This window comes from Oncorhynchus keta, chromosome 5 (assembly GCF_023373465.1).
Source record: "Oncorhynchus keta strain PuntledgeMale-10-30-2019 chromosome 5, Oket_V2, whole genome shotgun sequence".
NCBI lineage: Eukaryota > Metazoa > Chordata > Actinopteri > Salmoniformes > Salmonidae > Oncorhynchus > Oncorhynchus keta.
Genome location: NC_068425.1, coordinates 25,222,228 through 25,364,088, shown reverse-complemented (window position 1 = coordinate 25,364,088; position 141,861 = coordinate 25,222,228). Strand labels below are relative to the sequence as shown.

The 141,861-nt window shown below is 44.0% G+C and overlaps 8 protein-coding genes and 2 pseudogenes across 26 annotated transcripts in view; 3 read left to right on the top strand and 7 right to left on the bottom strand.

Annotated features, from left to right (window-relative positions):
• The window catches only part of LOC118374090 (acid-sensing ion channel 2), a 558,305-nt gene extending 529,282 nt beyond the window's left edge, over nt 1–29,023 (bottom strand). The window contains exons 1-2 of one of the 2 annotated variants that reach the window (XM_052519271.1): nt 28,714–29,023; nt 27,356–27,976 (exon numbers count right to left, since the gene is read on the bottom strand). In XM_052519271.1, coding sequence (XP_052375231.1) covers nt 27,356–27,931 — 576 coding nt within the window. In that variant the 5' untranslated portion in view covers nt 27,932–27,976; nt 28,714–29,023. Of the gene's footprint in view, nt 1–27,355; nt 27,977–28,390; nt 28,645–28,713 lie in introns of those variants that run through there. The other variant, XM_052519270.1, reaches the window with a different exon arrangement.
• Nucleotides 29,024–42,859: 13,836 nt separating this feature from the next.
• LOC127930086 (homologous recombination OB-fold protein-like) lies at nt 42,860–47,980 on the bottom strand. 3 transcript variants are annotated; one of them, XM_052519267.1, is made up of 10 exons: nt 47,808–47,980; nt 47,559–47,609; nt 46,278–47,351; nt 46,058–46,141; nt 45,766–45,900; nt 45,090–45,198; nt 44,344–44,429; nt 44,039–44,167; nt 43,706–43,889; nt 42,860–43,599 (listed from the first exon to the last, which is right to left on the bottom strand). In XM_052519267.1, exons 1-10 carry the CDS (start codon nt 47,817–47,819, stop codon nt 43,547–43,549), a joined length of 1,917 nt encoding a protein of 638 aa, XP_052375227.1. In that variant the 5' UTR covers nt 47,820–47,980; the 3' UTR covers nt 42,860–43,546. The 3 variants fall into 3 exon arrangements, with proteins under 3 accessions (XP_052375227.1, XP_052375226.1, XP_052375228.1); XM_052519266.1 differs by having other exon boundaries at nt 46,058–46,144; nt 47,808–47,979; XM_052519268.1 differs by lacking the exon at nt 47,808–47,980 and having other exon boundaries at nt 46,058–46,144; nt 47,537–47,598.
• Nucleotides 47,981–48,179: 199 nt separating this feature from the next.
• On the top strand, nt 48,180–51,018 carry LOC118375906 (ankyrin repeat and SOCS box protein 16-like). 5 transcript variants are annotated; one of them, XM_035762533.2, is made up of 7 exons: nt 48,180–48,329; nt 48,579–48,935; nt 49,151–49,418; nt 49,579–49,987; nt 50,154–50,237; nt 50,490–50,603; nt 50,697–51,018. In XM_035762533.2, exons 2-7 carry the CDS (start codon nt 48,602–48,604, stop codon nt 50,880–50,882), a joined length of 1,395 nt encoding a protein of 464 aa, XP_035618426.1. In that variant the 5' UTR covers nt 48,180–48,329; nt 48,579–48,601; the 3' UTR covers nt 50,883–51,018. The 5 variants fall into 5 exon arrangements, with proteins under 5 accessions (XP_035618426.1, XP_035618427.1, XP_035618430.1 ...); XM_035762534.2 differs by having other exon boundaries at nt 48,559–48,935; XM_035762537.2 differs by having other exon boundaries at nt 48,184–48,329; nt 48,662–48,935.
• Nucleotides 51,019–51,141: 123 nt separating this feature from the next.
• Nucleotides 51,142–57,076, top strand: LOC118375913 (transmembrane and ubiquitin-like domain-containing protein 1). The gene is made up of 3 exons (XM_035762549.2): nt 51,142–51,409; nt 53,403–53,980; nt 54,643–57,076. Exons 2-3 carry the CDS (start codon nt 53,418–53,420, stop codon nt 55,010–55,012), a joined length of 933 nt encoding a protein of 310 aa, XP_035618442.1. The 5' UTR covers nt 51,142–51,409; nt 53,403–53,417; the 3' UTR covers nt 55,013–57,076.
• Nucleotides 56,828–72,664, bottom strand: LOC118375914 (ataxin-7-like protein 3). Of its 4 annotated transcripts, none has more exons than XM_052519272.1 (14): nt 72,512–72,664; nt 71,850–71,929; nt 71,592–71,704; nt 71,328–71,460; nt 71,052–71,223; nt 70,834–70,934; nt 70,670–70,728; nt 70,079–70,124; nt 66,449–66,486; nt 66,292–66,360; nt 66,112–66,155; nt 59,297–59,368; nt 58,807–58,943; nt 56,828–58,716 (listed from the first exon to the last, which is right to left on the bottom strand). In XM_052519272.1, the coding sequence occupies exons 3-14, from the start codon at nt 71,640–71,642 to the stop codon at nt 58,514–58,516; spliced, it is 1,125 nt and encodes a 374-aa protein (XP_052375232.1). In that variant the 5' UTR covers nt 71,643–71,704; nt 71,850–71,929; nt 72,512–72,664; the 3' UTR covers nt 56,828–58,513. The 4 variants fall into 4 exon arrangements, with proteins under 4 accessions (XP_052375232.1, XP_052375234.1, XP_052375233.1 ...); XM_052519274.1 differs by having other exon boundaries at nt 70,706–70,728; XM_052519273.1 differs by lacking the exon at nt 72,512–72,664 and adding an exon at nt 72,315–72,505.
• A 317-nt stretch (nt 72,665–72,981) lies between these two features.
• LOC118375911 (nucleolar transcription factor 1-like) lies at nt 72,982–91,529 on the bottom strand. 3 transcript variants are annotated; one of them, XM_052519264.1, is made up of 23 exons: nt 90,914–91,529; nt 90,696–90,807; nt 89,954–90,052; nt 87,937–88,034; nt 87,615–87,787; nt 87,379–87,462; nt 87,041–87,196; nt 86,804–86,868; nt 81,411–81,537; nt 81,165–81,275; nt 80,911–81,044; nt 80,655–80,796; nt 80,513–80,554; nt 77,554–77,652; nt 77,105–77,260; nt 76,758–76,904; nt 76,542–76,652; nt 76,366–76,454; nt 76,097–76,286; nt 75,950–75,997; nt 75,754–75,822; nt 75,539–75,649; nt 72,982–75,426 (listed from the first exon to the last, which is right to left on the bottom strand). In XM_052519264.1, the coding sequence occupies exons 4-23, from the start codon at nt 88,016–88,018 to the stop codon at nt 75,310–75,312; spliced, it is 2,253 nt and encodes a 750-aa protein (XP_052375224.1). In that variant the 5' UTR covers nt 88,019–88,034; nt 89,954–90,052; nt 90,696–90,807; nt 90,914–91,529; the 3' UTR covers nt 72,982–75,309. The 3 variants fall into 3 exon arrangements, with proteins under 3 accessions (XP_052375224.1, XP_052375225.1, XP_035618441.1); XM_052519265.1 differs by having other exon boundaries at nt 87,982–88,034; nt 90,914–91,528; XM_035762548.2 differs by lacking the exon at nt 90,696–90,807.
• A 215-nt stretch (nt 91,530–91,744) lies between these two features.
• LOC118375910 (band 3 anion exchange protein) lies at nt 91,745–103,236 on the bottom strand. Its single transcript, XM_052519263.1, has 20 exons — nt 103,069–103,236; nt 99,375–99,461; nt 99,173–99,228; nt 98,527–98,612; nt 98,366–98,412; nt 98,095–98,260; nt 97,686–97,894; nt 97,489–97,531; nt 96,943–97,127; nt 96,577–96,784; nt 96,130–96,333; nt 95,842–95,990; nt 95,432–95,626; nt 94,996–95,241; nt 94,734–94,823; nt 94,439–94,605; nt 94,116–94,357; nt 93,801–93,970; nt 93,139–93,312; nt 91,745–92,754 (listed from the first exon to the last, which is right to left on the bottom strand). The coding sequence occupies exons 2-20, from the start codon at nt 99,399–99,401 to the stop codon at nt 92,680–92,682; spliced, it is 2,739 nt and encodes a 912-aa protein (XP_052375223.1). The 5' UTR covers nt 99,402–99,461; nt 103,069–103,236; the 3' UTR covers nt 91,745–92,679.
• A 7,109-nt stretch (nt 103,237–110,345) lies between these two features.
• Nucleotides 110,346–112,738, bottom strand: LOC118370911 (migration and invasion enhancer 1-like; annotated as a pseudogene).
• Nucleotides 112,739–113,031: 293 nt separating this feature from the next.
• On the bottom strand, nt 113,032–116,070 carry LOC118370912 (migration and invasion enhancer 1-like; annotated as a pseudogene). Its single transcript, XR_004822891.2, has 4 exons — nt 115,900–116,070; nt 115,541–115,638; nt 114,535–114,611; nt 113,032–114,426 (listed from the first exon to the last, which is right to left on the bottom strand). The product of XR_004822891.2 is annotated as a migration and invasion enhancer 1-like (transcript).
• Nucleotides 116,071–117,635: 1,565 nt separating this feature from the next.
• On the top strand, nt 117,636–126,617 carry LOC118370910 (GTPase IMAP family member 8-like). Of its 6 annotated transcripts, XM_035756142.2 has the most exons (4): nt 117,636–117,834; nt 119,667–121,987; nt 122,264–122,702; nt 123,005–126,617. In XM_035756142.2, exons 2-4 carry the CDS (start codon nt 121,897–121,899, stop codon nt 123,009–123,011), a joined length of 537 nt encoding a protein of 178 aa, XP_035612035.2. In that variant the 5' UTR covers nt 117,636–117,834; nt 119,667–121,896; the 3' UTR covers nt 123,012–126,617. The 6 variants fall into 6 exon arrangements, 4 of the variants coding, with proteins under 4 accessions (XP_035612035.2, XP_035612032.2, XP_035612034.1 ...); XR_008136673.1 differs by having other exon boundaries at nt 119,667–119,795; nt 121,966–126,617; XR_008136672.1 differs by having other exon boundaries at nt 119,667–122,938.
• The last annotated feature ends 15,244 nt before the right edge of the window (nt 126,618–141,861 follow it).

The following is a 141,861-nucleotide window of genomic DNA, read 5'->3' as shown; positions in this document are numbered from 1 at the left end:
CGCATGTAGAGCAGAATTGGGCCAATACCCCTCCTCATTCAAATAGAAAAAAGAGCCATCAAATTTTAAAACCATCTAAAAAACAGTGACCCCAAAACATTCCATCACACAGCTCGAAAATGTCAAGAGATGAAACCATAGCAGAGTCCACTCAGCCAGCTGGTTCTGAGGCTCAGTTCACCAACCCAAACCAACCCCATAAAGCCTCAGGACAGCACTCAGAAAATCTGGCCCAACCAAATCATCACAAACAAAAATAAAAATATATCACCTATTGGAAAGACACCACAAGAAATCAAAGTAAACTTCAATGCTATTTGGATCTAAACAGACAGTACATGGTGGCAGACTATGTGACCACTGTGACTGATAGAAAACTGAGGAAAACATTGACTAGTTACAGAGCACAGTCTGGCCATAGAGTCTGGCCATAGAGACCGGTCGTCACAGACAAACCTGGATGCCCAGAGAGGACAGGCTGTGCTCACTCTGCTCCAGGGGAGAGGTAGAGACAGAGCTGCATTTCCTATTACAATGTGACAAATACTCAGACCTAAGAGAATATTTCTTTCCCAAAATTATAATTCAATACAAAAAATTTGAAACTATAAAAGTTGAAGAAAACATTTTATATTTATTGGGTGAAAAGCCAAAATGTGCAGTTTTGGCAGCCAAATATGTGTCCTCCTGCCACAACCTGAGGGACAGCCAGTGAAAAGTGCAAAGTAATGTCGATAATATTTCCCCACTTGTTTTGTTTTGTCTTTCATACCATGTCATGTGTCTTCTCAGTCATGTTGACACTGGTCTACTACCATTGCTTTAATGTATCGTTGTTCTCATGAATATTGTTTTTTGTAGTTGTTGTTAATGGTAATCCCATGTCTGTCACGCCTTGGTCTTAGTATTTTGTGTTTTCTTTAATTATTTGTTCAGGCCAGGGTGTGACATGGGGTTATTGTATTGTCGTATTGGGGTTTTTGTAGGCATTGGGATTGTGGTTGATTGGGGGTGTGTCTAGTATAGGCTTGGCTGCCTGAGGCGGTTCTCAATCAGAGTCAGGTGATTCTTGTTGTCTCTGATGGGGAACCGTATTTAGGTAACCTGGGTTTCACTTTGTGTTTCGTGGGTGATTGTTCCTGTCTCTGTGTAGTTTCACCATATAGGCTGTAATTAGGTTTCACGTTCCGTTTGTCGTTTTGTATTTATTTAGTTATTTCATGTATCGTCATTCTCGTCATTAAAGAACATGAGTAACATCCACACTGCATTTCGGTCCGACTCTCTTTCAACAAACGAAGAACGCCGTTACAATGTCCACTACTACTATTAGTATTATTGCTGTTGGCCCCACCATTTATTTATATATAAATATATTTTATATATAAATATATTTTATTTTATTTTTATTTTTTGATATGTATACTTTGACAATGTGAGTAATAATGAACTTGCCATGTCAATAAAGTCAACTGAATTGAAAGAGAGAGAAGGGGTATGGGAGAGAGAGAAAAGGGGTACAGGGGGAGAGAGAGAGAAGGGGTACAGGGGAGAGTGGGAGAGAGAGAGAGAGAGAGAGAGAGAGAGAGAGAGAGAGAGAATGGGTACGGGAGAGAGTAAGATGGGATACTGGAGAGAGAGAGAGAGAGAGAGAGAGAGAGAGAGAGAGAGAGGATGGGTACGGGAGAGAGAGAGGTGAAACAAAATATAATGATATTCCAAAAAAGGTCCGGAAATAAGGATGACAAATATAAATTCTATTTGGGACACAGTTCTATTAGAACACACCAAAAACTACACATATCTAGGACTAAGTATCAGCAACACAGGTAGCTTTCACATGGCTGTGAATGAGCTGAGAGACAAAGCAAGAAGAGCATTCTTTGCCATTAAAATGAACATCAAAATCGAAATTCCAATTAGAATCTGGCTCAAACTTTTTCAATCAGTTATAGAACCAATTGCTCTATATGGCAGTGAAGTATGGGGTCCAATCCCTAATAATGAATTTACCAAATGGGACAAATATCCTATTGAAATACTGCAGTTTTGCAAGACTATTGCAAGAAAAACTCAAAATAACGCATGTAGAGCAGAATTGGGCCAATACCCCCTCCTCATTCAAATAGAAAAAAGAGCCATCAAATTTTAAAACCATCTAAAAAACAGTGACCCCAAAACATTCCATCACACAGCTCGACAATGTCAAGAGATGAAACCATAGCAGAGTCCACTCAGCCAGCTGGTTCTGAGGCTCAGTTCACCAACCCAAACCAACCCCATAAAGCCTCAGGACAGCACTCAGAAAATCTGGCCCAACCAAATCATCACAAAACAAAAATAAAAATATATCACCTATTGGAAAGACACCACAAGAAATCAAAGTAAACTTCAATGCTATTTGGATCTAAACAGACAGTACATGGTGGCAGACTATGTGACCACTGTGACTGATAGAAAACTGAGGAAAACATTGACTAGTTACAGAGCACAGTCTGGCCATAGAGTCTGGCCATAGAGACCGGTCGTCACAGACAAACCTGGATGCCCAGAGAGGACAGGCTGTGCTCACTCTGCTCCAGGGGAGAGGTAGAGACAGAGCTGCATTTCCTATTACAATGTGACAAATACTCAGACCTAAGAGAATATTTCTTTCCCAAAATTATAATTCAATACAAAAATTTGAAACTATAAAAGTTGAAGAAAACATTTTATATTTATTGGGTGAAAAGCCAAAATGTGCAGTTTTGGCAGCCAAATATGTGTCCTCCTGCCACAACCTGAGGGACAGCCAGTGAAAAGTGCAAAGTAATGTCGATAATATTTCCCCACTTGTTTTGTTTTGTCTTTCATACCATGTCATGTGTCTTCTCAGTCATGTTGACACTGGTCTACTACCATTGCTTTAATGTATCGTTGTTCTCATGAATATTGTTTTTTGTAGTTGTTGTTAATGGTAATCCCATGTCTGTCACGCCTTGGTCTTAGTATTTTGTGTTTTCTTTAATTATTTGTTCAGGCCAGGGTGTGACATGGGGTTATTGTATTGTCGTATTGGGGTTTTTGTAGGCATTGGGATTGTGGTTGATTGGGGGTGTGTCTAGTATAGGCTTGGCTGCCTGAGGCGGTTCTCAATCAGAGTCAGGTGATTCTTGTTGTCTCTGATTGGGAACCGTATTTAGGTAGCCTGGGTTTCACTTTGTGTTTCGTGGGTGATTGTTCCTGTCTCTGTGTAGTTTCACCATATAGGCTGTAATTAGGTTTCACGTTCCGTTTGTCGTTTTGTATTTATTTAGTTATTTCATGTATCGTCATTCTCGTCATTAAAGAACATGAGTAACATCCACACTGCATTTCGGTCCGACTCTCTTTCAACAAACGAAGAACGCCGTTACAATGTCCACTACTACTATTAGTATTATTGCTGTTGGCCCCACCATTTATTTATATATAAATATATTTTATATATAAATATATATTTTTATTTAATTTTTATTTTTTGATATGTATACTTTGACAATGTGAGTAATAATGAACTTGCCATGTCAATAAAGTCAACTGAATTGAAAGAGAGAGAAGGGGTATGGGAGAGAGAGAAAAGGGGTACAGGGGAGAGAGAGAGAGAAGGGGTACAGGGGAGAGAGGGAGAGAAGGGGTACAGGGGAGAGAGAGAGAGAAGGGGTAAAGGGGAGAGAGAGAGAGAAGGGGTACAGGGGAGAGAGGGAGAGAAGGGGTACAGGGGAGAGAGAGAGAGAAGGGGTACAGGGGAGAGAGGGAGAGAAGGGGTACAGGGGAGAGAGGGAAGGAAGGTGTACTGGAGAGAGTGAGGGATGGGGTACAGGAGAGAGAAAGAGAGAGAGAAGGGGTACATGAGAGAGAAGGATATAGGAGAGAGAAGGGGTACAGGAGAGAGAAAGAGAAGAGGTACATGAGAGAGAGGGATATAGCAGAGAGAAGGGGTACAGGAGAGAGAGGGATATAGGAGAGAGAATGGGTACAGGAGAGATAAAGAGAGAGAGAAGGAGTACAGGAAAGAGAGGGATATAGGAGAGAGAAGGGGTACAGGAGAGAGAGAGAAAGAGAGAGAGAAGGGGTACAGGAGAGAGAAAGAGAGAGAGAAGGTGTACAGGAGAGAGAGGGATATAGGAGAGAGAAGGGGTACAGGAGAGAGAGAGAAAGAGAGAGAGAGAGAAGGGGTACAGGAGAGAGAAAGAGAGAGAAAAGGGGTACAGGAGAGAGAGGGATATAGAAGAAAGAAGGGGTACAGGAGAGAGAAAGAGAGAGAGAAGGGGTACAGGAGAGATAGGGATATAGGAGAGAGAATAGGTACAGGAGAGAGAGAGAAAGAGAAGGGGTACAGGAGAGAGAAAGAGAGAGAGAAGGGGTACATGAGAGAGAGGGATATAGGAGAGAGAAGGGATATGGGAGAGAGAGAGAGAGGCACAATATATCGGTGATCATATCGTAATCGGACGATATTAGCTCAAAATGCCAACATCGGCACGATGTCTAATTTAACGCCGATGTGCAAAACCGATGTTAAAGCTGACGTGCATACCTATATAACGTAGGTAGATGACGTACATACCTATATAACGTAGGTAGATGACGTACATACCTATATAACGTAGGTAGATGACGTACATACCTATATAACGTAGGTAGATGACGTGCATACCTATATAACGTAGGTAGATGACGTACATACCTATATAACGTAGGTAGATGACGTACATACCTATATAACGTAGGTAGATGACGTACATACCTATATAACGTAGGTAGATGACGTGCATACCTATATAACGTAGGTAGATGACGTACATACCTATATAACGTAGGTAGATGACGTACATACCTATATAACGTAGGTAGATGATGTACATACCTATATAACGTAGGTAGATGACGTACATACCTATATAACGTAGGTAGATGACGTACATACCTATATAACGTAGGTAGTTGATGTACATACCTATATAACGTAGGTAGTTGATGTACATACCTATATAACGTAGGTAGATGATGTACATACCTATATAACGTAGGTAGATGACGTGCATACCTATATAACGTAGGTAGATGACGTACATACCTATATAACGTAGGTAGATGACGTGCATACCTATATAACGTAGGTAGATGACGTACATACCTATATAACGTAGGTAGATGACGTACATACCTATATAACGTAGGTAGATGACGTACATACCTATATAACGTAGGTAGATGACGTACATACCTATATAACGTAGGTAGATGACGTACATACCTATATAACGTAGGTAGATGACGTACATACCTATATAACGTAGGTAGATGACGTACATACCTATATAACGTAGGTAGATGACGTACATACCTATATAACGTAGGTAGATGACATACATACCTATATAATGTAGGTAGATGACGTACATACCTATATAACGTAGATAGATGACGTACATACCTATATAACGTAGGTAGATGACGTACATACCTATATAACGTAGGTAGATGACGTACATACCTATATAACGTAGGTAGATGACGTACATACCTATATAACGTAGGTAGATGAGGTACATACCTATATAATGTAGGTAGATGACGTACATACCTATATAACGTAGGTAGATGACGTACATACCTATATAACATAGGTAGATGAGGTACATACCTATATAATGTAGGTAGATGACGTACATACCTATATAACGTAGGTAGATGACGTACATACCTATATAACGTAGGTAGATGAAGTGCATACCTATATAACGTAGGTAGATGACGTGCATACCTATATAACGTAGGTAGATGACGTGCATACCTATATAACGTAGGTAGATGACGTGCATACCTATATAATGTAGGTAGATGACGTGCATACCTATATAATGTAGGTAGATGACGTGCATACCTATATAATGTAGGTAGATGACGTGCATACCTATATAACGTAGGTAGATGACGTGCATACCTATATAATGTAGGTAGATGACGTGCATACCTATATAACGTAGGTAGATGACGTGCATACCTATATAATGTAGGTAGATGACGTGCATACCTATATAACGTAGGTAGATGACGTGCATACCTATATAATGTAGGTAGATGACGTGCATACCTATATAATGTAGGTAGATGACGTGCATACCTATATAACGTAGGTAGATGACGTGCATACCTATATAATGTAGGTAGATGACGTGCATACCTATATAATGTAGGTAGATGACGTGCATACCTATATAACATAGGTAGATGACGTACATACCTATATAACGTAGGTAGATGACATACATACCTATATAACGTAGGTAGATGACGTGCATACCTATATAACGTAGGTAGATGACGTACATACCTATATAACGTAGGTAGATGACGTACATACCTATATAACGTAGGTAGATGACGTGCATACCTATATAACGTAGGTAGATGACGTGCATACCTATATAACGTAGGTAGATGACGTGCATACCTATATAACGTAGGTAGATGACGTGCATACCTATATAATGTAGGTAGATGACGTGCATACCTATATAACGTAGGTAGATGACGTACATACCTATATAACGTAGGTAGATGATGTGCATACCTATATAACGTAGGTAGATGACGTACATACCTATATAACGTAGGTAGATGACGTGCATACCTATATAACGTAGGTAGATGACGTACATACCTATATAACGTAGGTAGATGACGTGCATACCTATATAACGTAGGTAGATGACGTACATACCTATATAACGTAGGTAGATGACGTGCATACCTATATAACGTAGGTAGATGACGTGCATACCTATATAACGTAGGTAGATGACGTACATACCTATATAACGTAGGTAGATGACGTACATACCTATATAACGTAGGTAGATGACGTGCATACCTATATAACGTAGGTAGATGACGTACATACCTATATAACGTAGGTAGATGACGTGCATACCTATATAACGTAGGTAGATGACGTGCATACCTATATAACGTAGGTAGATGACGTACATACCTATATAACGTAGGTAGATGACGTACATACCTATATAACGTAGGTAGATGACGTGCATACCTATATAACGTAGGTAGATGACGTAATGACGCCATGAAAAATACAGCGCTACACAGAACAAAAGCATTAAAATACTAAGTGCACACTTCCAACCACTAAACAAGTTCAAGTCCAGCAGTCATTTGAAAGAGTAAGAAAATTTCAGTGAGACAATTCAAAGGCAAAATCCATTAACGCCAAGATAAAGGAATTCATTGCCCTTGACAATCAACCCTTCTCTGTTGTGGATGATGTTGGCTTTCGCCAACTGGTTGAGCACCTCGAGCCCCAGTACACACGACCAAGTAGGCACTTTTTTTCAGAAGTTGCCCTACCGGAGTTACACAGTATTGTTGAAACGTACATCTATGATCTCACTGCTATTAGCTTCCCGACTGACATTTGGACCAGCGATGTCAGCCCCATTAGCATGCTGAGTCTGACAGCACAGTGGGTCGACAGGGATTCCATACTGAGGAAAGTCGTATTGCATGCTGAAGAATGTGCTGGTTCTCATACCGCTGCAGCCATTTCAATAGCATTAGAGAACATGTTTGAAACATGAACACAGTCCTAGCGCCATTCGAACAACTGACTGGAGAAATAAGCTAATGAACTGTGTCTGCAGCAGACGTGATACCCTCTGTCATGGCATTGAAACGCCTGCTCAACAAAACTGACAACAGACCGGGGGGTTAAAACTTACAAAAGTCCTCGAGGCTGTGAACAAGCAGTTCGGTGGCATTCTCTCGGAGCCTCTTTACTGTGTTGCCATCAAACTCAATGCTAGGTACAAGGACCGCTCCTTCGATACAGACAGGGAACAGGGTTTACGTGAAATGTTACATACACAGCTGGACAAGATGGAAACGGACACAGTGACTGTGTGCACCGAGGAAGCGAGGCATCGGACAGACAGATCAGAAACATAACTGCTTGACATGTATGATGAAATCCTGGTTGAGACTGAACAAATTAACAATGAAACAGCACAGCAAGTAAGTGAAAGAAATAGGTTTTGATTATGTTTTACTGGTAATGGGGACATGCCTAAATGCCAACAAGATAACTTTTTGGTCATTGTGTGTATGGTGTGTGTGTGTGTGACCTTTATTTAACTAGGAAAGTCAGTTAAGATCAAATTCTTATTTACAATGACGGCCAAACCTGGACAACGCTGGGCCAATTGTGCGCCGCCCTATGGAACTCCCAATCACGGACGGATGTGATACAGCCTGGATTCGAACCAGGGACTGTAGTGACACCTCTTGCACTGAGATGCAGTGACTTACCCCGCTAAGTCCATGTGTGTGTGTGTTAACTATTTAACTGTACTAGAATGTTTAAAAGGCTGCAAAGATTTTAAATATCGGTTAATGGTAACGTTTTTTATTCGCAAGGAAAATATCGGATATTGGTATCGGCCAAAAATGTAATTCCGGTGCATCCCTAGAGAGAGAAGGGGAACAAAAGGAGTGATAGCAAAGGAGAAGATGGCACAGGGGTAAAGAAAAGAGAGGTGGAGAGGTACAAAAACAGTCCAAACAAAAAGGTCAAGTTGAAGGCGGAATAAGACGGAGTGAATACAAAACTAAAATGAATCCTCACAGGGAGTAACTAGGAGTCATACACTGCTGACCGTGGTAATGACAGAAGGACAGTCTTGAAGCTGAGCCAGCATGTCAAACAACCACCACTCTGAATGTCAGAGAGCACTTTAACTGGTACGCAGATACACCTACACACAAACACTTAAACACACACACTAAACATAGAACCCATTTCTATGAACCTTTGTAAACCAGACAGCAGAGACTCTCTGTAGAACTGTGGTCTTCTGAGGAGACAGAGAGACAGGGCTGAATAATGTATGAAAATGAAAAACACTATGGATTGGATTGTTACATCTTATCAGTGACTGTAGGCTATGAAATATGAAATTCATTAGATGGTTTGCTACATAGATCTGCAAGTAATACATGTTTTGGAAGTCTGCTTGTTTCACTGTTAAAGGCACAACACAGTGATAGATATTTGCTACCAACAATGTAGCACTGTAGTATACACAGCATAGTTACTGAAAACTGTGGATAACTGGGATACATAAAGTGTTTGTACAGTTAGAGCAAGGAAATTACACTAAACCTGTGAGTGGCAAGTTTATTTAGACAAGAGGATGAAATATGTATGGTAGTAATAAACAGCAGTAGGGACAGACAAGAACAAACTATCATATCATTTGTGTTCCTGCCTCTGCTGTTGTTTGCTCATAGAGAGAAACACATACAGAAACACACATGTCAATGTACCCTCAAACACACGGTGAGGGCACGCTCTGCACTAACAACCTGAGCAAAGACAAATACTCTCTCTCTACCGCTCTACCTCTCACACTCTCCACCTCTCTCTCCCCTCTTTGATGGCATATTCTCGCGGGATAACTCTCGCTTGGTTTGACAGGACATTAGTGTAAATTAGCACCTCATTATACCTGATGAGCCCTGCTGCAGCTAAGCTAATGACCCCTGAAACAGAGGAGGACAACACACACAAGGGTGTGTTGGATTGTTGACTGTGTGGAAAAGTGTGTGTTTCTGATGAAAACATAATACATTCTATTAATTTAAAAGATTTGTGTGTGTGTGTGTGTGTGTGTGTGTGTGTGTGTGTGTGTGTGTGTGTGTGTGTGTGTGTGTGTGTGTGTGTGTGTGTGTGTGTGTGTGTGTGTGTGTGTGTGTGTGTGTGTGTGTGTGTGTGTGTGTGTGTGTGTGTGTGTGTGTGTGTGTGTGTGTGTGTGTGTGTGTGTGTGTGTGTGTGTCACATGCTGTCCCTCTGCTAGTGTTTCCATGTTACATAAGAAGGGAAGTAATGTGAATATTCTAACACAGACTTGCATCGCCAGCTGAGAGCCCAGACACTCACACACTATCTTTATCTCTCTCGCTCACACACACAAACCCCGCAAACACACTTACTCTCCATCGTTCTCATTCGCCCTCTCCTCCACTATTCTCTCTCTTATCATGCAGTCAGCCAGGCGTGAGACGGCACCGCTTTGGGTGTCAGGGGCTTCCTGCCAGCCTGCTGTAGCGTTAACACACGTCCAGACACAGCATGCGCTGCACTGCTGTCTGCCTGGCCTCTCATACAGCTGGTACATCCAATACGACCCAACACATCCCACGACAGCAACCCAGACATCCCAGTCAGAGCTAACATTATCACCACTGTTAACACCATCACTAAACACCAACAGCAGACAGGCACACACACCCAAAGCACCAACAGGAAAGCTAAGGATAGCATTAGGCCGTCAGTGTAAATAAGGTGTTCTTAACTGACTTTCCTAGTTAAATAAAGGTTAAAGAAAAAATATATATATAAAAACAATAATAATTAGGTCAGAGCACTTAACTCTGGCTACTGCAGCACTGCTAGTATTAGCATCTGTAGCATGACCAGAAACACCAGTGTTTCCAGTAGGCTAACCTAGACATGGCCGCGAGCCCAACGGTACTGCCTGTGGGTATTTTGGGGACTTGTCTGGATCCAGGTCCATGGATCTCACAGCCACACAGCCTTGAATAATGGATGGGAGGGGAAACGATGCCACAACTCACAGACCAAGGATGAGTGTGAATGCTAAACAGAAGAACTACAGTACTGAGGACAACAACCTGGACCTGGGGGGTGGAGGGGAGTGTATGTGTGTGTGTGTGTGTCTGTGTGTGTTTCTGTGTGTGTTTCTGTGTGTGTGTGTGTGTGTTAATCTTTTTGAATATTTTTGCCTGTATGGCGTGCATATATGTAAACTTAAGGCTGTTGCCTTAGCAACCCCAGTTGCATTCATGTATTGATTTCTGACGGCTTTCAACCGTTTTAATGAACAGAATGTGCAGTTGTAATACTGATAATTTGAATAACTTATGCAGCATACTATCTGCCAAGGTGGGATACCATACATACTAAAGGATTCATAAGGTATGTCTCTCTGTTGCCTCTTAGGTACACAGACTGTGGAGTATGACAGTAAGAAAGTAACTAGAAGGTAATTAACATCACATTTGTCAGAAACCCTATTGGAAGCAGAATAAAGGCTTGTGTACCTCACCAGAGTCTTTACAAGAGAGGACCTCTAAGAAACATCAGTGAATTGATCAGAGTAGGCATTACATCCCACACTCACACTACCAATTCAATGCCGTGCCACCGCCACTCAAACTATTTTTCTCCAGACTGAAACACCAGTAGCAGTTCCCTTACAGCACAATTTTATGGATGGATTTCCTGGTGTTGTGTTGTTTCGTCCAGGTGTCCCAATGACGACAGGCTTTGAGCTGGTATTGAGTCAGTAAGATGTCTGGGGGGCTCTGTCTGGATACAAACCCCAGGGGAGGGAGAGGTAGGGAGGAACAGAGATCAAGAGAGAGAGAGAGAGAGAGAGAGAGAGAGAGAGAGAGAGAGAGATCGAGAGAGAGAGAGAGAGAGAGAGAGAGAGAGAGAGAGAGGTAGGGAGGAACAGAGATCGAGAGAGAGAGAGAGGGGAGAGAGAGAGAGAGTGAATGAGGCTTTGTTGCGAAATAGGAATCCGATTCTAGATTTAATTTTGGATTGGAGATGCTTAATATGAGTCTTGAAGGAGAGTTTACAGTCTAACCAGACATCTAGGTATTTGTAGTTGTCCACATATTCTAAGTCAGAACCGTCCAGAGTAGTGATGCTAGTTCGGGTGGGCGGGTGCGGGCAGCGATCGGTTGAAGAGCATGCATTTAGTTTTACTAGCATTTAAAATCAGTTGGAGGCCACGGAAGGAGTGTTGAAGCTCGTTTGGAGTTTTTATTTATTTAAATGTTTTATTTTACCACCTTTTCTCCCCAATTTCGTGGTATCCTTTTCTCCCCAATTTCGTGGTATCCAATTGTTAGTAGTTACTATCTTGTTTCACCACTACAACTCCCGTACGGGCTCGGAAGAGACGAAGGTCGAAAACCATGTGTCCTCCGAAACACTTCTTAACACAGCGCACTTCTTAACACAGCGCACTTCTTAACACAGCGCAACTCCAACCCGGAAGCCAGCCGCACCAATGTGTCGGAGGGAACACTTGGTTAGCATGCACTGCGCCCGGCCCGCCACAGGAGTCGCTGGTGCATGAGACAAGGATATCACTACCGGCCAAACCCTCTCTAACCCGGACGACGCTAGGCCAATTGTGCATCGCCCCGCGGACCTCCCAGTCGCGGCCGGCTGCAACAGAGCCTGGGTGCGAACCCAGAGTCTCTGGGGGCACAGCTAGCGCTGCTATGCAGTGCCCTAGACCACTGCGCCACCCGGGAGGCCCGGAGGTTTGTTAACCTCTCTGCGCACCAAACCCGTTAGCGGGATTCAATTCGACAACATACGGTGATCGCTACATAAATAGTCATATTAAACATTCATGAAAATACAAGTGTCTCACATGTTTCGAAAGCCTAGAATCTTGCTAATCCAACTGCGTTGTCAGATTTAAAAAATGATTTAGGCTGTTGAAGGGAGGGCAGGCCCACAACAATGGCCAAAGTGAAAAGAAGACCGTAGATACAGCTGGTCTGTTGTAATATAATAGAGACAGTAGATCTAGCTGAAATGTCCTAATATAAAATAGATAGTAGATCTTGCTGGTCTGTCATAATATAAATGAGACAGTAGATCTAGCAGGTCTATAATAATATATTCAACCTTATGTTCCCTGTACTCTATATATATCTGTTTATTATACCTGTTGATACAGGGCTCATATGTGAAACTATTCTAACTGAACATTTTCTTTCACAGTGACACTGACTCCGAATGGGAGCCCCCAGGGCAAGGTGTCCATCCCCCACTGAAGCTGGTTCATCCAGCTCCTGCCACAAGTGGTGTTCATCTGCCCAAATGTATTTCTGCAGACATGCATGTGCCTCAGGGACAAAAGGGCACAGCATGGAGGCGTCGCTGTGTTCTTTGCAAAATGAAGTCCCCCATCACCTGCACCACATGCTTGGTGACCCTCTGCTTTACAGCAGAAAGAGACTGCTATGGCACCTGGCATCAGCAGCACAATATTGTGTAGAGGACTGAGGGTCTTCCAAATATTGAAAGTGTTATTTTGTAAAGGTTTTTTTTTCATGTTTTTTTTCTCCATTTTTTGGGGTGTGTGTGTTAGAATACCATTTTGGTATTTTGTATATAGTTATTCCATTCAAAATGTATAACTTCACCAATTTGGTCACTTGGGTACATTTGGGCTAGTTGTGTGGGACACCTGGGTGACTTCATGATAAATGTCATGTAGCACACTCATTTTGAAGTTATCATTCTGAAACTGAAGTAATGTTGCCCTCTTATGTTTTTCACTGAAATTGTCCCCATCATCCTATCTGAATGTTTGTTTTGTCTTGTTCATTTTAAAGATGATGATACAACAATAATAATGAAAAAATGTATGGTTTGTTCGTTGTATTATCTAAACCAGATCTATTGTATTATATTCTCCTACATTCAATTCACATTTACACAAACCTCAGAGTGATTTCATTCAAATGAAACCAAGAATATGCATATCGGGGCGGCAGCGTAGCCTAGTGGTTAGAGCGTTGGACTAGTAACCGGAAGGTTGCGAGTTCAAACCCCCGAGCTGACAAGGTACAAATCTGTCGTTCTGCCCCTGAACAGGCAGTTAACCCACTGTTCCCAGGCCGTCATTGAAAATAAGAATATGTTCTTAACTGACTTGCCTGGTTAAATAAAGGTAAAATAAAAAAAATAAAAAAAATATCCTTGGTTCTGGGCCTGAGCTACAGGCAGTTAGATTTGGGTATGTCTTCAGGCGGAAAATGAACAAAAGTAGGGGGGTAGCTGTAAGAAGTTAACACAGTGTCCAAAGAAGGGCCAGATGTATTCAAGTTTTGGGCAGCGACCATATACAGAAGTGTGCTGGTTATCAAGGGGCAAAGTATTGACACGTTTTTTTAAATTGAGAGACAAGCTTAAAGTTTTATTTACTGACCACAATTTTCACTTGTCTGGCCACTTGCATGATAACTTTACGTTTTTTCTCGCCAGAATGATCTGAATCTAGGATTACAGGGACTCTGCGCAACTTTAATCAATGTGCGGGACGAAATTGAGGCTATGATTAAGAAGTTGGAGCTCTCCTCTGTCTGCATTAACAAGGACAACACACAGGTCTTTCCATAGTTGTATGCTTTTTGTGCGCAAATTAACTCAAGCTTACGGAAAATGTCAAATGTGATATATAGCGAAGCACCTGAGTGAGTTGGGTGCGCAACTACGCAGGTACTTTCCCAAAATAACTGGATTTGTTATCCCTTTCATGCCCTGCCTCCAGTCCACTTACCGATATCTAAACAAGAGGGCCTCGTCGAAATTGCAACAAGCGGTTGTGTAAAAATTGAATTTAATCAGAAGCCACTGCCAGATTTCTGGATTAGGCTGTGCTCATAGTATCCTGCCTTGGCAAATCATGTTGTTAATTGGCTCCGGTTGCTGTAAGCATGAATGTGTTTAATTATACTTGTGGGGACCAGAATTCCCCACAATGATAGTAAATGGGGTTTAGGTTAGGGTAAGGGTTAGGGAAAACAGGATTGTGAATGGGACTGAATTGTGTGTCCCCACAGAATTACTTATACAAGAGTGTGTGTCTGTGTGTGTGTGTGTGTGTGTGTGTGTGTGTGTGTGCATGCATGTGAGTGTGCTAGTTTGCACATCACTAACACATACTGTATATTTGTGTGTGCTTTGAGTGACTGATCACAGCTCAGGATGGACATGAGTACTCGAACTGTCTTCAAAACTCCATCATAAAACAGAGATCAATGTTTTTTCAAATACTGTAAAACTACTTGGTCAAAATGTTGGCTTGAAGACAACGTTAATTTGCTTGGACTCCAGTGTTCCATTTGTGCATTTGCGGGACACAACAGAAAATAAACCCACCATGTCTCACTCACTCAATTGCGTTCCGACCGCTCCATCTACACAAGCCTGCTGTGTGCACCTACAGACACGGTATATGTCTATAAAACTAGAAAAACGTATCTAACTGATGGGATACCACATTCCTTGACAAAACGTTGACAGTTTTAAGGCAAATTCAAAATAGACTGGTTGATTGATGTAGAGAAATAAATGTGTGTTCCAACAATGAGCTGCAGGTTTGGAAAAATTGGGCAATTTTCTGTGTAGGCTACTTTACGGGTTTCATTAGTGACCACATCCATGGGCTATATCGTAAAAATGCATGAAAACAAAAATGTACTTTTTGGTCTTAATTTAAGGTTAGCAGTGGTTAAGGTTAGGGTTATTTTTTATTTATTTTACCCCTTTTTCTCCACAATTTTGTGGTATCCAATTGTTTAGTAGCTACTATCTTGTCTCATCGCTACAACTCCCGTACGGGCTCGGGAGAGACGAAGGTTGAAAGCCATGCGTCCTCCGATACACAACCCAACCAAGCCGCACTGCTTCTTAACACAGCGCCATCCAACCCGGAAGCCAGCCGCACCAATGTGTCGGAGGAAACACCGTGCGTCTGGCAAGCTTGGTTAGCGCGCACTGCGCCCGGCCCGCCACAGGAGTCGCTGGTGCGCGATGAGACAAGGATATTATCCCTACCGGCCAAACCCTCCCTAACCCGGACAGCGCTAGGCCAATTGCGCGTCGCCCCACGGACCTCCCGGTCGCGGCCGGTTACGACAGAGCCTGGTCGCGAACCCAGAGTCTCTGGTGGCACAGCTGGCGCTGCAGTACAGCGCAGATTAGGGTTATTTTGATCTGATTATAAGAAGAGAAGTTGCAGAAACAGGTTTATGACTTTGTGGCTGTGGTAACTAATGTTAGTGACGATCCTACTTAGCGAACTGCTAGTGGCATTTAGAATTGGTTAGTTTTGCCCAGTGGTCCCCAAACTTTAAATAGTCCCGTATCCCTTCAACCATTCAACCTCCAGCTCCGTACCCCCTCTAGCACCAGGGTCAGCGCACTCTCAAATGTTGTTTTTTACCATCATTGTAAGCCTGCCACACACACTATACGATACATTTATTAAACATAAGAATGAGTTTGAGTTGTTGTCACAACCCTGCTCATGGGAAGTGACAAAGAGCTCTTATAGAACCAGGGCACAAATACTAATATTCAATAATTTTGCTCTTTATTTAACCATCTTACATATAAAACCATATGTGTTCATCGAAAATTGTGAATACCTCACCACAGGTTAATGAGAGGGGTGTGCTTGAAAGGATGCACATAACTCTGCAATGTTGGGTTATATTGGAGAGAGTCTAAGTCTTATATCATTTTCTACACACAGTCCATGCCTGTATTTAGTTTTCATGCTAGTGAGGGCCGAGAATCAACTTTCACATTGGTACGTGGTTGCAAAGGGCATCAGTGTCTTACATTTGAATTAATACAAAAGAACACATACATGTATTATGTGATACAGTACAGAAACACACACTCTGTCCCGTCCTTCTGTGTCCCCCCCTCCATGATGAAGCATGTCTCCAGGCAGGCTGCTGAGGTAATGGGCCATATTCATCTTCTCTCGCTCTCCCTGCTGGCTTAACCACCTAATCCATCTCTCTCTCTCTGCTGGCTTTACCACCCAATCCAGCTCTCTCTCTCCCTGCTGGCTTTACCATCTAGTCCATCTCTCTCTCTCTCCCTGCTGGCTTTACCATCTAGTCCATCTCTCTCTCTCCCTGCTGGCTTTACCACCTAGTCCATCTCTCTCTCTCCCTGCTGGCTTTACCATCTAGTCCATCTCTCTCTCTCCCTGCTGGCTTTACCACCAAGTCGATCCCTCCCTCCCTCCCTCCCGGCTTTACCACCTAGTCCATCTCTCTCTCTCTCCCTGCTGGCTTTACCACCTAGTCCATCTCTCCACCTAGTCCATCTCTCTCTCTCTCCCTGCTGGCTTTACCTACCACCTAGTCCAGCTCTCTCTCCCTGCTGGCTTTCCCACCTAGTCCATCTCTCCACCTAGTCCATCTCTCTCTCTCTCCCTCCCGGCTTTACCACCTAGTCCATCTCTCTCTCTCTCCCTGCTGGCTTTACCACCTAGTCCATCTCTCCACCTAGTCCATCTCTCTCTCTCTCCCTGCTGGCTTTACCTACCACCTAGTCCAGCTCTCTCTCCCTGCTGGCTTTCCCACCTAGTCCATCGCTCTCTCTCTCCCTGCTGGCTTTACCATCTAGTCCATTTCTCCATCTAGTCCATCTCTCTCTCTCTCCCTGCTGACTTTACCACCTAGTCCATCTCTTAATCTACTCCATCTCTCCATATAGTCCATCTCTCCATCTCTCCCTGATGGCTTTACCACCTAGTCCATCTCTCCATCTCTCCATGCTGGCTTTACCATCTAGTCCATTTCTCCATCTAGTCCATCTCTCCCTGCTGGCTTTACCACCTAGTCCATCTCTTCATCTACTCCATCTCTCCATATAGTCCATCTCTCCATCTCTCCATGCTGGCTTTACCACCTAGTCCATCTCTCCATCTCTCCATGCTGGCTTTACCACCGAGTCCATCTCTTCATCTAGTCCATCTCTCCATCTCTCCATGCTGGCTTTACCACCTAGTCCATCTCTCCATCTAGTCCATCTCTCCATCTCTCCATGCTGGCTTTACCACCTAGTCCATCTCTCCATCTCTCCATGCTGGCTTTACCACCTAGTCCATCTCTCCATCTAGTCCATCTCTCCATCTCTCACTGCTGGCTTTACCATCTAGTCCATCTCTCCATCTCTCCATGCTGGCTTTACCACCTAGTCCATCTCTTCATCTAGTCCATCTCTCCATCTCTCCCTGCTGGCTTTACCATCTAGTCCATCTCTCCATCTCTCCATGCTGGCTTTACCACCTAGTCCATTTCTCCATCTCTCCCTGCTGGCTTTACCACCTAGTCCATCTCTTCATCTAGTCCATCTCTCCATCTAGTCCATCTCTCCATCTCTCCATGCTGGCTTTACCACCTAGTCCATCTCTTCATCTAGTCCATCTCTCCATCTAGTCCATCTCTCCATCTCTCCCCGCTGGCTTTACCACCTAGTCCATTTCTCCATCTCTCCCTGCTGGCTTTACCACCTAGTCCATCTCTTCATCTAGTCCATCTCTCCATCTAGTCCATCTCTCCATCTCTCCCCGCTGGCTTTACCACCTAGTCCATTTCTCCATCTCTCCCTGCTGGCTTTACCACCTAGTCCATCTCTTCATCTAGTCCATCTCTCCATCTAGTCCATCTCTCCATCTCTCCCCGCTGGCTTTACCACCTAGTCCATTTCTCCATCTAGTCCATCTCTCCATGCTGGCTTTACCACCTAGTCCATCTCTTCATCTAGTCCATCTCTCCATCTAGTCCATCTCTCCATCTCTCCCTGCTGGCTTTACCACCTAGTCCATCTCTTCATCTAGTCCATCTCTCCATCTAGTCCATCTCTCCATCTCTCCCCGCTGGCTTTACCACCTAGTCCATTTCTCCATCTCTCCCTGCTGGCTTTACCACCTAGTCCATCTCTTCATCTAGTCCATCTCTCCATCTAGTCCATCTCTCCATCTCTCCCTGCTGGCTTTACCACCTAGTCCATCTCTTCATCTAGTCCATCTCTCCATCTAGTCCATCTCTCCATCTCTCCCCGCTGGCTTTACCACCTAGTCCATCTCTCCATCTAGTCCATCTCTCCATCTCTCCCCGCTGGCTTTACCACGCTGGCTTTACCACCTAGTCCATTTCTTCATCTAGTCCATCTCTCCATCTCTCCCTGCTGGCTTTACCACCTAGTCCATCTCTCCATCTAGTCCGTCTCTCCCTGCTGGCTTTACCACCTAGTCCATCTCTCCATCTAGTCTGTCTCTCCCTGCTGGCTTTACCACCTAGTCCATCTCTCCATCTAGTCCGTCTCTCCCTGCTGGCTTTACCACCTAGTCCATCTCTCCATCTAGTCCGTCTCTCCCTGCTGGCTTTACCACCTAGTCCATCTCTCCATCTAGTCTGTCTCTCCCTGCTGGCTTTACCACCTAGTCCTTCTCTCCATCTAGTCTGTCTCTCCCTGCTGGCTTTACCACCTAGTCCTTCTCTCCATCTAGTCTGTCTCTCCATGCTGGCTTTACCACCTAGTCCATTTCTTCATCTAGTCCATCTCTCCATCTCTCCCTGCTGGCTTTACCACCTAGTCCATCTCTCCATCTAGTCCGTCTCTCCCTGCTGGCTTTACCACCTAGTCCATCTCTCCATCTAGTCTGTCTCTCCCTGCTGGCTTTACCACCTAGTCCTTCTCTCCATGCCTTCACATCCCATTTTCTCTCACCCTCTTTACTGACTGACTGGGGCTCCATCACGTTCTCTTTTTCTCTCACGTCCCTCCGTCTTCACTGACTCAAGCGCTCCCCTTCTCTCTCGAAAACCGCACCACTGTCCAGAGACCACCATAATTCACTACTTCACATTATCCACACTATTGCAGTGTCTTTTAAATAAACAGCAGGGCATGCACATTTCAAGCCAGGCCTCACCCCAGGTTTATTCTGCTGAACAGGTTGCTGTCCTGTCTCTGGGGTGTTTTAGAGGGGCGGACCAGGGAGAGTGCGTTAGCAGTGGTTCCCGTGCGCTTTAACAGACTGAGCCGTGCCCTGTAGGGAGTGTAAAGTGGCTTCGTAGTGGCACATTAGCGATGAATGGATCCATTCACATTAAGGATGTATTATTGTGCATGGGGATTTCAAATGGAGTGAAATGCACAATTTTAAAACAAATACAATTTTTAGTGAGAGGAAACCAAATGTAGCCTACCCCCCTACTTGTTGGTGTTCTGTTCTGCTCTGATGGTGGGACATTTTTACATTTGAGTTATTTAGCAGACACTCTTATCCAGAGTGACTAGGGTTAAGTGTCTTGCTCAAGGGCACATCGACACACTTTTCAGTAGGCTCAGGGATTCGAACCAGCGACCTTTCAGTTGCTGGCCCAACACTTTTAACCTCTAGGCTATCTGACACCCAATAAACTTACTTCGAGTGGATATATCCCTTCATAGGAATCAAGGTTAAACACAGACACAACAATGTAGACATAGGCAATTGGCCATGTAGTTAGACGAATCTATTACAACCAGCCAGTCAGATGAGGCCACAGGTTGTGTAGTGCATAAATGCGGTGCTGAAAATACACTATTGTGGTTGTAATCCTTGGCCAGGCTGGGTCAGATGTATTGCTAATTAGCGTCTGTTATACAGAGCCCCTAGTCTGGCTGCTATCATCAGGCCATCCTGGCTGGCTCTCATTAAGGTTGAGTGTGTGATAGGGCCCACCCTGGCATCAAGCTGAGGGGATGCTACTGTAGAACTGTCACATTGAGCTGCATTCAGTCTGGCAGACACTGATGTAGCCTGTCACTGTGATCAATCAGTGTTTAATCAGGGCTGTAATAATCACACAGGGGGAGCATTACTTAACACAATCAGAATCACATTCACACATTATAAACACATACACACCTTCACACATACACACCTTCACACACACACACACACACACACACACGGCTCCAGCCTCACATATAGGCTACACAGACTTTTCAATTATTCAAATGTATTTACATTTAGAATCTAACGCTCACACAAATGCAATCTGTATTCACATGAGTAAATACATTTCAAATGTACACATTGACACTATCACTAAAATGGAAAAACACATTTGTGCTTTCTCTTTTGTGTAGTATTCTATTCTGTTCCAGTTCCATCTGTCACATCACACTGACGCCCATGTTCCCACAATCCTCCCTGCGGTCATTCATCACAATGTCACTCAAACTCTGGTTCCTGTTGTGTCATGGTAATGCTCCAGTGTGTGTGTGTTTCTATTTCAGTGAATCTTTATGCCTTGGTAGAAGGATTTTTTTCTGACAAAGGAAGGGGCAGAATGGAATGAGAAAGAGAGAGACCAAGGAAACAGGCAGTGGGCAGAGATGACAGTGCATTCTCTTGTAGACTGTCAACATGATTCAGATTCAGAGTGTTTAACAGTCACATGTACAGGGTTGCAGGTGTGATTTCAGGGTACAATGAAAATCTTAGGCTCCAACATTCTCCCTGACACAGGTCAAATGAGAGTCACAAGATAAGAATAACTCAAAAGCCACTGAGAGTATATTACTCGCTAATGTTCAGTCTCTGGACAATAAAGTAGCCAAGCTCTGTTTCACGGAATCATGGCTCTCTCCGGATATACTGTCCCCGTCCATACAGCCAGCTGGGTTCTCAGTACATTGCGCAGACAGGAATATAGAACTCTCTGGGAAGAAGAAAGGCAGGGTTGTATGTTTCATGATTAACTACTCATGGTGTGATTGTGATAATGTACAGAAACTCAAGTCCTTTTGTTCATCCGACCTAGAATACCTCAGAATCAAATGCCGACCGTATTACCTCCCAAGATAATTATCTTCGGTTATAGTCACAGCCAAACTGGAACCCACATAGCCTGAGGCCACATTTATTGTGGCTGGGGATTTTAACAAAGCAAATTTGAGGAAAATGCTTCCAAAGTTCTATCAACACATTGACTGTAGCACTCGCGCTACTAAAACACTAATGACTCCATTTTGCTCATCCCTTCCTATAGGCAGAAACTCAAACAGTAAGTACCCGTGCTAAGGTCTATTCAATGCTGGTCTGACCAATCAGAATCCATGCTTCAAGATTGTTTTGATCATGCGGGCTGGGATATGTTCCAGGTAGCCTCTGAGAATAACATTGATGTATACACTGACACGGTGACTGAGTTAATCAGGAAGTGTATAGCAGATGTTGTTCCCACTGTGACCATTAAAACCTACCCAAATCAGAAATCATGGATAGATGGCAGCATTCGCGCAAAACTGAAAGCGCAGACCACTGTATTTAACCATGGCAAGGTGACTGGGAATATGGTTGAATACAAACAGAGTAGTTATTCCCTCCGTAAGGCAATCAAACAGGCAAAACGTCAGTACAGAGACAAAGTGGGCTCGCAATTCAATGGCTCAGAGACAAGACGTATGTGGCTGGGTCTACAGACAATCACGGATTACACAGGGAAAACCAGCCACGTTGCGAACACCGATGTCTTCCTCCTGGACAAGCTAAACACCTTCTTTGCCCGCTTTGAGGATAACACAGTGCCACCGACACGGCATGTTCCCTAGGACTGTGGTCTCTCCTTCTCCGTGGCTGACGTAAGTAAGACATTTCAACTTGTTAACCCTTCTGAAGGCTGCTGGCCCAGACGGCCTCCTTAGCTGCGTCCTCAGAGCATGCGCAGACCAGCTGGCTAGAGTGTTTACGGATATATTCAATCTCTCCCTATCCCAGACTGCTGTCCCCACTTACTTCAAGATGTCCACCATTATTCCTGTACCCAAGAAAGCAAAGGTAACTGAACTAAATGACTATCGCCCCGTAACTCTCCCTTCTATCATCATGAAGTGCTTTGAGAGGCTAGTTAAGATTCATTTCACCTCTAACTTACCTGACACCCTAGACCCAATGCAATTTGCATATGTCCCCAATAGATCCACAGACGATGCAATCGCCATCGCACTGCACACTGCCCTATCCCGCGCCCAGGTGGTGAAGGTAGGAAACAGCATCTCCACATCGCTGATCCTCAACAAAGGGGCCCCACAAGGGTGCACGCTCAGCCCCCTCCTGTACTCCCTCTTTACCCATGACTGCGTTGCCATGCACACCTCCAACTCAATCATCAAGTTTTCAGACGACACAACAGTTGTAGGCCTGATTACCAACAATGATGAGACAGCCTACAGAGAGGAAGTGAGGGCCCTGTCAGAGTGGTGCGAGGAAAATAACTTCTCCCTCAACGTCAACAAAACGCAGTGGAGAAGGTAAAAAGCTTAAAGTTCCTCAGCGTACACATCACAACGATCTGAAATGGTCCAGCCACACAGACAGTGTGGTGAAGAAGGCGCAACAGCATCTCTTCAACCTCAGGAGGCTGAAGAAATTTGGCTTGGTCCCTAAGACCCTCACAAAGTTTTACAGATGCACACCTGAGAGCATCCTGTCGGGCTGTATCACTGCCTGGTACGGCAACTGCACTGCCCGCAACCGCAGGGCTCTCCAGAGGGTGGTGCGGTCTGCCCAACGCATCACCGGGGGCACACAGCCTGCCCTCCAGCACACCTACAGCACCCGATGTCACAGGAAGGCCAAAAAAAACATCAAGGACATCAACTACCCGAGCCACGGCCTGTTCATCCCGCTACCATCCAGAAGGCGAGGTCAGTACAGGTGCATCAAAGCTGGGACCGAGAGACTGAAAAATAGCTTCTATCTCAAGACCATCAGACTATTAAATAGCCATCACTAGCCAGCAAACACTCTTTTACTCAACCCTGCACCTTAGAGGCTGCTGCCCTATATACATAGACATGGAATCACTGGTCACTTTAATAATGGAACACTAGTCACTTTAATAATGTTTACATACTGCTTTACTCATCTCATATGTATATACTGTATTATATTCTATGGTATTTTAGTCAATGCCACTCCGACATTGTTCGTCCAAATATTTCTATACAGTACCTGTCAAAAGTTTGGACACACCTATTCATTCAAGGTTTTTGCTTTATTTTTACTATTTTCTACATTTTAGAATAATAGTGAAGACATCAAAACTTTGAAATACCACATATGGAATCATGTCGTAACTAAAAAAAAGTGTTAAACAAATAAAAATATTTTTCACCGATGACCCAACACACCTCCAGGCTGTGTAAGTGCTATGTGACCAAGAAGGAGCGTGATAGAGTACTGCATCAGATGACCTTGCCTCCACAATCACCTGACCTTAACCCAATTGAGATGGTTTGGGATGAGTTGGACTGCAGAGTGAAGGAAAAGAAACCAAAAAGTGCTCAGCGTATGTGGGAACTCCTTCAAGACTGTGCAAGGTTGTCATCAAGTCAAAGGGTGGCTACTTTGAAGAAACTGAAATATAAAATATATTTAGATTTGTTGAACACTTTTTTGGTTACTACATGATTCCATATGTGTTATTTTATAGTTTTGATGTCTTCACTATTAATCTACAATGTAAACAACAGTAAAAATAAAGAAACACACTAGAATGAGTAGGTGTGTCCTAACTTTTGACCAGTACTGTATTTCTTAACTCCATTATTTTACTTTAGATTTGTATGTATTGTTGTGAATTGTTAGATATTACTGCACTGTTGGAGCTAGGAACACAAGCATGTCGCTAAATCCGCAATAACATCTGCTAAATATGTGTATGTAACCAATACAATTTGATTTGAAGAAACGTCACGAGTACATAAATCACTACAGGGACTAGCAAGTTTGACTTCAGAGCATTCTTAGGTCAATATTTACACCCAAAGGATCCAACATAGTTAACAGGAAATTACATATTGTCCAAACGGAGATTCCCAAAAGATTACTAGGTTACAGATTCACCATTGAAGAATGACTCATTCCTCACAGAATTATAAATGAGTCACTGAGACCACCCCAATAATACCAGGTAAGCTATTACATTACACATCACTGTTGCCTTGCCAGTTAGTCTTGACAGTGAGTGTGTTCCGAGATGAAAAACCAAGATATGAATCCCATCTGTGACTACAAAACTGAGCGACCTGGATACCTCAACTCAGACAATCTACAAGCTGCCAGTATGCTAGTTTAGACAGAGAGTGATGTCTTTGATATTCTCCTTTAATGACAAAAATTATTACACTCCTCAAAGGGAACCTCATCAAAGCAGATCAGAGCCTAAAGGCATGTCTACAGCAGGGCCTTTGTGTGTGCTACGGCTCTATGGCTACAAGACAAAAAGCACTGAGGAAAACTCATTAGCAGCAACCTGTACATATACTACAGCCTGTGCATGGTCTGGAGAATTTGTGGGCTACAAACTGTAGCTGGGCAAGAGCTGTAACTGGGCAAGAGCTGTAACCGGGCAAGAGCTGTAACCGGGCAACAAGAGCTATAACTGGGCCACAAGAGCTGTAACTGGCCAACTAGACCTGTACGTGGACAAGAGCAGTAACTGGGCAACAAGAGCTGTAACTGGCCAACAACAGCTGTAACTGGCCAACAAGAGCTGTAACTGGCCAACAAGAGCTGTAACTGGCCAACAACAGCTGTAACTGGCCAACAAGAGATGTAACTGGCCAACAAGAGATGTAACTGGCCAACAAGAGATGTAACTGGCCAACAACAGCTGTAACTGTCCAACAAGAGATGTAACTGGCCAACTAGAGCTGTATGTGGACAAGAGCAGTAACTGGGCAACAAGAGTTGTAACTGGGCAACAACAGCTGTAACTGGGCAACAACAGCTGTAACTGGCCAACAAGAGATGTAACTGGCCAACAAGAGATGTATGTGGACAAGAGAAGTAACTGGGCAACAAGAGCTGTAACTGGGCAACAACAGCTGTAACTGGGCAACAACAGCTGTAACTGGCCAACAACAGCTGTAACTGGCCAACAAGATCTGTAACTGGCCAACAAGATATGTAACTGGCCAACAAGAGATGTATGTGGACAAGAGAAGTAACTGGGCAACAAGAGCTGTAACTGGGCAACAAAAGCTGTAACTGGGCAACAACAGCTGTAACTGGCCAACTAGAGTTGTAACTGGGCAACAACAGCTGTAACTGGTCAACAAGAGCTCTTACTGGTCAACAAGAGCTGTCCCTGGGCAACTACAGATGTCCCTGGGCAACTAGAGATGTACGTGGACAAGAGCTGTAACTGGGCAACAACAGCTGTAACTGGCCAACAACATCTGTAACTGGCCAACAAGAGATGTAACTGGCCAACAAGAGATGTAACTGGCCAACTAGAGCTGTATGTGGACAAGAGCAGTAACTGGGCAACAAGAGCTGTAACTGAGCAACAACAGCTGTAATTGGGCAACAAGAGATGTAACTGGCCAACTAGAGCTGTATGTGGACAAGAGCAGTAACTGGGCAACAAGAGCTGTATCTGGGCAACAAGAGCTGTAACTGGCCAACAACAGCTGTAACTGGCCAACAAGAGATGTAACTGGCCAACAAGAGATGTAACTGGCCAACAAGAGATGTATGTGGACAAGAGCAGTAACTGGGCAACAACAGCTGTAACTGGGCAACAACAGCTGTAACTGGGCAACTAGAGTTGTTAATGGGCAACAACAGTTGTAACTGGGTAACAAGAGCTGTAACTGGGTAACAAGAGCTGTAACTGGGCAACAACAGCTGTAACTGGGTAACAAGAGCTGTAACTGGGTAACAAGAGCTGTAAGTGGGCAACAAGAGCTGTAACTGGGTAACAAGAGCAGTAACTGGGCAACAAGAGCAGTAACTGGGCAACAACAGCTGTAACTGGGCAACTAGAGTTGTTAATGGGCAACAACAGTTGTAACTGGGTAACAAGAGCTGTAACTGGGTAACAAGAGCTGTAACTGGGTAACAAGAGCTGTAACTGGGTAACAAGAGCTGTAACTGGGCAACAACAGCTGTAACTGGGTAACAAGAGCTGTAACTGGGTAACAACAGCTGTAACTGGGCAACAACAGCTGTAGCTGGGTAACAAGAGCTGTAACTGGGTAACAAGAGCTGTAACTGGGCAACAACAGCTGTAACTGGGTAACAACAGCTGTAACTGGGTAACAAGAGCTGTAACTGGGCAACAACAGCTGTAACTGGGTAACAAGAGCTGTAGCTGGGTAACAAGAGCTGTAACTGGGTAACAAGAGCTGTAGCTGGGTAACAAAAGCTGTCATTCCATGAAATCTGAAATGATATCACATGTGTTCAGCCCAAAGACAAACTACATATTCCATATTTATGAGGACTATCAAGAGACCTGTGCAACAGACTGTCAAAACCCCAAGAGCTATCCTATGGATGAAATAAAGAAAACAGTAGCAGGACAGCTGCAGAGTGTGTGCTTGCAGTACACAATCACTAAAAAAACAACCTGTAGATGGAAGTACAAAAATATCAAGAGAAATACACAGCAGGGGACCCAGTGCAGCTACCAACAAACATCAAGTCAACTCAGAGCGAAAAAAAACTCTCCCAGACTTTGAAAACTTGTAGACCATATCACAGAACACACATTAACACTTGACAGACAAAGTCTTCTGAGTGAGAGACTCAACTGTGCTGCAGTAGCAGCAGATCTGACCCGTGCCAGACCTGAGCAAAGACAGGGAGACCATGAGTAGACTTACGATTTTGAAGTCTTTGTGGCTGCACTCCTGGCCTTGGTATCGGCAGTAGAGCATCATCTCCTTAAGGTCGTGGCCCACCCTCTCGGTGAACTCACGCATGCTGAAGGGCTTGGGTCTGTAGGCGGTGAAGTTGGCCTTGTCTGTGAGGAAGGCCAGGACGTGGGGCTCGGCAAGCTGGGGCTCAGGGATCCTCAGGTGGACGTCCAGCAGGGCCAGCAGCTCCCCAGCGTGGTACAGGTCATTGCGGGACAGGCGGCTGAAGCGGTAGGCGTTGAGGTTGCACACGGTGACGGCAGGGAACAACAAGCTGCCCGACATCACGGCATCCACGCTCGTCACATGGGGGTAGGAGAGGAAGTAGGCCAGGCGCTCGGCACTCTCCAGGGCCAGGAGGCCCAGGCAGGCCAGCAGAGCGGCGGCCCAGAGCAGGCGGCGAGGTGTTGGCCGGCCGTAGGGGAAGATGAAGCGCAGGCCGTGGAGCGTGCTGGTGTGGGAGAAGGCCTGCCAGGAGGACGGGTGCAGACTGGAGCTCTCATGGCTCCCCTCACTGCCACAACTCTCCTTTAGGTCCATCATGACCCCTCCAGTCCCACAGCCAAAGACACTCCAATACACAGACACCTACAGAGAGAGAGAGAGAGAGAGAGAGAGAGAGAGAGAGAGAGAGAGGGAGAGGGAGAGAGAGATAAAGAAATAAAGAATGAGAGAGAGAAAGAAAGAAAGAATGAGAGAGAGAGAGAGAGAGAGAGAGAGAGAGAGAGAGAGAGAGAGAGAGAGAGAGAAAATGCAATGAGAGCCCTTACTACCACCTAGAAAAGGAACACATAATCACACGTTCAGTTCACACAGAGAAAGAGAGAAAGGGGAGAGGGTGAGTGTCCCAAACATACACACCTGCAGCACAGAAAGAGTGACAAACACAGAGACACAGAGCAAAATAAAGCAACCCAGAAAGTCAAGCCAAAGACAGACCTACAGACAGAGAGAGAGGAAGAGTACATGAGGCAGAGATCTTCACAACCCCCAAGTCCTTACTCCAGATAGAAAAGAGAGCGTGAAGGGCATCCCTTCCTTCCGCGGCTCCACTCTTTCTCTGTCCCTAGTTACTCTGGATGCCAGCCTCTCTGTGCCTGAAACCTCTCCCCTCCACTCCTCCAATATCCCCCCGCCCTCTCTCCTTCTCTCAGTGACCGTTTTCGTTGTCAGGATCCCAGAAGTAAGTTCACTGTGACACAGAGTGAGAGAGTCATTTAAGCCACGAGCCAATCAAAGCCACCTCTGTGTATTCAGTGTCCCCACTTCACACACACACTCAACTCTCTGGATCTCCCTGTGCGACTAATGACAAGCCTAAGCACCTCTTGTTCAGCCTAGTGAGATGGCATCCAGTCTGTGTGCGAGTGTGTGTGAGTCTGAGAGTGTGTGTGCACGTGAGAGAGAAAGGGAGAGAAGGGGAGAGGGAGGAGGAAGGATAGAGCCGCTGATGATCAGCGCCGCCAGTTTGTCGCGCATGCCGATCCAAAGTCCTCCCGTTCTCCTCTGGCCAGACGCATCCGCTGATTCCGCTCTACCTCCTCTTCCCAGCTCATCCATGGAGCCAGTGAACAACAGTGGAGCCAGAAGAGACGCACACACGCTCGCGCAGAGAGAGAGAGAGAGAGAGGATAGAGCACACACAAACACACTCCTCCTCTCCACAGTGAAGTCTCTTATTGAATCTGCTTCTGTTTTTCTTTCCCTCTTGCTCTCATTTTCTTTTCCGCCCGCCTGTTTTCATATCCCCCATCTCACCACTAACCGACTGACGGATGGATGCAGGACGCAGATTGTCAGCGAGACGGATGGTTAGGGAAAGGTGGAGGAGAGAGATCACGCATGAGGAGTGGTGGAGAGTGGTGGTTAGGGAAAGGTGGAGGAGAGAGATCACGCATGAGGAGTGGTGGAGAGGGGTGGTTAGGGAAAGGTGGAGGAGAGAGATCACGCATGAGGAGTGGTGGAGAGGGGTGGTTAGGGAAAGGTGGAGGAGAGAGATCACGCATGAGGAGTGGTGGAGAGGGGTGGTTAGGGAAAGGTGGAGGAGAGAGATCACGCATGAGGAGTGGTGGAGAGGGGTGGTTAGGGAAAGGTGGAGGAGAGAGATCACGCATGAGGAGTGGTGGAGAGGGGTGGTTAGGGAAAGGTGGAGGAGAGAGATCACGCATGAGGAGTGGTGGAGAGGGGTGGTTAGGGAAAGGTGGAGGAGAGAGATCACGCATGAGGAGTGGTGGAGAGGGGTGGTTAGGGAAAGGTGGAGGAGAGAGATCACGCATGAGGAGTGGTGGAGAGGGATGGAGAGAGACAGAAGGAGGGGGAGCAGGAGAAAGACAGAAAGTCTCCACTCCCCCACTGATAACAAACACTGCATTTTGTGCCCAGCAGGCAAGGACTGTACAGAGATATCACATAGAGAGAAGTAATGCAGATACACAACCCCAGATGTGTGTGTTCTGTGTATCCCTCTGTAATGTGTGTTAGTGTGAGTGAGATATATCACAGAGTCTGTATGAGAGAACTTGTGTGTTGAAGCTACATTTGACCCAGAGATATGTAACAGTGTGTGTCGGTAGAGGGGGTGGCAGGGGTATAGCGTGGAGAGAGCAGGGCTGCATGTGCCAAGTAATACAAGGAGACAAGGGGAGACCGAGGGGGACTGAGAAGAGAAAGGAGTGTGGCTATGTGTGCAAAAAGAGAAGAAGAGACGATCGAGGGAGAGGAAGAGCATAGTAAATGGAGAGGGCTACAAATTTGATGAAATAGAAACAGACATGGAGTTAGGAGCGGTAAGAGCATGTATGTGGCTAGCCAATAAGAAGATAATTATAAACTGGTTGATTCGAGTCCTGAATGCTGATTGGCTGACAGCCGTGGTATATTAGAGCATATACCACAGGTATGACAAAACTTTTATTTTTACTGCTAATTACGTTGGAAACTAGTTTATAATAGCAATAAGGAACCTCAGTTTTTTTTTGTATATGCCCAATATACTATGGCTTAGGGCTGTATCCAGGCACTCCACGTTGTATTGTGAATATATTGGCCATATACGACACCCCCTCGGGCCTTATTTCTTAAATATAGTCCTCTACACAGGGCCGGTTTCAGGCATAAGCAACATAAGCAGGTTTTGGGAACTCAAATCAAAATCAAATCAAATCAAATGTTATTTGTCACATACACATGGTTAGCAGATGTTAGTGCGAGTGTAGCGAAATGCTTGTGCTTCTAGTTCCGAGAATGCAGTAATAACCAACAAGTAATCTAGCTAACAATTCCAAAACTACTACCTTATAGACACAAGTGTAAGGGGATAAGGAATATGTACATAAGATATATGAATGAGTGATGGTACAGAGTGGCATAGGCAAGATACAGCAGATGGTATCGAGTACAGTATATACATATGAGATGACTATGTGAACATAGTGGCATAGTTAAAGTGGCTAGTGATACATGTATTACATAAGGATGCAGTAGATGATATAGAGTACAGTATATATGTATACATATGAGATGAATAATGTAGGGTATGTAAACATTATATTAGGTAGCATTGTTTAACGTGGCTAGTGATATATTTTACATCATTTCCCATCAATTCCCATTATTAAAGTGGCTGGAGTTGAGTCAGTGTGTTGGCAGCAGCCACTCAATGTTAGTGGTGGCTGTTTAACAGTCTGATGGCCTTGAGATAGAAGCTGTTTTTCAGTCTCTCGGTCCCATCTTTGATGCACCTGTACTGACTTCGCCTTCTGGGTGATAGCGGGGTGAACAGGCAGTGGCTCGGGTGGTTGTTGTCCTTGATGATCTTTATGGCCTTCCTGTGACATCGGGTGGTGTAGGTGTCCTGGAGGGCAGGTAGTTTGCCCCCGGTGATGCGTTGTGCACCTCACTACCCTCTGGAGAGCCTTACGGTTGTGGGCGGAGCAGTTGCCGTACCAGGCGGTGATACAGCCCGACAGGATGCTCTCGATTGTGCATCTGTAGAAGTTTGTGAGTGCTTTTGGTGACAAGCCGAATTTCTTCAGCCTCCTGAGGTTGAAGAGGTGCTGCTGCGCCTTCTTCACGATGCTGTCTGTGTGGGTGGACCAATTCAGTTTGTCTGTGATGTGTACGCCGAGGAACTTAAAACTTACTACCCTCTCCACTACTGTTCCATCGATGTGGATAGGGGGGTGTTCCCTCTGCTGTTTCCTGAAGTCCACAATTATCTCCTTAGTTTTGTTGACATTGAGTGTGAGGTTATTTTCCTGACACCACACTACGAACTTAGAACTTAGTTGGTGTCTCAACTGACTGATGAGAATCAGAATGGTAAAAGTTTAAAAGTCATGCATCATCAGTTTCTCTCTTGTTTTGTCAGTCATTGACAGTCACACAATTAGCAATGTGAGCTAACAATTTTTACATTTTAATGTCCAGAGTGACTTACAGTTAGTGCATTCACATTAAGATAGCTAGGTGGGACAACCACATATCACAGTCATAGTAAGTACAGTTTTTTCTCAATAAAGTAGCTGTCAGAAAAGTCAGAGCTTGTAAGGGGGAAAAAAAGTCAAGTGCGAGTGTTAGTTCATTAACGTTTTTTTTTTTTGTTTTCAGAAGATTGGCAGGGAATCTGCTGTCCTAGGATGGGCAGGGAATCTGCGGTCCTAGGATGGGCAGGGAATCTGCGGTCCTAGCTTCAGGGGAAGCTGGTTCCACTATTGGGGTGCCAGGACAGAGGGGAGCTTGGACTGGGCTAAGGGGGAGCTGCCCTACCACAGGGGTGGGAGGTCCAAGAGACCAGAGGTGACAGAACAGAGTACAACGGGTTGGGGTGTAGGGTTTGAGCATAAGCCTAAAGGTAGGGAGGGGCAGTTACTCTAGTTGCTCTGTAGGCAAGTACCATGGTCTTCAAATGGAAGCCTCATATGGAAGCCAGTGGAGAGTGTGAAGGAACGGAGTGACACGGGATAACTTTTTAGATTGGTAAGTTAGTCTAGTCAGTTATCATGTCCAAATACTGACCGGGCACGCATCCCAGGGGCCTTGACCTCCAGGTCCAGACCTCCCCACTTAGATATCATTAACATGGCATAAGTCATGGCTGAAAACATTTTCTCTAGGCCCCATGGCAAAATGTGTAGAACTGCAGGAAATGTACTTTAAAACATACATTTCTCTCTCCATCGTCAAGAGGGGGGCCACTGAAATGTTTTGCGTTTGGGGCCCAACCAAATCTTGCTTAGGACCCCCGAATGTTTTAATATCTCCATTTTCCTGTTGCCCTCCCACTAAACTAACTAGCCTACTGCGTACATGATCACTATATGGGTGGACAAGGAAGCATTCAATTATCTTTATCTAGAAATCAATAGTCTGTTCAAATATATAGGCTAGGCTATAAAATTTCAGAGAGCATGGCAAAACTGGCCAACCCATGAATGCTACAGCAGCAGCATGGTTTGTGAACAATGTAGTTGGCGCCAGAGCTCATTTTGACCAATGGGTCGGCAATTTAGAAATCCATTGGCTGTCGGCTAGACTTTTGCTCTTCATTTCTGAACAGAAAAATTAGGACTTGCTTGTAGACCACCCCAGGCCTGAATTAGCCTAGGTTGACTAGATTTGTTTTGTAAATCTGGGAATGAGGCAGCAGTCATTTAGACAGATATATTAGAGACACACTTAGCATATTATATACATATTATATACTAATAAAAGCCGAAGGCGTTTTATCCAAATTAACATCTATAGAGACTTACCCAAAAGTTGTGATTGTGGTGTGCTTGTTCCAAATTCCTTCCAGCTCTTAACTCTTTCCCTATTGAGACTAAACTTTGCATCCCTCTTTCTTTTTAAACCCAACACCGTTTTTTATATATATATATTCATCGTCAACTGTGGGACCACCACGGTTGAGACATGTAAAGTAGATATGTCAACAAGTAAAGTAGATATGTCGGCTCAAGCTCTTTAGGCCTATGCAGCGAAAGTGGTTTGGCGCGTGGCAAATGATGGGTTTACACACTTGAACCACAAATGACAGGGGCAGTTACGGTAGTCATAATCTTCGCCTGAACACAGCATCCTTGAACAACACAACTTGCATGCCTGTGTGATTCATTCTCTTGTATGGTAAATTTGAGTTATATTATCCATATAATAGGCTACCACTAGGACTTTTTTTTGCCTATTCGGAAGATTGACCTACCTTTGCGCTAGTGCTTTGATGATCGATCCTTGCGTGGAGCATTAAAGTGAGTCAAATTCTTTATCAGTAGTCGGTCCCATCACTCCTTGTGGGGTCTGTGTCAGTAACTATGTTTCCATCCAACCATTTCATGCGGATGAATTACCTGACGTTTGATGGAAACATGACATTCCAGTACAATTTTAGAAATGCCAACAATGTTCGTTCATGTTGGGATCTTTTTGTGTAGGTAAAATTAATTATGCGAATAATGTCGGTGGAAGCGCCTTTATGAGCAAATGTTGATATAATGACTATCATATAGTTATATAACAGAGTGACGTGATGATACACTATATATACAAAAGTATGTGGACACCCCTTCAAATTAGTGGATTCGTATTTCACCCACACCGTTGCTGAAAGGTGTATAAAATCGAAAACAGCCATACAATCTCCATAGACAAACATTGGCAGTAGAATGACCTTACTGAAGAGCTCAGTGACTTTCAACGTGGCACCGTCATAGGACGCTACCTATCCAACAAGTCCGTTCATCACATTTCTGTCCTGCTAGAGCTGCCCCTGTAAGTGCTGTTACTGTGAAGTGGAAACGGAGCAACAACAGCTCAGCTGCAAAGTGACAGACCACACAATAGGACCGGCGAGTGTTGAAGCACATAAAAACCGTCTGTCCTCGGTTCCAAACTGCCTCTGGAAGCAACATCAGCAAAATAACTGTTCATGAAATGGGCTTCCATTGCCGAGCAGCCGCACATAAGCCTAAGATCACCATACACATGCCAAGCGTCGGCTGGAGTGGAGTAAAGCTTACCACAATTGGACTCTGGAGCAGTGGAAACACGTTCTCTGGAGTGATGAATAACGCTTCACCATCTGGCAGTCCAAAACACAAATCTGGGTGAACACTACCTGCCCGAATGCATAGTGCCAACTGTAAAGTTTGGTGGATGAGGAATAATGCTCTAGGGCTGTTTTTCATGGTTCGGGCTCGGCCCCTTAGTTCCAGTGAAGGGAAATCTTAACGCTACAGCATAGCACGATTCTGTGCTTACAACTTTGTGGCAATAGTTTGGGGAAGGCCCTATCCTGTTTCAGCATGACAATGCCCCCATGCATAAAGCAAAACGGTTTGTCGACATCGGTGTGGAAGAACTTGACTGGACTGCATAGAGCCCTGACCTCAACCCCATCAAACAGCTTTAGAATGAATTGGAACTCTGACTACGAGCCAGGCCTTATCGCCCGACCTCACTAATGCTGTTGTGGCTGAATGGAAGCAAGTCCCAGCAGCAGTGTTCCAGCTGATGAAACTGTGGGTTTGCACAACTGAAGAACTTCTGCACAAACTGTCAGAAACCGTCTCAGGGAAGCTCATCTGCGTGCTCATCATCCTCAACAGGGTCTTGACCAGACTGCAGTTTGGCGTCGTAACCGACTTCAGTGGGCAAATGCTCGCCTTCGATGGCCACTGGCCCGCTGGAGAAGTGTGCTCTACACAGATGAATCCCGGTTAACTGTACCGGGCAGATGGCAGACATATGGGTGAGCAGTTTGCTGATGTTAATGTTGTGAACAGAGTGCAGCATGGTGGCGGTGGGGTTATGGTATGGGTAGGCATAAGCTATGGACAAGTAACACAATTGCATTTTATCGATGGCAATTTCACGTGACGAGATCCTGAGGCCCATTTTCGTGCTGCCATTCATCCACCGCCATCACCTCATGTTTCAGCATGATAATGCACAGCCCCTAGTCGCAAGGATCTGTACACAATTATTGAAATCTGAAAATGTCCCAGTTCTTCCATAGCCTGCATACTCACCAGACAAGTTACCCATTGAGCATGTGTGGGATGCTCTGGATCAACGTGTACAGCGGCGTGTTCCAGTTCCCACCAATATCCAGCAACTCTGCACAGCCATTGAAGAGGAGTGGGACAACATTTCACAAGCCACAATCAACAGCCTGATCAACTGTATATGAAGGAGATGTGTCATGTTGCATGAGGCAAATGATGGTCACAACAGGCACTGACTGGTTTTCTGATACCTTTAAAAAAAAAGGAAGGGGTGTGTATCTGTGACCAACAGATGCATATCTGTATTCCCGGTCATGTGAAATCCATAGATTAGAGCCTAATTAATTTACTTCAATTGACTGATTTACGTATATGAACTGAAACTCAGTAAAATATTTGAAATGATTGAATGTTGTATTTATATTTTTGTTCAGAGTAAAAATTAAAGTCTGTGAGCACTTAAGATACACATACAGCCTGACACACGAAGTGACACAAATATCAGTAGAGGACTAGCCATCTGGAATTTCAGGCAAATGCCAGTTGGGCTGGTCCATATATAGCCCAGTGGGCCTGTTTAACTGCGCAAAATGATAATTATCTTGCTAATACTGGGGGCCTCAAGGTGTGTTAACAATGCCAAGGCCAATTTCTGGTTCCAGTATCAGTCAATCACATTTATCTCAAATGAAATTTGCAGTGGTCCCAAATAGCTGTGGGGTTGCTGGCTCCTTAACGACTTAATTAAGCAAATCTCCCCTTTCCCATTGAAGTAATGAGCATAGTTTTCCAGGGATTAGCCTGGGTAGGAGATAAGTCTTTATTATTTACCACCTTTTCTGTACTTAGCAAATGCATCTTGAGTGGATTCATTTTTCTCTTAACCAACTACCAGGGATATTCTACAGGATGCAGCAGTAGTTTCCTTACCCAAAGTCATATACTAATGCAATTACATAAAACCAACCACTCAGACAGGATATTGTAGTCTTCCTACAGAATGCATTGTTAGATTTGCACTGCATAATGGAATTCATTTCATCCTCTTGCAGCTGTCTAACTCCTCACACTGGAAAGCGTTGACATGTACCTGAGGGTGTTCATAACCTGCCAATTTAGTGATGAAAATATATTAAAAAGTTACTATCACACTATAATTTCACTCCCAAGTATCAATTTACTAATTTATTTGCTAGGTTGCGTTAGCGAGAGCTAGTCGGCTGTACCGGCGCTAAAACTTCTGTATTTTGCATCCTATAGCTTGTTCTCCATCTTCTTTTTAAATAGTGAGCCATCATGTTTTCACAACTTTTATTTCTCTGACTGATCAACACTTTTCTCATGGCTCTCTCTCATCTCTCTGCAGCAGATGTGGCAATATGTTTAGAACATCCAATCACAATATATATAGAGAGAGAATTGTGTGAATTGCAATATATATCGTATCAGGTGGTCCCTGGCACTTCTCAGCCCTACCTGCCATGGAATGTGAAGTACTCTGTCATCCATTTTCACTCAGACGTCAGTGGATAAGTCCCTAAACCTCTGAGTTCTGTTATTCATGTGAATCACAATCATGATGAGTCACCCTGCAAATTACAGAAAGTTCACTTCCTTTTCCACCAGAGATAAAAGGCCTCCACTACCCCAGGGTTCGAGTGAAAAGAAAATGACCACAGGGGAGAGTATTGTGTTGACATTTTATCAAATAATTAATGAAAAAGAGTCACTGATACGCTTGTGGAGAATGAACAAGTAAGTTAATTACTCTTTCATAACATAATGGCTTCTGAAAAATAATAAGCTCTTAGGGAGTATTAAACATGGGGAGTGTAAGGGAGTATGAGAGTGGCACTGGTTCAATACAACAGCAGAGAAAGGGGGGTTTTGAAGTTAAAGGGCAGATGTTTCAGCCAATGGTAGATATATATATCTATCTATATGTTCTATATTACACACACAGTGCATTCGGAAAGTATTCAGACATTACATTACATTTACATTTAAGTCATTTAGCAGACGCTCTTATCCAGAGCGACTTACAAATTGGTGCATACACCTTATGACAACCCCTTGACTTTTTCCACATTTTGTTATGTTACAGCCTTATTATAAAATGGTTGAAATATTACCACATAATGACAAAGCAAAATCTGAAATATCACATTAGTACTTTGTTGAAGCACCTTTGGCAGTGATTACAGCCTCGAGTCTTCTTGGGTATGAAGCAACAAGCTTGGCATACCTGTATTTGGGGAGTTTCTCCCATTCTCTCTGCAGACCCTCTCAAGCTCTTTCAGGTTGGCTGGGGAGTGTCGCTGCACAGCTATTTTCAGTTCTCTCCAGAGGACTCAAGGACATTCAGAGACTTGTCCCGAAGCCACTCCAGCCTGAGATCCTGAGCAGGTTTTCATTAAGGATCTCTTTTTTTTTCTCTTCTCTCTGCTCCGTTCATCTTTCCCTCGATCCTGACTAGTCTCCCAGTCCCTGCTACTGAAAAACATCCCCACAGCATGATGCTGCCACCATCATGCTTCACTGTAAGTATGGTGCCAGACTTCCTCCAGACGTTATGCTTGGCATTCAGGCCAAAGAGTTCAATCTTAGTGTCATCAGACCAGATAATCTTGTTTCTCATGGTCTGAGAGTCTTTAGGTGTCTTTTGGCAAACTCCAAGTGAGCCGTCATGTGCCTTTTACTGAGGAGTGGCTTCCGTCTGGCCACTCTACCATAAAAGGCCTGATTGGTTGAGTGCTGCATTGATGATTGTCCTTCTGGAAGGTTCTCCCATCTTCACAGAGGAACTCTGGAGCTCTGTCAGAGTGACCATCAGGTTCTTGGTCACCTCCGTCTTGGTGGTTCCAAACTTCTTCCATTTAAGAATGATGGAAGTCACTGTGTTCTTGGGGACCTTCAATGCTGCAGAAATGTTTTGGTACACTTTCCCAGATCTGTGCTTCGACACAATCCTTTCTCAGAGCTCAACGGGCAATTCCTTTTACCTCATGGCTTGGTTTTGCTCTGACATGCACTGTCAACTGTGGGACCTTATAAAAGACAGGTGTGTACCTTTCCAAATCCTGTCCAATCAATTGAATTTGCCACAGGTGGAATCCAATTAAGTTGGAGAAACATCAAGGGCACTGAATACTTATGTAAATAAGGTATTTCAGTTTGAATTTGTAAACAGTTGTAAAAACCTGTTTACACGTTGTCATTATAGGGTATGTGTGTAGATTGATGCAGGGGAAAAAAAATGCATCAATTTTAGAACAAGGCTGTTTGAATACTTTCGAATGCACTGAACAAAAACAAAACGTTCGTCTCAAAATTTTAGTCTCAAATTTCAAAGTGTTCGTCTCAAATTTCACAAGCTTAAATTTAAAAAACAGAAATGTTCCATACGCACATAAAGCTTATTTCTCTAACATTTTGTGCACAAATTGGTTAATTTCCCTGTTAGTGAGCATTTCTCTTTTGCCAAAGTAATCCATCCACCTGACAGGTATGGCATATCAAGAAGCATGATCATTACACAGGTGCACCTTGTGCTGGGGACAATAAAAGGCCACTAAAAATGTGTAGCTTTGTCACATGTGCATTACTGTCAATGCCACAGATGTCTCAGGTTGAGGGAGCGTGCAATTGACATGCTGACTGCAGGAATGCCAACCAGAGCTGTTGCCAGATAAAACCCCATTATAATTGGCTGGGTCTGGTTCCCCAGTAGGTTGGCCTACACCCTCCCAGGCCCACACATTTTTTTTTTTTTTTTTTTTTAACCTTTATTTAACTAGGCAAGTCAGTTAAGAACAAATTCTTATTTTCAATGACGGCCTAGGAACAGTGGGTTAACTGCCTGTTCAGGGGCAGAACGACAGATTTGTAACTTGTCAGCTCAGGGATTTGAACTTGCAACCTTCCGGTTACTAGTCCAATGCTCTAACCACTAGGCTACCCTGCCGCCCCATGGTTGCACCACTGCCCAGTCATGTGAAATCCATAGATTAGGGCCTAACAAAATTATTTCAATTGACTGATTTCCTTATATGAACTGTAACTCAGTAAAATGTGCTTTTCTTTCGAAAACAAGGACATTTCTAAGTGGACAGTTTTGTTGCTTCTTTAATCACGACAAGAAGTTTTCAGCTGTGCTAACATATTGCAAAAGTTTTTTTTAATGATCAATTAGCCTTTTAAAATTATAAACCTGGATTAGCTAACACAACGTGCCATTGGAACACAGAAGTGGGGGTTTATTCGATCGCCTACGAATTCTCAGAAGGCAGCCCGCCCTTTTTACATTTACATTTACATTTAAGTCATTTAGCAGACGCTCTTATCCAGAGCGACTTTTTTTCTCCACCTCCTCTTCACGCAAATCACAGGGATCTGGGCCTGTTCCAGAGGAAGCAGTATATCCTTCGCGTCAGGCTCGTCAGACTGGTGAATGAAAAAAAAAAAGGATTCTGCTAGTCCGTGGTGAGTAATCGCAGCCCTGATGTCTAGAAGTTATTTTCGGTTATAAGAGACGTTATTTTGTACATAATGTCGCCACTAAGTTGAGAAATGGGTTAAACAAAGCAAATAAATGAACAAAAAAAACTATCGGTTGGGGACACGTAAAACGTCTGCCTTCCTCACATTTTCCATGCGAGAAATTGGCAAGAAACTGAAGATCTCGTACAATGCTGTGTACTACTCCCTTCACAGAACAGCACAAACTGTCTCTAAACAGAATAGAAAGAGGAGTGGGAGGCCCCGGTGCACAACTGGGCAAGAGGTCATGTGCATTAGTGTCAAGTTTGAGAAACAGATGCCTCACAAGTCCTCAACTGGCTACTTCATTAAATAGTACCCGCAAGACATCGGTCTCAATGTCAACAGTGAAGAGGCGACTCCAGGATGCTGGCCTTCTAGGCAGAGTTGCAAAGCAAAAGCCATATCTCAGACTGGCCAATAAAAAGAAAAGATTAAGATGGTCAAAAGAACACAGACACTGGACAGAGGAAGATTGTCCATAACACTTTTTCCAGACAAATCTAAGTTTGAGGTGTTCGGATGAAAGAAGAACATCCGTGAGAAGCAGAAAAAAATGTAAAGATGCTGAAGGGGTGCTTGACGCAATCTGTGAAGCACGGTGGAGGCAATGTGATGGTCTGGGGGTGCTTTGGTGGTGGTAAAGTGGGATATTTGTACTGAGTATCAGGGATCTTGAAGAAGGAAGGCTTTCACTCCATTTTCCAACACCATGCCAACAGGACATTGACCCAAAGCACAGCTCCAAACTATGCAATAACTATTTAGGGAAGAAGCAGTCAGTTGACATTCTGTCTATATTGGAGCGGCCAGCACAGTCACCGGATCTCAACCCTATTGACCTGTTGTGGGAGCAGCTTGACCGTAAGAAGTGCCCATCAAGCCAATGCAATTTGTGGGAGGTGCTTCAGGAAGCATGGGGTGAAATCTCTTCAGATTACCAAAGGTGCCAAAATGCCAAAGGTCTGCAAGCCTGTAATTGGTGCAAATGGAGGATTCTTTGACGAAAGCAAAATTGGAAGGACACCAATTATTATTTCAATAAAGATTTTTTTTTTTAACCATGTCAATGATTGATCTTGATTATATTTCCTATTCATTTTGCAACTCATTTCATGTATGTTTTCATGGAAAACACTGACATTTCTAAGGGACCCCAAACTTTTGAACGGTAGTATGTATACACACACACATCTGGTTTCAGCATGGGAATACAAAGTACAGCACTGGACCTGAGCCGGCTAGAACCACCTTGTTACACCTATATTTAATTGGAACACCTGCAAACGACAGTAAGGTTCAGATCTTACCAGCTGAGACTTTAATAAGTCTTACATACACACTGACACTGCCTGTAAGGCAAAATACAGCAGTGGGGGGTGAGCCACTGCCCCCTACTGGTAGTACATGTTCAGGTAAGGAAAATGGGATATATGACCAAAAGTTCCACAGGAAAAAGAACATGGTCGTGTAAAATAGCAAAACATTGATGTATCTTGGGAAAATGTTGGCGGACTGGTCGATATTGAGTAGTTAATTAGGATGCAAGGTGATTTGAATTGTAGGTCAGTCTGTCTACAATTGAAGTTTGGAGGGGTGCGTGGGGTAGTACAGAAAGTAAGGCTGATCTGGATGTATAGTGATGCCTCTGAGGTGAGAGGTTGGTGGTGGTGAAAGTTTTGCCGTGGGCCTCCCATCCTGCTGCTTTAGCCCAGATAAGACCCCATTTGTCAGGCTGTGACTGTCCCAGCCGCCCAGGGCTCCACCAGACAGAGCTGGATGAATATATTTGGCCCAGCTGGACAGAAGGATTTAACTCCACAGAGCCTAAAACCCCAGAAAATCCCTCCCCAAGTCTCTACACAATTGTAATGCATGGTAAACAGGCTAGACCGGAACATAGCCAGAGGAAGGGGATCGGAGAGACAGAGAAAGGGGATCGGAGAGACAGAGAAAGGGGATCGGAGAGACAGAGGAAGGGGATAGGAGAGACAGGGGAAGGGGATAGGAGAGACAGGGGAAGGGGATAGGAGAGACAGGGGAAGGGGATAGGAGAGACAGGGGAAGGGGATAGGAGAGACAGGGGAAGGGGATAGGAGAGACAGGGGAAGGGGATAGGAGAGAAAGAGGAAGGGGATAGGAGAGACAGAGGAAGGGGATCGGAGAGACAGAGGAAGGGGATCGGAGAGACAGAGGAAGGGGATCGGAGAGACAGAGGAAGGGGATCGGAGAGACAGAGGAAGGGGATCGGAGAGACAGAGGAAGGGGATCGGAGAGACAGAGGAAGGGGATCGGAGAGACAGAGGAAGGGGATCGGAGAGACAGAGGAAGGGGAAAGGAGAGACAGAGGAAGGGGAAAGGAGAGACAGAGGAAGGGGAAAGGAGAGACAGAGGAAGGGGAAAGGAGAGACAGAGGAAGGGGAAAGGAGAGACAGAGGAAGGGGAAAGGAGAGACAGAGGAAGGGGAAAGGAGAGACATGGAGAAAGAAGAGCATGGCAGAGAATGACAATCAGAAGGTTCCAGGAGACAATGTTTAAAGTCATTCACTTCAGGCTGATACTTTAGTTCACACCATGTTTCATCAGCGCCATCAATGTTTAAAATAGTGTTAGTTGACTGAAAGACAAGAAAACTGTTTAAAAACTTTAAATTGAGAAAAAGATTTGCAGTTCCAATTAATAGACAATGGCTATGAACAGCAGGATACTCTGCCTCTCCAATGAAACCTTGCAACACCGGTGCCTAATTACAGCACACCACCACCATGCAATTAAAGCACAAGTGTGGATCAATCAAGACAGGGTTTAAATGGACATTTAATTGTACTGTTTGATTTTCCATATACTGTTCCTATTAGTAAGTGCATTCTCATGCATTTTAATTCTCAATCACTCCAAAGACCGCAAATTAGAGACAAGAAAATCAGAGACCATTTCAGTTGTGTAGTGTATTATCGAACAGAAGTCTTCTTTAATATATACATGTTTTACAAGACATTATGTGCACATACAGTACTTAGCTATGATTTAGAGGGGACTGCTTTGTGAAGTAAAAAAATATACAAAACATCAGCCAGCAGGTCTTCAAACAGGGGAATGACTGTGTCTATGGGATGTACCCGTAGCAGTATGGGATGTACCCGTAGCAGTATGGGATGTACCCGTAGCAGTATGGGATGTACCCGTAGCAGTATGGGATGTACCCGTAGCAGTATGGGATGTACCCGTAGCAGTATGGGATGTACCCGTAGCAGTATGGGATGTACCCGTAGCAGTATGGGATGTACCCGTAGCAGTATGGGATGTACCCGTAGCAGTATGGGTAGTGAAGATTCATTCAATTTGGGGAGATGCGGGAGCGACAGTCCCAGTTCCCAACATCTCAGAGTTTCCCCCCCACACGGCCGACATGCAATTTATAATGGTGCGATTAACAGTCACAGCACACCAAACACAAAATGATAGCACTTCAGGCGACAAGATTCTCTGGGGGAATCAGGTAGAAAGGTATCCAACGTGCGGTCAGAATGCGTCAAAATCAAATTCACATTCAGGTGACAGCTTACATCTCCCCTGTATAAATGTACCTTGTCCGTAAGGGGTAGGTGGGCAGGTGTCAGAGGCAGTAGGACTCAACAGGCAACTCCCCAAGAAGCTCATCAAGGTCATCTGCACAACACAGAGAGACAGACAAATTCAATCAAACAAACACACAGGGTGGAGCTGCTGATTGGTTTACCAAGAACATACACTCATATGCATATCCAAGTCCCACCTGCGTCCCAGGACAGGTCCAGTGGTGCAGCAGGCGGGCCCTGTGGAACACTAGAGGAGCCAGCACCAGAGTCTGCAGAGACCTGTGGGGCCCGAACATCCTCATCATCATAGAACAACTCCATCTGAGACACAGGGGCTCCTGGGACACTGGAGGACTGATCAGGTGATTCCAACATTGGCTCCTACATTCGACAGAAGAGTTAGACAAACAAATACAATACATCTGTCAAGACACCAAGTTTTACTCAATGATTTGTCATTGTTACATCAAACTCCCAACAACCTAGGATAACAACAAGATATCCTCCAGGCCTCGGTAGTGGTCTCTCACCAGGGGGAGTGGGAGCAGCTGGCTCTGTGTGGAGGACGGGGTCGAGCCGTCAGGAGGGTAGATCCTCAGGAGGTTGTTGGGTGTCACGTTCAGGTAGTGGTTACGGTGGGACGGAGAGAACACACCCACCTTCATGAAGAGACAACTAATTATGGGTCTGCAGCTAACATATTTATCAACTTTACACACAATTTGTTTTTGTGATTTTATTGTGAGTGGCTCATCAATCATTTTGAAGAATCCAACAAATGATTTGCAATGAAACACTAGTAAATAGTGAGGTGTGTGGCCTGTGGAAGTCCTACCTGTTTGAGCAGCAGTACCGCCCCCGTCTTGAGCTCCCCTAGTCTGTCCTCTAGGAGGCGCCGGTGCACTGTGCCCTGCATCTCTCCTACAGTCAGACACACGTATTACTACTGTGTTCTACCGGTGCAGTCAGAGCAGAACAGCATACCTAGCCACTGTGCTTCTGCATTGCTTGCTTGTTGGGGTTTTAGGCTGGGTTTCTGTATAGCACTCTGTGACAACTGCTGATGTAAAAATGGCTGTATAAAATACACGTTATTGATTCATTCCACATGGAGCACACTGGTCACATTATTCCTGCTAATGACAACAGTGTAGTAATCAGTGCATCCCCTCCAGTGGTAATCTGTTGACAGGTAGCACCATGGGCCACACTTCAGGAGGGACTGCACAGATCACTGAGACTTAATAGTCCGTGGTGATCAGCATGTGCTAATACCCATTCATTTGATGCTGATCCATGATGATAGAATCACTAATAAGCACAACACTAAGGTTAAGTAAATACTTTAATAAATCTGCTCAGGAGTCATCATGCTGGCTCTCCCGAGGCCATGATGACCTGCTAGGTTTAAGCAGTACTCAGAGAGAAAAAGAGAGGAACTACAAGAAAATGAGTGAAAGAGACAGACAAATGGAGGAAAGAGGGCCCTAGGGACAATGAAACCGCCAGCCACAGACTCACTAAAATGGCTGTGTGACCAGTTCTACCTACAAGCACAAGCTTACCATCAGTAGGCCTTACCTGTGGGATCCCTGAACACAGCCTTGGCATCAGCGTGTGTGTGGAGGATGCTCTTTAGTACCACAGCCATGTTGGGGACCTTGTTCTTCACCAGCTGTTTCAGGGCCGCCTGAAAGAGAGAGAGACAGACCTTCGTATTAGAGCACTACAAAACAAGTTCAAACAACTGCCAATCATTAACTTTAATTAATTAAACATCTCAATTACTCATGCAGAGTTGCCATTAGCAGTGGCACATTAAGACTGTGGAAAAACAACAGAATAACCATTAAGATGATTAATGTGTGATCATGTTTGGGATGATAACTACTAACACCCCAGGCACAGGCCTGTCATTTGTCCTGATTATACTGAGAGTGCCACCATAGAGACAAGGGCCATTAACATAGAGAAAAACAGCCCATCCACTTCTATCAGGGAGGCTGCCCTGGGTGCAGAAAAACATGCTCATGAAGTCAAATTATGCAAACGGTGTTACGCAAGTGTTACATTTTTGCACCAGATGATATGGCATTTAAAGCTTCTAACATGAAATATGCTACGTTAAATGATGCATATTATTGAAGGGTACATGGCCACGCACAGCCTGAACACTGTTAGCCTTTCAGTCACCTTTCATGCCATTTACACTACTATAGGCTGTGTAAATTGGATACCGCTAAATTGTGCTGGTCACCTTGCGGAGTACCATGGCCACGCTGTAAGAGTGCAGAAAACAGGAGGAGTTCCTTTCGTCCAATCCCATCTCTGCCTTCATCGCTGCCCACGGACCTCCACTGAAATCCTCTTCCTCAGTCTGAGAGCTGGGAACCTGGACAAGTTTTTTTTTATTATTTTTTTACACACACATCACAACACATGTTCATAAAGCAAAATGATATAATAAAGAATGGACAAAAAGGTTAACTAATATCATGACACATGATACATTGTGTAAATGTATAGGCTACACATCAGTGTGATAGTACCTGACTGGGCAGTCGAGCCACGGCCCCATGTGCAGGTGTCTGAGGAATGGCCACCACGATGTCATCCAGGCTCTGCCCATGGAGCTGCTTTAAGGAGAGAGAATGGAACCTCGCAGTAGCTTAGTATCACAACCAAGAGCATTGCTGACTGCTGAAATTAGTTAGACTACAAATAAACAGATAGAGAGGCAGGTAGGGACAGAAGCAGAAAGAGACACACCTGTTGTGGTAGGATTCCTGCAGGCCCGGGGAAGCGGCGGGCATTGGGCCGGATGTGGTCAGAACCCGGTCTCTGTGGGGCCTTGTTGGAGTTGGACACCAGCTGAATCAAGTGGTTAGTGAAGACGGGCGTGTGGAGGGAACGGGGGGTGAGACTGGGGGAAGGCATGGGTCCACCAAACCTACTAGAGGGGGCTGGTGAGATGGGGTCAAAAAGGCTGCGTCCCTGAGCCAGAGGTGTAGACCAGGGCCTCTGTACCTGGGAAGGAAGTCCTCTGACTGGCCTGGGGGTCACAGGCCTGGGGAAGGGGCTGGAGGCCATGGCGAGGCCAGGAAACACTGGGCTTTGGGGTGGAGCTAGGAGGAAGGTAGCACTAGGATCAGGGTGGGGAGAGGGGAAGGGACCAGGGAATGAGGACCTGTGGAGTATACTACTACTACTGGGAAGACCAGACGTTTGGTTAGAGGTACTGAATCCTCTCAGACCCACATTGGGCCCGGTTTGAGCACCACCACAGGCTGTGGGCCGTAGTCTTTTGGCTGGGGATACAGAGTCATCGCTGGTTTTGGTTAGATCTGTAGCTGGAGCAGTTTCTCTGACCTGAGCCCAAGTGCTCATCTGTGGGTCACTTTCATCTAGGTCTGCCAGGTCAACATCCCAATCATCAAAGTCATCCTGCGGCGAGGGGGCCTCTTGTTGTCCTGTTGTGTTTGACTTCATCTGTTGAGCTGGTGAGGAGCTCTGTTGGGTAACTGTACACAGTCCCCTACTCAGTGTAGGAAGGTGGAGAGGGGGAAGAGGGAATGAGGGCAATGGTTTAGATGTAGAGAGCTGTCTCAAACCCAAAGCAGGAGACTGTCCTACACTGTTCGGTGTTGAATTATCTGACCCTGGGCCATTCGACAGGCCCCTATGGGCAAGTATGCCTTCTGTGGTTGGTTGATGTGAGTTATTCTGACCATAGGGGGCAGCAGGAGTTGATGCTGCAGTTGAACGGAGGAAACAGGACTGTGCTGCAGAGGACAGTGTGCTAGCAGACACTGATGGAGCAGACCAGTCCATCTCAAGTAGATCCTAACACACACACACAAACAAACACACAAAAACGTTGTATAACTCATATTCAAAGAAAGACAGAGGTGTTCAGACCAAATAGTTTCACAACAGTACTCTACATTACTTGTGATGTCAATCTAAGAATTTATTCAGAGGGCTATAATCTGTTATAACTATCATATCAGCAGGTGGTAATCACTGACTGTGTAAATCAGTTTGCAGCACCTCATCATTGAAGTCCTCCCCAACGTTAAATAATCCATTCCACTTGCAAGTCTGTCGAAAAAGAAAGACATCTTCAAATATAGCATCAACTAAGAAAGAGCTAGATGTAAATTACATTTCGCCAACTAGATGGCTGGCTAACACTGTTAGCTACGTGCCAAGCTAGCTAGAAGCTTCTCTCATTTGTGAACTTGTGGCAGCTACCGACCTGGGGACCAGAGCTAGCAAACAAACATGACTGATTCTTACCATAGCAGTCATGCGATCTCGTTTCGAATGTCTTTTCTAACTGTCTATTTATATTGGTACATAAAGATCAATCGGAAGTGTAGATGTCATTTAATTCAGCCATCCAGTACTTGCTGCAGTAAAAATAGTATAACTTTTCAAGCAAAGCAAGATGTTGTAAATGCGAAATGTTGTGATATTAGCATCGCCACATTCAAGTAAAACGTAATTGCGTAATCAATGTCTACGTTGCGTGACGTTCGCGAGATGGGTCGTAAACTTGTCGCCACCTGCTGACTATCTCAGTTAATGCAGTTCCCCGAATATCAGATTGCGTTCCCTGTCTATTTATAACAGGCACTAAACTTGTATTGGGGCAACAATATCTTGTGAAAGGACATTTGGACGTGTCTGTAAAACACGTCATGAAGTAGTCGAAAGCAAATTACATTATCCACAACAGCAAATGTACTATATTTTGTATAGTAACTTATTTGAGTTCACATGAAAAAAATCTGATTTCACAGTGGTTACAAGTTCAAGGTGAGTAGAATTCTATATTCACATAACATTGATACTATGTAAATGCAATCTTCAAAGACCAGAGACAAAATAAATTGTTGTCTCTGTTATCTCTGTCTTGATTTTCGTTTAGTATTGGCCATAACAGTAGGTTTTTAGTCGGTGTCTAAGTCAAATTTGCTGCACTGAGTCATGTTGTGTAAACTGTAAACAACTAAAATTGGAGCTGTTTCAAATGTGTTGCTTAAAGACCTCAGTGGGTTGCTTTAGATTCTGCTCCAGCTTTGGGTGTCATGTCCAAGGACACATTTGCCTTCAGCTCAGCCGCCTTGCACTCTCTGAAAGTGGATCAGGAGCTCCAGGAGTGGGAGGATAAGCGGCAGGCATTGGCCCACAGGAGGGCCATGAGCCGCCCACCTGTGTCCCGGGCCTCCAGACCCCCTCCCAGACAGCAGCGAGGCCTCCAGGAGATCCGGGTCTATGAGGCCCGATGCAGAGACACCACAATCCACAACACATTCATGTGTGGGGACATGAAGGGAGTGCACACTGTGTTAAAGGACCCCTGCATGGTCAACGCACTGATGGAAACAGTACACGAGGAGATGGTGTGGGCTCCAGAGCTGGGTATGTGTCAAACGCAGAGAATATAAACTCTACTTTTACTGCTTCACTGTTGTCTTTTTGTTAGACCTATCTGTGCCTTTCTTATAGATCTTCCAATCATTCCCCAATCACTGCTCATCGACTCTCTTTATTCTATCCTCTAAACATACCTAAGCCTCTCTGGCTATGAGCATCTGCTAGGTAAATAATGTACATACTCTCTGTCCCTCTGGCAGGGATGTGGACCATGAGCTCCAAGATCAAGCAGACATCTGCATTGCGTCTGGCAGCCAGCAAGGGACACTCAGGCTGTGTGGAGGAGCTGCTTTTTCGAGGGGCGGAGGTGGATGCTGACCCTGGTGGCAGCACGGCCCTGCATGATGCCTGTATAGGTGGCCATGACAGCTGTGTCCAGCTGCTGCTAGCCCGCGGAGCAGACCCTGACCTGCTGGCAGAAGACGGCAGTGCACCCCTTCACCTCTGCAGCACAGCCCAGACATTTCAGTGAGTGACAGCGCGCTTAGCCATACTGACACTATGCCTGGTGATCATTTCTATTATTTATAGTTAGAGGAATGTTTCAAAAGTTATATGGCAGGTGGGTCTGTTGATGTGGGTGCTAATGAATGATAAGATCATAAGGTTGTGTCTCTACTCTCTTCAGATGTGCTGAGCTGCTGGTGACGGGTGGGGCAGAGGTCAATGTGTTGACCAGTGAAACAAAGCTAACGCCCCTCCATGTGGTGGCTCGTCGGGGTCTGGAGGAGCATGTGAAGCTCTTTCTGTCCCATGGAGCTGACGTGTCAGCCAGGAACCGTGAGGGGGAGACCCCCCTGAATGCAGCCTGTGGTGGGGCTGAGAGGCCTGCCGAGGCTGGGCGGTACCTCCGCGTGGTCCAGATGCTGCTGGGAGCTGGGGCTGACCCCTGCACTGCAGGCAGGAAACACCACACACCTCTACACAACGCCTGTAGTAACTGCAGCCCACGCATTGCAGAAATTTTACTACAACACGGAGCCAAAGCAGACGTGCAGAACTGTGCAGGATACACACCCATGGACTGTCTGTTACAGGTGGGGTTAAGGGTGGGACATATGGGGGGGGCAGAGGGAGGTACGGAGAGTTATGTTGTCAAAGTGTAAGATCCATTTGTAAATAAGGTTATTTAATTATATTCATAATTTTCATAGTCAGTGAGTGGTAGATAAGACAGAATTATTCTCCTTCTCCTGTCTGCAGGTGGTGGAGGACTATCCAGACCAGCATCCGGAGGCTGTAGCACGCTCCCTCCTAAACCACGGGGCCAAGGCCGGTAAAAGCTTGGTATGTCAGGGTGGGCAATTGGAAAAGTGTGTTGGGCCAAGCTGGGTGTAAAAATGCCAGTTGGAGGCTGCATTTGGGCCCATTTAATTATATTTTATTGGGATGAAATATGTGCACCAGCAAAAGCTTGATTTTATTTCATTTGGGGGGCGCTATGAAAATGTTTTAAAGTTAATTCCCTGCAATTCTACGTAGACAATATATTTTGGAGGGCATGATAATAATAATAACCCACAGATTTCCTCCATATAGATGCTGAAGCTCTGCCTCCTCTCCCCTGCCACCCTGGAGGTAATGCTGAACTGCTATGCTGTTGTCCCTTCCTGTGAGGAATGGATGCAGTCTATCCCTCTTGAGATACATGAGGTTTGTCCTTTCCTCCGTTTTCAACTCTCTCCTTCACTGCCTGAACCATCTAATGTCATTCTTCCATTTCCCTCACCATCTCTCTGTCCCCAGACGCACCAGGGTTTCTTTGACTCTGTGAGGCAGATGACGAGCCAGCCCCGCTCCCTGCAGCACCTATGCCGCTGTGCTCTGCGCCGCCACTTAGGAAAAGGTATCGACGCAGCTATCAGTAGATTGGACATCCCCAGCTCTCTGATGGAGTATCTACTACTTCGGAATGACGGGGAGATCCGGTGAATAAAGTGGAACACATGGGACAGAAGCCAAGAGAGAGAATGATTTGCATTTACAATAACTAAAATAATGGTTGCAATAAATTGTGTTTTCTGTATTAATTTATTAATAAATCAACTTTCTATTTTGCCTTTGAAAATGTGACACTATTTTTCTGAATTAATTCATGTTAACTACTTCCCAGGCTGCTTCATCTGTACCGGTGAAAGCAACCACCCACTACAGGTACACTATTGCTTTCATCTGTACTCTTATGTTCAGCACATGAAGGAGAGAGAATGCGAGGAGAGGAAGTCACTTTTTAATATTTTAGATTTATACCGTTATTTGTGTCCTTGCTTGTGCCCGTTTGCGTACCAGCTACACAAGAGTTGGACGTACCAAGGATCCCAGAAAGCACTAACCGACCTACGTGCTGGTGGCGTAACGTCATCTGTGTTTATGTGGCCCTCTCCTCCAGTTTTATTTTCGGGGCTGTGGCTAAATTAGCCTGGTAGCATTTCGTCAAACATGATTTGACTACATAGCAGGTAAGCGCACCACTTATATTCAAATGCGCATATAACTGGTGTGTGCATTTAATAAGAACATATATAGAAAGAATTTTGACAATGTAGTGAAAGTTAGCAAACGAAGGTTGTCCTTGTTGCTATTACTAGCTAGTTAGCTTACCTAATACCTAGCTCGTAACCTACCAATATGTATTTTAACGTTAGCATAAACATTGAAAAAAATAATTATTCTATATCTAGCCAGTTCTCCAACGGATGCACAATGTAGTAGTAAACACATTAGTGACGTTTTAACTGGGTTGACATTAGTTAGATGGTTTGTCAGCTAACTTTTGTGACAATATTGCCAGGCCATCACTTAAGAAACTATAGACGGTTGCTTTGAAGTAGCACTTAATCTCTGTCCCTGACAGTTGTAATACAGGGCTCTGTCCCTGACAGTTGTAATACAGGTAGGTCTCTGTCCCTGACAGTTGTAATACAGGTAGGTCTCTGTCCCTGACAGTTGTAATACAGGTAGGTCTCTGTCCCTGACAGTTGTAATACAGGTAGGTCTCTGTCCCTGACAGTTGTAATACAGGTAGGTCTCTGTCCCTGACAGTTGTAATACAGGTCTCTGTCCCTGACAGTTGTAATAAAGGGCTCTGTCCCTGACAGTTGTAATACAGGGCTCTGTCCCTGACAGTTGTAATACAGGGCTCTGTCCCTGACAGTTGTAATACAGGGCTCTGTCCCTGACAGTTGTAATACAGGGCTCTGTCCCTGACAGTTGTAAAACAGGTCTTTGTCCCTGACAGTTGTAAAACAGGTCTTTGTCCCTGACAGTTGTAGTACAGGTCTCTGTCCCTGACAGTTGTAAAACAGGTCTCTGTCCCTGACAGTTGTAATACAGGTAGGTCTCTGTCCCTGACAGTTGTAATACAGGTAGGGCTCTGTCCCTGACAGTTGTAATACAGGGCTCTGTCCCTGACAGTTGTAATACAGGTCTCTGTCCCTGACAGTTGTAATACAGGTCTCTGTCCCTGACAGTTGTAATACAGGTCTCTGTCCCTGACAGTTGTAATACAGGTCTCTGTCCCTGACAGTTGTAATACAGGGCTCTGTCCCTGACAGTTGTAATACAGGGCTCTGTCCCTGACAGTTGTAATACAGGGCTCTGTCCCTGACAGTTGTAATACAGGGCTCTGTCCCTGACAGTTGTAATACAGGTCTCTGTCCCTGACAGTTGTAAAACAGGTCTTTGTCCCTGACAGTTGTAATACAGGTCTCTGTCCCTGACAGTTGTAGTACAGGTCTCTGTCCCTGACAGTTGTAAAACAGGTCTCTGTCCCTGACAGTTGTAATACAGGTAGGTCTCTGTCCCTGACAGTTGTAATACAGGGCTCTGTCCCTGACAGTTGTAATACAGGGCTCTGTCCCTGACAGTTGTAATACAGGTCTTTGTCCCTGACAGTTGTAAAACAGGTCTTTGTCCCTGACAGTTGTAATACAGGTCTCTGTCCCTGACAGTTGTAGTACAGGTCTCTGTCCCTGACAGTTGTAAAACAGGTCTCTGTCCCTGACAGTTGTAATACAGGTCTCTGTCCCTGACAGTTGTAATACAGGTCTCTGTCCCTGACAGTTGTAAAACAGGTCTTTGTCCCTGACAGTTGTAATACAGGTCTCTGTCCCTGACAGTTGTAATACAGGTCTCTGTCCCTGACAGTTGTAATACAGGCCTCTGTCCCTGACAGTTGTAATACAGGTCTCTGTCCCTGACAGTTGTAATACAGGTCTCTGTCCCTGACAGTTGTAATACAGGTCTCTGTCCCTGACAGTTGTAATACAGGTCTCTGTCCCTGACAGTTGTAATACAGGTCTCTGTCCCTGACAGTTGTAATACAGGTCTCTGTCCCTGACAGTTGTAATACAGGTCTCTGTCCCTGACAGTTGTAATATAGGTCTCTGCTCATAGGCTTTCTACTCATATGTATCTATGCATTTCTTTCACTTCTCTTTTTCTTTTCAATAGACACAAAGGACAGAGATGGCGGTGTGTGCACTGACAATGGACGGGATGGGAGACGAGGTGGCTGCAGTAAGCGGTGTGTTACTCCTGGTCTTGGCCCTGGTCCTGGCTTGGCTCTCCACGCAAGTGGCAGATCGTGGAGACCACATCCTAAGCACCATCCTTACAGTCGGGGCCCACGCCTCTCTAATCGGGCTGGGGGGCCATGACAGTTACAGTGGAGGGCCACCCAGTGCAGACACACCAGAGCAGCAAACACCTCCACCCTCCCAGGAGAACAAGCCAGAGGAGGGGGAGCCTGGGTCTGAGAGGGAAGATGGGGAGATAACAGGAGAGGGGACTGCAGGGGCTGGAGTTGACCTGCTGTTGAATATCCAGGGGAAGAAACCTCAGACATACCAGCCTGATGATGATGATGATGAAGATGATGAGGAAGAGGATGACTATGAGGAAGAAGACAAGGTTCAGAAGCTGAGCCCAGTAGTCTCCTGCACCAGCATCACGGTTCGTTTGAAGTTCCTGAATGACACCGAAGAGGTGGCAGTCCTGAGTCCCCAGGATACAGTGGGTCTACTGAAGAGGTTAGTATGATATGGCAGTTCTCATTATGTATGTTCTGTGTTTAACCTTCTTTTGATTTATTGAACATGCATATCTCTCCCATACAGTCTTACAGCTGCTTCCATGTTTCTTTATAACTGGAATTGCAAAATATTGTCTTCAACAACAAACAAATAAAAATGGCGTTCAAATGAAGGGGTGCTGTGTCCAGTTATGAAAAAAGAGAAGTTACAACCCCTGGGCTAATCAGAGCTGATATTAATGTGTGAGTGAGTGGATGTGAGTTAATGGGTTATCATCTTTGCCTCAGAGGGGGGAGGGGCAGACTGGGACTATCCTAGTTTAGGTTGTCATAGATACTGGGGGCAGGGGGAACAGGAAGCTTGGGCTTCTTCTTTCTGTTGGATTGGTCTACTAGACTACTCTGGGAGCTACTGCCCCCTCCACTCCCACTGCCACCCCCTCCTCCTCCTGTGCTGTTTAGGCCAAGAGACGTCTTCTTCTTCTTGGGCTTCTTAGAATCTGAGTTGTTGGTGCCCAGGATACAGTGGGTCTACTGAAGAGGTTATTATGATATGGCAGTTCTCATTATGCATTTTCTGTGTTGAACCTTTTTTTAATTTATTGAACATGCATATCTCTCCCATACAGTCTTACAGAGACATTTCTTTCTCCCCTCTAGTAAGCACTTCTCAGGGCGGGAGCGTCAGATCAAGTTGATCTACCAGGGCCAGCTGCTTCAGGATCCCAAACGGACTCTGCTCTCCCTCAACATCTCTCACAACAGTGTGATCCACTGCCACGTGTCCCAGGTGCTGCGGGAGGCCAGCCCAGAGGAGGCAGCTCGCTCTGGGGCTAGTGGGGGAATCAGGGCTGCAGGCCTGGCTCTGAGCACCAGCAGCCTGGTGGTGCCTGTGTTTGTGGTGATGTTAGCCGTGGTCTGGTACTTCCGCATCAACTACCGTCAGTTCTTCACCGCCCCTGCTACCATCTCCCTGGTGGGAGTCACTGTGTTCTTCAGCTTCCTCATCTTTGGAATGCACAGCCGGTGAGCGGGAGAGGAGGCAGGATGGAAGGGCCCTCATCTGGGCAGTAGAATGAGAGGGAAAAACAACTGTGTCAGGAGGATGAATGGAGTCAGGGGGCCTCTGCCTCAGACACCATAGAGCTCAACTGGAATCCTAAGAGTGGGTGTGCCTGTGTTTGTGCATGCACCAGCAAATAGCATAATATGAGATTGATTGTATGTGCAGAGATTTAAGTTATCTGGAATGTGTGTTTGTTAGTATGAAGCTGAGATAATACTGAGTGGTAATTTTGTTTCTCAAAAAAACAATGAGTGGGTCCAGCTCCTGTTGATCCTTTATAGGGCAGAACCATCAGCATCACACCCAGGACCACAGGCTGCTTGGTCCACTGTGTCAGCAACATCTTCTGGTCAGTTTGGCTTCACATAGCCTGTTCTGTATTAGGTTGCTCTCAGAAATTAGGGTCTCTATTCAATCAGATCCACTAAAGCCCACATCAGTATAGAAATTGGTGTGGGAGGTGGAACTGTGTTAGTGCTGTCAATCCACTGAGGTATAAGAACTGGAGACTGCGTCTAAGATGTCCGCCTTTTGTTTTCAAGGTTATCTACTCACGTTCGCATAAGCCAATTCATGTCCGTCTATATCCGGGTTGAATCCAGTTTATACAGATCAACATCTCATGCACACTTGCACTCAGTGTGCACAGGGAGCAGCGCAGACATCATCCAAAAACATGGCAGACTGATTAATATAAAATGTTTGAATTATCTACAAATATTTGAATAAATCAATGGATGATTTGTGCACAAAGGTGATGACCTAAGTGTCGTATTATAAATGTTGAAATCTATGTGGCCGTGTATGGAAATTGTCCTTCTGGGCTGAGCGTCAGTTAAACTGTAGCAGTCGAAACTGTGCTTTGCTTTAAGTAAATACCACGGAGCCTTGTTTACAAGTTCAAACAATGGAATGTGAGATGTAATCTACACCTCGATGAGGCTGATTAGAAATCTCTATTTGAATTATTTTCAATTTGAGCGTAATTTCTATCTAGCCTACACGTTCTCGTTCTGAACTTATAATGCAAGTAGGACAGGTGTGGCTTCGTGATAATGATAAAGAGCAGCCACTCACCGATTTGACAGCTCCAACGCAGGTGCCCTGCCAGAAATCAGCTATCGCACGTTAACACTTGATCTGATTGAATCTAGACATAGGATAATGCATCTCTTCACATCTTGGCCACATACTATTTTCATTATATACATGTTAACGTTCCAGAAATGTTTTATTTTTGTGGTACGTGTTTGAACGAGCAATTCATTTCCTCATTTGCAACAGAAACAACATGAAGATTATACAACTAAAGACTTGACTCTAGAGCAACTTCGAAACCACTCGCTATGTATGGAGTGGTGGTTATATTTCTACTTTCCAGTTCTTTGGAAATGAGCTTTCACCTTAGTTATTGTGGACTGTAACGACTGCCTTATTGCAAGGCAAAACAGTTTAAGGATTTTTGTTGCTTGAATTTCTCTACGCTAATATCTTTAGTTATTTTAAACCATATAAGTTAATGCATGAAAATAAGCAACATGTTTGGTTTATAAAATACTGTAAATATGTATTTACTGTACATAGAATGAATGGGATGAAACCACATCGGACACATCAGGACTTCTGTTGGGGAATTTAACACAGATGAGGGAAAATATCTTTATCCCTTAAGTTTGATTGTTTTCCTCTGGCTTCAGATTTAAAGACATTCAAACCAATCAGTCCCTGTGTAAAGAGGGAGTATGTCTGATATTGGACAAAATGACAGAACGCAAGAAATCTGAATGACACTATTTTACTCAGACAAAGAAACCTCTTTTACTCAGACAAAGAAACCTCTGTACACTTGGGAAACTGAGAAAGAAAACCGAGCTGTGCATCACAATATACAATTGACATATTTGCACATGCACACACACGTGCATGAAAAAAAGTTGTTTTTGTGTTGACACTTTCTATTGCGTCATTTGTCCACACTCATATTGTTCAGAGACACACTGATACACACAAATAAACAGTTACACAGTATTAGTAATACAGGCCATTCTTTACCCTGTCAGCAAAGAGGGACAAATTAAATGAGCCATATCCAAAATTGGTGTTTTTTCACTTAAAGGTTGATTCTTTTAGTGCACATTAAAGTGATGTCATACTTCATCACTGGCTGAATGTTCTAAATGAAAGCTCAGGGTATATAAGATTCTCCCTAGCAAGTATAGTCTGGTGGGCCCCTCAAACAGGAATGAATAACATATATCGAACTTAACTCGTTAACTAGAGTAAAACTGAAAATGGCAAGAATAACAGTCTGAAATATCCCATGCAACAGCCATGGCACTTCTGTTGCAGGCGGCGGATTTGAATTCCTACAAGCGCATAGACACTGCACATAAGCAGAGACAGACTTTGAAAGCAAGTCAAGTGATGCAGATTGACCTAGAGTATTATTGGGGGAAAAGCAGGTTGACTCCACTATACTTTAGCATTATTCAACAGGAAGCAATGTGAAATCTACAACTTGTATAGAGTGATAGTGATTTGCAGCAGAAGCAGGTTAGAGCAACTTCAGACTGAGTATGAAACAGTAAAGATAGACAGGGAAGAAGCACTGTTTAGCATGAAGCTGTGTATGGTAGAGAGGTTACCGTGTATGTATACAGTATCCAATTAAATCATGATTCTTTTACATAGGTCATCATACCACATGTATCGGTATATAAAAACACGTCAACATCTGCATTTACAATTTACTGAGTGCAGACATTAAATACACATTCAATACACATTCTCACTTGACACAGTCAATGTAAACCAAAAAAGTTAAATATACAAAATAACACATATACTGACTCTACCACAATGGCACATTCAGAGATGCATAGTAATCTGAAAACAAATGAAATCACACACACAACATGGAAAACAGTCAACTTTACACAACAAACATTCATAAACACACACACACACACACACACACCACTGTGCAATACAATGCAAGTACGGATAAAGCCACCATCAAGTACCCCAATACTGGTGAAACAACAAGATGGCACTGACATCCACCACAATAACAACGCTGTAGTCGTAAGGTGATGCAATTAGTCCACAAGTCCCCTCCTAAACAGAGACACCGTCAAAAAGAAAGCAATGTTTTGTTTTCAGGAGAAAACAGATCAGAGTGCAAAAAAGCAGAGTGTGATTGGTCCATGTCTGAAGCCTAAATCACTGATTAACAAAAACATAATTAAAGTGAACAATCCATGTTTCTTTATAACTGGAATTGCAAAATATTATCTTCAACAACAAACAAATAAAAATGGCATTCAAATGAAGGGGTGCTGTGTCCAGTTATGAAAAAAGAGAAGTTACAACCCCTGGGCTAATCAGAGCTGATATTAATGTGTGAGTGGATGTGAGTTAATGGGTTATCATCTTAGCCTCAGAGGGGGGCTGACTGGGACTATCCTAGTTTAGGTTGTCATAGATACTGGGGGCAGGGGGAACAGGAAGCTTGGGCTTCTTCTTTCTGTTGGATTGGCCTACTAGACTACTCTGGGAGCTACTGCCCCCTCCACTCCCACTGCCACCCCCTCCTCCTCCTGTGCTGTTTAGGCTAAGAGACGTCTTCTTCTTCTTCTTGGGCTTCCTAGAATCTGAGTTGTTGGTGCCTGGTAGAGAGATCGAGAGCAGGGGATGAGATGAAACCGACTTCCACTGTATGAACGTACAGAATGTGGACCTGAATTCAGTTCTCTTACTGGCTTTGGAGGAGGCTGAATCGGAGGGGGAGATGTCTGAGGATCCATCCCACTGTAGACGACTCATGAGAACCTGTCCGTCTGAGGCGTCGTAGCAGTCACTCTCCACCATCGTGTCTGCATCGGGCAGAGACGACCTGACAGAGACAACAGCCGCTCAGATCAGACCAGCCACAGACAGCAGCAGCAGGACACATGGTGGAGCCATTCAATCTGCCATACAGCACACCTACTGTAGTACACACCCAGGCCATACAGTTGGCCCCATGAATGCTCATACAGTAGCTAACTAACATAGTCCACCCTCAATGATAAGGCCTGTCCATCTAACTGGCACAAAACATCCACAATAAAAACATAGTCATTCAATACAACTCCTCAAGCAAACACCTGAACATTTAGGGACACCACAGGCACCAGTCAAGATCGAATATATCAGTTCTAGGAATAAACCAGTCAGAACCAATGGAGGCCTGAGGGGCACACTCACGCGGACGGCCCCAGGAGGAACACCCTGACGGCCCTCCTCTGTTCGTCCGTGTGCTGGGGGCACCGCTGGGACCTGGCAGGGACACAACGTGGCATTACAAACACCTGAGAAACACCTGCCCACAATGCACAGTGGCCCCGCCTACCCAGGGCCACGGCAGAGACAAAGAGTGGGAGAGAGACAGAAACAGTGACCAATCAGTGACCAATTCAGAAACAGTGACCAATCAGATGATGGGTCAGATGTCAGAGTTTGAAGGTTAGAGATTAACGTTTGCTCACTGACAGTGTCCAGTCGTCTCCCACCACGTACGGCAGGCAGTGTCCAATCAGGGTCTTACATAGTCCAATTGGAAAATATCTGTTGTTTAGTCCAATCAAATATGAATTGTTTTACTAATTTTACACGATTTGATATTATACTGAACAAAAATATAAAACGCAACATGCAACAACTTCAACGGTTTTACCAAGTTACAGTTCATAGAAGGAAATCAGGCTGGGCAGGGGCGCAGCCATGGGTGGGCATACTGTAGGTCCACCCACTGGGGAGCCAGAATTAGTTTTATCCCCACAAAAGGGCTTTATTACAGACAGAAATACTTTGTGGTGTGGAGGTCCTGGGCTGACGTGGTTACATGTGGTCTGCGGTTGTGAAGCCGGTTGGATGTACTGCCAAATTCTCTAAAATTACATTGGGAGGTAGCTTAATGTAGAGAAATAAACAGTAAATTATCTGGCAATTGCACGCTCCCTCAAAACTAGAGACATCTGTGGAATTGTGTTGTGCGACTAATCTTTTATTGTCCCCAGCACAAGGTGCACCTGTGTAATGATCATGATGTTTAATCAGCTTCTTGATATGCCACACCTGTCAGGTGGATGGATTATCTTGACAAAGGAGAAATGCCCACTAACAGGGATGTAAACACATTAATACACACAATTTTTGTTCATATGGAACATTTCTAGGATCTTTTATTTCAGCTCATGAAAAATGGGGCCACTAGATGTTTAATTTATATTTTTGTTCAGTATACTTTTTTTTTTTTTTTAAAGAAAATTAGTCAATAACTGACCCCAATCATCTAATAAATACTGTATGTTATAAAGGAAATGGAAAATAATTGAGAATCATATAGAGTTTTTCCGGTCACAACTTGCAGGCTTGTTTTCGAGTTACTGTGCGTTTTGTTGCCAACCTATTTTGCTACCTGACAACTTTACGGTTTTTACTTTTTAATTACCGTTCATATATTTATTTATTTTTTCCTCAACTTTTTCACTCCGGACGCTTTATCTGGACACGATTCGTCAGGACCTCCAACAGCCGAAGCTAAGTAGTAACATTAACATGATGCCTTCTAATTGTAGTCGCTGTACTTGCCTTACGGCGAGGATAGCTGTGCTACAAGCCCAGCTTCAGACGCAATCGTTAGGCAAGGGTAATTTCAGTGTAGGAAAGGATGAAACAGTGTCTGTGCCGCCAGTAAGTACAGATAGTAGTATAAATCCCCTGGCACAGTCCCCGCAGCCGGACACCTTTCTCACAGTTTCTGGAAGGAAATGCTGTAGGAAAGTTCAACCTGTGTCGCTCATTCAGCCGACAGAAACTTTCAACCGGTTTTCCCCATTAAGCAGCGGGTCGGAGTCAGAGGCCGAGTCTTCTCTGGTCTCTACTCCTCCCGTTAAGGGGTCTGAGACGCCGAAGCTTCCCACCATTAGCTCTGACAAATTGAAAACTCTAGTCATTGGCGACTCCATTACCTGCAGTATTAGACTTAAAACGAATCATCCAGCGATCATACACTGTTTACCAGGGGGCATGGCTACCGACGTTAAGGCTAATCTGAAGATGGTGCTGGCTAAAGCTAAAACTGGCGAGTATAGAGATATTGTTATCCACGTCGGCACCAACGATGTTAGGATGAAACAGTCAGAGGTCACCAAGCGCAACATAGTTTCTGCGTGCATATCAGCTAGAAAGATGTGTCGGCATCGAGTAATTGTCTCTGGCCACCTCCCAGTTAGGGGGAGTGATGAGCTCTACAGCAGAGTCTCACAACTCAATCGCTGGTTGAAAACTGTTTTCTGCCCCTCCCAAAATATAGAATTTGTAGATAACTGGATAACTGGCCGTCTTTCTGGGACTCACCCACAAACAGGACCAAGCCTGACCTGCTGAGGAGTGACCGACTCCATCCTAGCTGGAGGGGTGCTCTCATCTTATCTACCAACATAGACAGGGCTCTAACTCCTCTAGCTCCACAATGAAATAGGGTGCAGGCCAGTCAGTAGGCTGTTAGCCAGCCTGCCAGCATAGTGGAGTCTGCCACTAGCACAGTCAGTGTAGTCAGCTCAGCTATCACCATTGAGACCGTGTCTGTGCCTCAACCTGTGCCTCGACCTTGGGCAAAACTAAACATGGCGGTGTTCGCCTTAGCAATCTCACTAGGATAAAGACCACCTCCATTCCTGTCATTACTGAAAGAGATCATGATACCTCACATCTCAAAATAGGGCTACTTAATGTTAGATCCCTTACTTCAAAGGCAATTATAGTCAATGAACTAATCACTGATCATAATCTTGATGTGATTGGCCTGACTGAAACATGGCTTAAGCCTGATGAATTTACTGTTTTAAATGAGGCCTCACCTCCTGGCTACACTAGTGACCATATCCCCCGTGCATCCCGCAAAGGCGGAGGTGTTGCTAACATTTACGATAGCAAATTTCAATTTACGAGAAAAAAAAAATGACGTTTTCGTCTTTTGAGCTTCTAGTCATGAAATCTATGCAGCCTACACAATCACTTTTTATAGCTACTGTTTACAGGCCTCCTGGGCCATATACAGCGTTTATCACTGAGTTCCCTGAATTCCTATCGGACCTTGTAGTCATAGCAGATAATATTCTAATCTTTGGTGACTTTAATATTCACATGGAAAAGTCCACAGACCCACTCCAAAAGGCTTTCGGAGCCATCATCGACTCAGTGGGTTTTGTCCAACATGTCTCTGGACCCACTCACTGTCACAGTCATACGCTGGACCTAGTTTTGTCCCATGGAATAAATGTTGTGGATCTTAATGTTTTTCCTCATAATCCTGGACTATCGGACCACCATTTTATTACGTTTGCAATTGCAACAAATAATCTGCTCAGACCCCAACCAAGGACCATCAAAAGTCGTGCTATAAATTCACAGACAACACAAAGATTCCTTGATGCCCTTCCAGACTCCCTCTGTCTACCCAAGGACGCCAGAGGACAAAAATCAGTTAACCACCTAACTGAGGATCTCGATTTAACCTTGCGCAATACCCTAGATGCAGTTGCACCCCTAAAAACATTTCTCATAAGAAACTAGCTCCCTGGTACACAGAAAATACCCGAGCTCTGAAGCAAGCTTCCAGAAAATTGGAACGGAAATGGTGCCACACCAAACTGGAAGTCTTCCGACTAGCTTGGAAAGACAGTACCGTGCAGTATCGAAGAGCCCTTACTGCTGCTCGATCATCCTATTTTTCTAACTTAATTGAGGAAAATAAGAACAATCCGAAATTCCTTTTTGATACTGTCGCAAAGCTAACTAAAAAGCAGCATTCCCCAAGAGAGGATGACTTTCACTTTAGCAGTGATAAATTCATGAACTTCTTTGAGGAAAAGATTATGATTATTAGAAAGCAAATTACGGACTCCTCTTTAAACCTGCGTATTCCTCCAAACCTCAGTTGTCCTGAGTCTGCACAACTCTGCCAGGACCTAGGATCAAGAGAGACGCTCAAGTGTTTTAGTACTATATCTCTTGACACAATGATGAAAATAATCATGGCCTCTAAACCTTCAAGCTGCATACTGGACCCTATTCCAACTAAACTACTGAAAGAGCTGCTTCCTGTGCTTGGCCCTCCTATGTTTAACATAATAAACTGCTCTCTATCCACTGGATGTGTACCAAACTCACTAAAAGTGGCAGTAATAGAGCCTCTCTTGAAAAAGCCAAACCTTGACCCAGAAAATATAAAAAACTATCGGCCTATATCGAATCTTCCATTCCTCTCCAACATTTTAGAGAAGGCTGTTGCGCAGCAACTCACTGCCTTCCTGAAGACAAACAATGTATACGAAATGCTTCAGTCTGGTTTTAGACCCCATCATAGCACTGAGACAGCACTTGTGAAGGTGGTAAATGACATTTTAATGGCATCGGACCGAGGCTCTGCATCTGTCCTCGTGCTCCTAGACCTTAGTGCTACTTTTGATACCATCGATCACCACATTCTTTTGGAGAGATTGGAAACCCAAATTGGTCTACACGGACATGTTCTGGCCTGGTTTAGATCTTATCTGTCGGAAAGATATCAGTTTGTCTCTGTGAATGGTTTGTCCTCTGACAAATCAACTGTAAATTTCGGTGTTCCTCAAGGTTCCGTTTTAGGACCACTATTGTTTTCACTATACATTTTACCTCTTGGGGATGTTATTCGAAAACATAATGTTAACTTTCACTGCTATGCGGATGACACACAGCTGTACATTTCAATGAAACATGGTGAAGCCCCAATACTGCCCTCGCTAGAAGCATGTGTTTCAGACATAAGGAAGTGGATGGCTGCAAACTTTCTACTATTAAACTCGGACAAAACAGAGATGCTTGTTCTAGGTCCCAAGAAACAACGAGATCTTCTGTTGAATCTGACAATTAATCTAAATGGTTGTACAGTCGTCTCAAATAAAACTGTGAAGGACCTCGGCGTTACTCTGGACCCTGATCTCTCTTTTGAAGAACATATCAAGACCATTTCGAGGACAGCTTTTTTCCATCTAAGTAATATTGCAAAAATCAGAAACTTTCTGTCCAAAAATGCAGAAAAATTAATCCATGCTTTTGTCACTTCTAGGTTAGACTACTGCAATGCTCTACTTTCCTGCTACCCGGATAAAGCACTAAATAAACTTCAGTTAGTGCTAAATACGGCTGCTAGAATCCTGACTAGAACCAAAAAATTTGATCATATTACTCCAGTGCTAGCCTCTCTACACTGGCTTCCTGTCAAAGCAAGGGCTGATTTCAAGGTTTTACTGCTAACCTACAAAGCATTACATGGGCTTGCTCCTACCTATCTCTCTGATTTGGTCCTGCCGTACATACCTACACGTACGCTACGGTCACAAGACGCAGGCCTCCTAATTGTCCCTAGAATTTCTAAGCAAACAGCTGGAGGCAGGGCTTTCTCCTATAGAGCTCCATTTTTATGGAACGGTCTGCCTACCCATGTCAGAGACGCAAACTCGGTCTCAACCTTTAAGTCTATACTGAAGACTCGTCTCTCTGGCCCAGGAGTGGGAAGGTGAACGGAAAGGCTCTGGAGCAACGAATCACCCTTGCTGTCTCTGCCTGGCCGGTTCCCCTCTTTCCACTGGGATTCTCTGCCTCTAACCCTATTACAGGGGCTGAGTCACTGGCTTACTGGGGCTCTCTCATGCCGTCCCTGCAGGGGGTGCGTCACCTGAGTGGGTTGATTCACTGTTGTGGTCATCCTGTCTGGGTTGGCGCCCCCCCCTTGGGTTGTGCCGTGGCGGAGATCTTTGTGGGCTATACTCAGTCTTGTCTCAGGATGGTAAGTTGGTGGTTGAAGATATCCCTCTAGTGGTGTGGGGGCTGTGCTTTGGCAAAGTGGTTGGGGTTATATCCTTCCTGTTTGGCCCTGTCCGGGGGTGTCCTCGGATGGGGCCACAGTGTCTCCTGACCCCTCCTGTCTCAGCCTCCAGTATTTATGCTGCAGTAGTTTGTGTCGGGGGGCTAGGGTCAGTTCATTATTTCTGGAGTACTTCTCCTGTCCTATTCGGTGTCCTGTGTGAATCTAAGTGTGCGTTCTCTAATTCTCTCCTTTCTTTCTCTCGGAGGACCTGAGCCCTAGGACTATGCCCCAGGACTACCTGACATGACTCCTTGCTGTCCCCAGTCCACTTGACTGTGCTGCTGCTCCAGTTTCAACTGTTCTGCCTTATTATTATTCGACCATGCTGGTCATTTATGAACATTTGAACATCTTGGCCATGTTCTGTTATAATCTCCACCCGGCACAGCCAGAAGAGGACTGGCCACCCCACATAGCCTGGTTCCTCTAGGTTTCTTCCTAGGTTTTGGCCTTTCTAGGGAGTTTTTCCTAGCCACCGTGCTTCTACACCTGCATTGCTTGCTGTTTGGGGTTTTAGGCTGGGTTTCTGTACAGCACTTTGAGATATCAGCTGATGTACAAAGGGTTATATAAATAAATTTGATTTGATTTGAGTTGAGTTGCCACTTGTGTACCCCATAAATCAGTCCCAACTACACATGATCACAACACACCAATGAAACTGATCATGTTAAAAGGTCTCACAGAAACAACATGCAGAACAGTAACCATGAGTGTCTGTTGGCAGCCTCCATAATGGAGTTGGGCAACAGGTTTACCACTTGTCCGGAACACACGTCATTCAAGTCACGGAAGACCTTCCTGACTAGCTAGTTTAACAAACACCTCTGAGAACCTGGTAAGGTCCATACTAAGGGGCAGGCTGAGGGATGGACACAGGACGATGTCTGTCTGACACAGTACAACCCTGAATGGCTCATCATGATCATAATCAGCAACTTTGACTCAAGCTAACATCTAGTGCCAGCGCTTGAGAAACAAAAAGTATTCATGAGTTTGTGTGATAAAGGTATGAGTGTGCACTCCGTGTAGCTGATAGGACATTCGGTGGAAATGACAAGACTATTAGAGGTGCATGTGCTGTGTTTGCGTGCAGAGTAATCCCTACCTGGTGCACATCTTCTTGGTGTGCTCCGAGATCACTCCACATTGCTGCAGACAGGGGGCAGTGTAGTTAGAGACAAGCCAGTCATACACACTGCTGATAAATGTCTTGAGATTTTAGATATGATCCAATACAGTTAGACTTGTGGATGGATGGTAGAATGGATAAATTAAAATGACTCACTGTTGTCAACAGAGACCTCAGTTCGTCAGGGCCTAAAGTTTCGTAATTGATGCCAGTGTTATAGTTGTACTGCAGTGAGGGAGAGAGAACGATAACAGACATCAACACACTAATAGATATGTAGGTGTGAATCATCAGAAAAATGGATTCTGGTTACCTTGTATGGATCTGCATTGACACTATTACTAAGCTCCCCTGAAAAAGAGAACAGCATATGATCCATCAGTCTACTTGCCAGACTCCCAAAGACACAGATGATGCACACAACCACCACCAACCATGAAATAAAGCAGTGATTACATTTAGTGCAATATCCAAAATATTACATGTCACAAACAATTGATTCCTATGTCTGAGAAAACATGCGTAAAATGTACAGTTTATGATGGGATGAAGCAAAGGTCTCTCTAGCTATTGACCAGTGAGGTAAGAGAACATAATTGATTATTATGTACGTGCTGCAGTAGCAAGCATATTTATGCATAAGCATAAGGCAAAATATATTTTAATGGTTTAATCAATCTGTGATTAAAATTGAGCAGCACTTTAAGGGCCAAAACAACAAACGACAGGTCGATCAAACTGGTGTGGATTGAGTTCAGGTCATTTATTACATAGGAACATCCTTGACGCTCCATAGAAGATAGCAGCACCGTTTCATTTCAGCTCCATTTAAAGAAACAGGGACAATCAGGAAATCAAGAATCAATGAAGACATGATATAAAAAAACTACAAAAACAAATGCAAACAAAAGCATGAATATGTCAAGTAGATAATGGATAGGATAATGCACAAGAGGACTTGTTGAGTCACCTGAGAAACTAAGAGATAAACAGCTGGTCTGTTTTAGAGACATGAATGTAGTCTATCATTACTGGGACCAGACTATCATCTGACATGATTTTTTTCACTCAAGTGTTGAACTAGTTATATTGTTTAACACAATACAGAAAATAAATGGATATATTACATACAAAGAACTGAAAACTGGTGGCTGAACTGTGATTTATTGCACACAATTGTCAGCTTCCTGTAAGTCATTCTCAGCTCATTAACTTTGCACCATGATCCATGTCAAATTAAAATCATGAAACAAACAGGAGACTGGAGCATGAAGACTCGGCCTTTGCCTTATATCTTAATTGCTTATCCTCATCTTCAATGCTGCTTCTGATCCTTTTCATACTGCACTACATCTGTATTCTGCCAACATTGTGATCCTTTTCATACTGCACTACGTCTGTATTCTGCCAACATTGTGATCCTTTTCATACTGCACGCACTACATCTGTATTCTGCCAACATTGTGATCCTTTTCATACTGTACTACGTCTGTATTCTGCCAACATTGTGATCCTTTTCATACTGCACGCACTACATCTGTATTCTGCCAACATTGTGATCCTTTTCATACTGTACTACGTCTGTATTCTGCCAACATTGTGATCCTTTTCATACTGCACGCACTACATCTGTATTCTGCCAACATGGTGATCCTTTTCATACTGCACGCACTACGTCTGTATTCTGCCAACATGGTGATCCTTTTCATACTGCACGCACTACGTCTGTATTCTGCCAACATTGTGATCCTTTTCATACTGCACGCACTACGTCTGTATTCTGCCAACATTGTGATCCTTTTCATACTGCACGCACTACGTCTGTATTCTGCCAACATTGTGATCCTTTTCATACTGCACGCACTACGTCTGTATTCTGCCAACATTGTGATCCTTTTCATACTGCACGCACTACGTCTGTATTGTGATCCTTTTCATACTGCACGCACTACGTCTGTATTCTGCCAACATTGTGATCCTTTTCATACTGTACTACGTCTGTATTCTGCCAACATTGTGATCCTTTTCATACTGCACTACGTCTGTATTCTGCCAACATTGTGATCCTTTTCATACTGCACTACGTCTGTATTCTGCCAACATTGTGATCCTTTTCATACTGTACTTCGTCTGTATTCTGCCAACATTGTGATCCTTTTCATACTGTACTATGTCTATTTTGCCAACATTGTGATCCTTTTCATACTGTACTACGTCTGTATTCTGCCAACATTGTGATCCTTTTCATACTGCACGCACTACGTCTGTATTCTGCCTACATTGTGATCCTTTTCATACTGTACTGCGTCTGTATTCTGCCTACATTGTGATCCTTTTCATACTGCACTACGTCTGTATTCTGCCAACATTGTGATCCTTTTCATACTGCACGCACTACGTCTGTATTCTGCCAACATTGTGATCCTTTTCATACTGCACGCACTACGTCTGTATTCTGCCAACATTGTGATCCTTTTCATACTGCACGCACTACGTCTGTATTCTGCCAACATTGTGATCCTTTTCATACTGCACGCACTACGTCTGTATTCTGCCAACATTGTGATCCTTTTCATACTGTACTACGTCTGTATTCTGCCAACATTGTGATCCTTTTCATACTGTACTACGTCTGTATTCTGCCAACATTGTGATCCTTTTCATACTGTACTACGTCTATTCTGCCAACATTCTGATCCTTTTCATACTGTACTACATCTGTATTCTGCAAACATTCTGATCCTTTTCATACTGTACTACGTCTGTATTCTGCCAACATTGTGCATTTGACCTGGATTTAAGCAGCAGACTCCTTCAATGGCCATCTATCGTGAAGAATCCAGCAGGCCACATTAACTTTCTCAATAGAGGATTTTGGAGACACCCTGGGTCTCTGCTAAGGTTCATTTCCTTAGGAATGAAAGTTCAAACTTTTCCTGATATACTGTCCCTAAAACGGCAGGGGTCTTTCCCAGATTCTTCTCGGGTTGACCTTTGACCCTACATTGAAGCGGGGGAGGGCATTATAGAGCTGGCCTGGCAGTAACCAGCCCCTTCTGATCACCGAGGAAATGAATCATCTCTCAACAGCACGCATGGAGCTTCCTGATCTGCAACAAAGCTTTGGCCCCAGCAATGCTGAAACGAGCAGAGTGTAAAACATCCCCAACCATTCAACCAACTACTCTAAAACTTTCACGCACACAAACACACACAAATTAGGGCCATAAGTTGGGTGTATTCAGGAGTGGGCTCTATGTACGACTACACACTTCCATTTCAAGGCTACAAAGAGTCTGGACTCTAGAACATTCCCACAACTCCCGACAAACAAAATACCATGAGACCACACGTATAATATTCTGTATATCAGAATGCATTATATAAAGAATAATGTATGCAATTAAGTATGAATATCAGTGTGAATTTCAGTAAAATAAATTCTGATTGAGAAATGATATTGACAAATTACATTTTTAAAAAAAGGGGCAATCTGCAGTTGCTACATCCATTTTAGGATTTATAAAGTAATGATATGTACCCATTGATTCTTGAAGAATATAACTTGAACTGTTATACCCAATCAGAACTTGTTGTTGTACTCCAATGTTTGTTAACAAAACACTACACAGCCTCAAAACTATAACTTTGATATCACGATGGTCAGTCCTTGTATCCAAAGCTCTTTCTATTAATTTGAGTGGTAAAACATTTCTAGCACAATCCCTCAGCTTTTTACAGAATAATGGTGCGGCGACGATGCCTTGTTATTGTTTTAACTGCTGATTGCCACGAAGATTAAAAAAGAAAAATGCCATTCTAATCATGTGTTTCAATTGGAAAATATTTACATTCCAGATGGGAAATGTAAATGACACACAGCTTATAGTTTGTCACTTAACCTGCATCTTACATGGGTTCTAAGAGGTAATGTTATACTCACCATTTTTATGCTTTACAGATTTTGATCTTCTGGGTGAATTTGGATTCTAAGGAAATAATACACAAACAGAGAAGACCTGTCAATTTAGATTCACACTGATCTAGATTAACATATCACAAACAACTAGTGAAGCATGCAACAGGAAAAGTGAAGCACACACCCCTTGATCCAATTGAATTTGTAAAAAAATGTTTTATAAATGTTCATCCTTGCCATGCTTGTAAGCAGAAAGTAGGGCTGTGACAATACCAGTATGGCAAAAAAAAATCCATACAAAGCAGAGCAAACTATTTGGTCCTTTAAAAAGCTGCTTTTTGTAAAATGTGCACTATAGCTTGTAAAATAAATAAATGTGACTGGAAAACAACTTAATGATGTTTGTTTACAGCAATAGAGCTGTTTTCCTAAAGAAGTTTCCTTGCCACAACACTAACGAGTAATGCGATACTGGTATCATCCCGGCCCTAGCAGAAAGGACAGAGGGATACCAGAAATCCTTAAGGTTATTTTGTATCTATTGGCCCCCTTGCAATTACATGTGGACAAAAACACAACATACAGAACATGAATCTCCACAGCAATGAAACTTACCAAAGGTATATGTTGTTTCAAAGAATGTAAAAATACCTTATCTGACTTTCTCTTCTTAGCTGTAGAGGGAAAATAGAGGGGTGTAAGACAAGCATAGATGTGCTTTTTCAGCTAAAGTCACCAAAAAACATTCAGACAGGGATTCACACTTGTTTTATTCTCACCTTTTTTTTCTGAGCCATACGACCAGTCATTGTCATTGACGTCATCATTGTCTTCCTGATCACTCTCTGATTTGTTGTTCATGTTGTTACTGCTTGCTATTCTGTAGACCAATATCAAGAAAATGATCAGAATTGCCCATTCACTTGAGGAATGTATTGGTTTGTTTTCTATGTTACATTGTAGTGTCCACTGTCCATGTCCAGTGCCCCTTGCTGACCTGCGGTTGGCGATGCGGCTGCTGTTGCGCCCCATGCCCAAGCATTTCTCCAGATGAGGGGCAAAGCGGGACGCAGCAATGCTCCGGTTGCAGTTGGGACACACACACTCCTTGTTTTTCCACTGATTGTACACTTGCCCGAAAATGTCCACTCCTGGTTGGTCAACGATTTCTACGGAGCAAGGTGAGAACATACATGAAAAATAAACTAACAAATTAAAGGCAGAGAAATGAACCAGATAACCAGACCCAGGGGAAAAGCACTCTGGTCCTTACCGAAGTCCTTCATGCTTTCTTGGTCCGTGTCATCCAGGAAGAAGTAGCCCTGTTTGACAGCACGATGCACCTCGAAACACAGGCCCAAACAGGCGTCCTCCACCAGGTCCGAGTAGATGTCCTGAGCCAAGGCCTGTGGAGGACAGCAAAGAATAAAGTCAAAGGTCACAAAGGAAAGGAAACTACATGAGCAACTTCCTGTTTTAAAGCAGGACAACTACCACCAAACATGATAGGATGGTGAAAGTGTAGTCCACTATTCACCTCTAGCTTGGTGTTGTCCAGGCCCGACAGAGACATATCCTCCATTTTCATTTGCAAAAGTTTCAGGGCGAATCACTGCCTTCTACATGGCACAGCTATGGGGAACAACAGATCTGAAAACAGGAAATACACACATTTAGTGATTTAAAATACCTTAGTCATTCAAACAATAAAAAAATAAGTGATGAGACAAGAGATTATCCATTTGTTGGACAAAATCCAACAAAAGTCCCAGAGTGAGACTGAATCAACACTTACAAAGGAGCACCGACACTCAGTTGAGACCTCTTCTTCGCCAATGGTTGGCAGAGGTGACTGCCTGATATTGTTTTGGTTAGCTGTTGAAACAAATAAACAAATACATTTCACTGAATTGGTACATTTGTAGCCACACAATACAAGACAGAACCAGAACAAAAACTTAAGTAAAGCCAGAAGAGTTGTATTGTCTAGAGACTAGAGTGAGCATTAAGACACGGCTACTACGTGCTAGCTTGCGCTAACGTTCCATATTAGCTAGGATAGAACGCTGTAACAACTGATAGACAGCAAACTAGCTATCTAGTTAGCAAAACAAATATTTTCCGAATATCTGATACCGATAGCAAAAACATAGCGAGCTAACAAATCAGCTCATTGCACATAATCTTACTAATACGTGTACGTACAATTATTTCAATGATTTCTTTACAGAGAATAGCATACTGGTCAGCTCGCACTCACCATCAACGACCAATCTATGATTGAGCCGTTACAGTTTAGCTGGACATTGACAATATATTATTTTGCTACATTGTATCTAGCTAGGATGATACATGTTGTTGTAGCTATTAGCTAGTCATTTAAATGTGATCCAGCAGAGCAGTCAAAGGGAAATAAGAAAATGTAAAAAGAGGCTGCCATTTTCCTTCCAAACAGACCTCACTAAACGATCACCGAGGTTCTCCGTGCCGTTTTACTTGGCCTAAAGTCGGGGGAAATGGCAGAGAAAGGAAATGAACTTCTAATCAAATCAAGTGACTGTACTTAAGTGCATACATTTAATGTTTAATTGGATATGCAATAATTAAATAGAAAACCTCGGCTGTCTGGATCCGCCCCCTCTCGCGAGTGGCCATTTATGTTATTGACGGAAAGGGAAGAGGTGAAATAATCACGGTTATCGTTTATCGATTAGTTCTCACGAAACAACCAAATCACAAATTAGGGTATATATATATATATCTCTAGTTGTAAGTGACAATTCTAATTGATCCATTTATTTAGGACACTAATTGTTTGGTCGGCATTTCAAATATATGAGTTGGTCCATTATCCATTTTCAGTAGGCAATTGTCTTCAACATCCATCATATAACACCTACAATCATTTTTAAAAAATGAATGCAATATTTATACTTTATTAAAGACCAAGTTTATTTGCCAAATGCTTAAATAGCAGGGACATAACACCCTCCGCTATAGAAAACATCAAAAATGTGTCAAATGATCAGCAGTACAAATCTGTAAAGCCGTTCTCATTTAGTCATTTATACAAAGAAACCAACATGGGGAGAGATAACTAAAACGGACAAACACAATCAAAAACATTTCCCCTGCAAGCAATGGACTCACGTCTCAGATGGAGCCACTGACAAGACTTGGCCAAATAAATCAAACTACAAATCAAAGGAATTCCACACAATACAAAAAAAAGCAATATTTACAAATACCATACAAACAGTATGTTGTATCCCCATTGGCAACACCATCCCACAAATCCCTTTCCCGAATCCAGTATCCCACCCTCCATAACATTTCCCACATTCCCTTCACCAAATCATATATAGCCCACCATGCTGGTGTTATTCAGTCAACAATTATGAGATTTAGAAATGGACTAACTCAGTCCCATTTAAAACTGGGGCCATTGTTAACCCATTGTACTGCCCTGGAAACAAGCTAAACTTATGACATAACCAGTCCAGTGGGTCGTCTAACACATCTGTCCTTGTGCTGGTAACCAACAGGACCACACATAACTCAGCTTTATTCATTTTGAGAAAAGGGCATTAACAAAAATCTTCATCAAGGTGTTTGTGTTGTAATGGGATGAGAAGTGCCTCCTACACCACACAGGCACATACATCCTTCACAGATTGCAGTCGGGTTCTGTACCCTTCTCCCCTAAGTGCAAACTCATTCACTGCCCCTCAAGGATTTAAAAGCATGTGACTGGTGTAAGAAACATTTTTAGGAACACAGTCTAGCCCATTCTCTCACCAAGCAAATGTGTTTTAATCCTTGGGGAGTGGAGAAGTACACACACGGAGAAGAGTAGATAATCGAAGCCACAGTCAAACACAGGATGCAGACAGCACACACACCAATGCAGTCGCTGTCACACAAACACATGAAGGGGCTGAACAGTTGACCACAGGTAGTATGGGACAGGCTTACATGAAGTGCAAAGATTTTTTGGGATACTTCGACTAAAAGAATATCGGGGTTGGGGTCAATTTTATTTTATTTAAAAGAACTAAATGGATCCATTTCAATCTATCCCTGATTTCAAATGGAACTGACCACAGCCCTCAACATTATTAAAACAAATTCATTAAATCAGCTTTAGATCAAATAGAAGTGTAAAACAGTGGTTCAAGGAAGAAATCAAAACCAATATTAAATTGTACAACATAGTCTGTTGTCTGCAGTCCGGGGCAAAAATAACTACTCTGTAAGAGTGGCAAGCAAAAACTCTTAATCAATAAAACGATATATTCCTTTAATACCACTAAGAAACATTCATCATTTATTCTGTTCAACAGGCCAGTGGATGAACAAATCTAAACGAGAACCAACTTGAGTCAAACAGAATTGTCTTGGACTTGCTCCACGAAGACCCTTGAAATTGTCCCCCCAAAAAACATGGACGCATTTCTATGTAGCATAAATAAATAGACTGTCAGTCACCTTTGAACTTGAACACCTGTCAAAGACAGGCAAAAGCCATTTTTCTAAATGCATCCAAATCTAACAAACTGTGGATGAATAAATCTCCTCTAAATTTCCAGCAACAACAATAGACATTCATAATGGCTTAATTTTTCCTGAAGATACCACCTCGTTAAGAACCTAATAATTAAAACATACACATTGAGAGCAGGAAGAAAGTTGAGAGGCGCTGAAGAACAAAAGACTAAAGGAAACATTCTCAAGAGTGCAATTATTTGGTCCCCTGCACCCCCCACCCCAAAATAATCCCACAGACAAATAGGTTCTTTGGCTCTCGGAGGCCTGTTCACAACTCCCCGCTCCCCCCTTCACAACCGTGGCCTCAAGCATCTGACAGACACTGACAAAACAGGATGGGGCCAAAATCAACAGCCACCCCCAAAAAAGCTAATAGAAACCTATTAGCCACAGAATATAGAAAGGAAGCCAAATGTCCCCACCTGAACCCAGCGCTGTGTGGGCTGGGCAGGGGAGCAGGTCAAGGCAGGGTTGGAGGAATAACAGATGAAGGGCATGATGTGGTGGTGTTAGGGTCTTCACCCTCCTTGTACAGAACACCAATGAAGAAACACAGAAGAGAGAAAGCGAGTGAGAAATGGACATGGTGTGGCAGGGTCTCCCTCTGGTGGTGGGTTGTGAGGAGAGCAGGGCCGGCACAGTGGCAGCGCTCCCCGAACTCTTGGCTCAGCGCTGCTCTGTCTCTCTTGGGTCACCATGGACCAGTTTCAGTCTGAATCAGAGTCCGATGTCTCCACTGAGCTCGAGTCACTGCTGCTACTCCCCTCCGACTTGTTCTCTTTATCCTCCGCCTCCTCATCGTCATCATCGTCGTCTTCCTCATTCTGCAAGAGTAGGTGTCGCAAAACAAGAACATTAGCCTCATGTCATGTCAGTCAAGGGCACCATTATAATTTCCAACAGCATTGATGAATTTCACAAAGCCTGAAAACTAACATCATCGTCATCATCATCATCTTCCTCCTCACTGTCCTCTGCACTGGAAGAATCGTTATCTGATGAGGCAGCCTCCTTCTCTTCCTCCTCGTCATCATCATCCTCTGTGTCCTGGGGGAAGATTGATTGTCAGAGATGAATGATGTTTGACTTAGAGCAGAGCAGAGTAGTAAAAGTAAAGTGGTAATGATAAACTGAACAGAGCTGGGACTTACCGACTTCTTGATTACCTTGGCCTTAACTTTGGCTGCAGTGCCTCCTGGTTTCACTGGGGTTTTTCTTTTCTGAGGAAGACAATAGGAGATTAAGATTAACACTCAGTTTGTTTACATGTTAATTTGCCAGCAACAACAGGGAGAGTTTGTGGTAACACTCACTCTAAGGCATAATAGAATAGCATGGACGACTTACTTGTGAGTTGTACTCCTTGTACACATTTCTTTCTTGTGAGGACAAACTCTGAAAGCAGGGACATTTTAATTTGTCAGGTCATTACAGGCACACAATTTCTAGTTTGTTCAATGGACTTGTGTCTGCAACAAATCAAAGATGGCATACCGCCAGCCACCGCTCCAGCTCTACTTTGTACAGCTTCTGTTTCTCCTCAGCGATCTTTTTGTAGCGGTCCTTCTCCTTCTGGGGCTGCCTCTGCCAGCGGCCCCCAATCTCCCCCATGCGCTCCTTCATAGGGAGGTGGTTCAGCTCTCCGTTGGACAGCATCTCCTGAGAGAACTTCTGGTAGCCATTCCTGAAAGGTACGTTTACAAATCCTAGATCAATATAGTTATCAAAAACAGACAGAAGCACTCCATCAGAAATACACTCACGAAGGGGGTTTCTTGGGTTCACCGTCAAATTTCATCTTCTTCCCTGAGGCAATGATGGTGGCAGGAGAGCGCATCTCACTCAGCTCCCTCTGTCAGCAAAAAGAGTGCCAGTAAGTCTCAATGGACACTTAAATGTCTGGGGCCTCTGTCTTTCAGATACATTGGATTCCACTTACCTCATATCGTTTCTGGTCCTCAGCTGCCTTCTTAATCCACATGATCTTCTCCTTCTTCTCCATGGTGTTCCAAGTGGCTTCCATGGCTTTCTGGGCTTTTGGCCGGTCGTTCTGTAAAGCACAGGAGGAATGAGGTAGATAGTCAGGACAAGGGGAGAAGCAGTTAACATGCTTTAAAAGGCAGTCCTGATCCAAGGCCATAGTTGTGTCACCCACCTTGAACCTGGCCAGGTAGTCCCCTATGACACTCTGCTGCCAGATGTCCTGTGCAGTCTTGGGGGTGTCTGGCAGCCGGCTGCGCTCCTCTTGTCCCTTCTTCACAGACTCTGCCTTCAGGACAGTCTCAAGGCGCTTGTACTTCTCCTACAAGGGGAAGACAACGTCAGTTATTTAGCTAACAATCACAGGTAGAGGCTGAAACCAGAAATCCCCTTTCAGCGACACAAGTTGATGCATCATACTGCATTTTATTCTATACCATAGATATTTATATACTGCATCTTACTGCTCAGAACCCTCCCTCAGCTGCACTATGGTAGTGTGTATTAAACTGGGGTGTGTACCTTCTTCTTATCTGAGAGCTCGTTCCACATGCGTGCCAGCAGCCTGGTGAGCTCACTGTCAGACAGGTCTGGTCGCTCTTGCTGCAGCTTGGGACGTTTCTCTTCAGAGAAGATGAACATGGCCGAGATGGGCCTTTTGGGCTTCTCTGGGCTAGGCTGAAATTTAAGCGATGGGAGCTTTTTTCAATTCAATACAACTTTATTGCAACAAGAAAAGTGAAGCACACACCCTTTGATCCAATTGAATTTGTAAAAAAAATAAAAAAATGTTCATCCTTGCCATGCTTGTAAGCAGAAAATAGGGCTGTGACAATACCAGTGAAATAATGCATACTACAGTCAATATCTAATATAAATGAGTAATCTCCATTTCATACTTCCTTATGATTGTTATTGTGAAATATGTGGAGCTGATGAGGTGAGTGATACTGACGCATTGTGGGACTTACCTTTGCTCTGCTCTTCTTTTTGCTGCCCCCGCTGCCCTTCTTAAAGCCAATCATCTTCTGCTCCCCCAGCACACGCTGCTGCTCCTCCTCTGATATACTCTGCAGACAGACACTGAGTAAATAACATACATACTGCCTCTGCTCTCATTCACTAGATACAGTTGAAGTTGGATGTTTACATACACCTTAGCCAAATACATTCAAACTCAGTTTTTCACAATTCCTGACATTTAATCCCAGTAAAAATTCCCTGTTTTAGGTCAGTTAGGATCAACACTTTATTTTTAAATGTCAGAATAATAGTAGAGAGAATGATTTATTTCAGCTTTAATTTCTTTCATCACATTCCCAGTGGGTCAGAAGTTTACATACACTCAATTAGTATTTGGTAGCATTGCCTTTAAATTGTTTAACTTGGGTCAAACATTTCGGGTAGTCTTCCATAAGCTTCCCACAATAAGTTGGGCGAATTTTGGCCCATGCCTCCTGACAGAGCTGGTGTAACGGAGTCAGGTTTGTAGGCCTCCTTGCTCGCACACAACATTTCAGTTCTACACACAAACTGTCTATAGGATTGAGGTCAGGGCTTTGTGATGGCCACTCCAATACCTCGACTTTGTTGTCCTTAAGCCATTTTGCCACAACTTTGGAAGTATGCTTGGGGTCATTGTCCATTTGAAAGACCCATTTGCGACCAAGCTTTCACTTCCTGACTGATGTCTTCGAGATGTTGCTTCAATATATCCACATAATTTTCCATCCTCATGATTCCATCTATTTTGTGAAGTGCACCAGTCCCTCCTGCAGCAAAGCACCCCCACAACACCATGCTGCCACCCCCGTGCTTCACGGTTGGGATGGTGTTCTTTGGCTTGCTAGCCTCCCCTGTTTCTTACAAACATAACGATGGTCATTGTGGCCAAACAGTTCTATTTTTGTTTCATCAGACCAGAGGACATTTCTCCAAAATGTACGATCGTTGTCCCCATGTGCAGTTGCAAACCGTAGTCTGGCTTTGTTATGGCAGACTTGGAGCAGTGGCTTCTTCCTTGCTGTGCAGGCTTTCAGGTTATGTCGATATAGGACTCGTTTTACTCTGGATATAGATACATTTATACCCTTTCCTCCAGCATCTTCACAAGGTCCTTTGCTGTTGTTCTGGAATTGATTAGCACTTTCGCACCAAAGTACGTTCATCTCTAGGAGACAGAATGCGTCTCCTTCCTGAGCGGTTTGATGCGTGGTCCCATGGTGTTTATACTTGCATACTATTGTTTGTACAGATGAATGTGGTACCTTCAGGTATTTGGAAATTGCTCCCAAGGATGAACCAGACTTGTGGTGGTCTACACATTTCTTCTGAGGTCTTGGCTGATTTCTTTTGATATTCCCATGGTGTCAAGCAAAGAGGCACTGAGTTTGAAGGTAGGCCTTGACATACAGCCACACCTCCAATTGCCTCAAATGATGTCAATAAGCCTATCAGAAGCTTCTAAAGCCATGACATCATTTTCTGGAATTTTCCATGCTGTTCAAAAGGCACAGTCAACTTAGTATATGAACATTTCTGAACCACTGGAATTGTGATAGTGAATTTATAAGTGAAATAATTTGTCGGTAAACAATTATTGGAAAAATGACTTCTGTCATGCACAAAGTAGATCTCCTAACAGACTTGCCAAAACTATAGTTTGTTAAAAAGAAATTTGTGGAGTGGTTGAAAAACAAGTTTTAATGACTCCTAAAACCCTGACAACACCGCAAGCGTCGTGTGCGTGAGCGTTGCAAAATAAATGTAGAAATCTATGTTATTCAATTTTTGCACCCACACTGCTCACGAGCATCTGCGTTGCCAAGGGCTAAAATAGAAGTCCTTTCTATTTCTGACGCAGATCGCACTGCAAGGTCTCCCATCTCCTAATTTAATTTTTTATTACTATTTTACCAGGTCAGTTGACTGAGAACACATTCTCATTTACAGCAACGACCTGGGGAATAGTTACAGGGAGAGGAGAGGGATAAATGAGCCAATTGTAAGCTGGGGATGATTAGGTGACCATGATGGTATGAGGGACAGCTTGGGAATTTAGCCAGGACACCGGGGTTAACACACCTACTCTTACGATAAGTGCCATGGGATCTTTAATGACCTCAGAGTCAGGACACCCGTTTAACATCCCATCCGAAAGACGGCACCCTACACAGAGCAGTGTCCCCAATCACTGCCCAGGGGCATTATAATATTTTATAGACCAGAGGAAAGAGTGCCTCCTACTGGCCCTCCAACACCACTTCCAGCAGCATCTGGTCTCCCATCCAGGGACCAACCAGGACCAAACCTGCTTAGCTTCAGAAGCAAGCCAGCAGTGGGATGCAGGGTGGTATGCTGCTGGCTTATAGAAGCAGGTACCCACGTGCCTTCTCCTCATTGGTTATACCCACGTAGGTGATTGAAAGACGAACTGTGTTGCCGGTCGTCGTTGTAATACTACGAAAGTTTATATGCCAATCACCATATAAGTTCAAAGATGAAAAAGCCTGGAAGGAGGAGAGATGACTAGAAACGATTCAGTTGACCGTTTTGTGTGGACTAATTGTCAGAGTAGAGGACCTTGTGCATTTCTGGTAAAATAACAACTCAATGTTTATATCCCAGGACAAATTAGCTAGCAACAGCAAGCTAGCTAAATGGGACAAATTAGCTAGCAAGTGCAAGCTAGCTAAATTGCCATACATGTTTAATGCTTTTCGACTTGTCCTAAAATGAATGTAATTGGTTCAGAGTTTGTTTTGATATTTTAACCTGCGCTTCGTGATCACGTTTGGTGTGGGGGGGACAAAATAAATGTATGCACGATGGCACACACGCACAGCCGGTTTGGGTTCTGTGTCAGTGTATGTAAACTTCCAACTTCAACTGTATATAGACACACACATACATGTAGAAAAACAAACTTACACAAAGAAACCGGTTCATCTCGACTTCGTATTCTTTCTTTCTCTGAAAAAGAGAATTGTGAAAATTTGAGCACTGACTTCCGACAGTATGTCCAAAACGTCAACATTGGAGTGAACAGTTCACCTGCTAGTGAAGTACAGACCTGTTCGCAGCGTTTCTGGTAGCCGTCCTTCTCGTTCTGTTTCAGCAGCTTCCACTGCTGGCTGCACATGACCATGCGCTCTGTACTGGGCACGTCCTTCATACTGGACATCAACTCAGCACAGAACATGGAGTAACCATTCCTATAAAACACACAGAACACACAACACAGTCACAACCCTCGTCACCATGTCCAGTTAACAGTGTGATCACCCAGTGGTAAGATTAAAAGTGTGCTGGTGTGGATTAGTACTCACGGGGGTGGTTTGTCTGGCCTGCCATCAGATTTGTCCTTCAGATGTCGCTCAGCCTTGGTAAGGGTGGACTTGACGATGTCCTCGTTGCTCATGTTGAGCTCTGGGTGAGTCTCAATGAAGCCTTTCATCACCTCCTGTGGAAAACAAACAGGGTCACGGGTTAAAAATCAATTAACCCTCTTGGAAATAGCCAAGTCAGGCAGTAATTTGGCCATCTTCAGAGTCTTGTGCCTCATATTTGAGGATGCTCTCACCTCATATGCTTTGTGCATCTCCAGGGACTTGGCAATCCACTTGAGTCTCTTTTTGTCTGACAGCTGTGTCCACTGCTTCCCAAGACTGTCTTTAATGTCTTTGGTGGTCGCCTAGTAACAGATATTATAGATTCTAGAACATATATGTTGCTTCAGATGGACATAGTTCAACTTTAGCACGTTAGCATTGAGTGTCAACATTGTTTTTGTAGGTGCTAACAAACGGTCCTGAAAAGCGTAACTCACGTCTGCGTGTGTTTTGAGGAAGGCCTTCTTCTCGTGACTGTACCATAGCTGCTGAGGCGTCCTGGGTTTCTCTGGCACATTAGAACCTTTCTTTGCCATGCTCTCCACCAGGTCGGGATGGTCCTCCCTATAGTCACACAGAAACCCAATGACTACTGTGAGAGAGAGAGAGACAGCTACATGTGAGCTCTCACATGTTTCAACATGTTTTTTTTACAAAAGAATAGACTTGGAGTTAGATAAACTTTGATTTTTCGAGCAGGGACATATGCAGGATACTACCATCCACAGCATGGTCTTCGAACCTAAAACCTAATTTTGAACAAAATTAACCGGAGAGATTACTGCTACCAAGGTTTCCTTTTTCCAAGCTATACGGAGGGTGCTCTAGCAAACAAACAGTAGAGACCTGAGGATACCGTCCACCAACCTAAGTGAGTAGTGTTTGGTCTGATGCTATTTTGAAAGCCAAGAAGGGAAAAAAAGAAAACAATGATATTTTACTTTATGGGGACTGAATGCTGAGTTAAGGCTGCCAGGCTTGCAATGACAGACCAAATACAACTTTAATTAGCACTGAGGTGTAAAGTAAAGGGTGTCGAGGCCTTTGGGCCCAACAAGTGCCCCCCCCCCCTGCTGCAATGCGGGTTAAATTCCACCTGGCGATCTATTCACTGTCTGCCCTGGCCTGTCTCCCCCTGTCTGGTACAGGTACCCCCACCACACTCCCCTCTCTCCTGAGATTTCGCTCGCCTCCAGCACACACGCACTGTTGAGGAGAGTGACTCTGAACTTACAATGGCTTATTTTTTTTCTTGTGCATTTTTCTATTTGCCTCGTGACTCCTGCATGCTTTGTTGACTAAAAACTTTCTTTACCAAACCGTGGGACAGACTGTTTGTTCTCGGGACTGACTATTGGTTACACTGACTTTTGACCTTCCATCCTATTCCATCCACCTCTCACCGGCTTTGTATTCATGTTACCTGATGAAATTGCTGTACAATAGGATCTTGTTGCCATCTGATGCACATTCAGATGTCATAAATCCACACTGCAGAGCTCTCCCTGTCCTCTGCCGTGCCTTGACTGTATTACTGTTGATGATATCTGGAAATCTGCATGTACACCCTGACCCATCTACTGTTGCTAGCCCCAATTCTGACTTGTGCTCTGCTTCACTGATTCTGCTCTCGTAAAAGCCTGTGTTTTCAGCACATTAACACTAGAAGCTTATTACCTAAAATGTATCAATTGAAAGTGTGGGTTCACAGCTCCAGATGTGTTGGTCATTACTGAGACGTGGTTAAGGAAGAGTGTTTTGAATACTGATGTTAACCTTTCTGGTTATAACCTTTTTTGGCAAGACAGATCTTCCAAAGGTGGGAGAGTGGCAATCTTTACCAAGGATCACCTTCAGTGCTTGGTTGTCTCCACCAAGTCTGTCTCCGAACAATTTGATTTGCTGGTTTTAAGCATTAAAACTTTCAAATAGCTTTTTGTTGACTGTTGCTGGGTGCTATCGTCCTCCCATCAGCACCGGCCTGTACCCTAACTGCCCCAAGACATGCTTAAACCACCTGACCATGTCCTAAAGCAATGGGACTCCCTAAATCTTTCTCAGATTATTACCAATCCCACAAGGTATGACTCCAAACACCTAGAAAAGGTTACTCTCCTCAATGTTATCCTCATACCTATCAGGCTTATTTGTAAGGCTGGTGTTTTCTGTAATGACCTTAATGAACAATGTTTTACAGCCTGTGTTCGTAATGGCTGGTCAGTGAAACGACCGGTCCTGATGTGTCATAGACGCTTGCTAAAAAACTTTAAATGAGCAAGTCTTCCTTCATGAACTGGCCTCTAAAATGGTATATAATCAGCTTGATCCCCCTGTCGAAGATGCTTGGACCTTCTTTTTTAAATATTTTCAGTGGTATTGTTAACAAACATACACACAAAGAAAATGAGAATTAAAAACAGGTTTAGCCCCTGGTCCAACCGTGATCTTGCAGTTAATCCACCTCAAGAATTGCATTAGGCGAAAGGCTCGGCACACGCATACTCAGGCTGACAGGCTCTCGTTCAGACAAATGAGAAATAAGTGCACTCAGGCTATCCGGAAGGCCAAAGTTAAAGTAACTAAGGAGCAGTTCTCTCTCTATGGGTCTAACCCCAAGAAGCTCTGGACATGGAGAATAAACCCTCCTCCTCACAGCTGCCCATGTCCCTTAATGTTGATGATGTGGTTGTTACTGACATGTCTTCTTCAATATTCCCAGGTAAGAAGTTTTAGGTTGTAGTTATTATAGGAATTACAGGACTATATCCCTCTATTCCATTTGTATTTCATATACCTTTGACTACTATTTTTTTCAGTGAAATACAGAACTGTTCCGTATTTTATATAACGGATGGCATCCCTAGGTCTAAATATTGCTGTTACATTGCACAACCTTCAATGTTATGTCATAATTATGTACAATTCTGGCAAATTAATTACGGTCTTTGTTAGGAAGAAATGGTCTTCACACAGTTCGCAACAAGCCAAGTGACCCAAACTGTTGCATATACCCTGACTCTGCTTGCACAGAACGCAAGAGAAGTGACACAATTTCCCTAGTTAAAATAAATCCATGTTAGCAGGCAATATTAACTAAATATGCAAGTTTAAAAACAGTGCTTCTTTCGTGAATGAGCTTGTTAACTTCATTGGTATGGGGGGCACCATTTTCACTTTTGTATGAAAAGCATGCCCAGAGTAAACTGCCTGCTACTCAGTCCCAGATGCTAATATATGCATATTATTAGTAGTATTGGATAGAAAACACTCGGAAGTTTCTACAACTGTTTGAATGATGTCTGTGAGTATAACAGAACTCGTATGGCAGGCGAAAACCTGAGAAAAAAATCCAACCAGGAAGCGGGAAATCTGAGGTTTGTAGTTTTTCAACTCAGCCCCTATTGAAGATAGTGGGATGTTGGTCATCTTGCACTTCCTAAGACTTCCACTGGATGTCAACAGTCTTCAGAACGTTGTTTCAGGCTTCTACTGTGAAGGGGGGCTGAATGAGAGGGAAATGAGTCAAGAGTCTGCCAGCAGCCACGAGCCCGTGAAGCGCGGTCATGTGAAAGTTACCTCACGTTCCATTGCTTTTCTACAGACAAAGGAATTCTCCAGTTGGGACTTTATGTTAAAAACATCCTAAAGATTGATTATATACTTCGTTTGATATGTTTCTACGACCAGTAACATAACAGTTTTGGACTTTTCGTCCGACCTTTCTGCTGGACTTGCACGCGCGTTTGGATTTGTTTACCAAACGCCCTAACAAAAGGAGGTATATGGACATATATGATTGAGTTTATTGAACAAATCAAACATTTATTGTGTAACTGGTATTCCTGGGAGTGCATTCTGATGAAGATCAAAGGTAAATGAATATTTATAATGCTATTTCTGACTAATGTTGACTACACAACATGGCGGCTAATTCTTTGGCTGGTTTGGGCTCTGAGCACCGTACCCAGATTATTGCATGGTATGCTTTTTCTGTTAATTTTTAAAAAATCTGACACAGTGGTTACATTAAGGAGAAGTTTATCTAAAGTTCCATGTATAATAGTTGTATCTATTATCAATGTTTATGATGAGTATTTCTGTGAATTGATGTGGCTCTCTGCAAACTCACCGCATGTTTTGGAGCTACTGAACATAACACGCCAATGTAAAATTAGATTTTTGGATACAAATATGCACTTTATCAAACAAAACATACATGTATTGTGTAACATGAGTGTCATCTGATGAAGACCATCAAAGGTTGGTGATTAATGTTATCTGTATTTCTGCTTTTTGTGACTCCTCTCTTTGGCTGGAAAAATGGCTGTGTTTTTCTGTGACTTGGTGGTGACCTAACAATTGTTTGTGGAGTTTTCGCTGTAAAGCCTTTTTGAAATCAGACACTGTGGCTGGATTAACAAGAATTTTATCTTTAAAATGGTGCCTAATATTTGTATATTGTATATTTGAAAATGTTGATTTATGAGATTTCTGTTTGAATTTGGCGCCCTGCAATTTCACTGGCTGTTGGCGAGTGTTAGCGGAACTAGCGGAACCCCGTTCCCAGACCGGTTAAATCACCCGTTTGGCGAAGTAGGCTGTGATTCAATGATAACCCTGATTCAGATGACCATCTAGATTACAAAGACATAATTTATAGATCAGCAGGTAAGGGTGCTCTTGAGCGGATATATGTTTTTTATCATTCGGCCATCAGATTTGCCACCAATGCTACTTACTAGGCAAGTAAGTTGTGAACAAATTCTTTTTTACAATTACTGCCTGTTGTTCTGCCTTGTTCAGGGGCAGAACAACAGATTTTTACCTTGTCAGCTCTGGGATTCGATCGAGCAACCTTTCGGTTACTGGCCCGGCGCACTAGGCTATCTTCCCCGAACACCACGTTCCATCTATTTGTATAGCAGACCCTCATGCTAAATTGAGTCGAAGGCTTTTTTGAAATCAACAAAGCATGTGAAGACTTTGCCTTTGTTTTGGTTTGTTAGTCAATTAGGATTTTCCCAAGGTTTCTGTTGACGCATATCCCACGGCAGTAATTGGGGTGAAATTTGTCTCTACTTTTGTGGATTGGGGTGATCAGTAGAACACATCACTGCACTCTATACTCCTCTGTATACACATTGCAAGACCCACTGGTTGATGCTTATTTATTAAACCCTCTTAAGCCTCACTCCCCCCTATATGAGATACCTACTGAAGCCCTCATCCTCCACATACAACACCCATTCTGCCAGTCACATTCTGTTAAAGGTCCCCAAAGCACACACATCCTTGGGTTGCTTCTCTTCTCAGTTCGCTGCAACTAGCGACAAACACTTAAACTGGACAGTTTATTCTCAATCTCTTCATTCAAAGACTCAATCATGGACACGCTTACTGCCAGTTGTGGCTGCTTTGTGTGATGTATTATTGTCTCTACCTTCATGCCCTTCGTGCTGTTGTCTATGCCCAATAATGTTTGTACCATGTTGTTATTATGTTGTGTTGCTAACATGCTGTGTTGTCATGTGTTTCTGCCTTGCTATGTTGTGGTCTTAGGTCTCTCTTTATGTCGTGTTGTTTTGTCTCTTTTCGTAATGTGTGTTTTGTCCTATATTTATATTTTATTTTTAATCCCAGCAGGAGGCTTTTGCCTTTTGGTAGGCCGTCGTTGTAAATAAGAATTTGTTCTTGACTGACTTGACTAGTTAAATAAAGGTTAAATAAAAATACTCATCAAGCAAATGAAAACACATTCAACACAATGGAGAAATCCCCCCTTCAAATATAGATTTACTCCAGTTGCAGATAACCTAAATTTGAACCTTACCTGAACTTTGACATGCTGTGCCCAAACGTTTCTTTGTCTTTCTGGAAGTCTTCTAGATATTTTTTCTGTTGTCAAAAAAACAAGTCAGTCGACCATGAGCAACGTCAGCAAATTACTCAGTTCAAATAAATTGTATCTACCAGGGAGAACATATTTACCCCCCATCCCAAACGTCACTATATCCCTCCCTTGAATTGCATCTCTTCCTTTCCTTCCCACTCTATCCCTGCTTCTGACCTTCTTTTTGTCAGGCAGCCCTCTGTACTTCATGGAGAGGATCTTAGTGAGGTCTAGGTTGCTCATCTCAGGGTGCAGCTTGGCATACTTGGCCCTCTTCTCAATGAAGAAGCGGAAATATGGTGTCAGGGGCTTTTTAGGGAAATCTGGATGCTTCTGTTCAGTGAAAAATAAAACAAAAGAACATTCGAAAGAACAATACCAAATATGAGTAAAATTACACACAAAAAGACAGTCAAATCAGTCATCAGATGACTGAATTTGCTAAGAAAATAATGTGTCACCTGTGAAAGTATCAACTGATCGTGTCTATCATAAAAAGAGGATATGCAGCTCACCTTCAGCTTCTTGCCCTTATAAGGGTTCTTGATGAAGTCTTGGGCATCGAAAATCAGCTCTGTTAATGTGCGAAATTTACGGATCTGAACCAAAGACACAGAACAACAACATAAAACACATTGCAAAGGCAAGATGCAGTATGTATAAATTGAACTGAGAAGAGTTGGAAATCCACTTTTATTCTCAAATATAAATACCCCAGTCCACAGTATAACATGAAAGAGACACGGCGTACCACTTTGGAGACCTCGTTCCACTTCTGTTTGCACATCTCTCCTGTGAATGAGTTGAAGGCCACCTTCTCCCAGTCCAGATGGGACTCCGACGTCTTGTACTTGGCCAGGTCCTTCTGGGGAAGATTGACTTTCATGGCCTCTAGCAGATTCAGAAGGTCGTCCTGCGTCCACACTATAGCCACACAAGGACACACACATCAGCTTGCCTGTCCTGCAACCATTATCCTGGCTGAAGTGAAAACAAATCATGAATATCTCAATTTTGCACAATAAACTGAAGGGGATGGAAGGAAGAAGCTCCATGTTGTGACTATATCTCACCTTGATGGACTACTATGATCTCACGTTGATTGACTATGATCTCACCTTGGTCTTTAGTGGACGCGTCCATTTCTCCATTCATCTGTACTTTTTTTAACCTGCACATAAACAAAACAGATCCTAATAAAACACTATCCCTTTATTTTAATGGCTGTGAATAATATACAATTTACTCTCACTACTGTGGCAGCAAAAACAAATATCTACACAGTATACATAATAGCCAAGTTACCAAAGCATACACCTAATGCATGCAAATGTGAGAAAGTAACAGAAAACTACTTTGGCCAATGTTATACCTTGTGATATTAGGAAATATGTGGGAAAAAATAACGCTTGGAGATTAAACACATTTGAAATGGCATAGGCTAGAGGTTAAAAATGTATATCATTCTACTAGTATATCGACTTGCATATTAAAATAAATGTGTAAAATGTGATACTGAAAACAAGATTTATTGGACAGAGATTATTCGACTGCTTTTAATCATTCCAAACAAGCTATTAGGTAAGAAATTCCAGCCTCTTAAAATCCTATAAATTAAAATCAACCTCGACATGATGGTTATTAATGTTTATTACACCGCCCCTAAACGTTTACGCTACACGGTGAGACAGGCTATAGCTTGTGACGGTTTCACATCTCAAATAACTCCGCAGAAGGCTACGACTGGTAATGTTCTTTATGTCGATTTGGAAAATAGGCTAGCTTATTCTACATTAAAGTAGCAACTCATTTTGCTTTCTGCCGACCATGTCTTCTCTCGGTCGGTAATGGAGGATTTTCCCGGAGTGGTGGTGGGGAGGTTCCACAGAAGGAGGAAGCGAACGTTTAGAGGCAGCTGTAGGCAACCAGCTGACTATGGACGGGAGATCTGCTTTCGGTCTCCAACGAAGGGGAATGGTGGCCAGGGAACATTACTACCAAATGAACCACTCGACAAAGCCACACTACCAACATTGAGCTGGAATTTAAACCTGCCTCCGCCTTAAATCTCTATCGGCCGACTCTTTTGAGGGGCCAAAGAGGGATACATACATATTACGCTTTATAATAAATTCAATTGTTGGGCATAGTCCTCAGAGACCCGTTTCCATGCTTTAATCGTTTTAGTATCGAAGCGGGCAACCATAATCAAACCGAAAAAGCAGGACATTCTTGCGCGAGGCGTAACCGATTTCGGATATGTGATGTCGACTCTGCAGTCAGCACCCCGCCTGTTGTTTACCCGTTCTTGGTGATATAGTACGCACGAGCCTGTGTTGGACTGCCAGTGCATTTAAGGGGGATACAATTATCGCTGGTCTAATGATGCGCTTAAAAGTTGGACATAGTTAGCTAGTGTCCCAATTAATCAGTGCAGTTTGTGAAATTTAAAAGTAATATCCTGGTATGTGAAGATGGTTTGGGGGGTCCACAAACTCCAACCGAGCCAACGACCGCGCTAGCTAGCTGCAACCGCACTACGCTGGTTCAATGCAATGGTTAGCTAGCTTGCTAGCTATATTATGTTAGAAACCATCAGATTTACATTAATTTACAGCAATATGTTAGCCAACACGGTGGCCACCCGTGAAAAGAATCAAATGACAATAAACTATACATTTGAAGGTTTAAAAATGTGTAGTAGTTAGCTACTGTAAATTTAAAATATGAAAACCACCAGCAGACCAGTCAACTTTTATGCTAGCTTGCTAAAGCTTGGCTAACTTCAGGGGATTCACCATGGAAAATGATTTACGTTTTTATTTTGTATATACATTTACATCAATATTGCAGGTACCATTAACTAGATACATGTATTTGTAATTGGTCGTCCAAAATATTACGTATCGGCCTAACGTTACTAGTTTTGCATAAACCCATAGGGGGAAAAATCCAGTTCCAAACGACTGCGACCCGAACACTGACCTCGTCTCCATGAAAGAGAATCATGTTTAGAAAATCATTCATCTCAGACAGACAAATTCACTGTTGTGTTTCTTGAAAAACAACGATTTAAATGAACAAACTCACCGTGAAACGGTTCTATCCACCCTGAATTTTCTTTCGGCTGTTGTTGAACACGGGGTAAACCAGGTTTTGTAGCCGTGTGGCGAGGATGGGTCATGAAGACTGAGGCACACGAATGAAGAAAGGGGAAATAAATGGTAACAATCTTCGCCAATCTTCAGAATTGAAATGAGGATACATAACTACAATCTATCATCATTCACAAGGTTTCAATCCGCGGTTACATTGTATCAAATTGACACCACACATAATGAAATATTTGTACATCCGAGATTGCAAATGGTTCACTGGCGCGAGGTTGATCCCAGAGCCGCCATGCTACAGGCAAAGCGCGAGTCAGTTAGGATACCGACCGTGACAAGCTCATATGGCGCACTACATGCTTAGCAAGAAATGGGGTTTAAAGTAAGCCTAGGTGTGCAACTAACCTGCCCCGCACCAGGATCATAGGCAACTATAACAGTACCAAAGACTGGTTTTCGCAGGTTGGCAATGATGGTTGTCAAGCGAGATAGAGGGCGAGCCCACACGGTGAGATATTAAACTGAGATCCATGATGGCTAACCAGAGAGGCGGCTGGTTCTGTCAACAACCGCATGGAGGTCTCGGCGCGGAAATAGTCCATTCTTAGCAGAAAATAAGATACATTGGTGAATTAAATTCCAAATTGACGGTGGTCCATAATCACTGCAAATGTTATCAATTTATACCATATTATTTAGACCCTATAATTCGCATTTCTTACCCGTGGTAAAGGAGAGGAGATTCGGGTATGGCGACCTCGGAATGGTCTACCCTACAGCAGTCAGTGTTTTGCTAACACAAGGCATTCAAGATGAGGTGTTCTTTTAAAATTACTAAAGGGAGAAAATAAACCATATTGAGCGTAAATTGTTTGTGGAAATAATTTTGTTTATATAGCTTTTGAGCAGTCGAATTGACGGAGGTGGCTGTGAGCCTTACCTGTCTCAGCGTGAGTCGAGCTCGTTGTGGAACAAGGGTTGGGTTGAATGTTAGCCAGCACTGCGCCGCCGGTCCAGGGCACAGGCGCTCCAGTCCCCGCAGAGATGGGAACTTCCCCCCGCCTCCATCTCACTTGCTTTCACCCTCCACTCAACGCGTAGCTCTCTCGATCCGACCATTTCTCTTAGCAAAGACATCCGCATTTTCGATCTCTCCCCGGTTGCCGAACGCATCACCCACAGCCATACTATTTTTCCACATTTAGCTCTCGAACCGCCGTTGCCAACCAAGGACAATGAGCGAGTGCAAATCTTTTAGACCACCAATACTTTAGTAAAAGTTATTTGTCCCAGACAGCTGCCTATATCTAAGTGGAACTTTAGTCAGCTGTTGTTGCAAAGTCATTTCACAAATTATAGCATAATAACTAACATTTTAATAACAATCTGCAGGCCTATTGAACATTTTGAGAGAAAAAAAGTGTCATAAACATATATTCATGCCAGCGCTAACTCTGTTGACAGATTGCGAAAACGATACTGGAATTGTATTCCATGGATAGGCATATACTTTTAGTGGTGCTCCTATTTGCAAAGTCGAGTAGCCTATTTGACGGTTTCATTTTCTCACTCATGTAATTTCTTCCAACTCCACCTTGTCAGTTTGGGGGCGTAATCCAGCCATCCAATCCAGAAAGCCAGATCCAATGAAAACAAATGACTTTCCAATGAGCGCACAGCGTCGTTAAACCGCGTTGGAGTGGTGCTCCTGTGGATCAGCACTGTCAGCCCTCCTACCATTGATGAATGAAGTGATGAATGTCTCAAAAAATTAAAGGGTTTAAAATGTCTTTAATTGGTTGGGTGAAAATCAAAACAGCAGTTGTACAGTGATTCAAACACACATCAACATACAATAAACCAAATATACAGCTGTCCTTTTACACCTGTCCCTGATCAATTTAAAAAATGGTGCAATAGGCCTATAGTCAGATCTTATTGCTGTGATTCATTTGTCATATTTACACATTTCTCTCCCACATAATCATTATATTGTTACAATTCATTCAGTGATTAATACATTTTCCTATATGTATCCCTCTCACCTTTGCAATCCCGAAAGCATTACATCCTGAAGTAAATATGTATTTAGGTATAAGAACTGAATGAGTGACACCACTGGACACCCAAAAATAGAACTAAGATGATCTGAACTCCATACTCACACGTTAGCTTGCAACTAAACAAAACAGCAAGAACACAAGGTAATCTACATAAGACTTTCATTCAATAAGCTCACAATGAAGCATAAAACCAAACTGTAACAAAGGAGAGTAATGTAACTAGGGTATAAAATAGGCTACAGAACCAAGGCTAAAATAACAGTCCCATAGAAAAGCATTTTCGTGTGACTTATAATATTGCATTTATCTATTTATCTGCCTAATACTGATGGGATAATATTTTTGGCATTATTTGGGTATTTGGAGATAAATGTTAATTGTCATATTAATAGTGTAGAATATTAGGCTAGCTGTCATTAAAAAGGTTTGAATGCTTACCCGAGACCTTCATTTTAGCTTGGCACACAAACATACCCAATTGCAATGAGGTTTCAGGACAGTTGGCTAAAAATACATTTTCCTAAAGAATATTTCTGATGGCACATACTAATAAATGTGTTAGACACCAGTCCCTATTAAAGCATTGTTTGAGTTCACTGGATCCTCGCAGCGAGTTGAGAAGTGAAAGGTCGTGTCCAGGTGTTCATGGCAACTGGGACTCGTACATATCCTCTCCTGGCTCCTCTTCGAACTTCACCTTGCCGTCAGAGGCATCCAGCTACAAAAGGTCACACAGTCTCATTAGAGAAACACACACAGTTTGGTTGAGTCACACTGATTTAGGAGAGGCAGAATTTATTCTAAACCTCCTGAAATGATTTGAAAGCTAGCATTTCCAATATTAATGAAACTGAACCCAATATGTTGAAAAATAATAGCTATACTGACATTCTATTGATCAACAGCTGAATGGGCTGAATGTTCTCTGCAGATTCCATCAGTTCCATATTGTTCTCATGTGTATGTGATTTAGCTAAATCTTCTGACCACTCATCGGCATGACAACATAAGGTCAACTGACCTGGGACCAGGCTCCTACCCAAAACATATACATGTGTTGTGATTGTAGTTAACCACATTAAGACATTTGTGTGCCACTTACACATTTCATTTCCTTGTCAGTGAAGAGTGTTCCAGTGATGGCCATGCGCAGGGGGATGGTGAGGATGAGGACAAAGGGTAGAGCCAGGGAGAAGGCACTCATCTTCACCATCCAGAGAGCTCCCAAACACACCATCTGGATCAGAGTGAACAAGTGCATCTTCATAGTAGTTACCTGCATTAAGGAGATGAGAGAAGGAGGGTTAAGACAGGGGCAACACATTGGATATATACTTATGTTTACCAGGGGCATAACTTTCACTGGGGACGTGTACATTCTGAAATAGCATTTTTGTCCCGCCCCCCCCCAGTTTTATTTTTGGAATGTGATACAAAACAAGGCAATGGCGTGCTTTAGGACCATGCGGATGCGTCCGAGTGGTCGGGTAGGCTGTTTGGATTGTTTATCCGATTGTATAAAAATTAAATACAAAATTACGTCTCCCCCACTTCTAAAACCAAGTTGCACTCCTGATATTTACTATGGTGTAAAACTTGTAAGTGCAAAGGTAATTTATGATTTTTCAGATAATGACGTTGTGATTGCCACAGTGTGTTATTGTGTAGGAATTGTCTGGTATGTTTCATAAATTCAATTAAATAATGATATAAAACGATGAAACAGAAAGGAGGACAATTGGGGGGTGGAGAGAGGCAGCATACCCTTTGTGCATAGGCGTCAGCAGGATAGTATTTCCTGGGTACAATAAGCAGAAGCATTCGGTCCCACATCTGGATCCCACTGAGTGAGGTTATACCCATGTAGAGGAAGATTCCAAACAGAGCCGTCATGGGAATCATCTTCAGGATAGGCTCCAAGAGAATAGACACACCTGGGAATAACAGGAACAACAAACATTTCTCAGACATTTTTAGGAGCTCAACACTGCCTGAGTTGACCTTTTCTTAAGTGTTCTGTCTGTTCATCGGGATCGACTGCATCAGCTAAATCTCAGTAGCCTATATGGTAGCACTTACCGACCATGGCGGCCACAAGCATGCCGCTGATCCTTTGCTCCAGCACCTTCTCGATCTCAGGCTTGGGTCCCTTGCTCATGACAGTGAGGGCGTTGGCATGGGTGACAGAACGCACGGTGGCGGCACTCAGCCAGGGCACCCCAAACAGGGAGGCGATGCCACCCATGGTGACCAGGATGAGCAGGTCCAGATGGAAACCAGAGCCTTTTACCATCTTCCTCTCTGGTTTGCTCACAATCAGCCTAGAAAGGTCAGAGGTCAAACAATGAGAGGAGGCTTGGCGGTTGTGGAGGGACTATGGACATGAAGACGATTTTACTAACGTAGTGATCTGGGACTCGAGGAAGATGAGGATGAAGACCAGCAGGGCTGGCACGCAACACGCCCCCATCATCCAGGCGGGGAAAGGCTTCTTCTCTCCCAAGGGGTTGATGAACCAGCCTCTGGCATTGGGGTTGGACACCATTAGACCCTTGGGCACCACAAGTTTCTGCCAGGGGACACACAAAATAATCTATTACTAGATATCCCTTTTTACATGAAACAGTTTAAGGAGTAATATGTTATACACCGATATCACCTTTTAGTCAAGGCAACACAAACCTATAAATCACTAACCTGAGTGTAGGCATCCTCAATGGTGATATCCACAGCGATCATGAAGAAAATGGCGATGGGAACACCAAAGTCTCCAATCATCCGACGAATCTGGTGATAGGGAAAACATATGTAGTGAAGGCTATCACACACAGAACACAGAGGGGGCTCTCCAGCGCTAAAAGACCCTATCCTGATTCATCTCTCTTCAATACTGTCCAGCAGTCGCTTTGCTCACAGACATACAGTAGTCATCACTGTTGAAAACAGCTGTAGCTCTTACCGGTCCAGGGAGGAAGTGGCCATTTTTGAACTGACGGAGGAAGTATGCAATGAAGAAACACCCGAACATAAGACACATGGAAAGCAGGGCGGTGTTGGGGTAGGCCCTCTCATGTATGATCTCGTGCACTGTCTTGTTGCCATCATCATGATACTCTATGCTCTCCTTGACCACCGGGTGGAAAGGGTTGTCCAGGCTGTCGTTCAAGTGCTCATAGTTCAGAACCAGAGGGTGAGCTTTGAAGATCTGAATAACGAGAAGAAAAGTAGGTATGTAGATGAATTAGCCTCGGAGGACAGGAGGGGTGTGAAGGAAAGGAGAAAGATTGGTTTTATTTTTGTATTTACAGTTGAGGTATAAAAAAGTGCTTAGGATGGTGGATGGATGTACATGTTGGAATGGATGTGAGGAGATGAGGTGGAGTGATGTGTGGTACCTTGCCGAGCTTGCTGAAGGTCTCATAGATGAAGATGAGGGAGATGAGGATGGAGAAGATCTCCTGCGTGAAGCGGGAGATGAATTTGACCAGGAAGCTGCCCTCCACGGCCACGATAACCACCACGATGATCACCAGCCACAGGCCTACCCAGATACGGCCCACAATGTACTCAATCTCCTGGGACTTGCAGAACTAGACAATGGGATTCATAAAAAATAAGTTGTTCATGTTAATGATGTACTTGCATTGTAACTTTGAAATTCATAGTTATAATAATAGCCAATGCAAATCATGTCTAATATGATTGACATCCTGAGGACATGAAGCAGTGATGGCTCAGCATACTGTCATCAGGGGTCAGAGCTAGGGCTCACTGAGCTGTTATGTGAAAGTGCTATGATACATACCGCAAAGAAGGCCTCCTCAAACACCAGCAGTGGCCCAGAGAAGCCAATGACCAGTGTAGGCTGGGCTGCGATGAAGGCGAAGATGATGCCCTGGACGCAGGTGGAGATCATCAGCTCAGACACGCCCATCATGTGCTCTGTCTTATCAGCTGGAGGCAGAGGTCAGGGGGATGAAGGTCATGATTATAACCTCTATTATGTAGGCCTACCCACAAATCCTATATAGAGTCAGCAGTGCTCCTGTCCTCTATGACACTAGGTGGGTCCCTCCTTCAGATATGAACTCACCCAGCAGGCCTCCGAAGGTGATGGCAGGGGACAGGGCAGCGAAGTAGATGAAGATGACAGCAGCCAGGACCTGGGGGTCGAGGGCGTCTGTGAAGTCACTGATGTAATGGCGGTACCGCCGCTTCATGTCCTTTATCATCCCGCCGAAGGGAATGCCTGTCCGGGCCAGCGGGTCTTCTCTTGGCTCCATATCGGCCTCATCAGCTGGATACAAAAACAAAACAAATAATGACTCAAAATGAGCACAGACAGAGCAAGTGTCTTGGATGTTTTTTTTAACTAGAATCTCCAGAATCTCTGCATTTTCTAAACATCAATTTTATTTGGAAAATCATATTAGATGGAAATGTAGGCCAAACGTAAACAATCCCTAATTTGGAAATTGATTTAACAAGTTCTTATAGATTTAGATTAGTTGTAACTACAGGGTTAGTCCGTGTGACTGACCTTTGGCCCCGCCACCCAATATGATTCGGGTGTCAGAAGGGCGGAGTCTGTCCTTCAGCATCTTCTTCTGGAAGTCAATGATTGGCTGGAGCATGCCCTCGTCCTGGATCTCAGTGGGCGGGATGACGATGCTGCAGTCCATAAAATCAGCGATGGCATTGGTCAATTCCTTGTTAGTCTGGGCTAGGTAAGCCTCCAGACTAAAGACCTGTAGGACCGGAGACATGGAGAGAGCATGGTTAGCTATTGTAAAACACTGAAAATATTCATCTAGATACTATGAAACATCTCCTCATTCTTCCCCTCCCCCCTTGCGCTCCTTGGCCTTAATAAGTCTCATCCCTCTTTCCACTCCTATTTTCTCACCCAGTCAGCCATAAGGGCAGCCATGGCACGGCCACTCTCATGGTAATCCACTCCTCCCTGGCTGGGGCCCACCAGCACAAAGACGAAGCGCACCGGCACAGGGGCCTCCAGGGCCCCCTCTATCACCACAGAGTCCCCCAGCCTGACGAAGGCCACGGCAGGCTTCTCCAGGGAGTCCATCACCCCTGGAAGAAACACACACACATAGAGTTTAGATTACAGTCTCCATATTCTTTATAATAAATAGTTGAATAGGCAAATCAGGCAGAGTATCCAGTTGGGCTCCCGAGTGGCGCAGCGGTCTAAGGCCCTGCATCTCAGTACTAGAGGTGTCACTACAGACACCCTGGTTCGATTTCAGGCGGTATCACAACCGGCTGTGATTGGGAGTCCCATAGGGCGGCGCACAATTGGCCCAGCGTCATCCGGGTTTGGCCGGTGTAGGTCACCATTGTAAATATGAATTTGTTCTTAACTGACTTGCCTAGTTAAATAAAATACATTTAAAAAGTTGGTGGTGTATTTCACTTTTCACACACGACTTACCTGAGAGGACAATGGAGGCTTCCACACTATCAGTTGTATCTCTCTGAAAAGCGAAGGGAGGAAGGTCAGTTAGAGAGATATCGGGAGAGAAAGATAGATTTATCAAAGAAAGAGGAAGAGAGGTTGAATGAAGTCATGAAGTGCTGGAATGATATTTAGATTTAGCGGTGGGATAGAGATTCTAAGCCTAGTGTTACCTGCTTGGTGACAGAGAAGGTCTGCATCTCGATGTCTCCTCCCAGGGGTTGAGCTCCAGCTCCCTCCGACTGACTGCGTTTCTGCAGTAGAGCCCTCAGCAGGCCATCTCTATCAGTGGCACGGATCTCACCCTTGCTCCGCAATTCATCCACCACCTTCTCAGCCACAGCAGACAGACTGCTGGCCTGCAGGTCCAGAATGATCGCACCTGAACACACACAGACAGAGTTTTGGGATAGGTCAAACATGGCCTGTTGCTGCCTGCCATCTATTGTTGGAAATACGGTTTCATATGGTGGCTCTGAGAAAAGATTCATTTTCTAATAACCTCATGAAATGATCCAGATTATGTCAAGAAATGATCAATGATTATTGAGTGATAAACACTGTATTTGTTCAGATAGTCACCTGTGCTCATGATCTTGCGAAGCTGGATCAGACTCTTGAAGGTGAGGTAGGAGACGTGGGAGGGGCTCCACTTGCCCGTTGCTGGGTTCAAATTCTCCTCATAGCCCACCCAGCGGCCAGTCTCCTGCCAGCTGTTGCCCGTGAGCTCATTCAGCTCCACATAGGCCTGAGACACACACACACAACATCATGCTCAGGTTCAAAATGGAAACTTCCTTGTCAATATACTAGGTATCCGTTTATTTTAAGCTATACCCCAAATGGGGCTTACCTGAGCATCCCCCCTGGTGTTAGCGTTGGTGTTCAGGTTCAGATAGGCTGAAATACAGAGAGGTAGTGTTCAGTCCTAGCACTCCATTGGAGGTGTACTTGTGTAGGAGAGACATACAGAGGGGAGTAGAGAGAATGTGTTGATGGGCGTTTAGTGCTCACCCTCTGGGTCGGTGTGAATGACGTTGCCCTGGATGGCCTGGTTGCTGTCCTCTTCATGCCTGCTCTGCTCCAGGTCATAGTTGCAACTGTGGGGAGGGAGAGGTAGGTGGGTGAACCCGGTTAGTGAGGGGGGGGCACGAGACGCAGGTGTGCTGCTCCTCAACACCTGTCCATGTCTCACCAGATCTTACAGACAACAGGCCAGGTTGTGCTCCTTTATTTCATGATGTACCTGCAGCTCCTGGTGTTTGGTGTTCTGGCCAAAAGGAGCAGTAAAAGCCTGTATGACGTCTGTATATTCTGTAGGCTCAGAATCATTCGCTGGTTGTGTTACCAGAGATTGGTGACTTCAGTGAGAGACTTGGGCAAGCTCTGCAATATCAGTCCTGCCTTCTCAGATAAGGACGTCATGCTGGCTTAGACCAGTGGGGGGTGGTGTTGTATAATCATTTACAGTAGGCCTACTTCTGATCACTCTCACTGACAATCTGGACAACCACATGATGTAGCTGCATTCACAATATCTTGTTTTAGATCCCTTCACCCATTAATTTAATTCCTTCTAATATTGTTCAGGTTGGACTTCTTGTATGAGGAAATGCTAATTAGACTTAAAAATGAACTTTTAAGAGAGGAGAGCACTCACGGTCTGATCGGAGATGGGAAAGCAGAGTCACTCTCCTCCTCAGAGGACATGACATCCTGGATGGAATCAGAGAGAGTGGACCGGAGAGGGGGGGTGTCAGAGTAAAAGATGTGAATAAAATGTTACAAATACTTTGAATTGACAATTCATATTTCCCCATCCCATTTACTGCATTATTGCAATAACAATGTGTTTTATCCACCTCTCCAAAAGACAGGTCGTTCTCCATTGGAGTGTGTCAGTGCTTGCTTCGTCTGTCCTTAAACTTTCAGCAACGTTTGTGCATACCCTGTAATGTGAATGCACATTGACATACATTAATAAACACAAACACACTAGAATTAGACACATGAAATACAGACATGCATTTGACCTTTATTTTACCATTGAAATGAATAATCTCTTACAAGAGTGACCTGGCCAAAAAAGCAAAACACTACAGTTTAAAAAGATAAATGTACACATTGAGCAACAACATGGTTTAGGGACAACTAAGGGTCAAAACACTGACAGGCCCTCACTTCATTTTACATCATAGTGTTGACCCTTGCTTTAAACAAATTTAAATGTAGGAGCTCTTGTAAATTCCAGGACTTCTTGAAGCTTGTTCCAAATGGAAGGGGCAGAGAACCCTCCCCGGATTTTGTGTTAAATGCTCTACAACAAAGCTTTCTTAGTGTCCAAATAAGCTTTCTTTACCCTTAACCTTGTTCTGAACACCTCCAAAACAAAGGTCATGTGGTTTGGTAAGAAGAATGCCCCTCTTCGCAAAGGGGTTATTACTACCTCTGAGGGTTTAGAGCTTGACGGCTAGACGGTGCACTGTCCTTTTCTCAGCACATATCAAATCTGCAGGTTAAAGTTAAATCTTGACTTGATTTCCTCTATTTTAATCGCTCCTCTTTCACCCCAGCTTCCAAACTAACCCTGACTCGGATGACCATCCTACCCATTCTAGATTACAGAGACATAATTTATAGATCGGCAGGTAAGGGTGCTCTCGAGCGGCTAGATGTTCTTTACCATTCGGCCATCAGATTAGCCACCAATGCTTCTCATAGGACACATCACTGCACTTTATACTCCTCTGTAAACTGGTCATCTCTGTATACCCATCGCAAAGACCCACTGGTTGATGCTTATTTATAAAACCCTCTTAGGCCTCGCTCCCTCCTATCTGAGATATCTACTGCAGCCCTAATCCTCCACATACAACACCCGTTCTGCCAGTCCCATTCTGTTAAAGGTCCCCAAAGCACACACATCCCTGGGTCGCTCCTCTTTTCAGTTCACTGCAGCTAGCGACTGGAACGAGCTGCAACAAACACTCAAACTGGACAGTTTATCTCAATCTCTTAATTCGAAGTCTCAATCATGGACACTCTTACTGACAGTTGTAGCTGCTTTGTATGATGTATTGTTGTCTCTACCTTCTTGACCTTTGTGCTGTTGTCTGTGCCCAATAATGTTTCTACCATGTTTTTGTGCTGCTACCATGTTGTGTTGATACCATGTTGTTGTCATGTTATGTTGCTACCATGCTGTGTTGTCATGTTATGTTGCTACCATGCTGTGTTGTCATGTTATGTTGCTACCATGCTGTGTTGTCATATTTTGCTGCCTTGTTATGTTGTTGTCTTAGGTCTCTCTTTATATAGTGTTGTGTCTCTCGTTGTGATGCGTGTTATGTCCTATATTTATATTGTATTTCTATTTATTTTTTATCCCCGCAGGAGGCCTTTTGCCTTTTGTTAGACCGTCATTGTAAATAACATTTTGTTCTTAACTGACTTGCCTAGTTAAATAAAGGTTAAATAAAAAAAATATAAAAAAACAATGAACCTTTTCCCCCCAGCTCTGTATGGGCCTAAGGCACAGTCAACAATGCACATGTGAGCGCAGGCGATAGTTGTCATTTTTCTGCTGGACAATGTAGGTACACAGGTGAAAAGGGACCTGTCTCAGTATGGCCTTATAAATATAAACATACCAATGACTTAGTCTCCGAAGAGCTAAAGAATGCCAGCCGCTCTCATATAGAGGGGGATATTAGGGGATTCCCTCTAATGTCACAATCAATGGTTCAACAGTGACATCAAATAAGACCTTACTCTAGTCTAGACCTCTCAGCTCTATTTTGACCATTTTGGGGGAGGGGGAAGGGAATGGGTTTATGGCCCTGAAGAATAATAATGGGAATATCTGAGACTCAACTGCCCCTGCATCAGTTCTATAACTGGGGTAATCTGGGTTAAACTCCAACGGTAGTAATCTGGGGTAAACTCTGACTGGGGTAATCTGGGGTAAACTCTCATTGGGGTAATCTGGGGTAACCTCTAATTTGGGTAATCTGGGGTAAACTCTGACTGGGTTAATCTGGGGTAAACTCTGACTGGGGTAATCTCTAATTGGGGTAACCTGGGGTAACCTCTAATTGGGGTAATCTGGGGTAAACTCTCACTGGGTTAATCTGGGGTAAACTCTGACAGGGGTAATCTGGGGTAAACTCTAATTGAGGTAATTTGGGGTAACCTCTAATTGAGGTAATCTGGGTGTAAACTCTGACTGTGTTAATCTGGTGTAAACTCTAATTGGGGTAATCTGGGGTAAACTCTGACTGGGGTAATCTGGGGTAAACTTTATCTGGGGTAATCTGGTGTCAACTCTAAATGGACTGTTTTTGTCATGTTTTCATGGGCTACTCATACACACAGTGAACACAAATTGGTTACAATGTGTCACAAGCCCAACCAACAGGGCATATGAACCTCTACACAAGTAAACCTTATAAACACACTTATGACACATTTTGAGGCCCATCTAATCAAGATAACGCATGTCACAGCCCCTGTCACAGCCCCAACAGCGCATGTCACAGCCCCTATGAGCTGTGCTCCTAAACATGAGTCAGCCTTTGAGACAGTGTGGCCCTTGCAGTGGTTTGAGTAGGAGACTCACAGAGTCTTATCTCTGGGTTACGCCTTCCCCAGGCCAGACAGACACCCTTGTGCTCTAGTCATCCATTACAGTAATTTACAATATTACAACAACTATTTTGTACAGTAACTTGTAATTTAACAGATCTACTCGACTCCAAAAACAGTAAAGATTTTTAAAAAGGCTGGTGGTAACACGTGGTACAATGACAGGCAATACAAATCTTTAAGTGTACAGTGAGAAGTAGAATATTTTAATGTGTATTAATGTATTAATGTATTAATGTATTAATTAATGTGTCTTCATTTATCTGGTTACACAATGAATATGTAGTGCTCCAAATACACATAAAACAATGCTGATTAGAAATACTATGCAAATGTGTATAACATTGAAACAACAGAGGCTGATGGACAGATAAGAAGACACTGTTCACTACCGCCATCGTCTCTCAAACCTTGTGACCCTGAGCTTTTTAAACCTCCGTTGACCACTAAATTAAGGTGAGCGGGAAAACTTTAAAAAGTCAACTGTCTTCACATATACCATCACTAATTAAACTGATGAAGAGAAGTGTCATGTTAGCTGTTATTTGAAACATCACGGGCCACAACCAAACACTACAGACCTTAAATGTTACTATACAACTCACACATAATGCTGGTTAGATTTTACAGTAATTTTTGTACCAATTACAAACAAGAAAAAAAGCACCTGGGTCATTGTACGGTTAGTTAGCAACAGATTAATCGAGAGATGTATTCTCACTGATAGGCATATATGATACAATTTTAGTACAAACCTCAGATACATGGAAAGTTAGATAAGGTTGTCTGTTGCATGTTTCATTCAAATCCCAACCTTTTTTCACCTGTACTCCACTCAATACACTGACCCCCAAGCCCCCTCAATGACAGACCCCAGTAAAGGACCCCCGGCCTGAGAGGCCACACCCTTACCTGCACCAAGGTGATCCAGCCTAGTCTGTGGCAGTAGAAATAGGTTGATCGCCACGATGCTAACGTAAACGTACCCAATGGTAGAGTGATCTGAGGCGGATGGAGAGGCACAGAGAGAGAAAGAGAGAAAATGGAGGGAACACCCATTTGAAAGTACGCCGGGGCAAGAAACGCTGTACTACGTTCAGCACCAAAGGGGATAGAGAGATAAGGCCTGTGTGACAGACAAACAGCCCTATCGATGTGGCCCACCTTGGGCCAGGGATATCCCAACCCTCCTCTCTCCCCTCCGCCCTCTCTGTTTGGAATGCTGCCAAGTCAGGACACAGGGTGCCAGAGAGACCAAACCTGTATGGACCAACAGGACCAGCTTCACCCTGCATGGAGGGGAAAGGGGGTATGGAAGGGGGGCACTCTATCAGAACGTGAGCATCTTGACTTCTGACGTCATCTTGTTAAAGTACTAGGGATTCCCTTCTATGAAGGGAGGGATTCCCCCTCATGATGACCTCGAGTTGGTTTTATTATTAAATTAATATGTTTTTCATTAAGAGCTGCCAAACTTATAAGCAGAACTCGGTCACACTTTTTTTTGGATAGTCTGGATTTTCCATCAGTAGATGGTCTACAGATGGTCATACTATCAACAATCTGTTAATAAGCAACTCCTTGCTAAGATTATGGTTAGGGTTAGGATTAGGTTAAGAATAAGGGTTAGAGTAAGGTTAGGGTTAGAGTTAAGTTTAGGGTTAGGATAACGGTTAAGGTTAGGGTTAGGGTTAGAGCTATGGTTAGTAGATACAGTGCCTTGCGAAAGTATTCGGCCCCCTTGAACTTTGCGACCTTTTGCCACATTTCAGGATTCAAACATAAAGATATAAAACTGTATTTTTTTGTGAAGAATCAACAACAAGTGGGACACAATCATGAAGTGGAACGACATCTATTGGATATCTCAAACTCTTTTAACAAATCAAAAACTAAAAAATTGGGCGTGCGAAATTATTCAGCCCCTTTACTTTCAGTGCAGCAAACTCTCTGGCGTGTTCCTTGAGAGAGAGAGAGAGAGAGAGAGAGAGAGACAGAGAGAGAAAGAGAGAGAGACAGAGAGAGAGAGAGAGAGAGAGAGAGAGAGAGAGAGAGAGAGAGAGAGAGAGAGATGGACAGGGATAGAGAAAATAGCAATTTTGCTATGGCACGGGCGGTTATCATAAATAGTGGAGGTCCATCTGCTGTGTCCATATGCCCCTGTACTGTACCTCTTTAGCATTATCGTACGTAATATGCACAACATAGATGAGGACGTTATTCAGTTTTTTAAATTTTTTAACCTGGATAACACTCGCCAGTCCAGCTTCCCTACCCCATCCACCGCTGCCCCCCTGTACACTGATCACTTGGCTACATAGCTGATGCATGCTGGACTGTCCATTAATCACGGTACTCCATTCTGCTTGTTTATGTTTTATCTGTCGGCCCCAGCCGCACTCAGTCTCTGTGTGTAGTTAATCCGACCCTCCCTGCCTAGTCAACGCCATTTACCTGCTGTTGTTACATTTACATTTACATTTAAGTCATTTAGCAGACGCTCTTATCCAGAGCGACTTACAAATTGGTGCATTCACCTTATGACATCCAGTGGAACAGCCACTTTACAATAGTGCATCTAAATTTTTTTAGGGGGGGGTTGGGGGTGAGAAGGATTACTTTATCCTATCCTAGGTATTCCTTAAAGAGGTGGGGTTTCAGGTGTCTCCGGAAGGTGGTGATTGACTCCGCTGTCCTGGCGTCGTGGGGGAGTTTGTTCCACCATTGGGGGGCCAGAGCAGCGAACAGTTTTGACTGGGCTGAGCGGGAACTGTACTTCCTCAGTGGTAGGGAGGCGAGCAGGCCAGAGGTGGATGGACGCAGTGCCCTTGTTTGGGTGTAGGGCCTGATCAGAGCCTGGAGGTACTGAGGTGCCGTTCCCCTCACAGCTCCGTAGGCAAGCACCATGGTCTTCAACTGGAAGCCAGTGGAGAGAGCGGAGGAGCGGGGTGACGTGAGAGAACTTGGGAAGGTTGAACACCAGACGGGCTGCGGCGTTCTGGATGAGTTGTAGGGGTTTAATGGCACAGGCAGGGAGCCCAGCCAACAGCGAGTTGCAGTAATCCAGACGGGAGATGACAAGTGCCTGGATTAGGACCTGCGCCGCTTCCTGTGTGAGGCAGGGTCGTACTCTGCGGATGTTGTAGAGCATGAACCTACAGGAACGGGCCACCGCCTTGATGTTAGTTGAGAACGACAGGGTGTTGTCCAGGATCACGCCAAGGTTCTTAGCGCTCTGGGAGGAGGACACAATGGAGTTGTCAACCGTGATGGCGAGATCATGGAACGGGCAGTCCTTCCCCGGGAGGAAGAGCAGCTCCATCTTGCCGAGGTTCAGCTTAAGGTGGTGATCCGTCATCCACACTGATATGTCTGCCAGACATGCAGAGATGCGATTCGCCACCTGGTCATCAGAAGGGGGAAAGGAGAAGATTAATTGTGTGTCGTCTGCATTGCAATGATAGGAGAGACCATGTGAGGTTATGACAGAGCCAAGTGACTTGGTGTATAGCGAGAATAGGAGAGGGCCTAGAACCGAGCCCTGGGGGACACCAGTGGTGAGAGCGCGTGGTGAGGAGACAGATTCTCGCCACGCCACCTGGTAGGAGCGACCTGTCAGGTAGGACGCAATCCAAGCGTGGGCCGCGCCGGAGATGCCCAACTCGGAGAGGGTGGAGAGGAGGATCTGATGGTTCACAGTATCGAAGGCAGCCGATAGGTCTAGAAGGATGAGAGCAGAGGAGAGAGAGTTAGCTTTAGCAGTGCGGAGCGCCTCCGTGATACAGAGAAGAGCAGTCTCAGTTGAATGACTAGTCTTGAAACCTGAATGATTTGGATCAAGAAGGTCATTCTGAGAGAGATAGCGGGAGAGCTGGCCAAGGACGGCACGTTCAAGAGTTTTGGAGAGAAAAGAAAGAAGGGATACTGGTCTGTAGTTGATGACATTGTTGTGCTAGCTGATTAGCTGTTGTTCTCTCACCTACTGTTTTAGCTACTGTTTTAGCGAGCTCTCCCAATTCAACACCTGTGATTACTCTATGCCTCGCTGTATGTCTCTCTCAAATGTCAATATGCCTTGTATACTGTTGTTCAGGTTAGTTATCATTGTTTTAATTTACAATGGAGCCCCTAGTTCCAATCTTCATACCCCTGATACCTCCTTTGTCCCACCTCCCACACATGCGGTGACCTCACCCATTACAACCAGCATGTCCAGAGATACAACCTCTCTCATCATCACACAGTGCCTGGGCTTACCTCCGCTGTACCCGCACCCCACCATACCCCTGTCTGCGCATTATGCCCTGAATATATTCTACCATGCCCAGAAATCTGCTCCTTTTATTCTCTGTCCCCAACGCTCTAGGCGACCAGTTTTGATAGCCTTTAGCCGCACCCTCATACTACTCCTCCTCTGTTCTGCGGGTGATGTGGAGGTAAACCCAGGCCCTGCATGTCCCCAGGCACCCTCATTTGTTGACTTCTGTGATCGAAAAAGCCTTGGTTTCATGCATGTCAACATCAGAAGCCTCTTCCCTAAGTTTGTTTTACTCACTGCCTTAGCACACTCTGCTAACCCTGATGTCCTTGCCGTGTCTGAATCCTGGCTCAGGAAGGCCACCAAAAATTCTGAGACACACCAGTTACAACCTTAAATCTGTAAACAAGGGCACCCTCATAGATGTCATCCTGACCAACTTGCCCTCCAAATACACCTCCGCTGTCTTCAACCAGGATCTCAGCGATCACTGCCTCATTGCCTGTATCCGCTACGGAGCCGCAGTCAAACGACCACCCCTCATCACTGTCAAATGCTCCCTAAAACACTTCTGTGAGCAGGCCTTTCTAATCGACCTGGCCCTGGTATCCTGGAAGGACATTGACCTCATCCCTTCAGTTGAGGATGCCTGGTCATTCTTTAAAAGTAACTTCCTCACCATTTTAGATAAGCATGCTCCGTTCAAAAAATGCAGAACTAAGAACAGATATAGCCCTTGGTTCACTCCAGACCTGACTGCCCTCGACCAGCACAAAAACATCCTGTGGCGGGATGCAATAGCATCGAATAGTCCCCGCGATATGCAACTGTTCAGGGAAGTCAGGAACCAATACACGCAGTCAGTCAGGAAAGCAGAAGTTTGCAGAAGTTTGCATCCTGTAGCTCCAACTCCAAAACATTCTGGGACACTGTGAAGTCCATGGAGAACAAGAGCACCTCCTCCCAGCTGCCCACTGCACTGAGGCTAGGTAACACGGTCACCACCGATAAATCCATGATTATCGAAAACTTCAAAATACGCATTTCTCAACTGCTGGCCATGCCTTCCGCCTGGCTACTCCAACCTCGGCCAACAGCTCCGCCCCCGCAGCTACTCGCCCAAGCCTCTCCAGGTTCTCCTTTACCCAAATCCAGATAGCAGATGTTCTGAAAGAGCTGCAAAACCTGGACCCGTACAAATCAGCTGGGCTTGACAATCTGGACCCTCTATTTCTGAAACTATCCGCCGCCATTGTCGCAACCCCTATTACCAGCCTGTTCAACCTCTCTTTCATATCGTCTGAGATCCCCAAGGATTGAAAGCTGCCGCAGTCATCCCCCTCTTCAAAGGGGGAGACACCCTGGACCCAAACTGTTACAGACCTATATCCATCCTGCCCTGCCTATCTAAGGTCTTCGAAAGCCAAGTCAACAAACAGGTCACTGACCATCTCGAATCCCACCGTACCTTCTCTGCTGTGCAATCTGGTTTCCGAGCGGGTCACGGGTGCACCTCAGCCACGCTCAAGGTACTAAACGATATCATAACCGTCATCGATAAAAGACAGTACTGTGCAGCCGTCTTCATCGACCTTGCCAAGGCTTTCGACTCGGTCAATCACCATATTCTTATCGGCAGACTCAGTAGCCTCGGTTTTTCGGATGACTGCCTTGCCTGGTTCACCAATTACTTTGCAGACAGAGTTCAGTGTGTCAAATCGGAGGGCATGCTGTCCGGTCCTCTGGCAGTCTTTATGGGGGTGCCACAGGGTTCAATCCTCGGGCCGACTCTTTTTTCTGTATATATCAATGATGTTGCTCTTGCTGCGGGCGATTCCCTGATCCACCTCTACACAGACGACACCATTCTATATACTTCCGGCCCGTCCTTGGACACTGTGCTATCTAACCTCCAAACGAGCTTCAATACCATACAACACTCCTTCCGTGGCCTCCAACTGCTCTTAAACGCTAGTAAAACCAAATGCATGCTTTTCAACCGTTTGCTGCCTGCACCCGCACACCTGACCAGCATCACCACCCTGGATGGTTCCAACCTTGAATATGTGGACATCTATAAGTACCTAGGTGTCTGGCTAGACTGTAAACTCTCCTTCCAGACTCATATCAAACATCTCCAATCAAAAATCAAATCAAGAGTCGGCTTTCTATTCCGCAACAAAGCCTCCTTCACTCACGCCGCCAAGCTTACCCTAGTAAAACTGACTCTTCTACCGATCCTCGACTACAAAATTGCTTCCAACACTCTACTCAGCAAACTGGATGCAGTTTATCACAGTGCCATCCGTTTTGTCACTAAAGCACCTTATACCACCCACCACTGCGACTTGTATGCTCTAGTCGGCTGGCCCTCGCTACATATTCGTCGCCAGACCCACTGGCTCCGGGTCACCTACAAGTTCATGCTAGGTAAAGCTCCGCCTTATCTCAGTTCACTGGTCACGATGGCAACACCCATCCGTAGCACGCCCTCCAGCAGGTGTATCTCACTGATCATCCCTAAAGCCAACACTTCATTTGGCCACCTTTCATTCCAGTTCTCTGCTGCCTGTGACTGGAACGAATTGCAAAAATCGCTGAAGTTGGAGACTTTTATCTCCCTCACCAACTTCAAACATCTGCTATCTGAGCAGCTAACCGATCGCTGCAGCTGTACATAGTCTATCGGTAAATAGCCCACCCATTTTTACCTACCTCATCCCCATACTGTTTTTATTTATTTACTTTTCTGCTCTTTTGCACACCAATATCTCTACCTGTACATGACCATCTGATCATTTATCACTCCAGTGTTAATCTGCAAAATTGTAATTATTCGCCTACCTCCTCATGCCTTTTGCACACAATGTATATAGACTCCCCTTTTTTTTCTTTTTTTCCCCTACTGTGTTATTGACTTGTTAATTGTTTACTTCATGTGTAACTCTGTGTTGTCTGTTCACACTGCTATGCTTTATCTTGGCCAGGTCGCAGTTGCAAATGAGAACTTGTTCTCAACTAGCGTACCTGGTTAAATAAAGGTGAAATAAAAAAATAAAAAAATAATCTTGGGGTTGTTTGTCTTGGGAGTCATGGTGTCCTCTGTTCAATCCCCGCAAGGAACACTGTATTCCCGGCCATTAGCTACAATATTGACAAACTAAAGAGGCTGTTGGTTGCATCCTTCTTGTGACATACAGTCACTTACCAGCTTCATAATTGATCGAAACCGATGCAGGAGGGAATCTCCTCTAACAAATCATATGACAAACCAATAACACCATTCAAATTCATACTTCACAGAGTTGAGAAATTACTGTTGACTGGTATGGAGGGGTCTCTTGCTAAAATTATCATGGCAACCCAATCATATATGAATTACACAATGCTAATTTTGAATGCTTCAATTCATAAAGTCCTGATGGGGGAATTGTGTGGCACAAAATGGGCGGCAGAGACGATGACAGTACTATGGAGCTCATAGACTGAGACGATAGGCTCTATCAGGCATAGAGCAAGCAGGCTTGCATGAATTATCACTCCTTACCAGAGCCTGTACCCTGGACCCACCTAGCCAGTGTCAGCCACTTACCACCCAAGGAGCAGAAACTCATAAAGGGCCAAAGTGCAAAACCATCAACCAAGCAAAAGGAATTCAACAGACAGTACACTACACATAACATACTGTAGAAGTCAGATAAATGTGAAAACTAATTCAGCGAATATCACTTTAGAGAATAGGACTTTTTAACGCTGAGTTGAGTATGGCAAGTAATATAAAACTGTAGGCAAAAGATTTTGCCTGTGTCACCCTCTAGTGTACAAATGTGTCTCAGTGAAAACAAGTGTCTGTGTGGGTTGCGGCCTCCTCCTTCCTCCTGTGTTGCCAGTAAAGCCTGGGTTCTGAACATGACAACAATTAGGAAGAAAACAATGTAATTTTATTTTATTTTGAGATTGAAGTCCTCCCAGTGGGTATCAAACATTGTCATCAGCAATCAATAACAGTATTCAGCGATGATAATTCAAATGCATGTGATGAACATGAGCTGATGTCTCGTTAGTGTAGCAGACAGACCAGTGGGTGGTGGCCTATATTACCATAACTAGCGATTCATCTACTCACTTGACCAGCTCTACTTAAAGCTAATTGCAAAGCATCAGTTGCAATATGGGAGATCAATACACAGTAACACAACGCGAGACAGGCTTCAGCAACTCAAATTGATTGTTTATCTGGCTGATGATGGTGCTGTAAACAGATAGGCATAGAAGATCTGGAATAAGGAAGTTCCACCCAACCAGTCTTCCCATGTCCTCTCTTTCTCTGATCCCATAATATAGGAGCTGCCAGGACTGGGGTCATCATACTATAAACCTTTCAGCTTTGGTCTACAGTAATCATATAAAGTCCTGGAACACTGCAATGGGAGCAGAGAGAGAGAAGGAACAGAAAGGAGTCTCTGCTGTGTGAGTGGTGACAGACAGCAGCATTGATCTGAGTGATAACTGTTGGAGGATGGAGGGAATTGAGATCTACAGGATGACACAAGGTGGGCGATTTCTGGTCCACTTTTCCACTTGCTTGCCATCATAGGTGTTCTGGAGAGCGTCCCTGACCTGAAGGGGCATACACATTGTTGAGACCTTTTGTGTCAATTTCAAAACATTTGTGTCAATTTCAGTGGCTCAAGTTGACAGTTCTGCAACTTCAGAGGAGAAAACTTCCAGTACTCACATCCTTTTCCATGGGGAAGCCACCTGTTTCCAGCTTGGAGAAGACCAGCTCCCCGTTGATCTCCAACTCAAAGCTGCCTGCAGAAACAACAGCATCACACTTTTCCTCAAAACAAATGTAGGTTTAACCTTGATGGATACATACACAAAACAGGTATGAAAACTGGTATTTTACCAAAAAAGAATAGGTAAATATTACAACAATACATTTCACTGTAGCCACCGTGCTTCTGCATCTGCATTGCTTGCTCTTTGGGGGTTTAGGCTGGGTTTCTGTATAGCATTTTGTGACATCTGCTGATGTAAAAAGGGCTTTATAAAATAAATGTGATTGATTGGTTATCCAGCTGACCTTTTCGTCCTACAAAGCCTGACACCTGCGCCCCAGGAAACTCCACAGCGACAGCCTGCTGAAGTTTCTTGTAGCGGGGCCAATACCCTCATTGGCCACTGAAACAGTGATAGAAAACCAAAACTGTGATGAATAATTAAAACAGCATAAAAACATACAACATACAGACTCAACCTGAGTGTTAAAAGATATGGCAGTTGCCATATTTCCATAGTTTGCATAATGGAAATGTTCCATGACTTCCAGTTTCCGGCTTCGTTGTTAAACAAACGCATCCTCCCAAATATAAATGAACATAAACCTACCAGTACTCCACTCTAATCTGCACCACACCCATGGCTTTTGATCCAGATTCTTCTTCTCACTCCTTTCTTCTTGATTGTGCTTTGCTGATGTAAAGGTTGGAGGAGTAAGAAACCTCAATATGAAAATACAATAGGAGCAATCGTAACCTGCCTCCTTAGTTATGAGTAAATCTAAGAGGGTATATTGGATTACATCTTTACTGTCCCAGGTAGGGTTGGGTCAGTGATCAACTGAAAAGGGCAAGTTACTACACAATAGTTAACCGTTTTTTCATGTAAAACAATAAAACATTGCAAAAACAAAAACCATTGACAATCGAGACACCAAAGGCTCATCATCCTGAGTTATTTGAAGTTTATATCCTGTTCTTTAGTAATGGATAAATTCTAGGAAAACATTCAAACGTGTATTGAGACAATAATATAGCTGGGCAGGGTATTGGATTCCATGTGTGTAGTGTCAAGACCATAACATGCAGGAACAACACCTCCACAAAATGTCATATCTGAGAGGATCTATTCTAGAGGGACTTGGAAACATTTCAGTTAACAGAAGTACATAGCTAGCTTGATGGCACTGGTATTTTGAGCTGAACACCAGTTAATTTAGGAAGAAAACTGAAATGGAAATTCCAATTGCCCTGAACATCGATTCAATGTGGATTTATAATTTCAGTTTACTGCCTGAATTGAATTAATTAAAATTGACCACAAAGCTGCTTAACACATTCAATACAGGAAGAAAAACTCTGACCTTCTTTACTTTAGCCAGTCAGCAGGGTTTGATCAATGCAGGCGCAATGTATGAAACGTACCAAGATGCTTCTTGCTCCAAAGGCTTTTCTCTTCCTACTGCAGTTGTCATGGCTGGCTCTGTTGACATTACAGCCTGGGTGTAGCCTACAGCTGTTCCTATTATAGAATGATCACATGACAGTGGCATTCGATGTCTGGTTTCGAGCATCAACAAGTGAGTAATTACTGAGACCTGAGTAACACACCTGAGGTGCTATGTTGCCATGGGGATGTACTGTATGGAGAGTTCAGACCTGTAAATGACCCAATACTCTAATAATATGGTAATATGTTGTTACATAGCCCTTTAGAACTGACATGTTCTCTATTCTGAAGGAGTTGAGTAGTTATTACAGAAGTGAAACAAAGAGAAGAAAAAAATATGCTAAGTAGTTTTGAGCATGACACGTTAAGACAATACTAACATATTTATACAGTTAAATAATCCATAACTTTATTTTGTGATAGAAGTTCTCCTAATGGGTATCATACTTGACAGCCCTGGGCAACAGAAAAAAACAGTATTCAGAGATGATATTCAATAAACTGTGCACATAAACAGGGGCTGATGAGGTGTCGTTAGTGATAGACAGACCGGTAAGAGATGGCTTTCAAAACAACTTAGGATTTATCTACTTGCAAGGTCAGCTCTACTAATAGTTCAGCTGATCATATATAAAAGCCACTGAGTCAATGAAAATGCATTATCTATGATTCAGTGACAGTATACAATTGCAAATTCACAAGAGGTTTGGTTACTACGGTGTTTCTCATGTTTCGGCTAAAGAGAACGGTTCAAAACAGAGATATAGTTCACTGTTAAAGACACTGCCTGGAATGCTCCAGGTAGATTAGCTATAGATGGACAAAACTGAAGAAAAAAACCCTGATTACATCCAAGTTCTGACATTGATACACTAGTTTTAAAGATACATAAAAGTTGTAGTGACAGAACTGAACAAAACAAAAACATTAAAAGTCTAAGCTTCAACCTTGATTTAAGTGTCTCCACTTTAGAACACATCTTATTAAATACATTGACAAACATTGCATTGACAGGTTCAAGCAGCACGTTCATTATCATAGTAGGGTACAGGATACAAGTTGTGAAACAGGGCTTATGATGCTTAGAGCTAGGTGATAGAATTATTTTCAGAGGGCTGAAAATAATTGAGCTCCTTCCCTACTTGCTTTTGGTATTCAATAACATTTATCTTTTACGATCATCAAAACTTTGTTTATGTCTGGCCAATGATGGTGCTGTATTATTTGAGAGGAATTAGAACAATCAGGCAGTAACTGTCTGCCAGGCAATGAGGCTTTCGGAATAAAATAGGGTGCCCCCCCCCAACCCATCTGCCCCTTGATCTTACGGTCTCCTCCATTTCTCTGATCCCATAACATAGGAGCTGCTAGGACTGGGGTCATCATACTATAAACGTTCAGCTTTGGGCTACAGTAATCATATAAGTCCTGGAACCACTCAATGGGAGCAGAGAAAGAGGGGAGAGAGAAGGCACAACAAAACCTTACGACAGGTTGTACTCTAAATCAAAGACAGTGGTCTTAGTCCAACTCTGCTAGTGTAGTTTCAACAGAGATTTGCGTGTCACCCTCATGCCCAGTTAGTGCAAAGGCTGAGTGAGTAATGACAGTGGCAGTGATGGATGCACACTGTCCTGTCTTCAGCATGCTGCTGTCAGGAGAGGGCAGGGTTGGAGAATAGAGGGAGAGGAGATCTACAGGATGACACAAGGCGGGCGGCTCTTGGTGATCTTCTCCACTGGCTTGCCATCATGGGCTTTCTGTATAGCGTCCATGATCTGCAGGGGGACAAGACATATTGTGTCATTGGGGGTAGTCATTGGCAGTTGACACACACAGTTTGTCAGACATTCAAACGACAGCCTTGTAATAAGTTAACAACTTACGTCGTCTTCATATGGGAAGCCGCTTGTTTCGAGCTTGGAGAAAACTACTTGCCCGTTGATCTCAATCTCAAAACTGCCTGCAGAAACAAAAGCATCAAATCAAGGAAAACAATGTAGTCTGAGAATATAGTAGAAACATACACTCACCACCCTGTTCAAGAAAATGGTTCACTCCTACAGACAGTGAGTCATGTGGCCGTGGCTAGCTATATAAAGCAGGCAGACCAGCACAGGCATTCAGTTGCTGTGTGATTGAATGTTAGAAAAATGGGCAAAACAAGTGAGCCAAGTGACTGAGTGCAGTATGATCGTTGGTGCCAAGCACATCGGATCGAGCATCTCTGAAACAGCCTCCTGGGCTTTTCAACGACAACAGTGTCTAGGTTCTCCAGAATGTTGCCACAAACTAAAACAATCCAGTCAGCAGCAGTCCTGTGGGCAAAAACAGCTCATTCATGAGAAGTCAAAGGAAAATATCAAGAATCGTGAAAGCTAACAGGCGGGCCACAAACAGACAAATAACGTCCCAGTACAACAGTGGTGTGTAGAATGGCATTTTAGAACGCACCGATCCTTGTCACGGATGGGCTGTTGCAGCAGACATCCACACCGGGTTCCACTCTTATCAGCTAAACACAAGAAGAAACGTCTCCAATCTGCAGCAACTGCATGATGCCATCGCATCTGTGTAGACCAACATCCCTTTGGAATGTGTCCGACTTGAAGAATCCATTCCCCCAAATAATTCAGGACGTTCTGGAGGCAAAGGGGGGTCCGTGTGGCAGTGAGCTCCCATCACTGCCACTGTCATTACTTACTCACCCTTTGCACTACTAACCCGGAATGAGGGTGACACACACCACTCTAATAAACTGTGCAGTGAGTATATAGCTACACAGAAGAAAGAACATGTAACGATGTCAGAATGCTTCACATTATTAGTGTACTTACCAACACTGTACGTACCTGTATTGTCTGTAGTAGGCTGTGGAAAGGACCAACTTACCTTGCCTTCCTACGAAGCCCGACACTTCCGCTTCAGTGAATTCCGCGGTGACAACCCGCGCGAGCTCCTGATAGCGGGGCCCGTACCCTCATCCACCGCTAAAGACAACGACAAAACAAAAACACGGCTTGGTGATGAATAATTAACCCTAAAGTAGTTGGGGGAAAATGTCCAAGCAATGTCTAAGGTAAACATTCATCAACTAACGTTAGCTAGCATAAAACATAGCCCGTTTCATAATAAAAGAGTGGGTACTCTGCGCTATGAAGGTGGCCAGTTCGAGCTAGTAGCTACCTAAAACGCATTGGAGCCGCTTTAAAAAAAATGGGAATAATCCAATAAATGGAAAATAAACATACCAGTATTCGACTTTGACTTGCACACCCATGGCTGTTGAAGAAACTAGCTAGTTTGCTAGTTCCTTCTTCTCGATAATCTGATTCAGGTTTGACCTAAAGACACGATTGTGTAACACAGATGCTAAAAAGGCGACATAGCTAGCTAAAGCGTATGAACAGAGAAATGCTGTTGATTGGTGTAACCAGAGGTGGGAGGACCGAGAAAAAGCAGGAAGAAAATACTAGCAGGGACCTGTTCCAATACTTTTGAAATGCATCCATCCTTTCACTTTCTTCTTTCCTTCTTTGAGATTATTGATAATCTGTTTGAATGGCAAATACTATAGACATATAGGTGAGGTTTGGGTCGTTATTGGTGATACTGCAATGAACAATCCAACTTTGTAGCAAAAATCAATTGCAGTAGCAGTATTTGAAAACAATGGACAATTGTCTGTCCATTGCGTAGTTTGCCATTTTTTTTCTAGGAATGCTGTCAAAATTAATGTTTGGTATGCAAGATTGCAGTTTTTACCTACCGGAATCAGACTGCACCAATCAATTAAGACATGCTTCACAACATGATGTAGATACTTGCCTCTCAGTAATGGGCAAGTCAACATAAGATAATAACTGTACAGATGTACTGCATCAATGACAAAGGTGGGCTGGGCAGATGACAAACTCAGACGGATGAGTCATGTCATAAAGTAGGGTATTTTTCTTCCTTATGTTTTACTTTTGCAAGGTATGCTGACTCAGAGGAGTGGCTTGTTGATGTCTCTTTAACTGCAATAAATGGCTGGCTCCTTACTTATGCTGCATTCATAACCAAGTGGGGAAGTAGTATTTACCACATATACGACTGGTATAAATCCAGTTGAATGGCCCTCCAACTGGTAATTACTATTGGGAAGCTCGTCTGTCATCCCTGAGCTCCAACTTCTCCCACATGCTGAACTCTGACATCACCTACTAAGGAAATTTCCTTGATACCAGTATTTTCAGAAGTAGATTTTTTTATTTAACCTTTATTTTATCAGTGAGTCATACTGAGACCAAGGTTTATTTTACAGATTAGCCCTGAATTACATAAATTACAGAAAATACACACATCAAAATACAAAATGCAAGCAGAAAGAAAAACACAGTCATAAAAAACAAACACATTAATCTGTAATAAGGTCCTCTGTCAGCTTTCTGAATTGGCCTAGAGGCCAATTGTTCCACAATTAAGGTGCAAGAAAACTCAGTAGAGACCAAAGGAATTTCTAGAGTTAGCTATCCCTGAAACCGGGTGTGGTAGCTCGTATGTCTAAAGTTTAGTAATGATGTTACGTACAGTGGGTATTTTTGTAAAAGAGCTTTATAAATTAAAACATAGCAATATATCAACCTATGTGACATCAAAGAGGGCCAACCAACATTCTAGTAGAGAAGGCAGTGATGAGTACTAAAATTGTCACCCGTAATAAATCGCAGTGCGCTATTATAAACTGCAACTAACAGCTTTAATGAAGTGGCAGCTGCATTTATATAGATGATGTCGCCATAGTCTAGGACTGATAGGAATGTCTACTGAATAATCTGCTTTCTACTAAACCCATTTTTATTCTCAGTTTATTCTCATGCATTCAATTCATATTTACAACTTCACAACTCGTAATTACCATCTTCCCATTTTGTTGTAAACACACCATTATTACGGCTTATTACTGCGCAACTTCAGACTCATAAAGACATCATAAGTCATCATGGCAAGTGTCCACTCCCTTCAGAGTAAAAGCTACACCCCAGTCTTTCAGGAACTTGTTGTAAGCTAGAAGTAAAAGGACTGTTATTGGGCATTGACATGATGACTAAAATGAGTTGGATTGTAACAATTTTGGGGAGAAACTAAGCACAGATAAAGCTTAAGATGAAGAGAAATGGCAACCAAAGATTCATCAACATGTGGTAAGTTTTTTCATCTCAATTGTCTTACATATCAACATTAGAAAAAGTTTGTACTGTATATAAAGGACAATTTACACATGGATTGTGAAGTTGTTTTTAATAACTTTAGCATCAATCAGTGTAAAAGTATTACTCTAACCCTAACCTGGCCAGTTTAATGTAAATTAAGATGATTAACTGCCCTCTTCTATCAATGTGGTGCGTGTACTGATATTTCTAGGCAACATTACCATTACTTATAGCAACTATTCATGTTTTTATGATATCCCCATGTACTGTATGTATACTGTGTGTAGCGGGTACATATTGTGTGTAGCAGGTACCTACTGTGTGTAGCAGGTACATACTGTGTGTAGCAGGTACATACTGTGTGTAGCAGGTACATATTGTGTGTAGCAGGTACATACTGTGTGTAGCAGGTACATACTGTGTGTGGCAGGTACATACTGTGTGTGGCAGGTACATACTGTGTGTAGCAGGTACATACTGTGTGTGGCAGGTACATACTGTGTGTGGCAGGTACATACTGTGTGTGGCAGGTACATACTGTGTGTGGCAGGTACATACTGTGTGTAGCAGGTACATACTGTGTTTGGCAGGTACATACTGTGTGCAACATGTGACAGACATCTGATCAAGTTGTCAATACACCACGTTATCAGTAGTTTTATAGTGGCGTAATACACACACAGCTGTCTGTGTCTGTATTATCTGTGTCTGTTTTTGTATGCACTGTACTTGTGACTATAAGTGTGTGTGTGTTTATGTATGTACTTGTGACTGTACATGTTTGTGTTTGTGTGTGTACTTGTGACTACGTGTGTGTGTGTGTGTTTGTGTATGTACTTGTGACTATAAGTGTGTGTGTACCTGTGACTGTACGCGTGTGTGTTTGTGTATGTACATGTGACTATAAGTGTGTGTGTTTGTGTATGTACTTGTGACTACGTGTGTGTGTTTGTGTATGTACTTGTGACTACGTGTGTGTGTTTGTGTATGTACTTGTGACTACGTGTGTGTGTTTGTGTATGTACTTGTGACTACGTGTGTGTGTTTGTGTATGTACTTGTGACTATAAGTGTGTGTGTTTGTGTATGTACTTGTGACTATAAGTGTGTGTGTACCTGTGACTGTACGCGTGTGTGTTTGTGTATGTACATGTGACTATAAGTGTGTGTGTTTGTGTATGTACTTGTGACTATAAGTGTGTGTGTTTGTGTATGTACTTGTGACTACGTGTGTGTGTTTGTGTATGTACTTGTGACTACGTGTGTGTGTTTGTGTATGTACTTGTGACTACGTGTGTGTGTTTGTGTATGTACTTGTGACTATAAGTGTGTGTGTTTGTGTATGTACTTGTGACTATAAGTGTGTGTGTACCTGTGACTGTACGCGTGTGTGTTTGTGTATGTACATGTGACTATAAGTGTGTGTGTATGTACTTGTGACTATAAGTGTGTGTGTTTGTGTATGTACTTGTGACTACGTGTGTGTGTTTGTGTATGTACTTGTGACTACGTGTGTGTGTTTGTGTATGTACTTGTGACTATAAGTGTGTGTGTTTGTGTATGTACTTGTGACTATAAGTGTGTGTGTTTGTGTATGTACTTGTGACTATAAGTGTGTGTGTTTGTGTATGTACTTGTGACTATAAGTGTGTGTGTTTGTGTATGTACTTGTGGCTGTACGTGTGTGTTTTTTACAATGTATTCATTAATCATTGTGGGAATGACAGTCCCTTTAAAATGGAAGCCTAATGTCAGGCAGTATAACACAAAATGTGCACTAGCATGAACAGTAACTCTCACGTCTCTTGTTTGTGTGTCTCTCAGACCTGAAAGTTGTCCTTCTTGGTGGCAGAAACTCTGGGAAGAGCGAAGTAGGAAATGTGCTGCTGGACAGGGAGGAGTTTGTCATCAAGGAGCGGACCACGTGCTCTAGGAGGGTGGGAGAGGTGGCAGGTGGGTGGGTTACTGTGGTGGACACACCTGGCTGGTGGTGTGACTTCAGGGTGCAGGACACGCCTCGTCAGTCCCTCCCCTGCTCTTTTCTGTTCTTCCCTCCTCTTCTCCTCCAACTCCTGCAGAATCCCACCCTCAATCTTACAGTAACAACTGCTGTTGCATGACATCAGTTCCTCAATCTTTCTCATCAGTTCTGTAACCTGAAATCCTGAGTTGCTTCTATTGTTGAGGACATGATACCTGTTGCCACAGTTCTCCACAAGCCACTGGAGGGCCTCCCCCTCACTCTCAATGTGCTGCTCGATGGTTGTGTCTCCCAGCCAGTCCCCAAAGTTGAACAGGACGATGATGTGAGCCCAGACTGCGTCTGTGATGAGCTCTAGGTGCTCCTGCACAGCTCTCCTGTAGGTCTCTGTGAAGGACCGGTCCACACGCACCATCAGCAGGAGGGCATGTGGACCAGGGGAGCAAAGAGATACACTACACACTATCTCCTGTCTGTCAACAACAGGACTATCCTGAGAGAAGTAATTCATCCACCAGCCTGGAGTGTCCACCACAGTGACTTGTCTCCCGGCAACATCCCCCTGCTCCCACCATGCATTGCGCTGTTCTCCTTCTGACCTCAAAGCTTCCTCCTTGACCCAGGATGGTGTTTCCTGCTGAACTCTTCCCTGAGCCCCGAGCTCCAAGCAGTACGACTCTGATTTCGGAGAGATGACATGACTCCCCTGAAGGAAACAATGCAACATCATAATAGATAGTGCTTTACGCTGTCATTTTTAACAAGGAGCACATGTGCGCCTAAGTTGGAAAATGTAGGAGCACACAATGAAATGAAGCTGCACAATGAGAAATATTTTTTATTTTTTTATTTTTTATTTAACCAGGTAGGCCAGTTGAGAACAAGTTCTCATTTACAACTGCGACCTGGTCAAGATAAAGCAAAGCAGTGCGACACAAACAACATGGAATAAACAAAAGTACAGTCAATAACACAATAGAAAAAGTCTATATACAGTGTGTGCAAATGTAGTAAGGTGGTAAGACAATAAATAGGCCATAGTAGCGAAGTAATTACAATTTAGAAAATTAACAAGGGAGTGATAGATGTGCAGATGAGGATGTGCAAGTAGAAATACTGGTGTGCAAAAGAGCAAAAAAGTAAATAAAAACAATATGGGGATGAGGCAGGTAGGTTGGATGGGATATTTACAGATGGGCTGTGTGCACCTGCAGCCAATGGTTAGCTGCTCAGATAGCTGATGCTTAAAGTTAGTGAGGGAGATATAAGTCTCCAACTTCAGCGATTATTGCAATTCGTTCCAGTCATTGGCAGCAGAGAACTGGAAGAAAGGTGGCCAAAATTGGTGTTGGCTTTGGGGATGACCAGTGAGATATACCTGCTGGAGCGCGAGCTACGGGTGGGTATTGTTATGGTGACCAGTGAGCTGAGATAAGGCGGAGCTTTACTTAGTCTGGCGACGAATATGTAGCAAGGGCCAGTCAACGAGAGCATACATGTACATGAAGTCGAGGATCGGTAGGATAGTCAATTTTACGAGGGTATGTTTGGAAGGAGGCTTGGTTGCGAAATAGGAAGCCGATTCTAGATCAATTTGGATTGGAGATGTATAATATGAATCTGGAAGGAGAGTTTACAGTCTAGCCAGACACCTAGGTATTTGTAGTTGTCCACATTTAAGGTAATAAAGCTAGAATCCTTCATTTATGAATTCCAAGTCTCACAGCAAAATTTTTTGGCACATATGTGAGTAAAATGGTCGCACTGTAAAGCCCTGATAGAACAGAAATATTCTAAAATCTACTGTTGGCAATATGGCAAAGCATTGTGTCCTAAGAACCATCTTAGTGATAACTTACCATTGAGCAGAGATCTCTGTTTCTGCATCTTCATCAATCTCTGCTGAGCCCTTTGCTCCACTATCCTCTTCTTTTCCTCCACCTCTTGTAAAAGCAGTTCCTCCATTTTAAAACAGCTGTGACTATTTTCTGTCACCAGTCTCTGCATCTTCCTGAACAGCCCTGTGACCTGATTTCCACCTGGTCCACTCTTCATGTTGAGGCAGTGATACCTATGACTGCATTTCTCCACCAGCCACAGGGGGGCCGTGCCTCCCCTCTTGACTTGCTGCTCCATGTGCAGGTGTCCAGGCCAGTCACTGCAGGTGAAGACGACCATACAGTGACTCCACACTCTCTCACTGAGGAGGGCCAGGTGCTCCTCTACAGCCCTGCGACGCTTCTCACAGAACACTGAGTGTGCCTCAATGACGATAAGGAAAATATGGGGTCCCGGGGTGGACAGAGAGACACTGCGCACATTTTGCAATTGTTCATAGTGCTTTAAATCTAACAATGTGAATGAAACACTTTGTATTCATACATTTTATGTCCACAGCAGACGTGTTATACATGACAGTATTCTTATTTGTTTGTGACAGGGGAGCTCTACTGTCCCTCAGAGCTGAGAATAATGCTGCTGAGTGGCCGCAACACAGGCAGGAGCTCTGCTGGAAACACCATCCTGGGCAGAGAGCACTTTAAAGTAGGGTGCCATGCTACTGACTGTGTGGAAGGACAAGGAAAGGGCAGGGGTAAGACTGTGACAGTTTTGGACCCACCAGGCTGGCTGTCAGTGGGTCCTGGCTCCCTGACGTCTCCCTCAGCCTCTGGGGTAACTGTGGTCCTGGTGGTTGTGAATGTGAGCTCCTCCTTCAGCCACACTGTCTGGAGAACAGCAGAAAAACACCCGGAGGTGCTCGGAGAGAAAGTATGGAATAGAATCATGGTCCTATTCCCCTTTGGGGACTGGCTGGGGGACACGACCATCGAGCAGCGCATTGAGAGTGAGGGAGAGCCCCTCCAGAGGCTTGTCGAGAGGTGTGTGAACAGATATCATGTGTTGGACAGTAAGAACCAAGGGACTGGTGCACAGGTCACTGAGCTGCTACAGAAGATAGAGGAGATGCTGGTGGAGGAGAGGTTGGAGGTTCTACAGAGAAGAGAATAGGTTGGGAAGAGTCTCACAGTGATGCAGGAGCCAGAGATAGATGGAGTGATGGGAGAGGGCAGAGAGGTCCTTGTAGCAAACCACACAGATGCTCCCTTTCATGATGGTAGGCAAGACCAAGATTTCATTATGTATTTACTATTTATTCTGACAGAGCTCTCTTGTGTTGCAGCGTGTGAGGTGGCTAGTTCAGAGGACCTTCTAACCCCAGATGACTCAGGAGCCCCAGACTTTGGTGTACAGGAGTTGGCACTACCAGAGGCCAGTGGAGGATGGTGGACTGAAGCAAATCACTCCATCCTTGATGTGGAGGGGTTTCTGTCCAGCATGGCCAGTGTGCTTCAGGGGAATCAGGAGGGGCTGATGTGGAACATGGGGGGCAGACAGACACTAGTGGTGAACCTCCCAGACTGTCTCCACGCTGGACCTACTCAGAGCCATCATCTGAGATGGAATGGACAGAATGGTAGAAAACGGGTCACCCTGTTCTCTCCAGGACACCAAGCTCTCCTCCTGGTCCAGCAACCCAAAGAACCAGAAAGAATGCTGGTGAAGAACCAGGAAGACATAGTGGATATACAGTCCCTTGGACACCCCAGGCTGAGGGACATGACCCTCAAGGAGATAACAGAACAGGAGGCCTGCAGGCCTTGATTGACCAATGGGGGAACAGTAATTTGGAGGAGCTTGAAGCCTTCATTGACTCCTATTTTGAAATGGTGTGGAAGAAAACCATGGGGTCTTTCATAGTAGAGGAGGACGACTGTCTCACCATCAACAGCCCAGAGCTGAATGATGTTGGGGAGGATCTTGTAAATAATGGTGACCAGGAGGTGCTGTCATCCATTGACAAGAAGCTGTCTAAGCTGGACCTCCTGGAAGGCATGCAGAGAGACTTGCTGGACCTCAGACAGAGTCTGGATCGCAGCTGTGACATCATACAGGAACTCAGTGACAAAAGTAAAGCAACACAGAAGCCTGCTGTTCCCTCTGATGCAGGGGAGGCAGAAGTGGAGGAAAGTTGCTTATCGGAGAGATGTTCAACAATAACATAAATGATAAGTTATAGATTGGTTTGTTTTATCTAAATATGCCCTAACATCATTGTTCAGGTAACAACTAATTAACAGTATTGATTTATTGATGGAGTTAATGCTAATGGCGAGGCAGTATATTAACTTCATGATGTCATGTGTTTCCACAAGGGGGAGCCCTCTGACAAGCAATTGTGGGGGGTTGGTCTCCTGCATAGGTTACTGTATCTATTTCACTACATGAAATATTTCACTCCATTATTATGCAAGATACCAGTCATTTTAAATCAGTTATTGTTGATAATTTCCTAGATTATTATTTTATTTATCTTATGAGGCTTGTATAAAGACATATCAGGGTCCAGATGACAGCACGTGTCATGCCAAAAAAGTAACGTATTATATATCATGAAACATATCATGCCATCCAAGTGGCCACTCTTTTTTTGTGTTTGCTCATGAGACTTGTTCGAGTCAATGTAAAAAGAATTGACAGCAACAAAGACTGAGAGCCGTGACCCTCTTAGGTGGTGGGTAAGCTGAGGATGAAAAACTGTCTGACTGTGCTGTGATGTGGTGACTGTCTGCAGGTGCTGCAGCCCCAGCCTCAGCCCACTGGCTGATGACTCATCTCTCTACAGCAGAAGCAGAACATGTACAGTAGAACTGGGCTGATTCACAACTGGAAGGGAAATACTCTAGGTCTTCACATTGGGTAGCTACTGTACATAAATAAGGGCATGGAGTTTTTCCTCTTCAGGTCACATGGTTAGGAAACACTTCAGGTGCTCTTCACAATTGCTCTCCATCTTGCAACATGCTGAGGTGTGTGAGAGGGAGAGAGAAAGAGTGAGAGAGAAAGGGGGAGGAATAGTAAGAGAGAGAGGGAGAGCAAGAGAGAGAGATGCAGAAACAGAGCATGTCCTAAATTACCTTCAATCTCCGGTTAATGAAAAACAGGAAGTTGGTTCAGGCAGACCAGACATTGTGTTAGCTGAGAATACCATAAAGCTGGAAGGCTACATTTCTAATATAATAATATAATATATGCCATTTAGCAGACGCTTTTATCCAAAGCGACTTACAGTCATGTGTGCATACATTCTACGTATGGGTGGTCCCGGGAATCGAACCCACTACCCTGGCGTTACAAGCGCCATGCTCTACCAACTGAGCTACAGAAGGACCCTTTCAGAATTTGCCCAAGAGCCAGAGAGATGAGTCACACAGACACATACAGCGGCTAATAGATTTCTGGCTGGGTTAATAAAAACAATTTGCAAAGCCTGGTGCAGTCAAGGTCAATCTCTATCTACCTTTAAAGCCAACATGTAAGAACCTCAAAGTAAAGTGTTTTTATTGGGCAATTTCTGTTGAAATCTGGAAATGTGAAGACATAAAAAAAATGTTTTTGCCAATATATTATTTTTTGGACCCTCTGAACGAGGTTACAACGTTGACAGATTGATGAAAAAATAGATGTTTTATTGTCACATACACCAGATAGGCAGTTCTGTAAAAAATATTGATACTCAGACATTGTAGAATTGCTGAAACTTAGGCCCAAAACCAGCCAGACAATTGTACTTTCCGCTCAATACTGTTTTTTTGTCAACCTCTAGTTGAACTCTCTACATCCAATATCCACCATTGTTAATAGCAACAATGGGTTATTTTAGAGTAAAGAAATCCCACAGCCACAAAGTGAGGCTCTTGGGGCATAAATGCACTTGTTCACATAGCCTCGGCATCCAGTCTCTTCCCTGGCCTGGTGTGTTTTTCCCTACTCAAACTAGAAGTACCATTCTGGGAGCATGCATTATGCAGCGATCCCCAGACTGCTTGTAGAGAGTGAGGAGGGTCCCACCTGGTGTGTTCAGAGTGCATCTCCCCACCGCCCACCTTACTGGCCAATGGGAGAGAGGGTTGTGACTGCCATCCCAGCATTGCCTGAACTGGAAAGAAAGGAGAGTAAGTACAAAGTGGTAAACAGAGAGGATATGGGATGTTTTAATATGTTGTAATATGAACCATGGCTCTCAAACAACAGATGTAAACTCCAAAAGGGTTCTCCGGCTGTCCCCAAAGGAGAACCCTTTTGGGTTCCATATAGAACCCTCTGTGGAAAGGGTCTCCTATGGCGACAGCCGGAGAACCCTTTTAGGTTCCAGATAGCACATTTTTTCCTAAGAGTGTACAAGGGAGGAGGAAGGGAAAGAGTGGTGATGAGTAGATTTGATGTTTGCAAGACTTCCTCCCACTGTGAGCCAGAGGTGACTTGCAATCATGATCTCTTTATCTCTGTCAGTCTCTCTCTGCATCTCACTGGATTATTCCCTCATGAATATCAATCCCCCTTTTATCCACTCCTCCCTCTCTTTCTCACCCTCTTGCTGTAACATCCATCCTCCTTTAGCCTCCAACAGCCTAACACAGCAGGCATAGAAAGACATCTGAGCGAAGTTCCCACTTCCGATGTTCAGGGGAAACTGAAGTTAGGTTGAAAATACTCCATCCCTGTAAAGCAGATGTTATGTGTGTTCTGGTGACGCAGCATAGGATAGTCCTCCAGTCACTAGTCTTCTTCTCTCTACCCCCCCAATCTTACAGCTCCAGTTGTGAGTCTCAGCCCTCCCCACTCATTAAAAAAGATTTGCAGCTTGGACGGAAGCTGGAGAGAAATGGATCTCTCAGCGTGATGGTGGTGCAGTGGCCGTTTGGCCCAGGAGACAGTCTTGAGCCCACATTCATCTCCATTAGTAGGACAGCCCAGCCCCCCACACACATACAGGATCACTTTTCACCGCCTGCTATTTTTCCAGGTGGAGAGAGAGGATGGGAAAAGGAGGTAGGGAGAGAAGCAGGCATGGAGAGGGAGGGAGAGAGGGGGATGATTTAGACTTTGTGAAAAATAAATCAGCCATCCTTCCCTTCCCCTCTCCACGCTCCAATGTCATGACCCCCCAAGGGGTCAATGTCTGTCTGAGGTGGTACACTGTAGATCAGGGGGAGGGCTGAACCTCTATACCTCATAAAGAGTGCATCTTGATATGCATAGGGCCATATGCTTTCTGATTTCATATGAATAAAAACAAGCTGTTATTAAAAAGCTGCTGGACACAACTGTCATAATGTTTATCTACTAAAAATATATTTAGATCGATATAGTAACAAACAATAGTGAAGCTTTCAAAATATGCCATGGGACCCAGAAGGATTCAGAAGGACTCTATTGGGGGAACAGGATAAGGCTTGTGGTCAGTTCCTAAAATGAATTATTATTATCCGATGAATCAGCTGCGATTGGTTTGCACAGAGACCGCTTGGCTTACCCAAGAATGTAAAGGTAACTGAACTAAATGACTATCGCCCAGCAGCACTCACTTCTGTCATAATGAAGTGCTTTGAGAGACTAGTCAAGGATCATAACACCTCCACCTTACCTGTTTCCCATGACCCACTGCAATTTGCTTACCACCCCAATAGGTCCACAGATGATGCAATCGCCATCACACTGCAGACTGCCCTATCCCATCTGGACAAGGGGAATAACTGTGTAAGAATGCTGTTCATTGACTATAGCTCAGCATTCAACACCATAGTACCCTCCAAGCTCATCATTAGGCTTGAGCGTTCTCAGCCTCCTCCAGTACTCCCTGTTCACCCATGACTGCGTAGCCATGCACGCCTCCAACTCAATCATCAAGTTTGCAGACGACACAACAGTAGTAGGCTTGATTACCAACAATGAGACAGCCTACAGGGAGGAAGTGAGGGCACTCGGAGTGTGGTGTCAGGATAACAGCCTCTCACTCAACATCAACAAAACAAAGGAGATGATCGTGGACTTCAGGAAACAGCGGAGGAAGCACCCCCCTATCCACATCAATGGAACAGTAGTGGAGAAGGTGGAAAGTTTTAAGTTCCTCGGCGTACACATCACTGACAAACTGAAATGGTCCACCCACACAGACAGTGTGGTGAAGAAGGCGCGACAGCACCTCTTCAACCTCAGGAGGCTGAAGAAATTTGGCTTGTCACCTAAAACCTTCACAAACTATTACAGATGCACAATTGAGAGCATCCTGTTGGGCTGTATCACCGCCTGGTATGACAACTGCACTGCCCACAACCGCAGGGCTCTCCAGAGGGTGGTGCGGTCTGCACAATAATAATAATAATATATGCCATTTAGCAGACGCTTTTATCCAAAGCGACTTACAGTCATGTGTGCATACATTCTACGTACAACACATCACCGGAGCCAAACTTCCTGCCCTCCAGGACACTTACACCACCCGATGTCACAGGAAGGCCAAAAAGATAATCAAGGACAACAACCACTCGAGCCACTGCCTGTTCACCCCACTACCATCCAGAAAGCGAGGTCAGTACAGGTGCATCAAAGCTGAGACAGAGAGACTGAAAAACAGCTTTTATCTCAAGGCCATAAGACTGTTAAACAGCCATCACTAACATAGAGAGGCTGCTGCCTACATACAGACATACATTGAAATCATTGGCCACTTTAATAAATGGATCACAAGTCACTTTAATAATGCCACTTCAATAATGTTTACATATCTTGCATTACTCATCTCATATGTACAGTTGAAGTCAGAAGTTGACATACACTTAGGTTGGAGTCATTAAAACTCGTTTTTCAACCACTCCACAAATTTCTTGTGAACAAACTATAGTTTTGCCAAGTCAGTTAGGACATCTACTTTGTGCATGACACAAGTAATTTTTCAAAGATTGGTTCATCCTTGGGAGCAATTTCCAAACGCCTGAAGGTACCACGTTCATCTGTACAAACAATAGTTCGCAAGTATAAACACCACTGGACCACGCAGCTGTCATACCGTTCAGGAAGGAGACGCGTTCTGTCTCCTCGAGATGAACGTACTTTGGTGCGAAAAGTGCAAATAGATCCCAGAACAAAAGCAAAGGACCTTGTGAAGATGCTGGAGGAAACAGGTCCAAAAGTATCTATATCCACAGTCAAACAAGTCCTATATCGACATAACCTTGAAAGGATGCTCAGCAAGGAAGAAGGCACTGCTCCAAAACTCCCATAAAAAAGCCAGACTATGGTTTGCAACTGAAATGTCCTCTGGTCTGATGAAACAAAAATAGAACTGTTTGGCCACAATGAACATCGTTATGTTTGGAGGAAAAAGGGGGAGGCTTGCAAGCCGAAGAACACCATCCCAATAGGGAAGCACAGGGGTGGAAGCATCATGTTGTGGGGGTGCTTTGCTGCAGGAGGGACTGGTGAACTTCACAAAATAGATGGCATCACGAGGGAGGAGAATTATGTGGATTTATTGAAGCAACATCTCAAGACATCAGTCATGAAGTTAAAGCTTGGTCGCAAATGGGTCTTCCAATTGGACAATAACCCCAAGCGTACTTCCAAAGTTGTGGCAAAATCGCTTAAGGACAACAAAGTCAAGGTTTTGGAGTGGCCATCACAAAGCCCTGACCTCAATCCCAAAGAATATTTGTGGGCAGAACTGAAAAAGTGTGTGCGAGCAAGGAGGCCTACAAACCTGACTCAGTTACACCAGTTCTGTCAGGAGGAATGGGCCAAAATTCACCCCTTATTGTGGGAAACTTGTGGAAGGCTACCCGAAACGTTTGACCCAAGTTAAATAATTTAAAGGCAATGTTTCCAAATACTATTTGACTCTATGTAAACTTCTGACCCACTGGGAATGTGATGAAAGAAATAAAAGCCGAAATAAATAATTATCTCATCTATTATTCTGACATTTCACATTTTTTAAATAAAATTGTGATCTTAACTGACCTAAGACTGGGAATTGTTACTCGGATTAAATGTCAGGAATGAGGAAAAACTGAGTTTAAATGTATTTGGCTAAGGTGTATGTAAACTTCTGACTTCAACTGTATATACTGTATTTTATACAATGTATTGCATCTTGTCTATGTCGCTCTGTCATTGCTCAACCGTATATTTATATTTATATTTATATTTATATTTATATATATATTTATATGTTCTTATTCCATTCCTTTACTTAGATTTGTGTATTAGGTAGCTGTTGTGGAATTGTTAGATTACTTGTTAGATATTGCTGCACTGTCGGAACTAGAAGCACAAGCATTTCGCTACACTTGCAATAACATCTGCTAAGCATGTGTATGTGCCCAATAAAATTGTACTTTAATTTTACAATCTAGATTTTCAAGAACTGAACCTTCCCCAACCCCTCCTGTCTCCCCTACCTCCACCTGCAAATCCCAGGTCGAGGGAAACCTCAAGTACAAAGTTGCAGGAAACAATTAAGACTAACAATTGGGCACCAGTGAAACTGAGTTCCAGTTCATTTTGAATCTGCGTCTGTTTCTCAGGGACTGGTACCTGCTAAATCATGAAGCTCAACCACTGCTCTGCTACATACTGTACATTAACAACTTATGACAGGGTTGATGCTACAAACCACTGAGAAGAAGGCTATGAGAAGACCTTCTCCTAGCCGATGAGGACTGGGTTTACCTCTTTCTGACCCTGAGCTCTATTGGACCTTCAGACATTTTAATAAACTCTACTTCTCATCATGTGTTGCTGGATGAAGATGCAGTGGATTGGAAAAACGTTCCCTGTTGCCTCAAGAGCTGTGGCCACAGATAGAGTGCTCTTACAAATAACAACTTAATATATATTCCTTCCTGTTATGAAATGGCATGTCTGGATATTTCTGTGATTGTTGTTGGACAGTCTATTTCACCTGATACGGATGGGGTTTGTATAGAGTGGACACTGTGATGATATAACAGCAAGGCTATTGCTTTGTGGCTGGAATGATAAGGGACACAAAGAGCAGTATATGTTCACAATGCTATGCTTTATCTTGGCCAGGTCGCAGTTGCAAATGAGAACTTGTTCTCAACTTGCCTACCTGGTTAAATAAAGGTGAAATAAAAATATATAGCCTGTATGGATTCAGCATGTAAGGTTGTCTATGATGAGGTTTATTGGGCTGCTGACTGGAGAGAGAGTTGATGAAAATACAGCAAGTTAGAGAGAGGAGGAGAAAAGGAGGAGGAGAAAGGGGAAAGTGTTCAAGTGCAAATTCTAGCATCCATTTGCAAAAACATAGAGACATAAGCATGCCACACACTGCTACAAAAACATCCTGTATACACACTTGAATGACACGTACTGTACAAACACACGCAAACACATGCACACGCACACAAACACACACACACCAATGCAAACGCACACACACACACAGAACATTTATTATCTCCTTGTTTGCTTGTTGGGGATTTCCAGGACATTAGATTGAAGCCATGTGTGCTGCTTGACTGAACCTGTCCCAGCCACACAAGGTTAAAGGCTTTGATCACTGCCAATGAGGCAAACAATATGGTCAGACTGACCCGTGCAAATAAGCATATGCACAACACAGACAGACACACACACACATTATCTTTCCACATCCGCCCTGGGTGGCAAGTAAAATTACACACAAACAAACTAAATACATATTGAAGCACACACATCAACATAATGTAGGCATACATTTGTGTTTGGATGTTTTGGGTTGCCATCTCACAATTGGTGTATTATTTATTTATATGGTTTATTTCATTGGATCAGGCACACACTTTGATTATCCTATTAAATGTCATAATTCATTAGTAAATATTATTCAATAGAATGGAGCTGAGGAAGTCCAGTGCCTGCAGAGTTCAATGAGAGCCTGAGCTCAGATCACATTGTGGAAGGGAAGGAAGCAGGGAGGAAGAGGAAGAGGAGATCAGGTTATCACTGATGGCTATTCAATACCAGGCCACCAACCAATCAGATTAGACCCTCTCTGTGCCTGGCTGTCAATACTCATCACTAAGATCGTCTGTGTTAACACTTCTCCTTTCCTCCTTCCCTCGTTTGCTTTTTCTTTCAGTTCCTCTCCTCTCCTCTCCTCTCCTCTCCTCTCCTCTCCTCTCCTCTCCTCTCCTCTCCTCTCCTCTCCTCTCCTCTCCTCTCCTCTCCTCTCCTCTCCTCTCCTCTCCCTCCCCTCCCTCCTCTCCTCTCCTCTCCTCTCCTCTCCTCTCCTCTCCTCTCCCTCCCCTCCTCTCCTCTCCTCTCCTCTCCTCTCCTCTCCTCTCCTCTCCCTCCCCTCCTCTCCTCTCCTCTCCTCTCCTCTCCTCTCCTCTCCTCTCCTCTCCTCTCCTCTCCTCTCCTCTCCTCTCCTCTCCTCTCCTCTCCTCTCCTCTCCCTCCCCTCCTCTCCTCTCCTCTCCTCTCCTCTCCTCTCCTCTCCTCTCCTCTCCTCTCCCCTCCCCTCCTCTCCTCTCCCTCCTCTCCTCTCCTCTCCTCTCCTCCCCTCCCCTCCCCTCCCCTCCTCTCTCCTCCCTGGTGCTGTCCATTTAACAGATAAGATGAAGACATCCAGTGGAGGTCTTGGTCTCAGTGGTTGTTAAGGATCCCAGGACACTCATACAGAGGATGAGAGGTTTAAACGATGGTCTCCTGGCTTAGTTCCCATGCACTCTCACATACACTAAGACTCATTCCACTGTTTGATATGCTGAATACATGACTAGCTGCGTGTGTCCAGAACAAAATAGCTGCAATGCCTTAACACCCCCCTCCCCTCAATACATATTGTATGTATTGAGAGATAGAAATGAAACCATATCTTAGTGCAAATAGCAAACTACTGCTACTGATATACTCATAATAAAATACATTACTGATATGTTCTTCAAATGTTATACACACCATTTTACACAATACAATAATAACAGTATTGTTGCGGAAAATTCTAATTCTGCCACAACAATATGCAATAATAATCTCCCTCCCCCCGAGAAGACCCCAGGGGGGTCCCCACCTCCCAACATCATCAATATTCACCCAGAGCAGACCATCCATTTAGCTGATTAGAGCTAGTAGCTCAACCAGACTGATTAGAATGGGAGGGGAGAGCAGGAGGGAGACTAAAGAGAATCACTCCTCTCTTTTCTGTGGCCAGTATGTGGTGGTGAGTGTCCAGTTGCAAAATACTGCTATGCATCCATCCACCAGGCTGGGTTCCTACATGTGCCCCCATGTGCTCTACGACACTCTGCACAATCAGTAGGAGAAGGGAGGCAGGACCCACTGGGCACAGACGTCAAATCAACATCTATTCCACATTGGTTCAAAGTAATTCTATTTTAATGAAATGGAAACAACGTTGATTCAACCAGCATGTTCCCAGTGGGGAGTTTTCCATTCTAATCTACACACACAACATGAACAACCTAGCATGTATCCCACCAGTGGAAACAGGATGCTGTGTTTATTAACTGACCTGCCTGCTTACAGACAACATCCTTCTCACATCTGGGGGATGTCAAGGGCACACTGGACTTCCATCCTGTTTGCTGAATTCTCAGACCACATCCTCAGGACCAATAGAGGACCACCATGTCTGTATTTGTCTGATACCCTCTCACTCCTCAATGCTCTCATGGACAGATAGACCATACTGTAATAGACAGGTCTGTCTCTATCACCTGTACAAACACAGGCAGCCATGGCCACTTCCCTGTGACATCCTCAGGATCATCCCCTCTAACGGGTCAGGTGCTTTACAACCTGGTCTCCCCAGCCTCAGTGCACCTTGCCACAACCCTGACCACTGATTCTGTTTGGCTTCTTCTGAGCCACAGAGTCAAGGGGTAGATTGGGTCAATGTCTGGTCATGGTTAGTGCCTCCTACCAGCCCCAGCCCACCTCCCACTGGCCTCACAGATGTCAGAGGAGGACTGTGACTCGAGACATGAGGTATGAGTTTACACTTTGAAGATACCGTATAGCCACACAATGCATGACGAGGGGTGCTGTATATCATGCTGTATGCGTTTAGCTTTTTCCCTTTAATTTATACAGAGCTGTCATTTGAATTCACTGTCCATGTCAGTTAGAGGTATTCAGCGTAGTACAAAGCATAGTAAACATGACTCAATCTAGCAAAAACACTCACAGGGGAGAGTTATGCATGCGCACACATAACTAGAACAAAGGATTGTTCCCTAAAAGAAACAGGGAGAGATTACAGTCATCTGTGATTTTGGACTTGTTGACCGCAGGCCCCAAAACAGAATGGATATCATTAGTCAGCCCATTAACGAGAGGGCTAATTAACACTTAACTAATGCACTTAGCATCACATTATGATTGAGGGGGAGCTCACAGTCGGCGTTCCAATTCATCCCAAAGAGAGGGGGCATTTATATAATGGTCCTGATGGGATCGTCATTTGTCTGTTAATGTTCTGTATTATGTCATGTTTCATGTTTTGTCTGGACCCCAGGAAGAGTAGCTGCTGCTTTCTCAACAGCTAATAGGGAATCTAATAAAATATAAAAAATACTAAATACTGTGCTGATAGATAGGCTCTAACTCTAGTACACTGTACTGATAGACTCTAACTCTAGTACACTGTGCTGATAGACTATAACTCTAGTACACTGTGCTGATAGACTCTAACTCCAGTACACTGTACTGATAGGCTCTAACTCCAGTACACTGTACTGATAGGCTCTAACTCCAGTACACTGTACTGATAGGCTCTAACTCTAGTACACTGTACTGATAGGCCCTAACTCCAGTACACTGTACTGATAGGCTCTAACTCCAGTACACTGTACTGATAGGCTCTAACTCCAGTACACTGTACTGATAGGCTCTAACTATAGTACACTGTACTGATAGGCCCTAACTCCAGTACACTGTGCTGATAGGCCCTAACTCCAGTACACTGTACTGATAGACTCTAACTCTAGTACACTGTACTGATAGGCCCTAACTCCAGTACACTGTACTGATAGACTCTAACTCTAGTACACTGTGCTGATAGGCCCTAACTCCAGTACACTGTACTGATAGACTCTAACTCCAGTACACTGTGCTGATAGACTCTAACTCTAGTACACTGTGCTGATAGGCTCTAACTCCAGTACACTGTACTGATAGACTCAAACTCTAGTACACTGTGCTGATAGGCCCTAACTCCAGTACACTGTACTGATAGACTCTAACTCGAGTACACTATGCTGATAGACTCTAACTCTAGTACACTGTGCTGATAGGCTCTAACTCCAGTACACTGTACTGATAGACTCTAACTCTAGTACACTGTGCTGATAGGCTCTAACTCCAGTACACTGTACTGATAGGCTCTAACTCCAGTACACTGTACTGATAGACTCTAACTCTAGTACACTGTGCTGATAGGCTCTAACTCCAGTACACTGTGCTGATAGGCTCTAACTCCAGTACACTGTGCTAATAGGCTCTAACTCCAGTACACTGTGCTGATAGGCTCTAACTCTAGTACACTGTGCTGATAGGCTCTAACTCCAGTACACTGTGCTGATAGACCCTAACTCCAGTACACTGTGCTGATAGAACCTAACTCCAGTACACTGTACTGATAGACTCTAACTCTAGTACACTGTGCTGATAGGCTCTAACTCCAGTACACTGTACTGATAGACTCTAACTCTAGTACACTGTGCTGATAGGCTCTAACTCCAGTACACTGTGCTGATAGGCTCTAACTCCAGTACACTGTACTGATAGACTCTAACTCTAGTACACTGTGCTGATAGGCTCTAACTCCAGTACACTGTACTGATAGACTCTAACTCTAGTACACTGTGCTGATAGGCTCTAACTCCAGTACACTGTGCTGATAGGCTCTAACTCCAGTACACTGTGCTAATAGGCTCTAACTCCAGTACACTGTGCTGATAGGCTCTAACTCTAGTACACTGTGCTGATAGGCTCTAACTCCAGTACACTGTGCTGATAGACCCTAACTCCAGTACACTGTGCTGATAGACCCTAACTCCAGTACACTGTACTGATAGACTCTAACTCTAGTACACTGTGCTGATAAGCTCTAACTCCAGTACACTGTACTGATAGACTCTAACTCTAGTACACTGTGCTGATAGGCTCTAACTCCAGTACACTGTACTGATAGACTCTAACTCCAGTACACTGTGCTGATAGGCTCTAACTCCAGTACACTGTGCTGATAGGCTCTAACTCCAGTACACTGTACTGATAGACTCTAACTCTAGTACACTGTGCTGATAGGCTCTAACTCCAGTACACTGTACTGATAGACTCTAACTCTAGTACACTGTGCTGATAGGCTCTAACTCCAGTACACTGTACTTCTAGACTCTAACTCCAGTACACTGTGCTGATAGACTCTAACTCTAGTACACTGTGCTGATAGGCTCTAACTCCAGTACACTGTGCTGATAGGCTCTAACTCCAGTACACTGTACTGATAGACTCTAACTCCAGTACACTGTGCTGATAGGCTCTAACTCCAGTACACTGTGCTGATAGGCTCTAACTCCAGTACACTGTGCTGATAGGCTCTAACTTCAGTACACTGTGCTGATAGGTCCTAACTCCAATACACTGTGCTGATAGGCTCCAACTCCAGTACACTGTGCTGATAGGCTCTAACTCCAGTACACTGTGCTGATAGGCTCTAACTCCAGTACACTGTGCTGATAGGTTCTAAATCCACAAGATGTTGGAACTTTGCCATGGGGACTTGCTTCCATTCAGCCACAAGACCATTCGTGTGGTTGGTCACTGATGTTGGGTGATTAGGTCTGGCTCACAGTCGGCGTTCCAATTCATCCCAAAGTTGTTAGATGGGGTTGAGGTCAGGGCTCTGCGTAGGCCAGTCAAGATCTTTCACACTGATCTCTTCAAGCCATTTCTGCACGGGGGCATTCAAATTAAATCAAATTTATTTATATATCCCTTCGTACATCAGCTGATATCTCAAAGTGCTGTACAGAAAGCCAGCCTAAAACGCCAAACAGCAAGCAATGCAGGTGTAGAAGCACGGTGGCTAGGATAAACTCCGTAGAAAGGCCAAAACCTAGGAAGAAACCTAGAGAGGAACCAGGTTATGAGGGGTGGCCAGTCCTCTTCTGGCTGTGCCGGGTGGAGATTATAACAGAACATGGCCAAGATGTTCAAATGTTCATAAATGACCAGCATGGTCAAATAATAATAATCACAGTAGTTGTCGATAGTGCAGCAAGTCAGCACCTCAGGAGTAAATGTCAGATGGCTTTTCAGAGCCGATCATTATGAGTATCTCTACCGCTCCTGCTGTCTCTAGAGAGTTGAAAACAGCAGGTCTGGGCCAGGTAGCACGTCCGGTGAACAGGTCAGGATTCCATAGCCGCATGCAGAACAGTTGAAACTGGAGGAGCAGCACGGCTTGGTGGACTGGGGAGAGCAAGGAGTCATCATGTCAGGTAGTCCTGAGGCATGGTCCTAGGGCTCAGGTCCTCCGAGAGAAAGAGAGAATTAGAGAATTAGAGAGAGCATACTTAAATTCACACAGGACACCGGATAAGACAGAAGAAGTACTCCAGATATAACAAACTGACACTAGCCCTGCGACACATAAACTACTGCAGCATAAATACTGGAGGCTGAGACAGGAGGGGTCAGGAGACACTGTGGCCCCATCCGATGATACCCCCGGACAGGGTCAAACAGGAAGGATATAACCCCACCCACTTTGCCAAAGCACAGCCCCCACAACACTAGAGGGATATCTTCAACCACCAACTTAACATCCTGAGACAAGGCCGAGTATAGCCCACAAAGATCTCCGCCACGGCACAACCCAAGGGGGGGCGCCAACCCAGACAGGAAGATCACGTCAGTGACTCAACCCACTCAAGTGACGCACCCCTCCTAGGGACGACATGAAAGAGCACCAGTAAGCCAGTGACTCAGCCCCTGTAATAGGGTTAGAGGAAGAGAATTCCAGTGGACAGAGGGGAACCGGCCAGACAGACAGCAAGGGCAGTTCGTTGCTCCAGAGCCTTTCCGTTCACTTTCACACTCCTGGGCCAGACTACACTCAATCATAGGACCTACTGAAGAGATGAGTCTTCAGTAAAGACTTAAAGGTTGAGACCGAGTCTGCGTCTCTCACATGGGTAGGCAGACCATTCCATAAAAATTGAGCTCTATAGGAGAAAGCCCTGCCTCCAGCTGATTGCTTAGAAATTCGAGGGACAATTAGGAGGCCTGCGTCTTGTGACCCTAGCGTACGTGTAGGTATGTACGGCAGGACCAAATCAGAAAGATAGGTAGGAGCAAGCCCATGTAATGCTTTGTAGGTTAGTAGTAAAACCTTGAAATCAGCCCTTGCCTTAACAGGAAGCCAGTGTAGGGAGGCTAGCACTGGAGTAATATGATCAAATTGTTTGGTTCTAGTCAGGATTCTAGCAGTCGTATTTAGCACTAACTGAAGTTTATTTAGTGCTTTATCCAGGTATCCGGAAAGTAGAGCATTGGAGTAGTCTAACCTAGAAGTAACAAATGCATGGATTAATTTTTCTGCATAATTTTTGGCCAGAAAGTTTCTGATTTTTGCAATGTTACGTAGATGGGAAAATCTGTCCTTGAAACAGTCTTGATGTGTTCGTCAAAAGAGAGATCAGGGTCCAGAGTAACGCCGAGGTCCTTCACAGTTTTATTTGAGACGACTGTACAACCATCAATATTAATTGTCAGATTCAACAGAAGATCTCTTTGATTCTTGGGACCTAGAACAAGAATCTCTGTTTTGTCCAAGTTTAAAAGTAGAAAGTTTGCAGCCATCCACTTCCTTATGTCTGAAACACATGCTTCTAGTGAGGGCAATTTTGGGGCTTCACCATGTTTCATTGAAATGTACAGCTGTGTGTCATCCGCATAGCAGTGAAAGTTAACATTATGTTTTCAAATGACATCCCTAAGAGGTAAAATATATAGTGAAAACAATAGTGGTCCTAAAACGGAACCTTGAGGAACACCGCATTGTCAGGCTGAAACAGGATAGGGCCTTCCCCAAACTGTTGCCATAAAGTTGGAAGCACAGAATTGTCTAGAATACCATCGTATTCTATAGCATTAAGGGGCCTAGCCCGAACCATGATAAACAGTCCCAGACCATTATGCCTCCTCCACCGCATTTTACAGTTGGCACTACGCATTGGGGCAGGTAGCGTTCTCCTAGTATCCGCCAATGCCAGATTCATCTGTCGGACTGCCAGATGTGAAGCGGGATTTATCACTCCACAGGGCACGTTTCCGCGGCTTCAGAGTCCAATGGCGGCAAGCTTTACACCACTCCAGCCAACGCTTGGCATAGCGCATGGTGATCTTACGCTTGTTTGGGGCTGCTCGGACATGGAAACCCACTTCATGAAGCTCCTGACGAACAGTTATTGTGCTGATGTTGCTGCCAGTGGCAGTTTGGAATGTCGTAGTGAGTGTTTCAACCGAGGACAGACGATTTTTAGGAGTTACGCGCTTCAGCATTCGGGGGTCCTGTTCTGTGAGCTTGTGTGGACTACCACTTCACGGCTGAGACATTGTTGGTCCTAGATGTTTCCACTTCACAATAACAGCACTTACAGTTGCTTGGGGCAGCTCTAGCAGGGCAGAAATTTGACAAACTGACATGTTGGAAAAGTCCCAACCTATGACGGTGCCACGTTGAAAGTCACTGAGCTCTTCAGTACCAGGCCATCCTACTGCCACTGTCTTTTTATGGAGATTGCATGGCTGTGTGCTCGATTTTATACATCTGTCAGCAACGGGTGTGGCTGAAATAGGTGAATCCACTAACTTGAAGGGTTGTCCACATTTGGCCATCTAGTGTAGCTCTATATTATCGAAGGGAGTTCAATGTTCTGACTGCTGCTGGAAAAACACTGAAAGAAGTAATTGGATGGATGGGAGGGGTCTTGATGATTTTTATGCACATTTGGAGGTGCGCTTGGTGTACAGAAAGCTCACAGAGGGAAGGTCCCAGGCCAGCCAGAAATCTTTCAGCACAACCCTTTCTAGTCTCTTCTTAGTGAGACTGTCCATGTTACCATACCAAACTGTAACAGACTGTATGAGGCAAAGTCATGAGTAATGTACTTTAAGAAACTTATCATGTTTCATTACTTATTCTAATGAATAGGACATTCAGCTACTTTACCAATTCAAACCTTTAAAATGTTCAGCCTCGTCAAATCTTTATCAAGACTATATTTTATGAGTGACCTTGCCGAGTGGAATGACATTGGCTTACAGTATGCTGACTAATCACAAGGACAGGAACATGATATGTGGGGAGAGAATAATGTATGACTCATAGAAGGCCTTGTCAGCACACCAGCAGCATATACATAACACTACTTAAAGAGCTCTCATTCACTGGCTATTTGCTATCTATGGCCAGTTGGATAGATACATTTCAGCAAGATGTTCTGTTCACCTCCATAACCATGTAATCATCATCATATTCATCATCACCTCTTTCAATGGGCTGTTAATCCATTAGCAAGTTGCCATGACAATCATCTTAGCAAACCAACCAAGTGTATGACAACAAACTGTGGTAGGCCTACCACCTACCATAATGGATAATAATATAGTCTGAAGAGTCATATCGTGGCTACATGCATACAAACAAAAACAACTTGAGTGACCATCTGGAAAGGTCAGTGACACAGTAGAATACTTTCTTACTTGTCTATTTCCTATGCAATGTTTTAGATGAAAGCGACTGGTTGGTCCGTGTCCTCTGGATGGGGGACATGGGGGTGGGAGGAGTGGGGGCTGGTCTTCTGGGAGGATGGAGGATGTGGGATCATTGATGTGTCCAGAGATCAATAAAGGAGAGTATTCAGATCTCAACTGTGAAACCCAACCAGCCTGCCAATGCAAGAGGGCTTCAGCCCATAGAGTAGAGCAGACCCCCTCAGCTGATAGGTACAGGAGGGGTGGAGACAGACAGGGTCAGGGGGACAATAAGGTTATAGTTGAGGTGGGATGTGACGGTAGCAGGTTCAGTGTGCTGCAACCTGATTGGTGGCTTCTGCTGGCCAAATTGTCTGAGCTCAATAACCATCAACACTGGTTTGCCTTTAAGTGTAAATACCTCAATGAGCAGTAAACACAATTATAGAACTCAGACGTGCATTAGTGGTCTTTCAGTGGCCTTCCCAAATTATGTGTGTCATCATGGACTGTGGAGCCTGTCCAAAAACTCCACATAATGGACCATGTGATCTGCTTTGATGGACAGGTTCAATACAGAGCATATCCCAGAGGTATGTGTATGAGCATAATGGCTCAATTGTAAATTCACACTCTCTCTCACTCTATTCACTTACCATATGGCGTTGTGTCATGGTACCATAAGCACAAGTGGTAGGTTAACGGTTGTAAGCCTTGGTATGAAATTACATGACAAGAAATTGTTATAAAATGGATTGTAAAACATGAGTCAATATTAATTAAGTTGTTTCTTTCTTGAAAGTGCACATCCCTCATTGAACTGTCTTACCTTGATAGCCTGATTATTCACAGTAGTGTTACTTCAGGGATGAGCAACTATGCAAGGGAAGTAGTCTCCCTCTTGTGGTGTATCATTATATTGTGTAAGAGACTGTGGTGTATCATTATATTGTGTAAGAGACTGTGGTGTGGCTGGTAAAAAGCCGAGGTCTTTGAGCCATGTTACAATTCCCACCAAGTGGATTATCCCTATTATCGCGATGCATAGGGTGTCTGCCTTTCACACCGGAGACCAGGATTCGCTTACCATTCCCTCTTGCCATTCCCTCTGTTGGTGTCAAGTCGGATGGCGGCCGTTGGGTCGTCGAAAGGCACAGAGATACTTGTGAAGGGGTTTGAAAGAAAGTCGACGTGCCCACTGGTTCGAAAGGGGCAGAATTGCGGTCCTCGCTGTATGAGCCACTTTTCAATTTCCACCAAGTGGGTTAACCCTATTGGCGCATTGCGTGTTTGCCTTTCACGCCTGGATTTGCTTTCCACTTCTTTTGTTCGCTACCAATACTGTATATATATTTTTTTTTTGGGTGCGGCTGGTAAATATTGTAGGCTATAGGCCTACGTACCG

Excerpts from the sequence above, each read along its gene's own strand:
- LOC118375911 (XM_052519264.1), bottom strand. The coding sequence starts at position 88,018 with ATGAATGGAGAAATGGACGCGTCCACTAAAGACCAAGGTGAGATCATA. Across the intron at positions 80,797-80,910 it reads AGGCCAGACAAACCACCCCC|GAATGGTTACTCCATGTTCT; the intron begins GTGAGTACTAAT and ends TGTGTTTTATAG. Across the intron at positions 75,427-75,538 it reads ATGATGATGATGACGATGAT|AATGAGGAAGACGACGATGA; the intron begins GTTAGTTTTCAG and ends CTACTCTTGCAG.
- LOC118375913 (XM_035762549.2), top strand. The coding sequence starts at position 53,418 with ATGGCGGTGTGTGCACTGACAATGGACGGGATGGGAGACGAGGTGGCT. Across the intron at positions 53,981-54,642 it reads ACAGTGGGTCTACTGAAGAG|TAAGCACTTCTCAGGGCGGG; the intron begins GTTAGTATGATA and ends TCTCCCCTCTAG.
- LOC118370910 (XM_035756139.2), top strand. The coding sequence starts at position 121,897 with ATGACTGCATTTCTCCACCAGCCACAGGGGGGCCGTGCCTCCCCTCTT. Across the intron at positions 121,988-122,263 it reads GTCCAGGCCAGTCACTGCAG|GGGAGCTCTACTGTCCCTCA; the intron begins GTGAAGACGACC and ends TGTTTGTGACAG.
- LOC118375914 (XM_052519272.1), bottom strand. The coding sequence starts at position 71,642 with ATGAAAATGGAGGATATGTCTCTGTCGGGCCTGGACAACACCAAGCTA. Across the intron at positions 66,361-66,448 it reads TCAATGCAGATCCATACAAG|TACAACTATAACACTGGCAT; the intron begins GTAACCAGAATC and ends CCCTCACTGCAG. Across the intron at positions 59,369-66,111 it reads ACCAAGAAGATGTGCACCAG|GTCCCAGCGGTGCCCCCAGC; the intron begins GTAGGGATTACT and ends TGTCCCTGCCAG.
- LOC127930086 (XM_052519266.1), bottom strand. Across the intron at positions 45,199-45,765 it reads TGGCCATGGTACTCCGCAAG|GCGGCCCTGAAACAGCTGGT; the intron begins GTGACCAGCACA and ends TCTCTCTTTCAG. Across the intron at positions 43,890-44,038 it reads AGCTGCTCCCACTCCCCCTG|GAGCCAATGTTGGAATCACC; the intron begins GTGAGAGACCAC and ends TGTCGAATGTAG.
- LOC118375906 (XM_035762533.2), top strand. The coding sequence starts at position 48,602 with ATGTCCAAGGACACATTTGCCTTCAGCTCAGCCGCCTTGCACTCTCTG. Across the intron at positions 49,988-50,153 it reads CCATGGACTGTCTGTTACAG|GTGGTGGAGGACTATCCAGA; the intron begins GTGGGGTTAAGG and ends TCCTGTCTGCAG. Across the intron at positions 50,604-50,696 it reads TCCCTCTTGAGATACATGAG|ACGCACCAGGGTTTCTTTGA; the intron begins GTTTGTCCTTTC and ends CTCTGTCCCCAG.
- LOC118375910 (XM_052519263.1), bottom strand. The coding sequence starts at position 99,401 with ATGGAGAACGACCTGTCTTTTGGAGAG. Across the intron at positions 98,413-98,526 it reads CATTCACACCGACCCAGAGG|CCTATCTGAACCTGAACACC; the intron begins GTGAGCACTAAA and ends TCTGTATTTCAG. Across the intron at positions 96,785-96,942 it reads CTGCCCTTATGGCTGACTGG|GTCTTTAGTCTGGAGGCTTA; the intron begins GTGAGAAAATAG and ends CCGGTCCTACAG.